Below are 118,631 nucleotides of genomic sequence, written 5' to 3' on the forward strand. Positions count from 1 at the left end.
TTCACAATCGCGTTTTTTCCCAATTTTAATGGACACAGAAACAGTGTCCACGGAGCTCCGATCCCGCGGAGCTCCTACTTTTGTGTAGTTCTGACCCTTTGGGCCGATGCAAACATAACATAACCTAAACCTACCTATGTTTCTGGGTCGATTAAAATTGGAAAAAACGCGATTGTGAAAATAACCTCCAGTAAAAAAGCAAGGTATTAAAAAAAAGCGTAGGAAAATCTGCGAATGGAAAAATCACGTTAGGAATAAATACGTCTAGTGTGATTGTGCGACTGGTAATTTAGCTAGGTTGTACCTACTAAGAAAACACGATTTTGGGGTAATGATCTAACCAGTCGCTATAAGTACAGGTAATGATGAGCATGAAACCTGTTATTTTCGCTTTCCAATGTTTAACGCAAGAGTTTTCGTCAGTATCTTACTTTAAGAGAAAATATAAAAATTGCCTGAATTGAATAGAAACTCAGGCGCGTTTTCTTACGGGCTGAAAATCACTGAAATAGAAATAATAAAGTAAAGAAAGAACAAACAAAGGCAACGTTCTTTATGTCATACATTAGGTACACTGTTTCGTGTCACCTAAGAGAAAGGGATAAGCAAGTCTGCCACCAGCTTTCGGGTTAATGCACGCGATGCACGCTAACACGTGCAGGTTACCTCTCATAAAATTAAATCATTTATTTATTTATTTCGGGCATCTCAGAAACGGTTCTAACGATTTCGACGAAATTTGCTATGTAGAAGCTTTTGGGGGAAACACGTGTTGTTTGTGTAAATTTCACATAGAACTTTCATCTGCGATCTGCGTGGTGGGTCAGCGCTGTTGTGTTTGGACTTGCATACTGGAGCTTCTAGAGTTCGAAAATGTGTTAAATTATAACTTTGTTTTTTATTTATAATATATTTATTTAGTTTACTTCTCCAAAAAAGAAACGATTCAGCAAAAAAAAGAAGTGACCAAAGCTCTTTCGTCCATTTAAAATTAGTATATCCGTTACCTTCAATCATTTAATAATTTTCGATAAAATAGGTTATGGAACGACGCAGTTCATAAAATTAATTAATAAATAAAACAACTAATTAAATAGTGACCAATGTATTTCATCCAAAACCGTTCATTGGTTTTGGGTGGGTTTTGGTGTGCTCCCACTAGTTCCATTTTGTTCCATTGACAGTCCTAGAATAGTTTTAGCGTGTATATGAATCATAAACATACACACACATATATACGCACGCACGCACAAATGCACCGTAGTATTTATTTTTGTTTTTTTTTTTTTTTGATTAATTATGATTTTAAAAGAATAAAATTACAATGTCAAATAAATGCAATACAAAACCTTCGTAATTAAGAGTAGCGACCTGCGGCCCGGCCACGAACCGGAAAACGAACCGTTGGCAGGCCTCCCACTAAGATGGCCTGATGCCATCCTGAGAGTGGTAGGCAACCGGTGGATGCAAGTGGCGAGTTGTCGTCCATTGTGGCATTATGAGGGAGACGCCTTTTTTCAGCAGTGATGATGCTGGTGATGATGTTACGCTCTAGCTATTGCCCACAACTTCGTCTGTGTAATGCTGGAATTCTGCATTTTCCCGGAATAAAATACCTTATTTTAGGTACCTTCCTCACCATCTCGGCTTATACATACGTCCCACTGCAGGGCACAGACCTCCTCTCAGGCTCATGGTTCAAAATGTTCTTATTTCGCGCATAAATAAATTCCTAAAAAAATCTTAACAAAAAAGTAAAACCGACTCCAAAAAAAATAACAAAAAATGGAACCGACTACAAAACCCTTGAAAATATTCTTCTAGGTACGTACTTATGTAGCTCGAAGTCGGTGACTCAGCACGAGCCAGCAGGAGTGGGACAATAGTCGTCTACCTCACCTCCATACTATGGGTTTCAATTCCTCCTGCTGGGTCGTGCTGAGTCACCGACATCGAGCTACATAGTACGTACCTAGAAAAATATTTTGAAGGGTTTTGTAGTCGGTTCTATTTTTTGTTATTATTTTTATTTTTTGGAGTCGGTTTTACTTTTTTGTTAAAAAATTTCTTTATTTCTCACTTTTTAGTGATTCGTAGCCGAAGTACATCTCATAACGATTCCATTAAGCCCAAACACGACTTAGTTACGTTGTTTTATAACAGAGTTCCGTTGCCTACCTTCTGGCTTCAGCATCAGATCAGTTCGAAATAATCATTTACTTAAAGCTTCTTCTTGGTCGCTTATCTAGGTATAATTAGTCATCGTTTATAGACGAGCGAGCATTACTTAGCATGGATGAGTTCCATTAGTCATCTACGGTCTTTTTCATCAGGTCCAGGTTACCAAATGATGCTTTCTGAATGCCAAAATCGCCATAGGTGTGCCTATAAAATTTGAGGTTTGCCCTCGATTTCCCTATAGTCTCATCATCAGATCTTGACTTGGTGACAATGGGACCACCTCAGAAGAATACTCTTTCGAATAAAAAAAATAATTTTGAAAATCGGTCCATAATTGACTGAGTAATCGGTGAACATACATAGAAAAAAAATACAAACATTGGAACTTAGAAGCTCCTCCTTTTTTAAAGTCGGTTAAAACTCAGAGGTGCGAGCTCAGGCTCGAACCTACGATCCTCTGCTTGAGAGGATACAGGTCAAACGGTTTGACTCAAACCACTAGGCTACCACGACTTTTTAGATTTTTTGTTATCTACACTACAGTAAAAGATTTTTATTAAAAAAACCCATGTTTAGGTACCTAGACCTACTCCATTCATCCATCCCAGCCTATATCGTCAGACTGCTCAGCACTAGCCTCCTCCCTCTCAGATAAAGTGGGCTTGGACTGAAGTTCCTACGCGGGCCCAGTGCCGGTTGGGAAGTTGGTTACTTATACTACACACCAAAAAATTTACGTATGTCAATGGCAGACATTGCAAAGTGTGTGTATACTCGTTATTTATGTATTGATCGTTGGTAAAGAATGTCTGCCCAACGATCAACATCTCTGTTTTCTTGGTCATAGATGGATCGAGACCAATACACAAACAACTCTTTGTCTTACATGAGAATCTAGAATCATCTAATAGGGGTCAGTCAACTGATAGAGAGTAACCTGCTAGGTATCAATTAATACATAAATATCTAGTTCAATAGTTAGTTGAAATGTAAAAGAGCTCTTTGCGGCCTACTTTCAGAATAAAAGTTTGATATTTTTTATTTTTTGTGTCCAGCGCAAAGATACTGTTATATTAAACACTAGTTCAACGAGAGGTTCTACTCTATTATACATACACTAGATGAAAACCCGGCTTCGCTCGGGTAAAATGTGGACTCATAATAATATGTTTGAAAATTTTTTTGCCAGTAAAGACTGTCGTACTTATCGAAAAATCTATATCTTTATTACGTATATTCCCAGCCTTAATTATTATCACAAACACTTTAACGGCTTACCTGCGTATCGGTATTTCACCAGTAGATAGTTCTCCTAAATCTTATTTTCCCAAATAACTATGATGTCTCTCTCATAATCAACCCATATACGGTACGATTCGTCTGTACGATCGATCTGATGAAAATCGACGAATCTGTGACACCTGTGGCACGTGATGACGTGACACTAATGCCACTTTGATGTGATGACTTTGACATGTTTACTTCGCAACGCCATTATATACTTAGTAATTTATTCAAGTTTATATTGAAAATACTCGATAATCTGAATTTTCCGCCTACAAGTTGTCGACTCGGATTGACTAATTTTTTACGCTCTTTAATTTGATGTGCATTTCGTTCGAGTCTACCGTACCCCTTGACGAAATTATTAATATAGATAAATATCATACGTCACACGTCACGTCACGACATCATTTACTTTATAGGTCAGCTGTATCCGCATTAATTCCACCATAATCATGCGCAGTCTAAGATCAGCCGTATCTCGATCGTGACAGGAATAGTCGGACGGAGTTGTTTTTCCGTATTTCCACGCAGGAGTGAGGGGCGGCGCGCATGCCCCGTGCGTGCGGCGCACGCGCAACCCACGTGGCTGCCATGAATTGTTTGGATACAGATGGTTCATTCATAATAAATGTTTTATTATTTGTAATCATTAATATTGCTATCTTACTTATGAATTTAATGTGTTAGTGGAACGCGTAGACTAGCGAGACTATTAAAATTTATTCACCAAATTTTTAGTGAATCTTTAGCAACATATAGATCCTTGTCAACTATTAGGTATACTATGCTCAGGTGGTGTTAAGTTTTATACTTAATTGAAACTGCATTATTCGATTCCAATATATTAATTATAGTACATAATAAATATAATAATGTCTTCTTTAGATAGGTACGGTCAAGAACTTTAATTTATGAGTCACCAATGGAAGAACCATTTCACAGTAAACGTCTTAGTGACATCGCATTAATTAACAAGGAAAATTGTAGTGACTTTTCCTTTGACCGTACGTGAAGCATGGTGTTATCTCTTCTAAGTAATTACACTCATGACGTGGTCGTAGTTGTCCGTTAAGGATCAGTAGTACCTTCATTATGACTTTTTTTTGGGAAAATTAGTGTGGTTGGTTTCCTTGCCTTTCCCACCGCAGCAGTCCTGGAGCCTGAGGCCACTCTCACATCAGAGACCGTTTTGTCCAAAGCCCAGTTCAGACCTGCAAGAAAAATCGTGCAAGTTGCATTACATTGCGGCGCTCGATTGACCACCACAAACTCCTTCGCTTTACCGCTTCGCAATGTAATGCAATAAATTGCACGATTTTCCTTGCAAGTCTAAACTCTAAACCGGGCTTAACGCACTGACGCTCGCAATCGCATTCGCCATCTCTTTCTACCTTTGTCTTATAGCGTGTAGTAGAATTAAGTGGTGAAAACGATTGTGATCCCAAGTGTGTTAGACATAAGGCCTCAGGCCTATAGTCGCCTTTTACGATGGATACCCACGAGAAGCGATGGGTCCAATCCTATTCTAAAACCGGACATGGCACGCACTGAATAGTATGTTACGACCTATACTACATTTAATTTAAGGTTTGAATTAACGGTCAAATCGTAACACACGTTTTTCGGTATTTTGAACACAAATGGACTAAAAATACCTACATGTAGGTACATTTATTAGCGGTATGTATTATTTTTTTATCATAGAAGTTAACACAAATTTTAAATAGTTTCGTTGTTTCATTCAAAATGCAAATGACATGATCGCAATCAAATGACAGATTTCGCATACAAAAACTGTAATTTGATTGCGATCGTGAGCATCAGAAACGTTAGACAATACGGCCTGTGGTTGTTGACCACACGTGTTTGTATCATCTGCAAAATATTTTCAAATTCGCCTTTAAAGGTGAAGGGGTTATAAACATGACCATCGCTCCAGGGCACAATATACGAGTAAATTCCAGGTGCTGCAACTTTGCATCATTAAAAAAAGTCAATCAATCAATCATCGTCATCTGATGGGAAATGATCACCAACACCCATGAGTACCTAGAGTACCTACCAACTATTCAAGGAGAGTCATTGGTCGTTTACGTTTTAAGAAAGTATAAGCCCCAATATAAGCCCTTTTTTTTAAATCCCCGATGTCATAGTTGTCCGTAAACACTGCTGACGGAAGTTATTGCTATTAAATGGATACCTACTTATGGCTACTCTGTCGTAGTTAAGAACACTCTGTGACCAATCTCCCTCATTGAATTTTGTTTCATACTCCGCTACACCGGTGACTTTGTGTCGGCTCTCATCAAGCATAAACTGACTGCTTCCTTACCTAGATTGTCAGGTAATGTTTAGAGACGAATCAACTACTACCTAGACCTAGATGATTGATTTGATGCCAAAGTAATAAGTAGTAAACACGAGACCTGTAAAATGTTAAGATTTCGAGTCTTCATTATCTTATCCGTTAGTTAGTTAGTACATAGCGCACCTTCAGACCTAGTTGTTTTGGTGCAAAAAGTTTATTATTGAAATTACATTATTTTGAATTGAATCCAGTAAGTACAATTCTGAAGGTGCGATTATGTATTTTATCCTCCCGGATTAAACCAATTTCTGTGAAAATTCTTCAGCAGAGGGTCACGATTCTAAGTAAGAATCAAATGTAAATTTGATCCGAATTCAGTGAATAGATTAATCTGGTTTTATATCGCCTTTAGGTATAATAGCAAAAAGAAACGTCCGAAACCCTCATATGATTTCTTATTTGATCAGTTATTTTTGCGCTTTTGCTACCGTATTTTTAACCCCCGATGCAAAAAGTGGGGTGGTGTGTTATAAATTTGACGCCAATGTCTGTCTGTGACATCGTATCTTTCAAACAGATAGACAGATTTCGATGCGGTATTCTTTACGTGAAAGCGAGTGTCCTGGCGGTGTTTCATAGCTATAATAATGTCGGGGGTTTTCAAATTTTCCAATTATGACAAATTTTGGTTTTCCAGCCTTTTTCGCTTTCGCCTTCCGAAGGAGCAAGTTTTGGCGTCGACAGATACGTCAGAGTCGGCATATTAATCATCTAAGACGGAACTCAAAGTACTCCTTTTCCTGCTCCTACTTAACAAAATATGATTTTTAATTATTGATGGCAATGGATGGAGTAGCTCAGAAATTAAAGTGCATCTCTCTCTCATAACAAAAAAGCACAAGCTATTGACGATGTTGATGCGCTTTATTTCTTTAAAAGAATAGCCGTACCATACCATAGCAGGTGAATTTACATTGAAAGAGTCGACCTAGTTTGATCCGATGTCGACCATCAATTACACACAAGGTACGGCCCATTATGCCGATTACCTGTTACGAGTAGCATCTGATCTGCATCAGGTTAGTTGCGCTGTTTATAAGTGAACAACTATTATGGCCACGTTCGCGAGTCAATCCAATTTTTTACATTTTTAAGTTACTCGCCTTTATGAACTAAACTAATAATCAGTTTCGGTTTTAATTAATGGATACGCAATATCTGATTTAATAAATTATTTAATGTCTTTATATTTTATCTTCATTTATATATTCTTATCACACTGGCAAAAATATACCTGAGAACAAACCCTAAACTTTACATGATCAATGATCATTATAGTGACGCACGGGTAAGAAAATATAACAATTATCACATTACAATTACATTACATTATAAATAGCATGATTCATCGAATCTTTTACAATAGTATATTTCCACGAGTCTCGCTAATATCCCCCGTGTGCTCTACGTTTTTCTGATGTTAATTGAAGCAATAGAAACGGTTCGCTTATCTTTGCTAATCTTCGCGGTGATATTCCAATAATTTAAGCGTCTTTTCCACAACACAGCAATAGATATCTGTTGAGTTATGAGGACTCTACGGATACTCATCTCTCATATAGAATCCTACCTGTTTTCATTGCGTTCGAATGTAAAAACAAAATTTGCAGCACTGTGCTGACCATTAAGGCCATTTACGAGCTAAGTAAATATTTTTCATTTGCTCAACGTTTTAAATCACAGCTTCAAATAGTCGAGATCATGGACGCGACTAGTTTGTTTGTTGTTTATTCTCAAACAAACATTTGAGTACTAATTTTCATCGACCATGCTTCACATAATGTCGTAACGAAAAACGCTCATTTCTTATTTTCTGACATACCTACCTAGGTAAACGCCCGAGTGCATGACACACTAATGTCCAATAGATGACACTCTGCTGCCACTTCTTTGCTAATGACATAAAATGTAAGATATCAAATTAAGATTTGTTTTTGGAGTCTTTTTGTATTTTTTATTTCAACTCCAAATTTTGTTACTTTTACGGTCATTTATGGTACTCCTGTTCCTGTCCAGTGGTGGTATAGGGGTATAGCACGCAGCACGGAATGCTGAGGACCTGGGTTCGATTCCCAGCGCTGGTCTCTTTTTCTATTTTTTCTGTGTATCTATGTTTCAGTTTGTATTTTCGGTATCTAAGATATCAACTATTGGGACAGTGACGAGCACTCGTACGTTTACCTTAGTACCTTACCTAGGTATTAAAGGTAAGTATTAAAATCATCTCATCCCAACCTGACGCACAGTGGAACGTTCGCACTGTACGCGTTAAGGACTTTAATTCATGTCATGAGCCACCATGGATCCTTTTCAAATGAAAAATCATTACGATTTTCCTTGTTAATTACCTAATACGATGTCACTATGACGTTTACAGTGAAATGGTTCCATAGTGGCTCATGAATTAAAGTCGTTGAGCGTATGTTTCATAATGAATACCTTTGTCAAGCAATGCGATATCAATCACTGGCATTTTCTGTAAATAAACGTTTCCCAGTGGGCCAACATTCAGTTGGTTCAATATTACATATTTTACTATGATATTACCAACTGATTTTCCAGCCTGCGAAATGTAACAATGTGGCTCTCAAATTATAAGGCTCGCTTTCCACGGAGTATCTTTAAACACCCATGCCTATAATTAACGAGTACAATATGTGTCTCTATAGGTATACGCATGGATCATACGCTTCTCTGCCGACTTCATGCAGTTTTGTATGCGGACAGACTTAACTACTTACCTGTGAATTCGTCTTTCATGCAGCTTCGCTCTTCGGCTCGTGAACAGTAAACTTTATGAGTGTAAATGTAATATTAACGTACTGCACTCATTTATTAAACAAAGTTCACTTGACGCCCGTAAATAAGTCAAACCATGCCAAACTTAACTTCGTGAGCTGGGGTACCATTTTTAAATCCCATGTGTAAAAATACCATTATTCAACTATGTAGATATCTGTGTAGGTAATGACTAGAAACTACAACTCAACAAAGATTTATGACTTGCTGTTAAAATGAACTGCAGTAATTTTCTCCTACTCTACTCGAATCTCAAATTCAACACAATTTAATCCACTATTCTGGATGGTATTTTTACAGTTAGGTACGATTGTAAAAACCATTTCTCTGACTTGTTCAATTCTGACTCGAGTGATTGACAAATCAGCGAACAAAAACAGGTTTAATATTGAGTCTGAACTCAGACAAGATGGCGCTGCCGTTGTTTACGAAAACATGAATTAAATTTCCCTCCGTCCACATCATCTGGCGACCCCGAGTCGAGGCTATCGTATATTACGTCCATGAATGTTTAGATACCTACATGTACGATACTTACCTAATTTATAGAATTGTTTACCTACTTATTCAAAGAATTCTGCCGTTATGTTCACGAGATAAGTGTATCCTCGTGCTGTCCAACGTGCAACACATTTGGTGTGCGTCAAGTTAGCGTCCCATGAAGATACGGCCGGATTACTAATGTATGGGCAAAAAACTTTTCCCAAAGTATCACATCCCAAAATATTTTACTCAAATTATCATTTGGCAAAAAAACATTTCCTAAAACTTATCGCAATTTTACGGTTAGTATTTTTTTTGGGCTAATTATTGTTTCAAAAATAATTACTTAGTCATGTTTCATATTACCAAGTAGTCAAATGTATCGTTTGGCACAAAGTACTCTTCCCAAAATATTGCATGGCATAATGTTCAAAATTTCAAGTCTAAAGTTCAACTGGCATTGCCGTCTATATTTGTTTTGTTCGAATAGACGAAGACGGCATCACATTTAACCGCCGGTTAACGCTAATCAATGGATGGTGAAACAGCCCCTAAATTAAAAAAAAATCTAAAAACCCGTTAAATGCTTGACGCTCAAAAACTCTTAGGGGCTGTTTCACCATCCATTGATTAGCGTTAACCGACCGTTAAATGTGATGCCGTCTCTGTCTATTCGAACAAAACAAATAGAGACGGCATCACACAGTTAACACTAATCAATGGATGGTGAAACAGCCCCTTAGTAATGGGTCCCGACTGTTGAACTTTAAATTAGCTACTTAACAGAGTTCTGACCACTAGGCTTATTTTCTTCCTTTTAGTTTTGGCAGTAGGGTTTTTGATTTTTTAAATTTAATGTTTTATTTTACACTTTTTTAATATTTATGTGAAAACGGTAGATTAAAAGTATTATAACCCATATATATTTAGAATAGGCTAATTATTAGCTTTCATTTGATACCCATATTATTACAATACAAAATATTTGTTTTCATTCCTCCGCCATATTTTTTTTCGCAGACGCCATATTGAAATATTATATGTCACTCCGACATTTATGACGAATCCAATGATACCTCATATGTTAATATCCGTCTAGCCGTTTAGGCTGCAGCGATGGCCAAAGAAATGGACATACATACCCACATACAATACATACATACGCTCGAAAAACATAACCCTCCTTCGGGCAGTCGGGTAATGAGCGTATACACACTCCCGGAATAGTGAAACCCATATGTTGGCCCTATGCCATAGGGCCTATGGCATGCGTTCTGGAAATCTCCCTTACTCCACATTAGGGCCCTATCGACCAATAAAACTGTGCTATTGCCATAATGTTAAGATTTTGCCGTGCTAACTGCAACTTACGGTCGACGGCAAGAGGCTCAAAATATATGCTCGCACCGGCCTGCAGGGCTACTACGAAACTCTAAGCTCGAAGTTCGTGTCGTGCGGTCCCTCTGACACTTATACTATTTAATACGAGAGCGAGAGGGACGGTACGATACGAACTTCGGGTTTCGAGTTTCGTAGTAGCCCTACTGATATGAAATTTTCTTTTAATTGTAAAATTATTATGGTTTATAAATAAATTTTAAAAAAAACTACTTTTCTAGTAGCAGTTCGTTTCTGTGGGGGGACGCACTAACCTAACCAAACCTACTTTTCTGAGCAGTTCGTTTTTATGGGGGACGCAGTTCTAACCAATCCTTTTTTTTTTTTTTAATAGCTTATAATGTGTCCCACTGCAGGGCAAACGCCTCCCCTTTCTTATTCCACTCGTCTCTACTTTTGGCCAGCTCTTGCCAATCTGACTGGAATCGGTCCAGGTCGTCCCGCCATCTCCTCCTAGGTCTGCCTAACCTAACCTAACCTACTTTTATGGTAGCAGTTGGTTTTTGTGGTTGGTTCGTGTGGGAAGTGTAATTTTGGACAAACGTTTTTTTGGAATATAATATTCATCCCAGCCTATATACGTCCCACTGCTGGGCACAGGCCTCCTCTCAGAACAAGAGGGCTTGGGCCATAGTTCCCACGCGGGCCCAATGCGGATTGGGAACTTTACACGCACCATTGAATCGCTTCGCAGGTTGGTGCAGGTTTCCTCACGATGTTTTCCTCCACTGCAAAGCTCGTGGTAAATTTCAAATGTAATTCCGCACATGAATTTCGAAAAACTCAGAGGTGCGAGCCGGGGTTTGAACCCACGACCCTCTTCTTGAGAGGCGACAGGTCAAACCACTAGGCCACCACGGCTTCGGTTATTTTGCGGAGGCCCCATCAATGAACTCTTTACCTTGATCCTCCGCTACCACAGCGGTCCAGTGATCGCTAGCTAGACTAGACTTTAATTAATTGCCGAAACACCAATTTTTAGGATTATTGTAGGTACGTTAAAAGAAAAAAAAACGGAATCTGAATCGTCTGTCACAGCCGATTTTTAACATTGTTGTAACATTATTATTATCTAAGTCTCAAGGATGGATGGACGTGTAGGTACAGCAATTAAATAAACATTGTGACCACCATTATTATTTGGGGGACATTAGAAAAAAATATTTTTTGTAAACTACATAAGTAATAGGTACCGTATGACATAGGTACATTATAGGAGTAATAAGCCGGGTTGTCTACATTGCTTCCGAGACTCTCAAAAGGCGCAATCATAGTTTTATTTTGCACTGGGAACTGGAAATGAGCGCCCCTTGCTATCTGGCGCCTAGAGCAACTGCTCCTTTTGCTCTACCCCAAGGCCGGGACTACTAGTAGGTACTCATGTTAGGGTAATTAAATTGCCCTACGGAGAGCCAGCGCCTTTACAAAAATTCTTACCTCACGATAATGCTTGTTTATGTGTGTCTAGGACATGTACTATTGTCTATTCTGTGGTGTAGGGGACAACTCTATAACTGGGCGTTTTAAAAAAAAATGTTCCCATTTTTTCATACAAAATTTTAAGTCAGTTTTGTCACGCCCATACCTAATGAGTGTATGAAAAAAATGTCGCAAAACTGACTTTTTTTTGGGAAATTTTTTATACTATCGGAATCGATTGTGCTCTTGATTCTGAGTAGGAAATTTCAAAAAAAAAGAAAGGGTACTTACACTTTTTTTTGAAAACGCCAACTACTGAATCGGCTGTTATAAAACATTTTGGTAATCAAAAGCTGCTGATTGACAAAAGCTACTTTTTAACAGAGGGGTGGTTTAAGGTTGACGCCAATATCTGTCTGTCTGTGGCATCGTAAGACAGTTTTTTACGTAAAGGCTGACCAGAATTATAAAACAAAATTGAGTTTCAGTTCTAAGTATTGGGAACCCCCAAAATTTATTGTTATTTTTCTATTTTTGTGTGAAAATCTTAATGCTGTTCACAAAATACATCTCCTTACCAAGTTTCAACAATATAGTTCATATAGTTTCGGAAAAAAGTGGTTGTGACATACGGACGACAGACAGACAGACATGACGAATCCATTAGGGTTCCGTTTTTTGCCATTTGGCTACGCAACCCTAAAAACCTCGTCATATTGCGGAAAACCAATAGAACTAATTTCTTGCGTTGTAATACGTCTTCTGCTGTTCGTTGTTTGCGCGTGGTATTTTAAAGTGTTATTTTGTGTTTTTGTACGTTAAAATGCCGATGATTAAACATAGCCTTGGAAGGGAAAATAATACACAATGTATAAAAGTATTTGTCATAGAAAAAGTCTGAGGGATTAGAAAATATTCCTTTAAATAACATCACCGACACTATTGTCAATATGACTCGTAGGTATCCTATTAAGTGTAAAGAATGTTGCAATATAAAACGAAGAAGTGCTGCACTCGCGTCAGGTTTTTTATATAGGTACCTTGACCAGGCCTTTAAAATCGTGTTTCCTTACTGTAGTTCTTGTTTACATATTTTTCATTAAAATCGGTCCAACCGTTTTTGAGATATTGAGCTTTGTAACATATGACAGTGTGGGGGGGTTTTCAACTTTCCTTAAGTTGGTTAAGTTATTATCCAAGCTCTTTCGAAGTGGCGGGCAATCGTTAGTTCTTCATAATCTTAAAGCTACCTTATCTTAAAATTTTATAACACTGGTTAGGTCTGCTACCCAAATGGAACTACTTTATTTCTGCAAATTTCAAAAATTAAGTAGTTTTACCATTAGGCATGTTTATTCCAAACAAATTAAACGATATTTTCAATGTACCTACAGCATCCAATAGCCTAGATGACATCGCCCGTTACGTAACAAAATGACGTATTTCGCAATACATGGCTTGTCCAATTAAACTTTAAACTATAATAAAAATCATAATACACGTTATGTTTAAAAGCTATAGAACTAAATTAGCTCAAGATGAAGAGTGGAAGCTGTGGTTTAATTTGTTGCTCCTGTTACAGGGCCCACCTTGTATTAACTTGTTAATGATTAAGTATTCTTCGATTTGCGCAAGTGCAGTTCCAGATAAAATACCCCTATAAGTCATTATTTAACAATTTAAACATTCATTAGCTGCACTCGATTTCAAGCGAAAACAATTATTGATTGACGTACGCTATCACGAACACAAATATCAGTCACTGCATGATACATGGCTATGGGTCTGATACTCTGATAAACGTGTGGCAATTATAAATACCTACGAGTATACTTATTTTAACTAGTCTTTGTTACGCAACAACTGCTAGAAGAATCTTGCATAATATGGTCTTCTTTCTCTCGTTTTACCACAATTTTACAGAGCACAGTAGACTAGACAGTGGTTAGAACTACAGATGTGGATGGAATAACGCCGTTAGAACTTAAAAATACTTACCTTTGGTTTTCTCTTGAACATATAAGCTGTCACATCTACACGTTGAAACTCGGAGGACTTTTTAAGAACTCGCGATACATTTATTATTTATGTCAGAAAACTAATCAGCCGGAAATTCTGATTGAAAATTCTTTTAGAAAATTCCAAAAAATATGTGCGAAATCGCGGACCCCGCTGTTCCTAAAATGACAGTTTCTGACATCATGAATGTTAAATCAAGGTACTTAGTGGTGCTAACATAGTGACACTTTTTAACCGACAAAAAAAAACGGAGGAGGTTCTCAAGACGACGCGTATAAGTCGTTTATATAGGACTTGTACTGTACTACTAACCCTTAGTCTATAAGAGTGACTGTATCTACTAACAAAGCTATGGATTTTTAATCTGAAATAAATATTATTATATTATCAGATTATTATATTATTATTATTATTATATATATTTTTTATATGACCATAACTATGGCTACTCTAGTGCTGAGGCACCGACTTCAAACTAGTACTAGATTAAGGTTAAATAGGAGAGAAAGGAGAAAAAGGTTTATTATTTTTTGCTTTTTGGTTTTTTCGGCGGTTTAATTTTTTTGTTAAAAAGTTTTTAATTTATATGATACCAACTTCAAGGTATACCCTATCCAATTAAAAAAGAATTATGAAAATCGGACTACTCTGTAAAAAATTATGCCGTAAAAAATATGTTTCCATACCGATCCATATTTACGCTTAATGAATAAAATTTGAACTGAAGAAGAAAAAACTCTACTTATAAATAATCATTAAAATTTATTGTCCAGTATTTATCCTTAGAAAATATAGGCAGCATATTAATTGATTAAAAAATTAGAATAATTCATAATATATTAGATTAAAATTTGAACTTGCATATTTTTTGGACACATAAACGGCCCTTTTCGTAAACAATGCATGCATAATAAAGAAATAATAATATACCTTCTATAATTAATACTTAGTCTAATTTCTCATAATATTTGTTGTTTTGTGAATTACCAAAATTCAATTAAAACAATCTGAATATACTTAGGTGGGTGCATCGACATCGTATGCATATTTATTTCATTATTTCGACTAACTAGTCTTATCAAATATTTACGTCCACATTTTAATACTTTAATAGGTACTTTGTTTAGAATTATACTTTTGCAAAGTTACAACATTCTAGCACTAACAGTAAGTTAAGCCGTTGACGGATGGGTGGACGGACGGAAATAGCGAAACTAATAAGTGTCCCTCCCTAGTAGGACTACGGAATCCTAAGCAATGAAACGGATTTTGATGCCTTTAGAATTGGAATCTCTACTCCAACATTATGTTTATGTTTCGAACCTTGATTTAAACCACGGGACACTCGCATGTACGTCAGAGGCAGCGTAATTATGATTATAATATCGAGATAACCGATATTAAGAGGTTTGATCCCGTTTTACGCAGAAACAAGGAGATCGCGGCCATGCAGACTTTTTGCCCTATTGATAATAATAATTATTTACATCTGCACTGTAACTATTTATAAAATAACTAGTACTGATCTTCGGACATCGTATATAAACAATTGTATGTTGGCGAAATGTGACGATTAAGAATGCAATGCAAAAATATTGACGAACGCAAGCTTTTGATCGCTATATGACTTATGTGTAAGCTTTCGTGTGACAATTTGAAAAAAATACAAAATTAACGGTTCAACTCATGCTAATAAGTCAGGAACAGTTCGACTAGCTTCGATCCTGACTTGTAATCATGAATTGAACCATTTAATTTGGTAACTTATACGAACTTAATCTACCAAACTTTCGGCCTCAGGTTCTATTTGCACTTCTACTTCTTGTACTTCTTCCGGCGGCGGTGCAGGTGCCGTTGTAAGCCAGGTATCTGTAAAGTTATTAATTTTGTTAAACAGGCCGTATGGTCTAACGTTTCTGACACTCGCGATCACAATGAAATGACAACTTTTGTATGCGAAAACTGTCATTAAAATTTGATTGCGATCGCGAGTGTCAGAAACGTTACGCAAAGACCCTCAGGTCGTTCTTGTACGCTTCCATATTTTTGTAGGAAAATATATCGTTAAGTTACGCTTAGAACTCTAAAGCATCTGCAATATATACCTCAGCCAAAGTGTGCCAAAATTTTTTGTAACTAGAGATCTTTACATTACCTGGAACCATAATCTTCTGTATAGTTGAAAAAGGCGCGTCTACCAGAATGCACAGCGCGGTTGCAGCAAACATAGAAACCACCAAATCTGCGTGTATTGCGTTAAACTGAAATTTAAAATAATAAGTTTTTAATAAAAAAAAAACGTATAAAATACGAGTTTTTTTGCTGACTTTACTTGCATTGTCAACCAACGACACCAACGTAGGTACTTACACAATAATATTATTAAAAAAAACCGGCCAAGAACGTGTCGGACACGCCCAAAATAGGGTTCCGTAGCCATTACGAAAAAATTAAGTAATATTTTTCAAGGATTTCGTATTTTATACGGAATCTTCCAAGTTTAGGTATATTTTATAACTTAGGCTGCTATTTACTCTTAAACTACTAATAATTCTCAAGCAAACTTAGCCGTTATACTTTTACTGGTAAGTTTGATTATCAAATTACCTATCAAACTTTGATATACTTACTACCATCCTGATTTTTTTCAAATTTTTCCACCCACCTGTTTTAGAGGGGGGGGACGCTCGATCGCAAACAAATCACTGAATCGAAAAATCGTCTCAGCAAACCCCTAATGGTTTTAAAAGACCTATCCAATGATGCCCTACACAGTACGGTTCGTGCGTGCGTGCGTGCGCGTGTGTGCGTGTGTGTGTGTGTGTGTGTGTGTATATATTTATGTGTGTAAATTTAATTACAGGCTGCCTGCAAAAATCTCCTCAGTTTCACCGTAGCTAAGTCATCAACCAAGTTTTGAGATTTTTTTTGGGATAACTTTTTCATATTTATTTCTTATATGCTTACATGCTTTATTGTAAATGAATGTATGGGAGTAGGTGGCAATCGCCTCGTAAATGTAGTTCTTATGGTCGGTATCGGTATTTTATATTTGGATTGTTTGGTAAGGTTTGCAAAATCTTTGGATGCAAAATCTTCTGGTCTTATCCAGAGGTTCTCAAATAGGGGCCTGAAAATGCTGCGAAATGGTTCCAGTAAAGGATGGTACGGCAGTGTTTGCTTCGCGCTCGACTTGGCGGGGCACTAAGTGCCCCCAGATTTTTACGGGTTGTTACTTGAATGTGTATATTTGGTAAAAAGTAAACTCTTGTAGTAATCACTGGTGTTTATTTAACAATTAATAACAAAAAGACAAGTGGCTTTATGGACACGTCAAACTGTAGGTAACCTGAGGCCGTATTGCCTAATGTTTCTGACGCTCGCGATGGCAATCAAATGACAGATTTTGCAAACAAGAACATCATCATTTGATTGCGATCGCGGGAGTCAGAAACGTTAGGCAACACAGCCTCAGCTCTGTGTTGTGAACGGCAAAACCCAACGAGATTTAATGAAAATTGTCTACAAGTACGTATAGGTAGCTTACCGTTTGCGGAATGCTAAACATGACAGGCGTATCGAGCTGCCCCCTCAGAATCAACTGCAGCGGGAGATGGACCAAGTACAGCGAGTAGGACACACGAGCCACAAACTTCCACATGGTGAGAGAAAGGAACCAGTTCACGGGACCTGCAAATAGACAGAAAACCAGCCAGTGCGGGTTGGATTTGCGCAAGAGTTCCGGTACATCTTTGATTATTCAAAGGGTTATGTGAACGTGTAAAACCTGGATGACAGACGACAGACGGACGCGTGAGTGACAGCAATAGGGCTCCGTTAAATGGATTGCGTTTGAGAACTGTTAATGACTTTGCTGTGTAGGTAGGGATAGGTACTGAAACACAAATCATACATTGATATTTTTTCCCTTTGACCCGTTACTACAAAACTTCTATAATGGAAAGGAAAGCCCCTAGGAAACATTAAAGCAAACGGTCAGGAATAGTTAGTAGGTAGTATTTCTTATAGCGACTGTCTACCACTTAAAAGAGGTGAATTTGAAATAAGATTTTTTGTAAGTAGTAGAAAATTACAGTTCTTAACACCTGGAAGGAATGAGTTGTTTGTGTGAAACAACTATCCTACACCAAGCTTTTGTCAACATTTTTTCAACATTGTTATTATCTGAACCTAAATTATAGATTTGCCAGTTTATAAGAAAACTGCCGAAGTTTCGCTTCTGATACCTAGATATTCTTATTCTAAATAGGTCACCGGCACCGATCGCCATAATTTTGCAATTTTAATATCCCGAAATAGTGCCGTTATTTTAGACAGATTCTGAACATATGCCACGTGACACGGGAGACCTTTACTTTTATTTGAAATATTATAATGTAATTCAAATTAAGTACATTTTAAATTTACCACGAGCTTTGCGGTAAGGAAAACATCGTGAGGAAACCTGCACAAACCTGCGACGCGATTCAATGGTGCGTGCGAAGTTCCCAATCCGCACTGGGCCCGCGTGGGAACTATGGCCCAAGCCCTCTTGATCTGAGAGGAGGTCTGTGCCCAGCAGTGGGACGTATATAGGCTGGGATGATCATGATGATGATAGTTTTTTTCATTTTTAATGTAGTTTTGTTGCAAACAAAGATTTTTACAAATTATTTTCGTGCGATGTAATTTCGACAATCAGTCCAAGTAGATACTTTCATTACAACTCTTCTCTTCTCACCTCCATGTCCCAAAGCACAAGCAAACACCACCCAGCCCACTGCAGTCGCCCATATAGGCCTCATGTAGGCGTTCAGGAAATTGATCACAGGCCTAGGGAAATCTGCGCCAGGATACACGCAGTATATCATCGTGTATAAGAGCGAGATGGATGCGATCCACCCAACTACTAAGACCCACTGAAAATTTACACCGAGGATTACAAATATGTAGATATCTATGAATATCCAATAATATTGCTTCGGAGCTACATATTAAATTAAGGTAGCATCCCGTTCTTAGCGACCACGACACGCGTCCGCGACTAGGTCGCTAAGAACAGATGCTACCTACCTTTATGTACGCAGTGTGGGGTCATTTTAGATGGTTAGGTACTGACGTACCTAGACTGACAGACAAAAAAATTAATATTTCAGTCAGACTTCTTATTGGTTTTATTAGAGCTACCTTCATACCAATTTTCAAGTTTCTAGGACAACTGGAAGTACCCTAGCTATAGAAGATTTGATTTTTATTGAAGATTCTTGTTTAATGACTGCATCTATCTCGCTCGATTGTGTTGACCTAGAAGTTTGATTGTTTTAATGCTCGAAGTTTGGGGGAGGCCTATGTCCAACAGTGGACGTCTTTCGGCTGACATGATGATGATGAATACTCGAAGAGGTAGAAGACCTGAGTACTTATTCGATATTAATTTAAATTCGATACCTCCATGCGTTCCTGATTAAAATCTGGCTCGCACTTAAAACGTACCTACGCTAAAGTAGGTATCTAATTTAGAAAGCGAGTACGCTAAAGCATACGCTTCAGGATACTTTAGGTAGGTACTCGTACTTGCAAGAAAATTTAACAGTTAAGTACCTACTTACCTTAGTAATCCTCATCTGATGCTCCTTCCAGAGGTGGAGCAAGTAGCCGAACATCATCCCGACGAAAAAGGCAGGAGATCTTGTCACGGTGTTGATGTAGTAATGGTTGTAAAAATCTTCTACTTTTGCGTCGTCATTCATCATACTGAAATATATATACCAATTTTTGACAAATCTTCGTTTTCAGGAGCGTCACAATTCACAAAAAAATTGCCAAACTCATTCAAGTTGTCTAGCTCAAAAAAAGATTCCAAAAATCATTCATATTGGAGATTCGGCTTATTGTGAGTGGCATTAGAAAGTTTTTTGGCATTATCAATCAAATACAGGTAGAAAATTTACACGTTATTATAAACCAACTATATAGTCCTTTGTGAAAATGGCGGGTTTCTGCATGAAAAAACACATGTGTCGAACCGATGTAGCTGTCTTGCACGTGTGGTTGTTTAATAGCAAAATAAAAGGTTGCATAGTTCATTCACATACAAAGGCGATATCGTCTATATGCACCGGCGCTCGCGTTCAAACTCCCCACCACTTTCTATTCTATTACCGTCACATAACGTTTAAAAGAAAAAAATCGTGAATGCGATTATGAGAGGCCTTATGCCCGGTACACATTATTCCAGTAAAACCGTTCCAGTAGCATGACACTGCGGTGCTCGATCGATCTTGTGTAACTCGTTTGGATTGTGTCCCCGCAATGTATCGCTACTGGCACGATTTGTCTGGAATAATGTGAAATCGGGCATTATTGTCTAACACACTTGGAATCACAATCGTTTTCACTAAGTAGCTACTTCTTTCTGTCACAAGATATACCTACAGAGTGAATGCGATTGCAAACGTCACTGCGTTTGAGAATACGACATCTGTATCCATGCCTAGTGTAAGTTTTCGGTTACAAAATACGTCTCGATCTCGTTCTCGTTAAAACCTCAATTTGTATGGAAACACGAACGAACATCGCAAACGTTCCGCTAGAGGCGCTGTTCGTGTTTGCATACGAATTAGATTTTAAAGAGATTTTTAATTTTGTAACTGAAAACTTACACTAAGGGCACTGATCTTGAACGAATCATATTCATATTACCTTAGCACCGACACACCGATAAAGTTTTTCACAGAGCAGTAAACGGTGGTAACGAAGAGCGAGAGCAGTAATACTGCTACGAGGCTCTTGTAAGCAGAGCGACGGTTGCCCAACACCCAGTACAGGACAAATGGCGCTAACAAATAAAGCTGCGAATCCACTGATAGGTACCAGGTCTGAGATAGGCACTGGAATGAAATATAATAATAATTTATGGTCAATTCCCACCGAGACGCATTTTTGACAGCTCATTAATTTTTGAATGACGGAAAAAAAATATGAATAAGTGAAATATTTTTGCTTAAAAACATCTCCGTAAAAAAATAAACAAGTGAGTGAGACATGAGAGGAAAGCAGGAAAAATTTGGTATCGCTCGTTTTTTTCATTAGTAAGATTTTATTATAAAAATAATTTAGGTACCGTTTCAGAGGGGTTGATCCAGTTTTGTGCATGTATAAACGCAGACCACCAATAATTTCGGCATGCGTGTATTGCGGGCGCCAGATCGTGCCACAAAGGACCGTCGCCCACGTGGTGGAACAGCGTGGCTTGGAAGAAGACCATCGTGAACAGCAGAGGGAACATGCGGAGTAGTCGGTACAAGTAGAACCAGTGGACATTCTTCCGCAGCGATGCTGAAAAACAAGGTAGCTCATTGTGGCGTTCGTTGAGGGGGCAAACCTGTGTTCAGCAATTGACGTCTACTAGGTCTTGTTATATATTGCTCAATAATCTATTAATAAATGTATTTATAAACATATTTTATCTTCTACTCTACTTACTTGGAGTCAATTTCGTGAGACTCGTATAAACGAGTAAAAGGCCACTCATCAAGAAGAACGAATCGACAGAGAGTATCGCAGATACAAGCCACATTCCATCTATACGGGTGGCCCACTACAACATAGACGTGGGATGTCAATTTACTACTATACGTAGGTATGCTTAGTTTACACAAAAAACTTAGCCGTCTAGGTCAGTGATTCCCAAAGTGGTCCAGGTGGACCCCCAGGGGTCCACGGGAGACTTGCTGGGGGTCTACGTAGGCGTGAAAAAAAATGGGGGTCCATAAGATGTTAATGGGGGTCCACGAAAATTTATCTGCTTTTGATAGTAAAGAGCCAAAATGTTAAGCATAGTTTTTATAAGGGCCTACCTACATTGCTACCTACCTACAACTAAGCAGATAATATTTTAATAGGGCAAGCGACTGGACAGAACTCAGAAGCGACACAATTTTTATTTTTTGGCGACTTTAAGAATGTGGTAGAAATGTAGCAGCAGGGGGTCCACCGAAACCAGTAAAATTTTGAAAGTGGTCCACGAGAAAAATAAGTTTGGGAACTACTGGTCTAGGTGTTCGTAATTGAACACGATCGCATAATATCTAGAACTTCTCAGGTCTAGTCTATCAATTTAGTTGTAAGAATAATACTGTAACTACGCTGAATAAATCCTTCTTCTTTGGTTCAAATTTTACCTAATGTTTTTAACGTTAATTAGTATTAAACGTTTTCAGTGCATTTTAAATTTTGATGTAAAGAAGTGTAGGAACAGCGTACCTGTACCACTACCATGAGTTTACAGTGACCGTACTCAATAGCGACGGCGTAAATTATTTGTATGGAGAATTGTACAGCGCCTCTACAAATAATTTACACCGTCGCTATCGAGTACGGTCACTGTAAACTCATGGTAATGGTATTGCTTAATTAGCGTAAGCGAAAGGTACCTATACAACATAACTAGGATTTAGGTAGGTAAGTACTTAGTCGCTTTAATGGCCACTGAGAGCGAAGCAGACACTGCAAGAACTCGTGTAACTTGCATCGATTCGCTGCATTTTAATGCATGCAGCCGATTAGAAGAACTCGTAAGGAGTCTGCTCCGCTCGCAATAGAAGCATTTAGAGGGGGGCCCGGGGAGCCGTGCCCACCCCAGGATGTTGGACTACTGATTTGATATTCTATAAGTAATACTGATATCTTCACACTAAAATTCAGGCCAGCCCCCCCCCCCCCTGGAAAATAACCCTAGATTTGATAATGAATAGAAGGTATGGTCATAAGAAATTCAAAGTCGAATATTACTTACGTCATAGGCAGTCTTAAAGTTAGTAATACTATTGTATATCATAGTGTGAGCGACGCTGTGCCCGACCACAACCCACAGTATGGAGAGAGCCCTAATGCCTTCTATGCACTCGATGGACGTGGGAGTGGTTCTAAAAGTCAGCAATCGACGGGTGTTTGTGTAGACCGATCCGCAAGTAAGCAATTTGTTTATCTCAGCAACATCTAGAGGGAATAGGATAAAAGCAATGTTACATGCAAAGTTACTCGTATCGTATCTCATAAACCTAATGTCCAAAGATAGCGAAGGATAGTACATACATATAATAAACAAGCATTAGCATTCATATTTTTTTCTAAGTGGGCAACTTTCTGTGGATAATGAAGAGAGGAACATTAAAAAAAACTATAAATACAAAGATTAAAAATGTATACGTAAAAAATATGCCTTTTAGATGCAAAGTTAGCAGGAGCATGCAGTTTTTAGAACTAAGTATTTACCTTGTCTTCGTACGAAGGTTTGGTACAGATCATACCCTGTACTTGTTAAAATAAAAATCCCAAAAATAACGAGTGCTATCCTGAAATCATAACACAAACACGTATTGAACTCAATCGTTAGTCTACATTTTAAACACTTAATGAATAATTTGTTGCAAAGAAAAACTAATTTTTACAAGCTCTTATTTAATCTGAAACGCTTACATGTAGTAGGTAGATACCTACTTGTAGTTTATATGTTAGTATGTTATGGTTTAAAATTTAGCAAATCATTTCTCGACCTCTTCCTGAGGCCGTATCGCCTAACGTTTCTGACGCTCGCGATCGCAATCAAATGACAGTTTTTGTATGCGAAATCTATCATTTGATTGCGATCGCGAGCGCCAGAGTCAGAAGCGTACGCAATGAGGACTATCGTTTTTTGTCTCACTAGATGACGCACTGTTGCGTGAGGTTTTTAAGTATGGTTTTGAAAGTCTGTTATTACGGGCGTGGAAACAAAGTTTAGATTAAAATCATATTTAATACACCTTAAAACCGTACCATATAAATATCGAGCATGCCACAGCGTTGCATAGTCCCCGTTTTGTTCGGAAAAAAGGGAGGACAAAGGTTTCCGAAAGACAAAACTGTCTCAAAACACAGACATTCATTGCCCCGGAACGCATATTTGCCATAATTAATTACAGATATTGCAAAATATTCACAAAATTATTCTAATTCTAAATAAACCCGCGTAGCTCACCCAAAAACCCCACGCTACACTAGCGCCTCTAGCGGCGAATTCATTCGCGATAGCCTCATTATGGCCTCTGGTATCCGATTGAGGGTGAAATTTGGCATAAGTACTTATGGAAGTTCGGTGACAATGCAGAACCTAATCTGGGAGTGAAAGTCGTGTTCCGGCCAGAATCGTCTCCGAAGGACGGAACTCTTCGACGATTAAAGGTATTGACTTGAGACTCGGGTATGGATATATAGTTAGGATAACAACGCAATTATTTATTACTAGCTTTTTCCCGCGGATCCGCCCGCGTGGTATTCGGTTATCGCTCGCTGTTCCCGCGGGAACTATGCATTTTTCCGGGATAAAAAGTAGCCTATGTCACTCTCGGGCCCATAAACTATATATATGCCAAAAATCACGTCGATCCGTCGCTCCGTTACAGCGTGAAAGACGGACAAACATACAAACACTTTCGCATTTATAATATTAAGTATGGAAGATACGCATATGGATTACAGTTATTTTTATTTTTTGTTTGATTTACTAATTTAAATAATTTATTGAATCAGACGGTACTTTGCGGAGGTCCATATCAATACTGACTGGTCTAACAACTGGTAGCATGGTGTACGGTTGTGTCACTCTGAAGATCAGCTCTGGTTTTTTTTTATGGTACCTATAGGGGGAAAACGAGCAGGCGGATCGCCTGATGGTAAGCGATTACCGTCGCCCATGGACACCTGCAACACCAGAAGAGTCACAAGTGCGTTGCCGGCCTTTAAGGTAGGAGTACGCTCTTTTCTTGAAAACTTGAAGGTCATATCGGTCCGGGAATACCGCAGGCGATAGTTCATTTCAGAGTTTTGCTGTGCGAGGCAGGAAATTTCTGGAAAAACGCACAGTAGAGGACCGCCAACCATCTAAATGGTGAGGATGGAAATGTTGTCGCGTAGCGTAGGTCGGTGGCAAAAGTATGCGGTTGAGTTCGAAACGCGTCAGTGTAGTGTGGTGGTGGTGATAGATGGGTTTGTGTGATTTATGTGTGTTCTTACAGTGTGGAGGTGGAGGAACTGCATGAACACGCATATTTTGCATAAGCTTAGCTATCGTAAGGTCGCGGGTGAGCAAGGAAATTGTTTTAGTTCATTACTAATTTAATTATGATTTAATTTTAATTTTGTAATTTGACATTTAAGGTAAACGTCCGAGTGCTCGACGTGCTTATGCCCAATAGATGCCACCCTGTTGTATGTAGCCTCTATTGCTAATGACATAAAACTGAAGATGGCAACTATTGGGCCAGTGACGAGCACTCGTACGTTTACCTTATCTGACATTAAATATTTCCATTACAGTTAAACAAAAAGTAGAAAACGGAAAATTACTAATGAAATTTTTAACATACACGTTTATTCAGTAAATTAACGCTTGATCTCTTGGCTCTTGGTCTACTCGGTGACAGTTTAGTTAGAAATTTGGTATCGTTTGACTCAATTAGATTGATCACTGACAAGTGATTTAGCAGGCAATCAGGCTTCATGGGTTATACGTCCTTAAAAAGCTTAAAAGTAAGTGGTATCTACAGCTACGGTACTTTGTAAGAAATATTTACCTAAACAATCATTAATGTGCCGGCGACATAAATTGTAATACATCGGACATCTAGATTCAAAAGGCATCAATTCAAAATAATACAGCATTTTAATTTAGGCCTTACAGAAAGTAGATGTAGATCTAGGTCTGGATTAAAATTTATTATTTTGAGTCAATACCTACAGGTTTCGATATACTTAAGTGTGGGAACATTATAATTACGTTGTTCATAAAGTAATCTTACACTGCAAAGTAGTCCCAAACGTCGAAAATTTTGTCATTAGGCAGTCTACAGTAAGAGACGGTGTACGACACGTTTATACCATCCAGTAACTTTCCAAGCGTGCCCTCTACTGTACAGCTCCTGGGTATGCATACTGTTAATGCCACTCCACCTTTTGCGTTAGATCTAAAAAAGAAGTTATGTACCTATATAGAGAATATTCGAATACAGACGCACATATATTATATACTCGTAAACCTTTTATTTAGTTCCTGTTTCGTGCAACTGTTCACGTGATAAGTGATCCTTAGAGATCACGAATAGCCAGAGCCAGACATAAAAAATCACTCAAAGAATGAAAAACGCATTGACATCGGCGCCACGGCGTCTCGACTGCTCCGCTCCATGGTATATTCCAGAGGTTCCCAAACCTATTTCGTATAACGCCCACTTTGAAAATCACAAAGGTGAAGATTTTTTTCTGGGCCCCTACAGCGCCCACAAGGGGGTGTTATCGCCCCTTTTTGGAAAAGACTAGACTATATTCAATAAATGTTTAATGCTGTAAAAATCACGTAGGTAAAACATTACCTACACTTAAAATTATAAAAATACATCACCAAGTTACATACGCACACTGCCACGCTGGGTATCTGACAGTGGATACCAGTGGCGAGTTGTCGTTCATTATAGCGTTCTAAGGGGGTGGTCTTTGTTCAGCAGTGGGCGTCTTCTGACTGATGATGATGATGAAATCACATACAGTAGCAATTAAGAAACATACCTTAAATTCCCTTTTCCTGTCATAATACGCAAATCTCTTCCAAATTGTCGGAGATCTTCAGCTGTTTTTAAATTATCATCCATTGTCTGCAACTCTGACAGTGCCCAGTTCCATGGTGATTCTTCGTGGTTTTGATAATTTGTAGTCCCATTTCGGTGCTTAAACCCAGTTACTCGTAACAAGCAATACTTTCCGTACACGGTTTCATTGGATACTGCTATTTTGTCGGCTATGGAGAGGCACTGGTGGTAGTTGCCGAGGCTGCCTTGCCCGAGTAAATAATAGCTTTGAGGAATGAGGCCACTTGCATCAAAAACTGAAAGATATTAGAAGCATTTAATACACAATTTTTAGAAGCATTTAATACACAATTCAAAGTTAATGATGTCTAAGTTTTGCCGTGGGGCGTCGGTTTTACAATGTTGTCCTTCCGGCTCCTCTACTCCCGCGAGAGCCGTAGTAACCGGCTGAGGGATAATACCAAAAGATGCAGCGCAGCGTCTTCTAGGCAACCTTACATCTTATATCATGAACTGCGCTTGCCAAGCGTGGCGAGAGTATTGGTAACCCTCGCCCCCTCATGGTGGCAACTGGAGGTCTATTGAGGGAAGCCTATGTCCAACAGTGGATGCCCTACGGCTAATAGGTATGATGATGATGATGATAACTAAGTTATTTATAAAATAAGGATGTGGTATGACTTTGGATGCGTGAATGTTACGAAAGTAAATGTGGAGATGTTTAAGCGAAAGATGTTTGTCGAAAAAGATTGTGGATAGGCTTTTTTGGAGTCACGACACGATCCTCAATCCTCAAGTATGGGGAACCGACTGAGGATAAAGAGAGACTCAATAATTGAATTGGTACTTACATTTCACTAAATTAATTTCTTGCAAATTTCTAGTGCAAGTCTCATTATCTAACACGCTTTTATATAGTTCCTCGTCGAAAAGACTGGACGAACTTACTAATTTCAAGATATTAAAAATAATTAACACACTGATCCCGAACTGCGCCATTTTCATGGATGATCGAACAATAAGTGAGCCTGCAGGTAACTACTCAATAAGATATAAGAGGGTAGGACAAATAAATTTACCATTTCGATATGCTTCAATCTTTGTCCTCTACTCGTACCAATTCGGCTGTATCGCCATCTACCTACGTTGTTTTTCTACGAATTAAGAATTTACTCGTACGTACACTTGTCGTGAGTATTTCAATACATGTTAGAGGTAGTACCATTTGCCTTTATGTCCCATAGAACTAATGTAAGTACTTAACTAATTTCTCACATTCCTTTGCCTTTCCCCAAAACTGCCCTGTACGAAACGTACCTACCTACTGATGGTGAAAACAGGATTAGAATACGTTGCGTGCCTAGTTAAAAAAGCGAAGTGTAAGTACATACGGACAGAAGACAAGAAGTGCGAGTACTGCCTTTTCGCAACGTAACGTTTGGCAACCTGTTTCATTTCGCAACTTTTCATTTCGCAAACTATAAAACTGTAAATATTTCAGGATTTATTTCAGGGCCATCGTGTAGATCATCATGATCATGATCAGATGGTTAGGTTTAGGTTAGTTTTATAAAAATCCTAAAATATTTACAGTTTCAGAAACATTAAACAGTTGGGAAATGAAAAGTTGCGAAATGAAACAGGTTGCCAAACGTTATTCGCCGAAACATTAGTAAACTCGAGAAGTGACTTTATTTTATATATTTTATCTTTGAAAGATGGGTCAACCGAGCGTGCGGCTCACTTGATGAGAAGAAATCACCGAAAGAAAAGAAATAAAAATATTTTCGTTTATCCGGTCGTCTTTTTTGATTGAAGGCAAAAAATACATCGCTCGATTTATATTACGATTTAATATAAGGAAATATTTAAAGTCAAAGTCAAAATATCTTTATGAAAGAAGAATGTCAAAAAAAAATCTACCACCAGAGGCCGTATTGCCTAACATTTCTGACGCTCGCGATCGCAATCAAATGACAGTTTTTGTATGCGAAATCTGTCATTTGATTGCGATCGCGAGCGTCAGAAACGTTACGCAATAGACCCTCAGTTCGGAAAAAACCTTTGTTGAGAAGAATCCGGCAAGAAACTCAACGAGGTATATTTTTTAAACAGATTTACAATATCTTCTTGGGTTGGGTTGTATATATGTATTTAAGTATGTATCTATCTATATAATTATATTTATCCGTTGCTTAGTACCCATAACACAAGCTTTGCTAAGCTTACTTTGGGATTGGAATTGTCCCGTGATATTTATTTATTTTTATTATTATTAAATGCTTTCTGCAAATCACAAGTATGTAACACAACTTCATTTTCCATTATTAACCCCTGTTCAGCACAGCAGTTTGTCATTATTCCGAAATTCTGAAGCGCCGTAGGAAGCGCCTGAATTTATATAATAGCATTGTAACGGGTGACACTTTCCTGGCCCGGATAACAGGCACAGGAGCTTTTATGGGCGTGTACACGAAAAAAGAATTCAGAGAGAGAGAATAAAGATTCACGCGTCTTCAAATTATTAATTGCTCTAATTGCTCTCTTTTGTAAGATAAAAATTGACTCAATGTCTGCAGCAGATCCCCATAAAATAAGGCCGTACGAAATAATGCTATTAAAGTAAGCAAAATATACACCAACCGTGCCGTCGCCACATCGGTTAGCTGCCGTATTTTCCAAACTGCAAAAGCAGCAGAGCTCAATCTACCCGCGATTGCTGTGACGTGAGGTCCCCACTGTAGTAATAATAATAATAACGATTAATACTTACAACTACAAATCAAAACCATTTTTTTAGATCTTATTCTGTCACTAAACATTTTACGTCCGACAATAAGGTACCTTTTTAAATACCTTAATCATTTAGTGTTTGTTGAGACACAGTTATAGGTTTTTGGTAAGAGCTTTAGTACTACAGTGTTCTTAAATTAAGACTTTTAAAATTAATCGTAAGTTATTAGTCGTTTTCAAATGATATCACTTCATATCACTAAATATTTTACCACCGACGATAAGGTACTTTTTCGAAAATATATAGTGGTTGTACCAACTTTTTACTAAACATTACCTTGAATTTTGAGACTGGAAAAACTAGTTTTTTAAGATTTGTTGAAATAATTTGGTCTCATTTGGCTATGTTTTAGAATGCCCGCCCAATAAAAGAATGTTGTTGTTGGAAGTTACATAGATAACATGCTATTTGAGGAAAAGGTTGTACGGGCTTTCAGGTTTGAAGAACAATTTTGTAATTGGACAACTGTTTTCCTATAGTTTACCTTGCCAAAGTGCATAAAGTAAAAAAAAAGGTTAATGGATTTTTTACTTAATTTTCTATTTATAGTATATTTCCATTGGATTTTATCGAAGGAACAAATATTATGCGTAATTGGACACTAAATAAGAACTACTCCGTTTTGAATTAACGTTGTTTATTGTATGAAAAAAAAACTTTAACAAAAATAACTTTGTGTTTTACAATTGTAATTAAACAGTCAAAATCAACAAACGTTTATATATAGTACGCTAAAACATAGCCAAATGAGACCAACGATAATGCTGCTGCGAGCGCGTAGCGAGTTCGCTGCTTTAGCGCCAAAAACGCCATATTGTAGACTTTCGTATAATAGGGCGTCTTCGGCGCTAACGCAGCGAACTCGCTGCGCGCTCGCAGTGACATCGTTGCGCGCTCGCGGCGATATCGTTGCGTGCTCGCGGTGAAATCATTACGCGCTCGAAGCGAACTCGCTGCGCGCTCGCCTCGCTTTCAACTCGCCCGCAAATCGCTAGTGTGATAAAGCCCTAACTGGCTTCTGCCTAATGGTGGCCAGTTAGATGATTTACCTTACTCTAATTAAACGCATTTTATGATGATTCTGATTGACTTTTTTTACGCGCCGACAAGCACCGCACTGGGCCCGCGTGGGAACTATTGCCCAAGCTCTCTCATTCTGAGAGGAGGCCTGTGCCCAGCAGTGGGACGTTTTTGTATTTTATGTACAATAAAGTATTTACATACATACATACATACATATAAGCTGGGATGATGATGATGATAACGCGCCGACAAAGTACCGAGTTACCGACGTCCGACACGTCTTCCAAACCGATACCGAGCGCACAAAAAGCATTCAAGAACGGCATCAACAATAAGGTACCTTTCTTACTAAACTTTGCGGGATGTTTTAACTCATAAAAAATCGATTTAAAAACTTGTGTCTCTGTCAAATTAAAATTTAGACCCTGCTTATTAATATAGAGAAAAAAAAGAAAAGATGTTTTTTTTTGACATAAACGCGATTATCTCGAAAACTAGAACCGACAACAAGGTACCTTTTCCCAGATAACGCCACAATGAAGGCTATCGCGAATGAATTCGCCGCTAGAGGCGCTAGTGTAGCGTGAGGTCTCCGAAATGTCAAATCTCATAGGTTTTGGGTGAGCTACGCGGGTTTATTTATAATTAGAATAATTTTGTGAATATTTTGCAATATCTGAAATTAATTATGGCAAATATGCGTTCCGGGGCAATGAATGTCTGTGTTTTGAGACATTTTTGTCTTTCGGAAACCTTTGTCCTCCCTTTTTTCCGAACAAAACGGGGACTATGCAACTGTGGCATGCTCGATATTTTTATGCTACGGTTTTAAGGTATATTAAATATGATTTTAATCTAAACTTTGTTTTCACGCCCGTAATAACAGACTTTGAAAGCCATACTTAAAAACCTCACGCAACAGTGCGCCATCTAGTGAGACAAAAAACGATATGCTTAAATTTTGGTGATATGTTTTTATTAACTTGTAATGTAATGTAACTAATTATGTTTGTTCAGGTGGAATTAAATAATTTAAATAAAATATTAAAATCTTAAATATTAAATATTTGAACTTAAATTTGAAATGGATATCTTCAACCGATTGAGCTGAAATTTTGCATGCATGTATAAATCCGATGACAATGCAATATTATTATGACGTAGAGCTGATCTGATGATGAAGTGAGATGTTGGCCATAGGAACTCTGTAATAAAACGACACGACCGCATCGATTTTGGTCTCATTTGATTCGTCTTGACCACTACCTACTTTGGTAAACAGAGGCTTAAAGTATCGCCAACAAAAAAGCTTGTCAGTATTAGATTTTTTTACAAAAAATTATTACTGAACTATGTTTTTTAAACATTGTATGAAGGTGCGGAACCCTTCATGCGCGAGTCGCTCGCACTCGCACTTGACCGATTTTATTTTAGCAACACAACACTAGGCTAGGCAGCACTGCATGAAAAGTCAACGTCATCGTCCTACTGTCACTGTCATATAGGTTGTCTTGTCCAGTGCTGCCAACGTAGGCAGTTTTAGTCAATCAGGCTACTCGGGATGGAAATCGGCGGCATAAAATTCTAAATGGCGACTGGTCGCCTTTTAGGCTACTTGAAGGACAAGGTCCTTATAGTAGTTGACCGAAATAATCACAACACAAGCCTAAGGGTCTAAAGGTCCAAATAAATGCCAAAACTTCGATACCTACGCTATTTTAAGCGACAGATATTTATGATTCCATCTCTGTTTGTGTCGTTTGAACACAAACTGTTGTTTTTGTTGTGTGAATAACGGCATCACATTTATCCGACACATAAAATTTAACAATTAGTGGTGAAACAGCCCCTTAAAGTTATGAAATTTGACACCAGAAATGGAATAACAGGCTACTTTTTTAGGCTACCTTAGTTCAAATTTGGCTACATTAGGCTAGTCAGCTTAATCGGGCTATGAAAAATGGCGTATCAGGTTTCGAGTTGCTGGCAACACTGGTCTTGTCTGTCACATTGAAAAAAAGCGCTAGCGAACGCAGCTGTGGACTACGAAAGTTCACGAACTCAACGCCTACTTAAAAGTAAACAGATGGTTTATCTTAAATTGGTGTCAAATAAAATTATCTATCTAAGTTAAACTAACCACTCGGTTAGTTAATTAGGCCCTGTAAAGATACGGATTTAGTTTTAACTTGTTAAACCTGGTGTTCAACTAACAACGACGCGTCGCGTATTTTGCCGGCTTTTTGATACCTGCGAATCCTGCAATGTATGGTTTCAATTGTTTTACTATTCAATTTAATGAAATTAAAAAAGAGTTTATCGTATTTATTTATTATTTATAACAATACAATCAGGCTATTCATTTCAGGTTTAAAGTGCTAGTTGTGATTTTTGCCCTAACTGGGTTTGTAAACCTAACTGACCTGAGCTTTTATGAAATTCTCGGCATTACGAAGCAGTCGTCTACTCAAGAAATAAGACAGGCTTACAAGAAACTAGCTATTAAATTTCATCCCGACAAAAATCAAGTAAGTTCACATTTACATCTATGCAAGTCGTCTAAGACTTGATAGGTTTATTTACTTAAATCCCTTCACTTTTTGCGCCGCGTTATAAAATACACTTATACACACACATATACTGAAGACTCCTCATTGGAAAAGTAATTCATAATTGTTTACTTTTGTCATTCCAGGATGAATCAGATCAGGAGAAATTCCTTAAAATAACAGAAGCTTATGAAACTCTGAAAGACCCAGAAAAGAGACGAAAGTATGATACATTTGGGATACATCAGTCATACACACGCCAGTATGACTACCATTCACAGAAGGAATACAACAAACTGTTCTACAATGGCCTTTACCATGAAGACCCGTTTGTAGATACAATAACAGGACAAGGATTTTGTAAGTTTGAAAAAAATATTTTACTAGGGGCTGCACTCAGTAGTGTGTAGCACTATGTAGAATTGTAGAGCAAGATTGTCTGCACTGCTCCGCGTTTCTCAAACAGTGCCATCATAAAGGTTTTGATTTTAGACTGAAAACTGGTAAATGGCACCCCTTGCCATCTGGCACCTACAGTGACTGCTACTCTTGCTCTACTCCCACCTACTAGGTAGGTACGCCAAGTTATACGTTGACCGCTGTATGCACTTAAACGGTTTAGTAAACTATTTTAATAAAAAGAGGGGTGTTATACGTTTGACCGCTGTGTGTGTCTGTCTGTCTGTGGCACCGTAGCTTTTACAGGGTATTTTAGCCTGCAGTAGTAGTATGCAGCCTAATGTATTGAATTATGTGTGCTTGATAGAATTGAGATTAACCATTTTGTTTTCAATGAGTCAAACTTTACTGTGAAGGTAAACATTCTAAGGTCATCTAGATAACCTGTGAAGAAATTTCCCAAGTTAAAAGTTCCCAATATGCATTGGGCGCATCTGGGAACTATGGCCCAAGCCCTTCCTTTCTGAGATGAGACTTGTACCCTGCAGATGATGATGATGATGATGTAACATGAGGATTATGTGATGATAGCCAATAAATGCAGATCAGCTTGTGATTAATGTTTTGTTCACAGATAGTTACCTGAGTGAAGGATTACACTTTATAAACTTTTACTCTCCATTTTGTCCTCCATGTCAGGCTCTATCAGACAACTGGAAAAAACTTGCTGAAAAATATAAAGGCATTGTAAGTGAAAATTGTTCATTAATAATATGGTATTTGAGAACTTCTGAATTTGCCATACTTATCCTATTTATTTTATGAAAATATAGATAAACAGCTAATGTTTAGTGAATAAAAAATATAATTCAGTTGGAAATTAAATTTACGATGGTTATTTTAAAAATCTATATATCTATCTCTTTTTAAAATGCTTTTCTGCAGCAAAAGGCAGTATGTACTTGTATGTGACATTAAATGCAAGTATGTCTTTCTTTCCCTAATCTTGAATTTCAAACCTGTGTAACTCTGTTTTAAGGTTTTAAGTAAAGGTAGCTAGTAGTGGGTTAGACAGAGACACAATCTCAGATTTCTGCCACATAAAATACCAACAATTTATTAGAGAACGACGAAAAAGACCCCTAATACGATTTTTTGTTTCAGGTCAAAGTAGGGGCAGTGAACTGTAAATATCACAATTCTTTCTGTTATAACTCCATGAGAATTGGCAGCTATCCCTCTCTGTTACTCTATCCCAATGTAAGTAAAATCATTACTCTTGTTATGACATGAACATATGTAGTTTAGATGACATGGCCAAAGTACAACATAATGTTTGCTGTTAAAAGCTGTCCAGATCTCTACAGTATTTAAAAAATATATATTTAACTTGCAATGTTTATATTTAAATATGTAGTTATGTATGTCTGGGTCAAATCTTGCAACTGAATTTCAAAGTAGGTAGATACGCACAACCTATTGTGATGAAATTTTGCATACTCATGTAAGTCAGGTGACCATGCAAAATCATAGTATCATCAAGCTGATCTGATGATGAAGGGGGAAGATGGTAATTAATTACACATGATTAACCTGTTATATTTGGGCTCATTAGAATCATCTTGAAGAGTTGTTGATGTTGTGCAAAAAGTACAATTTAGCAATAAAAGCTTGCCTACCCACTCACTTGCTTTGAATTTTGTGTTGAACTCTATTCATATAACAAAATAAAAGTGTTGACAGGCAACTCTAGTTGCCAAATGCCATGTGAGTGGCTATAAAATATTTTCTGACAAATTTATTACCAATGGAAAATGATTAAGAATTTCTGACACAAAATTAATAAACAGTGCCTTTTTTTTGTCAGGGTAAAACTGGCAACTATGTTTACTATCGTGGTGCTCACTCACTGCCGGCTCTGGAAGATTTTGTCCTGTCATATATTGAAAGCAAGGTGCATGTGCCAACATTGTCATACTTGAGGGATGTTAACCAGCCCATGGCATATGTTTTAGGCAGCAACAGAATAGATATGGATGCACTTACAAGAATAGCATATCACTTGGTAAGTCCCTTTTAGGGTTTCATACACAAAGGCTGACAATCTGAACTCTATTACTGTAGCTTCGCTGCTGGTCTGTCTGTCACAGTCTGTTGTATATCGAGAATCGTGTATGTATTTTCATTTATTTTTTTTGTTCTCTTTTATTTTTGTTGTATTTTTGTGTCTTCGTGAATGTCAATAAATGTCTTCTTTCTTAATAGAGACAACTGATATTTACACGTAGAAAATAAAAATAGATATACAAATAATTAAAATACTTACAAAAATTAAGGAGGGCATTCCCATAGAAGAAACATTATTTTTATTTTTAATCATGTTTAAGAAATTGTATTTAAAATTAAAATAAAATGTCATGTTTGTGTTTCACAGAAAGGCCTAGTCACATTAGCTATAATAGAAGATGATAATTTAAGATCTCAACTCGCAAATGACGATGCCACAACCGTAGTTTTTAAGTATAGAAAAACAATAAAAAAGCTTGTGACTGAAGAAGAAAAAGAAATATTGAGTGAAATAGTTGAAGCGCTGCCCGAAATTGAATCCATAGATCCTGAAAAGTTCAAGGTGAGTTAGATAACTTTTTCTGACCTGTAAGATAGAAGTTTAACTTTAACTGATAGATATTTTGCCTGCCTTGCCTTAATGTAATGTAATGTTGTTTCCTTTCTAGGACATAAGAAACGAACTTCGCAATGGCTACAAAAATTCCTGGGTATTATATTTTTCAAAAAATGAAGATCGGCTTCTGCTGCATCAAATGAGGATTAAATTTCCAATATTGCATTTTGGTAAATACAAGTATGCTTTAGTATTGATAATACATACACACATATTATTATTATTGTTATTTATTATACTGTTATTTGTTGTGTTGTCAAAATTACCTACATTAGGATTAACTTACTCCATTTTGTTTTGACTCTCGATGAAAAACACTAGTTTTATGGAGACCAGAATCAATTTATTTGTTCAATGCATGCTCACATTGCCATGTAGTCAAGTGCAAACATAAGTATCTATTCGAACCACTCAAAAATATGTTACTACGGCCTTATTGCGTCGGAATAAGAGTCTGTGGTACATATTTTTGCAACTTTGATTAAATACATATTTACACAATTGACTGTACAGTCACCTGCATGAATATCTGGCACAGCGGAACTTGCAAAATTATCTGACTCGTCCCACCGGCCCTAGAAATAGGGGCTGTTTCACCATCCATTGATTAGTGTTAACTGACGGTTAAATGTGATGCCGTCTCTATTTGTTTTGTTGGAATAGACGGAGATGGCATCACGTTTAACCGTCAGTTAACACTAATCAATGGATGGTGAAACAGCCCATAGAGTCATAATCAGATATTTATGCATGTTTGTGCTGTGTCTGCTGGTGACTGAACTATTATGACATTTCAGGTGAAATCGACTGTGAAAAATGGTTACAACTATGCTTGTCACTTCAAGTTGAAGAAACCCCAGCGTGGGCACTTCTAAAACCGGGAGGTGGCTACCAGAAGGCTCCGGCGGCGGGGGACATCAAAACATTCCTTAAAATAGCACCTTTAGCCACTAGATTACATTCCCTAGAACCAAATGCCTTACATAAACTAAGTGAAGGTTTGTTATGTTCATCACCCAGCTATATACGTCCCACTGCGCTGGGCACAGGCCTCCTCTCAGAATGAGAGGACTTGGGCCGTAGTTCCCTCGCGGGCGTTTGTCCAGGTTTCCTCACGTTTTCCTTCACCCCAAAGCTCGTGGTTTGTTATGTTATATAATTAAAATACGTATAGGTATAAACTTATAAGTAATTGGGCGATAAGCTTTGGTCGGATTTCTCTTTCTTTTGTTAAATCATTTTTTTTTTGAGAAGATGCGTATTTTAATCAGCTTTAAAAGTGAACTTAAACTAAATTAATAAAACGATAAAACTAAATCAGGTCTGACCTAGATTAGAACCATAGAAGACCTCCATTTTGCAAGTCCTACGAGTATATACCGCTGAACCATCACGCTGATGAAAGAGTTATCTAAGGTCCTATTGCATGTGAAATTTACACAACTTGTGGGTTAGCTATAAATCTTCGTAGACGAAGTCGCGGGCAACAGCTAACAATATTACAAATGTGAAAATAACTGTATGTCTGTTGCTATCTGTGGGATCCTGTAATTGGCTCTGTGTTGCTATTCCTTCTACATATATTGTGTTTTAGCTGTTGGTTCTCCTTAAATAAATAAATAAACACTTCACGCTTAAACTGCTGAAGCGATTTAGATGACATTTGTATAGAGATTGATGAATCTCAGAAATAATTTGACACGGAGCAAAGCTTGTACCTAGCAACGGATTAGATAATAAAAAACAAGGACAGTTTTTTTCCCGACGAAATTGAAAAGTTCCGGGAGAGTTCCGATAGCAATAAACGTTTTTTTCGCAAATGGAATCGCGGGCTAGTAACTACTGCTTGAGTGGTATTTCAATTTGATTAACTGCAAGCCTTCTTTCACCAGTTGACTTCTTCCGGCTGATGATGTGATGACATTGATGACATTATTATCTAATGGGACAATGTGTAGCTAACTTATTTTTTTACAGATGCAGGGCTGTGGGTGGTGTTGGTGGCTCCGTACAAATCTTTGTGGCACCACATTGCTGAAGCTTTCACGAGCGCCTCTTTACACTTCCTCAACTCTGATGTTATCAGTGTAAGTGTCTTTAAAAGGAAGGAAAGAGTAATTATATAGTTTTAAAAACTAAAAAACATGCTTTAATAATAAACCTTATAGTAAACTTGTCTGACTGCTCCATCATCAGACCCTGGTTCCATTCTTGGTCAAAGTAGGTACGAGTTTTCTAAAAAGCGTTGTTCTGTCTTAAAGTTCCGACTCTGCCTTATTGCGTCATCAACAGGCCCCCGAAAACCATTCTTGCCCACACCCTAAATACCCTAATGCTCAACATCCACTGCGAGCCTCCGTACGAACTCAGTTTAACGTACAGTCAGCATCAAAAGAAGCGGATCACTTTTTTTTACTCTGTCGCATTGACAATCTTGCATGGCGTTTAGTACGTGGCTGTAAAACGACAAAGTAGGAAAGTGTATAGCTACTTTTGATGCTGACTGTACAACGATCGGCAGCATAGAAGCACTTCCACCGAATCTCTATGAAGTTGATCGATGTTAGTTAAACTGAGTCTGTGCGGAATTCACTCCGCTAGCGGTGGAATGTGGTCATAGGACTTCTATAATAAGCCCAAACACGACTAGGTTACTTTGTTCTGTCTTGGAGTATTACAAAGTCTATCTTCCGGCTCCATCATCAGATCAGTTCCGTGACAGTGGCGATTAATGTGTTATCGTCAGAACTACCAAAACTACAGAGCTCTATCGTGGTCTAGAGAGCTGCTTGTTTTGGGCTAGTTATAATATTGCCGCATGTTATATTTATATACATTATACATGTATATATATTTATTTTTCGTTCAGTTTGCTATAGTGGCTTGCACGGAAAAAACGTCTCAGTATTGTCGCGAAGTGACATTGAACGTCCCAGTCATATTCGTACAAGATGGCGATCAAAGAGAAATTTACGACGGTCGTGCGGACGAAAAGCTAATTGTGAACTTCGTTCAACTAATAAAGGAGAGCTCAGGTAAGAACCAGATGCTTATTTGGGTATTTCTCCGTTTCAACAACTATCAGTTGTATATATATAATTGTACCGCCAGTACAGTCACTAGCACCAATATCTGACACAGTAAAACGTGCATACATACCTACATACCTATGTAATACGACTCTCTTTCTAGGGCCGGTAGGACATGTCAGACATTTTTGCACGCTCCACTGTGGTAGATATTAATGGAGGTGACTGTACACTATCCTTACTATATATATATAATATTATAAATGTGAAAATAACTGTCTGTCTGTCACCTTTTCACGCTTCAACCGCTGAACCGATAGACTAAATTCGGTATGGAGATAGTTGGAGCCCCGAGGAAAGGACATAGGTTACTTTTATCCCGGAAAAATGTATAGTACCCGCGAGGTAGCGATAAGCGAATTCTACGCAAACGGAGTCGCGGGCAACAGTTAGGGTATTACAAAAAGCTCAGTGGGTCATTTCTTCAATATACATGTAATTTTTGATTTTCGTTAACTTCAACCTGCTGCTGTATCTTATCCCCCTGTGAAACAATGTTATCCCGTTTCCAGACTTGGAGCTCTCCGAACAGCAAGCATTAGAAATCTTGGATCCGAGCCGCGAACATGCGTGGCTCGTGGCTTATCTACCGCCTGGCCACTCCGCACTGCGACACGAGTGGCGGATTATAGCCGACAAGGTAAACAATACATCATCCCAGCCTATACACGTCCCACTGGTGGGGACAGGCCTCCTCTCAAAATGAGAGGGCTTGGGCCGTAATTCCCACGCGGGCCCAGTGCGAATTAAATCTGGAGCTGTCGCAAAGTAACGCCTGTTTCAATAAATCCCTTATTCCAGCTTCGTCCTCTGAAGTTCGTGCGCGTGGGCGTTCTGCAGTGCGCGGCGGGCGCCTCCGGGTTCTGTGGCAACGTTCGGGCCGCCACCGCCCGCCTCTACCCGATCGCTTCCGGGCAACATTATACGTAAATAAAAATTAAATCTTTCTGCTTTTCCCATCTGGGGACTTTGAAAAAGATGCAGGCCCTGTATTACGAAGGCAAAATTCGAGTAATAATTAAAATATAACAATTCTAATTTCGTAGTAGCCCCCTGATTTGCGTCAGACTTTTTTTTCGATAGTCTTTTTTCAAACTTTCGACGCAAAAGAGGAGTATTATAAGTATTATGCCAATGTATGTGTGGTATCGTAGCTCTCAAATTGATGGACTGATTTCGATGCGGCTTTCTTTACGTGAAAGCGAGTTTCCTTGCACAAGCCCAAGACCGGTCTGAGTGAAGAGCCTTGCGGAGGCCTATGTCCAGCAATGGACGTCTTTCGGCTGACATGATGATGAGTTTCCTTGCCGTGGTGCTTAGCTAAGTGTAATTAAAACCGATTGAGCTTTGAGTCGCTTCTCAACTTTTTAAGTTAGGTTTTTTTTTGTATTGATGACCGAAACTCATCGCAAAACACGAAAGAGAACTGCCACATTTTCAATTATATATTTTTTGGAACACTGTAGTTGTAAATGTATGTAACTTTATTTCCTCAGAGTAAGCTTGCAGCACCTGAGCGAAGCGCCGTACATACTGGAATGGGCGCTCGACCGGCTCGACGATTCCGTTCTCAAACTGGACTGGCATTCCTTCTCCAAACGCGTCATTGCCGAGGAGTTGCAGCCTTCAAGGTACTAAAGATGTATTGGTAAACAACAGCAATACTAATAAAGCAAGTCGTCGAGCTTGTTGCCCAGGTATAAAGCAAAGTTGAGAAATAGCGCAGTCGTTTACATAACCTACAGTCTGTTCAATATAGGAATGGACAGGAATAATGCACGCTTTAGAAAGTCATTTAATAATTTTCATTTTTTTAGTATACCGTCTAAACTTAATTCTAATTGAAATAACGAAGACGTCAATGTTGGTTTCAGTTGGGAGGCACCAAAAAAAATAACCTATAGTTTTTATTTTATTTTTGGAAAGAATAGGATATTTTAAGATACTATTTTCATCGATTTTGAATTTGGATGAGTATTTAATTTTTTATATTTTTTTTACGAAATACGCTGGATGACGTCACAGTGAGACAGCCACGTTCCAGTGCCTAGAAAAATTCAGGTCGTACATAACATAATCTGTGGCATTACAATTTGACAATAATTCAAGCACGGCTTAGGGTCCTAAATGAACCATGACAAATAGTTTTATTTATTTCTCTTCTTTTAGATCCGATTATTTCTATGTTTGTTTAATGGTGTGATAGTAAATAGATATGTTTTATTGAAATCTGATATTTAAATTCTTTTCTATTTACTTGTAACATAGCAATTTAATAATTTAATTTGTAAAAATACATTGAGAATACTCCTATACATTACGGAATTTACGATAAATGACAACTGTTTAAAGCCGGGTGCGCATCATGTAATTAAATTTCTATCTTTGTCACTCTTTGCTATTATAAGCAGGACAGCAACATTTCAAACTGTCAATTTGCTTAAGAGTGTAGACATGCTTTATAACTGCCTTTGTGACGGTACACTGCAGGGGTCGAATGAGGGTCATTACTTAAATTTTGTTCATTTAATTCAGTTTATCACATTTTTGGAATCTGATTTCTGAAAACGCTTCACAAAGCCTATTTCTCCAAATGGTTTTCGATTTATTATGTTGCCAAAAATGGGGACATCTCAATTATTCATTAACTAACTGTTGCCCGCGATTCCGTTCACGTAGAATCCGTTTATTGCTATCCCGCGGGAACTATGCAATTTTCCGGGATGTAAACTATTTTAAAAACAGAAACGTCTTCCTATAAAATACCTAAAGAGGCAGAGGTAAAGAACATTCTGCAAGAAACGGAACGTTTATAATATTGCTGACTATAGAAATATTCTCTACATTATTTATAGCTATAGTTTGGATCAAAATGTGATGACCTTTAATCATATACGAATAGTTAACTTTTCACAACTAAAGCACTGCACCAAATTTGATGAAATTTGGAATTGAAAAAAGCTTGCTCTTTATAGCTGAAACTACTAGTAGTAGAATATTTTTAAACAGGCAATGAGAATGGATACGAGTAAGTCCACGAAACACAGTTATTAAATTATGTATAAATATAAATCGAATTAATATTATGTAGAAAATTACGTATAACATTGTGTTACTTTGTAAGTACATTACGTATTAATCTACTTACAAAGTAAACAAAATTATGACTTCCTCTTATTACTTCTTTTATTCATCATCATCATCATCATCATTATTACGACTTCACAAAAAATGTTTAGAACCTCTTCTTCTGTGACCTTCTAGAGTCCAATGTTATCCTTAATGTACTATAGCAGTTTTGTACTTAGTAAAAAAAATAACAAGTAATTATTTTTCAGTGGTAAGAAACCGTGGTTGGTGTACTTCCACTCTCCCCGCTGCTATCGTTGTTATGAAATGTACGCCGACTTCGCTATTGCTGGCATTGTAAGTATCTATCCAGCACTCGTCAAAATTAGTAAAATACTCCCCCAAAAAGGTGCATTTTCCTCAAAACATACATTCCCACAGCATACACTTCTTAAATATAAACGTAATTTTTCCAAAATGTATGTATGTATGTATGTAAACTCTTTATTGTACAAAATAAGTAAACAAACACAATTGACAAACAATGAAATATATATATACTGGCCCTCTCTTGTATCTCCTGTATCGCAGATTCAGTTGCCAGCATGCTCTGACGCATCCGCAGTTGCTTGACTTCCTCCGTGAGGTCATTGAGCATCTTATTATCACTGGGAGTTGAGTCATCGCAGATTTGCACTCTCCGCATAAGAAGGTCATAACGCGAGCAACAGTTTTAAGCTCGAACACTCTGACTTCAGTTGGAAACATACCATGACATTCGCCACACAACAGCTTTTTGCATGAGTCGCATGTCACGGATTTTTTTTTATCATTTGGTAACTTGTTTCACTTGGCACATTTTTCATGTGTTGAACGAGGTGTAGAATTCTTACTCGAACTCATTGTAAGATTTTTTGGTTTCTTGCACTAGCAACACCGTTATGACAGTTCCGCAAAAACCAGTGACAGAGAAAAGTACAAACGATTTGAGGGTAGTTGATAATTTATGAGCAGGAACAGGTGTCTATTGCAGATACCTTTGCACTATTCTGCCTAGTATTACACAATTCCGCACGAATATAACATTAATATAAAGTTCACAAGTTATTTCCGGCACTTTGGTAATGTTTTTGTTTGGTATAACAGTTTTAAAAGCAAAATCAATCAGAAATCGCGAGCGCAGTTTCACCGTGACAACACAGAATACGTCAGCCACAGCACAGAATACGTCAGTTTTTAATTGAATTTTCAGAAGTATAAGAACTCGACTGTACCTACCGACATTTCTAGAAAGTATTTAACGAACCTAAACCCATCTAATAATCTATTCTGGAGATCGCTCTGTTATAGTTGACATTTGCTGAATCACCATCATCTTTCTCTTTAGCTTCTCAACAACGCAGTAAATCTCGGCAAAGTGAACTGTCTCAACGAGCGAGGTGTCTGCCAGCACGAACACATCACAAGCTACCCGTCGCTCCGGCTGTACCTCAACAGAAACAGGCAGCAAAGATTCAGCAGCGTCATCTCCATACAAGTGCAAGATTACAACAGCCTCCTAAAACATATTAAGGCACATCTCACACAGTATGATGACAATTTATTGGCAGGGGTTGGAAAGAGATCACATGACGAGTTATAAATTATAAGCTTTCAGATGCTTTTGGCTTATGTTGATTTCAGGGTTAAAAATATTACCAAAATCAAATTATAAAACTTAACAATGTAACATTATTTAAAATAAACAACTTCTCTAATGAGCTTTCCTATTTGGCTAATTTTACGTCAGTTAAAGTAGTGAACTTATTGTAAAATAAATTAATTTACAGTCAAGTTCTTTTGAGTACATACATACAGTTTAGCCTTTGTCGCAGATGTTAATCAGGGACAATATAGCTTTATATTAGTTATTGAAAGTCCCAGAAATCACCCATTACGAACAGCACACAAACAAAGTTGACCTCTTAATTATGGTCTAAGATCCGAACTTGAAAAGATTTACACTGGTCTGATAACAGAATGAAACCTATTTTATAATAAATTTAGTATATTAGAAAATAATAAAATGCTAAAAAAACCTGCAGGCTATTTTTAATTATTTAAAAAAATAAATTTTTGTTGCATCATCGAGATAATAAGAAAACCTATAGAATATGTAGATGTTGGGTTTGCTATTGTTTACCTGGACGAACTACCTACTGGGTTGCCAGGTATAAACTTAAACAGTTTTGTCGATGCCAGTTACTTTCACTTGATTAGATAACAGAACAAATTGTTTATCAACGTAAGCACTGTTTTATTGCGAAAACGTTTTTTGCATTTAATTAAAAATCATTAAAAATTATTTTAACAAATCTAATAGGTATATTTTCTAATATACTTAATTATTTATTATACAATACATTTTATTCTATTCTGGTGCAGATCTTTTCAAGTTCGGATCTTCTACTATTATGTTTCGTTTTCTTATGTTTATAAGAAATACATTAATTTATGACCAGTGACTGAAATCTCAATATGTAATCTCTTTAGTGTGTCAATTGTCAATGAGATATTTTTTATAATAAGTGTTTTCTATGTTCCTTGAACAGTATTTTGTAACAAATTAGTTTCATACCTTTACCTACTCATTCATTTATGAATCTAATCAAATTATCTCAATTCTATTGATTTTCTAGAGCTTTCTAGTGCTAAGTGCAAATGTGATAGAATCAATTTATTAATTTAATATTTTGTCTTTTTACGTGATATTTAGTAAAATAAATAATTTATTAGAAATTGGCTTTGTTTTATTGAGAAAATAAAATATTATTATTATATACTTCAACAAAGTTAATGGATAATCGGCATTTTCACAAACAGCATCTGAAAACAAGGAATGATAAACTAATTATTAGGGTGTAGTTTTTTTTTTAAGATAAATAAAATAATCTTGAATGGCATAGATCAGACTCAGTTCAAAACCTGAAAAACAGTACTTACATCATTATTTCTATTCAGAGTGGCATCAATGATATCATGGTCAACACTACATGGCAGGAAGAAATCAACTTGCTCATACAATCCTTTGGAGTCCAGGACTAATCTGTCTTCACCAACTTCCAAATTCAGATCTTTTAATTCCACCTACAACAAAGAACATGTTTTAGCAAGCATAATAAAGGCAGTACAAACAAGAGCTCATTTTGTATAGGTGTGAAAATATACACAGCGGCACAAAATTTGGCCCACCCTTCATTCAAAATTAGTTAAAATTACTGATTCTGCATACATTTGAGGGCCATATTTTTTGCCTCTCAGTATATATGCTATAACTTGCAGTCTACAAAAATCCAGTGTTAGCAAACCCGGCTACTAAACATCAACACATGCAATGAGGGGTGATTTTATATTATGATTGGTTGAAACACACTTTATTTTAGTTTTTATTATTTGTTATTGTAATAAAAATACATACTATAGGTATACTGAGCGGCAGAGGCCCTCATATGTATTCAGTAATTTTGTATGTAGAGAGGGTTAAATTTTGTGACATTTTAGCTGTCTATACTCAAATGTATGCAGTAATAGGTAATTTTGTATTAAGTGGGCCAAATCTTGTGCCGGTCAGTATAGTATGATTTTTGAGATAGAAAGAAAACCGTATCAAAATCGGTTCAGCCAAACGCGAAATAATTGCAGACAAACATACATATAGGTCAAACCTCCTTTTTCTTTGAATTCTGTTAAAAAAAACCTTCATGAATGAAATGGTCTGGAAATGGCTTTACTATTATTATTATTATAAGGCAACAGCACACTATTTTATGCTAGCATTATACATTTCACTGATTGTTGTTGGTCACTTACAGATGAAGGTATCTTAAATTCTGCCATTAAATACTCAATTTCACCGGTTGGTGGTTCACGCTTTAGTCTGTAAACAATTTCTTTCTTTACTTCTGGAATTTCAGTGATCTTGCACTTTGGTTTTTCATCAATCTCTTCAATAAGTGGCTTAACAGTTTCCTCACAATGTTTCACATCTCGGACTTGTATTCTATGTGATTGTAGGGTGCCAATAGATTTGCGGTTCTTCAGTACATTAAACTTTTGCATTTCTATCTCAAACTGGTATTTGTCTTGGAGCCCTTCAAAAACAACAGTAAGGAAGAAAGTCTGGAATAAATCGTCTTTCTCAATCTTTTTAAAGAACTCAGGATTTATAGCAACATCATACACAGTTGCTGGAGCTCCAGACTTGTCTGGTTCTGTGCGCCCTTCCCCGAGGCTCATGGGGACTCTATAAGATGACGGATCTTCTGAGCTAAGAATCTGCATGAGCTCATCATTTGTGATGTCACGAGGAGCCGGAATTGCCTCTGTTAAACATATGTTGACAAAAACTTTCTTGTTGTCAGGCTTTGTAAATGTCTTCACGCAGAATCCTAGAAAATGAGATTTAAATGTGTTAAATAAGAAAATTAACATCACCTATGTATCATTCCTTGTTTTAGGATTAGTACCTGGCCTAGGTTTCACAAGCTTCGACGGCATCGGGTCCACTGAAGCTAAGAGTTTACTAAACTCTTCTTCAACAGCATTCTCCTGTAAAAGATAAAATATTTATCTACCTACATTCATCATGATAGTTATTTTAATCGGTTCTAAAGAAACCAAAATACGTATATACCAAGTTACCTTGATAATCCTCATGTTTTTCTCCATAATGGAGGGATCTACTTCTAAAGATATTGACTTTTTCGTCATTTTGTTTCGTTTCTATGGAAACAGAAAATTTTAAAAACAAAATTAGTTAACAAATTTCCGTCCGCTGTTCTGTACTTAACTTTTTTCGTTTTTTTTTTTGCTCTTTCGCTCCGCCATCCGTCAATCCAAGTCTGTCAATGTCAAGTCAATGTAATTTATTTTAATTTTTCTGCCTCCAAAAGTCAAAAAACACTAGCCCATACATCTTAAGTTTTCGGGTTCCGTAACGCAAGGGTCCAAACAGAGACCTATTGCTGTCACTCACGGTCCTTCCCTCCGTTTCACATACAGATTTTACAACCAAACAATTGGGACCACAGTCTTAAAATTTTTACATTACAGTAAAACCATTTTATAAGTAGACAAATCCATCCATTTTACAGGTGTTTATGACGGGCTATAGTAATAAATACCAACTAATACAAGCCAACCAAGCATTATGTACATACTTATAAATGTAATGTAATCATCACAACTATTTTGCTTGTGTGCAAAAATTGATGTTTTATCAACAAGCATTTCGTCACTACTTTGAAAAGTGAAAAAATCTCGTATCTAAAATCAATGTCAACAAAATTGAACCTTGACAATACATAATGTTCATAAAGTTCACTAAGTAAACTATCTATTTTGAGGTAAGAGTTTTTTTAAGTAGTGACGATTTATTGCTTGTTCTCGTCGCATGTGGTATTTTTGATTTATATTTTAATGTTTTAATGAGGTTTTAATCATGGGTAAAATTAACCTTTACCCTGCACAGTTTAAACAGTAAGTGAAAGAGAGTAATGAGCATAGGTATAGGTAATGAGACGTTTTGACATTATACAAAACATCTTTACAATTTTAGACCAATCAGAATGGCGAATGCCTTTGTGACAGTTTTTGCCATTGGTTGGAAATTTCGGGTAAAAAGAAACTTTTTGTGAACAAACTTCAATTCAAAGTGATCGTCTCGTCTCGTCTCGCTCGTCGTCCGTCAATTCCGTTCCGTCATTGAGAACCAAGTACCAACCAACCAACAAGAGTAAGAGCCGTCATGAGAAATAGGTCGAAAGCTTGACACAAGTTCATGTTACTCAGAAATACTTAGTTTAAATTCAGTCTAGCCATATTAGTTGAAATTAAATAATCGTATCATCCGTTCATGGGATACTCTGATGATGACAACTGATTTCAAGAGAGATAACGCATAACCTCGGTAGACAGTCAAAGGTAAGGGTATCAGTATCAATCGGGCCGTTTCTGGGTCCCTTTGCCATATTTTAACTATTTGAACTTTCCTTTTTAGTTTTTTGGCACAAATTTTAATGTAGGATGAATCATTAATAAGTACATTGACATATTGTAGTATTACTTGTGTTAATTTTAATATATAAGTGTGAATTAACTTCATAGGAAAATTTATAGTAAATCTGGTCAGCTGTGCCAGTGACTGTTGATAACGTATGCATTTTACCTCAGATTTTGATAAGTAGTCATTGTCAACAATATATACTTTATTATCAGCAGTAAAAGACATTTGTTAAATTGAGATAGAGAATATAATTTTATAGAAAGGCTTATTCTGACTATATATACCTATTAAGAAGTTTATTTAAGTTTCCACAAATTATGAACATAATTACTTCTATTGATAGTAGTAATTTAATCATAAGTGCAGTAAAGATCATTTAATTTATGTTTAATTTCCTGCAATCTGTTTCTTGATTAGAGGGTCACAGAATGAACTATAATTTTATCACAATTGATTACTCAATACTGTCTCAGTTAAATCTAAAAGTATTTTCAATCAAAGGTAGTTCAAATGTTAGTTTTTGTACTTTCCCTCACTACAAATGGAAACTTTACGAAATAGGTATATCAAAAAAATACATATAATTATGATGTTACGCCTTTGTCCCTCCCTACCAAGACATTGCTATTTTGTTATATTTATCTAATACCTTTAAACAAGCAATTCTCGTAAATAACTATATATCTACATCTATATATAGCCCAGATATTAGGCCTTAATTATTCAATTACCTACTCATATAACTGATGCAAGTTAACCTGAGTACTTAATAAAAGTAAACTACAAGTTCAATCTGAATCAAACATTTTTTTCTAACTTTTTCATTTTCTTACAGAGAAGCTTATATGGCATAAAGCTACTTGTGATCGTGATGGCGGATAAACATAGTCTCAACTATGATGTAAGGGAGCTCAAACTAGGAGCGAGTTTCACCAACAATAAGTCCTCACAATACCACACCATTAAATGTGAGTAACAGTCATACCTAGAAGTAACTATACAAGATGCAAGATAAGATTAATTTATCACATTTACTTTTCTTATACAATAACATGCTTTTACTTTAATTTATTACATTATATATGTAGTTGAAGGGGTTTTTTTTTATTCAACTGGATGGCAAACAAGCAAGTGGGTCTCCTGATGGCAAGAGATCACCACTGCCCATAAACATCTGCAACACCAGGGGTATTGCATTGCCAACCTAGAGGCCTGAGATGGGATACCTCAAGTGCCAGTAATTTCACCGGCTGTCTTACTCTCCATGCCGAAACAACAGTGCAAGCACTGCTGCTGCACGGCAGGATTAGCGAGCAGCATGGTGGTATCAATCAGGGCAGACCTTGCAAAAGGTCGTACCACCTGCAAAACCTGCTGGTTGATTTACTTTAAAGCAATCCAGCATAAAACAGATAACCTATGTAGGATTGCCAACTGTTTCTAGGATAAATACATCTAGTATTGTCCAGTCTAATCTAAGGACTAAAAATAAGTAAATAAGTATATTAAATAAAATATAGTACTATGAAGAAAAACTTAAAAAGAGCAGCAGATGTTCATTATATTCATGAAAATGAAAAGTAGTAGTAAAAACATCCTACTCAAACCAGCATGTGTAAGCATTGACAAAAATAAAGTATTTTGGAATACTATTTACTTCTTCATCAGTATGTAGTACACAAAGTTAAAATGTAGGAAAATAATATAGTATGATTGGCAACCCTAAACCTACGATTGCATTTACTGCAACAATGTACATCAAACCCACTGAATCATGACTCACCAAGGAACCTTTTGACACAAAAAGTCATGGTTTTTCCTTTCTTGCCAAGGAAGAAAGTTGATTGTAAAACATATTGTTAGTTAGAATGTTCTATGGTGAATTAGGAATCAAATGGTTCAATAATTACAATAATGAAGTAATTTAAATTCTCATATTTTTTTTTACCCCAATAGAGTTTTGAATACTGATTGAATCATTATCATTATAGTACTTTTCGGATAGGATGGATACGGTGACACATGTCATTAAGCAATTAAAGGGTTGTGACAATGTAAATTCGAATCGATTTATTGCGATTCTCGATTAACTATGCTAAGGGTGTGTAATCGATTTTAATAGTGATAGTTTATCTTTTTAACTAGTTTTTGCCTGCGGCTTCACCCGCATAGCAAGTGTTTTTGCTTGTCTATCGGGATCTCATAAACCATGCGGTCTTCTTTGGCACTATAACAAAACTAATAACGGCAAAAAAAAAACAAAATCCGTAATAACAAAGTAACAGTTCAAAACATCAAACATTACAAAACACTTGATACAAAGACGCATTTAAGGACCTTCACTCACAAGATTGTGGAATCGATTAGCTCGATAAGCACAGTCAATCTATTGAAATAGAGTTCCGTTTTATGCGATGAAAGTTGACGAGATTAAAATTTATCTTTTTATTACGACCGGATGGCCAAGTGGTTAGAGAACCTGACTACGAAGCTTAAGGTCCCGGGTTCGAATTCCGGCCGGGGCAGATATTTGTACGAATAATACAAATGTTTGTTCTCGGGTCTTGGATGTTTAATATGTATTTAAGTATGTATTTATGTATATAAGTATGTTTATCCGTTGCCTAGTGTCCATAGTACAAGCTTTGCTTAGTTTGAGACTAGGTCAATTGGTGTCAGGTGTCCCATGATATTTATTTATTCATTTATATTAGATTTTTTTTTTGTTCTTTCGGGATTCAAGTATATTTTTTTATAAATTATTTGCCTGAAATGTTCATGGCGTGGAATGGAAAAAACGTAAGTGTCACCGTACCCATCCTATCCGAAAAGTACTATAGTCATTGCATTTACTAATATGTTGCTTAATTCCTGTTTAACAAACATTTGTTGATCATACTTGCAGATGACTTTAAACCTGCTTCGGTGGATGTTAACAAAATGGCAACTGTTGATGTTGGCACCAATAACCAGGTGACTGTGACCGTGCCACATTTGGGTAAGTCAATTATCACTTGTTATGTATAAAGCTTGGTTCTACTGGATTCTAATCATAAGCAAAATTTTGCCTTTAATATTCTTGTCTTCTATACAAAGTTCTTTGTGATACAATTTATGTTTTTATACTTAAACTTTGCAGTTGGCAATTTAAAGAAATATCCCAAATAGTTAAGTTTCTTCTCATGGTAATATATTTTTCTTAAATCTGATATTTTAACGAGGCCTTAGTACACCAAATGTGACTATGTCAGTCTCATGGGGAGCCTCAGATATATACACTACACTACAGATATTACACTCTCCCTTGCACTGAAACCACCTCTCTGGATGCAAAGGCCTGTCTAATGAATCTGTAAATCAGCATTGCTTCTGAAAGCAGTTGACTAAGAATTACATTTACACCTCCATTGGACAAGCCCATACCATCCAAATACCTGTCTCTGATGTCCTTATTGTGATCACATTCCAAAAGAAAATTAATCAGGTCTTCAGTCTTATTACAACCTATACACAGAGGTGATTGTACAACTGTCATCAAATTAAAAAATCAATTAAGTGGGATGTGACCAGATCAAACATGTAGTGCTGACACAAGAAGGTCTCTGGAAAGGCCGGCACAATCAAACCAGGGAACCTTAGAGACCTTGTCCTGTATGGTACCATACCAGATGCCCTTTGTCAAAGATGCTGCACCGAAAAGTTCTTGCCATTTAGAAAAGCATTCTTCTTTAGTTGGCACTAATTCAGTACCATAATTCTTAGAAACACAACCAATCCCGCCATGGTAATCATGAAGCAATATCTATAATTTCGTAACTAGGGTTCGGACTCGGAGGATTCATAACATGGTAAGACTTAAACAAAATATAAATAAAAAATAAAAATATGGAGTAGGCATTTTAATAGGTACTAAAACGGGTGTCACTTCATACTCATACAGAGAAAAATACAAATGTGACAGATAGCCAACTGCAATTCGCTTAGACTATCAGTGTCTCCTTCTAACTTAGTCTCTATAGATTCCTGAGGCCGACCATATGAATATTTTACAAAATTTGTCAAGGCAATTTCAATCTTACTATTTTCGGAATAAAGTTGTACTGCCATGGTATAAAAAATATATAAAATAAAAGCAGAAGAATTTTTACTTTGGTTTAGGTTCATAATTACCTTGAACTTATTGTATTGTGTACAGTACATTCTATTGTACATTTGGGCGGCACGAGGATAGAGTGACCATGCTGAGTTGACGGGTTGTGGCTTTCTATTCCGAGTTCGTACAAAACGAAAGGACGTTATAAATTCATAAATATTATTTTTATTTTTCTATCATAATAATCAGCCTTTAAAATATAGAAATAAATTAGAAACACATAAATTTAGTAAATACGTGTACATTTTCACATTTTCAGATGGTGCTGGGGTGCCTCAAACTGTGTTCAAAGGCAGTCAGAGACCCTATGCCAAGGAATGTGTGCTGATCATAGACAGGGTGACTGGAGAGATTACTCTGGAAAAGCTCTCTAGTAATATACAAGTTAAAAAGACAAGGTGAGCAGCTATGACGCATAGAATATTCTATTGGTACTGTCTACATAATGGACTATTCTATATTCAGACATCCTCTATCATCATTTAGATAAACGCTTGTAAATCTTGCATAAATGGTAAAAACATTTTCTCTTCACTGTGACATTTTGGGTAGCGATTTCCTTCAACACACCACCATGATGACAATTAACGTGACAACCGTGAAATGGTTGCTAGTCTTACAAAACGCTTTGTATAAGAATGTTCATTGAGGCTTTACATTACACTGACATCTTCACATTTACATAGTACTTATAGTGGGTATTTTACTATGGGCTGTCCTCCAATCAATGTGAATGTATTTAGTTTTAATAGATCTTTTTTATTGTGACAGACAAGAGTCCGTGGCGAAGCCGCGGCCGCTGACGCCGGTCGCCAGCGAATTGACCAACACCACTCAGCGCTCAACCAGCCGCACGCGCGTCGCCACTAACCGCCGCACCCATCAGCCAGGTTTATTATACAAACTTTTATTTAACTTGCAATGTATGCATCTATGGTACGCGTAGCACCAATCAGGCTGATATAGTATGCACTGGTCAAATCTAGCAAGTTAAATTTGACCCACTTCCAGTGGTCGAATTGACTTGAAATTTTACGTGCTTATGTAAATCTGGTGACAATGTAATAATCTGTTGCCACTGAAATAATCTGAGTTTATTTAATTAAAAATCAAAACTGTCCTATACTTAACAAACTTATACATTAAATAAAATTAAAACATAAAACTAAAACAAAAATTACTTAAATAGCACCCCTTAGGCAAGGTCCCGAAGATGCTGGCAGCGTTTCCTCTTTGAATAGCTAGGCTAATTCTTTGTCCGAGGAAGCTGCCAGCTCTTCGGTCACCTGTGACGTCTACTAGATTAAATATCTTCATCTCATACTCTACTTAAACCAATACGTTGCTAATATGTAAATTATCTATTGACTGCTGTTCACCCCTGCCAATCTGTTGCAACATCCTGGTGGTCCAGCCAAGATAGTCTTCACCAGATTAAGGACGAAACTCCTATGGTTAATGGCATTGACTAAATTTGGTGCAGAAATGAAGTTTAGATGACAATTCAAGAATTGTCAACAAAAAATACAGTCAGCAAGAAATCTTGTATTAAAAATTACATTTTTAACAAAAAAACCTTTTTGTACTTTTTGCCCGACTGCCTGAAGGAGGGTTATGTTTTTTTTTATATATAAACATTAGATATTACAACTGTAATTTGTAAATACCTGTGTCTAAACTGTCGTGAATTCCCCAGCGGCCCCGGCGGCTCCCTCTAGCAGCCAGCCGCCGCGCTACGGCGCGCAGAAGACGCCCCCCAACATGGTGCGGTCACCCCAACGGTTCAAGACCTCACCCCCGCAGGCGGCACCGTGAGTATTCCATCAAAAAATATTCACACACATACAACACATAATGTGGGTATGTGTTTTCAATAAATTATATTTAAGAAATACACTTACCCCGAAATGTTAGGAAACAACATACAGATTCAGGCAAAGGTGTTAAGTTTTTTTTGTTGTTTGTTGTGTTGTTACATTAAAACATTTAATTTGTTTTTTTTTTTTACCTGACTGCCCGAATTTGGGTTATTTAACTAGCATACTTTGTACATAAATAAAGTGGGTAACTGTAATATAGTTATAAATTATGTAGAGTGCGACTGCTATCATCTTTATGAAATTTAGTATAGAGATAGCTGGGAAACTGGAGTAAATACCATGTTTTTATCTCAATATTCCCTAAATTATTAATATTACTCTAAACCTAGCGGGGATTGGGATAAAATGTCGAAATCTCAATCGCTAGGTTTACAGTTGTGAAATTTGGCACAGTCGTTTTATGTGCAACGTCATGGCCTACCAATCCCTACAAGCTATATTTAATACAAAAAAAAAACAGCAATAGATGGCACTAGTATTAATATTGTAAATTATAAAATGTGAATAAGCCAAATTAAGTAGAAATATTGAGATTAAAATAAAGACTAGCATATTTTATAAACACAACTTCACATCAACCTTAATTAAACTCCTTAATTTGAAAATAAGAAACACCATACAAATAATAAATTGAGAATACGAAAGTATAGGTTACATGTGGCTACATATCAGCTATGAGGCTTTCGTAGTGTTTTGCAATTGTGACGCTAGATGGCGAATAACCGGAATGCGCTTGCTGGGCTTGCCCCGCGCTTGCACACATTCGTCGAAACTATTTGAGAGAAACATGCCATTCTCTTCTAACGACGTAAATAAGACAGAGACATCATGCGTATCTCTAGTCGTCTAGGCTCAGTTGGTGAGCTTGTTGGTTGTTATCAGTGTACCGTATCCTTAGTGTCTCACTAGATGGCAATACGTATCGTGTTATTTGTGTTCTCACTAGTGCCATCTATTGGAAAATCGAAGGAAAGAAAAATAACCAGTTGAATAGCCAGTATTAGGGTGATACCATTTGCTTGTACTAGTAGTGTCTCTGTTATATTATCTAGGTACTTTGTGGCAACGTTAATGAAACCCACGATGTAATTATTCTTCTTTTACTTGGGAATTTACGTGGGATTTTAGGAAAATCCTAAGATTTAAATTCAACTGCCCGATCTGATGGCTTACACGTGCGAAGCCGCGGGTAAAGTCTAGTGTCTCAATAAATGATTATGATTCCAGTTGGTCCGGCGGCGGCAACAGCACCCTCGCGTCTCTCCCCATGATTGGGCTGGACGACCTCGCCGGACCCGCCCCGGCCCCCGCCGCCGCGCCGCTCCACAACGGCTTCCCCCCCGCGCCCGCCCCACATAACGGGTACCCGCCCGCCGCGCCAACGCGACCCCACTACCCCCCCGAGAGACCCGAGCACAGGGCGCAGGAACACAGGGGCGTGGAACACAGGGCGCCGGAACACAGGGCCCCGGAACACAGAGCCCCGGAACACAGGGCCCCGGAACACAGGGCCCCGGAACACAGGGCTCCGGAACACAGGGCGCCGGAGTACAGGCCGCCGGAGCATAGACTGCCAAATCCGCAGATTAATGTCGTGAGTTGCTACTTCATTGTTAAAACTTGTTAAATAAGTTTTTGGTTTTTCATATTATGTACTTTTTGTTGACTGTACTTGTATTGTCACCCAAACTACATTTGCATACCAAATTTCAAGTCGATGCCATTGACCTTTGAAGAGTTCCTGTGGAGACGATCTTGGCCGGACTACCAGGATCTCACTACCAGATTATTGTATTGTCACACAATTTACATTAGTATACCAAATTTCAAGTCAATCCAACTACTGGAAGTTGGTCGAATTTAACTTGCAAGATTTGATTACAACAAGACAGACAATGGGAAAGGTGAAACTAAATAAATGCTTGTCCTTAAGAACTGTGGCCGTATTGTCTACGCCCAGGCGCTTGCGATCGCATTCATCATCTCTTTCTACCCACATGTTATACCATGTGACAGAAAGAAGTGGTGAAATCGATTGTGATCCCAAGTCATCCCCAATTTACGTCTATGGGAGGTAACCAAAAAAAAATATTTTTTATTGTACCATTTTGTCGGCAAAATTACAGCTTTCTAGCATTGATAGTCCCTGAGTAAAGCCGCGGACGGACGGACAGACAGACAGACATGGTGAAACTATAAGGGTTCCGTTTTTGCCATTTTGGCTTCGGAACCCTAAAAAACTGTTTATGATTTGTGCTAGTGCTGCATCCTGACGGCAGAACATGGCAGTAATAATATTGCCTATTACAGAATAATTAATATTTATTGCGTCGGCTGGTAGACAACAGGTGAATTAAGCATTATCTAATAATACAATAATAACTAACAATTTTACATAATACATTAACAGAAATAATGGTGAAACCTCATTGATTTTCTTATCAACACAGGTTTTTCCGAACCGGTGGTAGATTTTTTTAGGGTTCCGTACCCAAAGGGTGCCAACGGGACCCTATTACTGAGATTCCGCTGTCTGTCTGTCTGTCCGTCTGTCACAGGGCTCTATCTCTTAAGCCGTAAAAGTTAAACACTTTAAATGTTCACATATTATGTATTACTGTGGCCGCTATAACAACAAATACTAAAAATAAAATAAAGTTACAAATGAAAGGGGGTCGTCATACAAGAAACGTGTTTTTTTCAGCGCTTTTTGGTTGCTAGGCGTTATTAGCCGTTGCTAAGGCGACCGAGTCGCCCAGTAACGACTAGCTATTTTGTTTGAATATTTACCTTTTAAGTTTGCGATTTTAATGATGTTTTATAAAAGCTTCGATATAATATAGCGACTGTCTGATTGTGTGCTTTATTCGTTTTTGTGCAAAATTAATAAAGCAATTTATCAACCACAAACCTCAATGAAGCCAACTTTGATAAAGCGCTCGCCACAATCCACACCGTATAGTTACTATGTTTACCTATTGTTTTTTACACAAAAAACATACACTATTTACAAGGTTTATAATACAGTTTAAAATTTATTCACACTAGTCGAGCTTCTTATTATTTGATTACACAACATACGAAGTCCGCTGAATTTCCCGCGAATGAACCGCGCTGACAGTCTTTTTTTTTCTGCCGCGGCGCATAGCAAGAGTAAAGCGCTATTCAGCCTCCAACAGGGCGACAGCCAAAGAGGAGGAGAATTTGAAATTGTTCTTTATTCAAAATACTTGCACCTAGTGCTTACATTTTTGTGATATGTTTTTATTAACTTGTAATGTAATGTTAGTTATGTTTGTTCGGGTGGAATTAACATTTCAACTTAAATTTGAAGTGGATATCTTCAACCGATTGAGCTGAAATTTTGCATGCATGTATAAATCCGATGACAATGCAATATTATTATGACGTAGAGCTGATCTGATGATGAAGTTAGATGTTGTCCATAGGAACTCAATAAAACGACACGACCGCATCGATTTTGGTCTCATTTGATTCGTCTTGACGACTACCTACTTTGGTAACCAGGGGCAAAAAGTACCGCCAGCAAAAAAGCTTGTATTAGATTTTTTTACAAAAAATTATTACTGAACTATTTGTTTTTAAAACATTGTACAGAGATGCCCTTCATGCGCGAGTCGCTCGCACTCGCACGTGACCGATTTTTTTGACATTCATAAGTGCTTGTTAGAGCCTAAATTGAATAAAGTTATTTCTTTTTACTTTTTTACCCGACTGTTTTGTCACTAAAGTACATCAAAAATTGTCTCTGTATCTAAATATACCGCAGCCTGAAAGGTTTGGGAACTCTTGTCTTATTTAGTACTTACAACATAGGTACTCGCATTTAAATGAGTTGTATGGACTACTTTTAAACTCATGCGCAACACAATGAGGGGTACAGGTTTGAGTCTTATGGTCTGCAGCTCGGGGTTCGATGCTTCGTTTTTAACATATCTATGTCCTGTTTGCAGCAACCGCCTCAGGACGACAGCTCATCAAGTTCTTCCAGCGACAGCGACTCGGACAGCGGAAGCGACAGCGACGACAACCCCGGCCCGTCAGCTGGCAACAGCGGTCAGTCACTTAACATTTAACTAACTAAACTATAGATTATGTACAGTCAAGGTCATAAATATATGTACATTACCAAGACCACAGACCGGTGGTGGATTTTTTTGACATTCATAAGTGCTTGTTATAGCCTAAATTGAATAAAGATATTTTGACTTTGACAAAATAAGTAATAGTACAAATACAGAAGCTTCACTGCCGTACAAAAGTGACGTTTAGGCATAATAATCGTGCCTACTTTATGCTTCTCTGTCTATCGCATAACTCGTGTTCACTCGCACGCGGCACGTGTAGTTCTAGTAGTGTTGCTACGCCCGGAAAACGCTAGTGAAGGTTAGAAATGTCATCATCATTAGATGTCGTTTGAGCATAGTTGCACAGTTAACAATGAAATTTACTGCATATGAATTAAGGTATAGACGATTACATATTGCTTAACGTTGCTTTTGTGACGGCAGCCACATTGAATTATAGATATGGAACAGATTGAAAAGAAATACGCACTAGGCAATTTTTGAGGAAAATCATCTTGGATGCTTCTGCATTCTGCTTCTTATTGCTTTATTCTTCAACAGGTTAGTACGTAAAAAATAACGCGACAAATGTGTTATGTAACATGCAATTATTCATTTTATTTACAGTCCGTCTTTTTTACACATACCTATCATAAACACGTATACACTTATTATACAAGTAAAAAACGCATTCGTTTCGCTTGTGACGTAAATAAAGTAAAGCAGGAGCGAGCGCGCTATGCGCGCGGGCGATCCCAGACAGTTCGCGGCAACCACTGAATAGCACACTCTAGGGGGCCCCAGACATCTACTTGTAGCGGAGAACAAAATAGTTGTATCTATCTAATGTGACGCGGAAAGATCGCATTTAACATATTATTTATGGTCTAAGGATGTATATTTGACGTTATGGCTGTATACATATTTATGCCTTCAACTGTACTAGCTGCTGATACATCGACATAAGAATATCGTTTATACATAAACTGTACTAGCTTGATATCGTCTGCTTAAACAATATAATTCCTGGATTAAACAATATTATATCCTTTCTGGGGTCGCAAACATCAACATACCAAATTTTATCTAAGTTGGTTCCGAGAACACATGCACATACTCAAAAACTTTCGCATTTATAATATTAGTAGGCTTAAGGCTGATTGCACGGCCTGGGGTTAAAAATCAATATTAACACTGGGTTATGTATGAATGTTAAGTCCATACATATTGACACTAATTAACTCTGGGTTAACAGTTAACGCGGAGTTATATAGTTAACTGGTCCCTACAACTTCGCCTTCCTACTAAGAACTTGGAAGATTCGTTTGTGCATTACTTGTAATTTTCTGTAACATTAAAATTATTGTATATTTTCATAGGGAAATAAATAGATCTATTTAACAAGACCATTCTTTGTTTGTTGGCCCACAGGCGCGGCGGCCAACCCAGCGCTGCCTCGCGACGTGCTCAACGACGACCTCTGTCTCTCCGAGTCAGGCAGCGACTCCGACTGACCTCACGACAGCCTTTTATGTTGATGACCTCACAGCCACAAGCCGACCGTTGCTCACTGCCGCTGCCGGACGAAATTCAACACCGTATACTAAAGTTCGTGTCCAGCCGACAATTAGGACCAACTTTCTTCTTCCTGCCTATGTGAATTGATTCTTCAAAATGTTTATTCTGTATGCTACTGTTTAGAGACCTCAAGCCAAGTACCAGTTTCAAACAATAAGTAGGATGTAGCAGATGTACTTTTATTTCAACAAGTACGAAACGAAAATCTGCTTAATTAAACTCGGCGAAGTCACCGTAATCGTAACAGCTATTACTCCAACAAGCGCTAGTTTTAAGCTATTAGATTCCTATTTCAGTCTAGTACAATCAGCATCAAATATATCGTAGCGGCCAAAATGGTCAAATAGTTCGGCACGCGAAACAAAATATATGGCGTGCCGAAGTACTTGAACACTTTGTCTGCTACGATATATTTGAGAAAGTTTGTTTATTGCAGAAAATTAAATGTTATGTTTTTCTAATTTATTGAATCAGGCGTTACTTTGCGGAGGTCGATATCAATGAACTAAAATAATTTCCTTGCTCACCCGCGACCTTACGATAGCTAAACTTATGCAAAATATGCGTGTTCATGCAGTTCCTCCACCTCCACACTGTAAGAACAAACACAAATCACACAAACCCATCTATCACCACCACCACACTACACTGACGCGTTTCGAACTCAACCAGAGCTCATCTTCAGTGTGACACAACCGTACACCATGCTACCAGTTGTTAGACTAACGAACCACAACCACCGTTTTAATTTGTCACTGGGTACTTGGGGAGTTACATTGTGTGATTTGTGTGTTCTTACAGTGTGGAGATGGAGGAACTGCATGAACACGCATATTTTGCATAAGCTTAGCTATCGTAAGGTCGCGGGTGAGCAAGGAAATTATTGTAGTTCATTGTTATGTTTTTCTGTCTTGTATTAAAGCATGGCAAGTGCCATCGTACCTGCTCAATTGTTGATACATAATATGTAATGTATCATATCAATATCATATTACAGGACTTTTTTTACAATCGTACTTTTTTATTTCTCATTCCTATTGTATATATTTTAAAAGAATTTCGTGAGTATGACGCTGTTGAAACTGAAGGTTTTTTGATATAGTATGTAAATATCAGTAATTCAGGATGAAATTAAACTGACAGAAATTAAAAGTAGCACCAAGTTCCAGCTTCGCTTATTAACTATGTATTGTCTTTTTCAAATGTTCACTATTTTTGATTTTTATTTAAGTTACCTGGACTTTTTCTAAATTAATCAGAACAATTTTTTATTTCATTCAAAAAGTCTTGTCAGTTTTTGTCAAAATTAGATTATTGGTTGCTTTGAACTGAAACTGGGTGTGTTTAACTATATAAAAAAATATTAAATATTGAGTTTGTACATAACATGATTATTGTTTTTTGTCATCTAGCTTAAATGGAAACTAATTTAGGGCATAACGACGCTTATTGAGACTTGACAAGTTTCAAAAAATATCAAGCAATAATGGACGAGACATTTATTAGACAACTTAGTGCTGCATTAGTCATTTTAGCATTTTTAGCAATTTACAACACAGGTCAGGTCGGTTGTCGGTTAAGCGTCTGCGACGTAAATTAAGTATATGTGCCTCAAGTATATAAAGATGCTTATATTTTATGCCAATATTGTAATACATATTACTTAGGATAGGCCAAGATTGTTTATAGTTATACTGTTATCTTATGTTTTATTTATAATATTAGTTTTTTTTTTAAAAAGAGTTGCAATAATATATTTTGTGTACAGCGAGATTGAGATATACTTTGTTCAAAACATTTTGTTTCCCATTATAAACTTAGCTATAAATAAGTGTCAGGTTATAAGAGGTTGATTGTTACTTACTATCGAAACCTGAAACGTGCCTTTGGAGAGTTCGATTGCTAGTGTTGCTACGTAATATAATTAATAAGTGTATAAGAAATCTCAGCTAAATGAGACAAGACATTTTCTGTACAACAAATTAACTGTTATCATGACTGATTCTTGAAATTTAACAATTTATTTTTTATACATATGTCCGTTTTTTGTCAAGCACAAAAGAGTAATCTTTAGCGTTATTAGTTATTGACGCAATTGATTACGACTGCTAGTAAATTTATTTGTGTGGACAAACGAAGCTGTGCTTGTACAGATAGCAACAAAGAAATGAATACAGCCAATGTGCAAAAAATATGTATACACGACCTTAATGTAGACGACCAGATGGCCTAGTGGTTAGAGAACCTGACTACGAAGCTTGAGGTCCCGGGTTCGATTCCCGTGTCGGGGCAAATATTTGTATGAAAAATACGAATGTTTGTTCTCGGGTCTTGGGTGTTTACTATGTATTTAAGTATGTATCTATCTGTATAATTATATTTATCCGTTGCTTAGTACCCATAACACAAGCTTTGCTAAGCTTACTTTGGGACTAGGTCAGTTGGTGTGAATTGTCCCGTGATATTTATTTATTTATTATTTATTTAATGTTCAGGCAGTAAAGTTTGTATACATATTTTTGGCATTTCAAATGTATGTAAGTATATTTTTGTTGCTGGCTGTACCAAAAACACAGTTCCATGTTGTGTTCTTTTGTTTCCTTGTATTCATACTCCTTTGTTAATATTTTACTTAATTTTACTACTTATCGGAGTATGTAACATCGAAGTTCGGAATGAACGAACTTTTACCCAAAATGGTGTGTTTGTCTTTTTTTGTTGAAATATAAACAACGTCTGTTGGATTTATATATTTGGCGTGACAAATGATCTTTCAATATGATTTGTTATTGTTTTGTTAGGAAATTGTTTGCTCAATTGTAGTAGGTTTCGCCAAATCTTCCTTATTTATAAACATTCGCGATTGAATGACTGTCAATGTTCTCGAGACTGCTCTGGATATCTGCATGTGCTTCCGAGCCAAACGACGGTATAGTACAGCCACTCTTATGTAAATAGTTACGATAATTTTACTATAACATTCTTTTTAATAAATAAAATGATGTTTTAAATATTTCTTTTATTCCCTTTGTTTCCCATTTATGTGAAATTTTAAAATACCATTAAGAATAACGATACATTGTCACGGCGGCTTTGTAAAGCAACACGTGGACAACCGCGATCTTGCCATGGACATACCGTTTTTTACCCAGACTTGATTGAATTGAATCACATTGTACACTCGACGATGCATGTACAGTCAAGGAAACTGCATCACGTACCGGGGTGGAACCTTTGTGCTACTAATGTCATGTTGACATCCAGTTATAATTCATCAAAGTTGACATCCCATACATTTTCCTAAGAAATCATATCAAACTGTAAGCCTGACTGTATTTAAATAAATAAATAAATAGCGAAATTGTTTATGAAAGGTTCCACTCTAGAATGTGGTTCAGTTTCTTCAACTGTACATGTTAGGTCGATATTTTTCCCGCTAAGAGCACATTTGCTTTTCACTCTCAAAGGGCTTACTCCCAAATTTGAACTACGAAGTTCGTATATCCCCCTGGCCCTATACCTACTACGCAGTGCAAAATTCAAACTTCGTATCTTGCCGTCCCGCTGACGATAATAAATTAGTACTTTATCTACACCCATAGGATTTAGTAAATCCTCAATTATGCGTTCAAAAACCATAGGTAATGACCAGCATTACGACATTGGATTCTATTATGAACACGGCTGTATATCGTAATGAGATTTCATACATCATTACAGCACGGGGGGCGGGGCTGGGGCGCTAGGTAGGTAAATATTGAATGTCCTTAAATATTTTTTAATTAAAAGTGAGGCCTGATCATTGATATACCTACATCATACCTACCATTTTTTTAAGGAAGAAACCTACGCCTAACCTATACACAATCATATTAATACATTCACTCTTAATTACTTCTTAATTTCTAAGTATTTCTTAAGATACATTTTGTAACCAGTAACTTAATAGACCAGTAACTTGCAAATTGTCTTATTCCGTTCTTACGCACACTACAATATATATATATTATTTTATTTTGAAACGGGCATCGTACAAATTTGTCACATTACATAGGGCATAGCCCATTTTGCAGGTGGTAGGACCGCCCGGATTGCTACCACCATCTTGCTTGCTAATCCTGCCGTGAAGTAGCAGTGCTTGCACTGTTGTGTTTCGGCGTGGAGAGTAAGACAGCCGGTGAAATTACTGGCACTTGAGGTATCCTATCTTAGGCCTCTAGGTTGGCAACGCGCGTCTGCAATCCCCCTGGTCACCCCTGGTCTTGCAGGTGTCTGTGGGCGGTGGTGATCTCTTATCTTCCAAATTTCCCTCCGAGTTTAAAATATCCCTAACCTTCCTGAAAAAAATATTGAAACGAAAACTTTTTATTACGTTGAGTTTCCGCATTCACGAACCTTTTGTTTTCAGGTAGCGCGGTATCTACTCAGTATATAAAAAAGGTACTCTGTGGGTATCTAGTCGAGCGAGCGCGCGAGACCAATCATTTATCTAAGGATACGAACTTCGAATTTCGTAGTAGGCCTTCAGCAAAGCTACTCCGAAACTCGAAACTCGAAGTTCGTGTCGTGCGGTCCCTCTGACACTTATACTATTTAATACGAGAGCGAGAGGGACCGCACGACACGAACTTCGAGTTTCGAGTTTCGGAGTAGGCCTGCTGTTGTGTGGGAAACAATAAAATAATGTACAACTCGGAATGTACGCGCAATGTACGACGTGATAATCCGAAGCATATAAGTACGGATTATCAGGCCGTGCATTATTTGAGCGTGCATCAACAAGTCGTACATTAACTAACTATACTCGTGCTAGCAGGGCTACTACGAAACTCGAAACTCGAAGTTCGTGTCGTGCGGTTCTTCTGACACTTATACTATTTAATACGAGAGCGAGAGGGACGGTACGATACGAACTTCGAGTTTCGAGTTTCGTAGTAGCCCTGTAGTTGTACGGGGTCTTATAGTACGGGTTACACTGTGGTACGGGGTAAAATGCACGGCATGTTAATCCGTGTACATAAGCACGGATTATCAGGGCGTGCATTATTTGGTGTGCATTAACATAACAAGTCGTACATTAACTACACCCCTGCTTGCTGTTGTGTCTGTCAAGTCAAACTGTCAATAAAACGAAAGCTTTTTGCTTTGTTTTCCATTTCCTAATAAATTATAAATCATTTATCGGGTAACGAGTGTTTTAGCGCTCTTTTGTATTAGAGGACTGAGTAACGTGGTAAAAGTTTTCTATCTTATCGTAGAGTTGGTTGTACTTACTTCCAGCCGACTCAGTTATGTTACTTATGTTACAGACACGAGATGAAAGTGACAGTTAAAAGTAAGTAACATTTTTACGTTTCATTACCTTGAAACGCATTGTTTTGTTGATGTCATGTACGGGAATAATCCATAAATACCTGTGTAGGTTGGACTGGTGTCGCGACGTGGCGTTGGATCGCAAACGACGACAACTGTGGTATTTGTCGTATGCCCTTCGACAGTTGTTGCCCAGACTGTAAACTGCCAGGAGACGACTGTCCGCTGGTGTGGGGAGCGTGCTCCCATTGCTTCCACATCCACTGTATCGTGAAGTGGCTACAGTCTCAGCCTCAGCAGCAGTGTCCTATGTGCCGTCAGGACTGGAAATTCAGCCACAAATAAAAGGTAAGATTGCTCCATTCCAAGATTAAGATTCATCCTTTCTTTCGAAATAAATTTCTATTTTAAAAGACATTAATTTTTGCGCGAAATAGCAAACAAAACAATGACGCTTTTGGCTACTAAAGAGCTATTAGATTGTCAATTATAATATATAGGTAGTTACAATACGGTACAATTTCACAATCAGAACACATACTCTATTCAACTGCTCTGTACTACAGTCCATACACTAGGTATGTTGGACAAAACACATTAGCAGTGTGAAATTCCTTCCAATTTGAATTTTAATGTATAAAAACAGAAAACCTTGATAATCATATCACCCTGCAGTCTGGCCAGGGTATTTATATTAAAAAAAAAAATTAGGACAACCAAGACAACATGGACCTAGTAGCGGCAGTAGTAGAAGTAGGGATATTAGTGTGATGAAGATAGATGTTGGTTGTTGAGTCATGCAAGGATGTCACATGTATATATTTCTCTCTATATTTATATTCATTTGCTATCCAACACTATAGTACAAGTTTTGCTTGTTCTGGGACTATATCAAATGGTGTAACTTGCCCCACAATATTTATATGTTTAATTTCTTGAGTTTTTCTTTTTCTAACTTTATTTATATTTATAAAGTATAGTTGGCGACAAGCCACCTTTGATGATGTTTCTTAATACATTTTAGTACATGGGCACTGAGCTTCTCTCAGAGTTCTTTTTAGGTTTCCATTCTCAATTGGCAAAAACGGAACCCTTTCAGGGTCACTTTGTTCTTTGCTAAGACCTTTTTGTGAGAAACACAAAAAACAAAATTACCTGAATGAGGTATGTTGAGTCTCCCTTACTATTCAAATACCTATGCTGATGTCAAAGTTTAGGTAAATAAGCATTAGAATCTCCAATGCTTTGCATATCTGAACGAAATTTGATTCCAAGACATTTGTTTGTTAGCTTAGTGCTATACTGTTAAATCATCATTATCATTTGAAATTACCAATCTTATTGCGCGTGAAATAAAGTGAAACAAAGTACACGAAAAATTGAAAACACGACTTTTCCCAAGACCAAGTTAGAGTCATTGTTTGCTGCCGAAAGCTCCCACATAGCAAATTATGTTAAATGAAAAGAGGGCCCTTGACTATTGAAATATCGCTACACGGAGTTAGTATAGTTTGTAAGAAGGGACCAACGAACATGTGGGTCATGTGATGCAAAGTAATCACCACCGTTCATGGACACCCATAATACGAGGGATCTCACAGGTGTATCGCCAGCCCTCTGAGAAACTGATAGGCTGGTTTTCGTTCAGTCTTGCTCGTTTGTTTGGGATTGTGATTTGATTATTGAACCTATCACAAATGTGACACAAAGATGTCAAAAGGACCTCACAATACTAGCGCTTCTCAGAAAGCCCCATTGTTAGAGCCGTTTCTGAGATCCCTGAAATAAATGATTAAATAAGTATTGCATGTTTATTAACAGTGATTGGATAATCTGGTGCATATTTGCCTAAAGTTTAGGTGTTGGCTAATATGGAATGCACTTTGTTCAGCACAAATTCAATGTTTCGACTATAGAAACAAATGCATATTTGAGATTTACCTATCTAATGTTAAAAGTGCAATATGAAATTTAGTTTCTGAAAAAATAAATTATTTAATATTAATATTCAATCTGTGGCAAAATATGGTTACGTTAGGACCATTAGCAGCGAGCCGCGACACGACTGTATATATGCATCCGATTAGTTACGGAATATTAGGATCCTGGGATTTTTTCTTTAAATAAATTATATTAAGAAGCTGCTTCCATACTTTTATAGCTAAAAACAAACTTCAATCACTTTATGAATGATGTTAATGAAATAGCCTTTTAAATAAAAACCAGCCAAGAGCGTGTCGGACACGCCCAGGATAGGGTTCCGTAGCCCTTTGCGAAAAAATCAAGTAATATTTTTCTAAGGATTTCATATTGTGTATTGAATCTTCCAAGTTTAGGTATATTTTATATCTTATGCTGCTATTACTCATATCATCAAGTTTAGATAATTCTCAAGCAATCTTAGCCGTTATAATTTTCCTTGTAAATTTGATATATTTACTACCATCCTGAATTTATTCAATTTTTACACCCAACAGTTTAGATTTTATAGGGGCGGTGGTGGATGCTCGATTTTAATCTAAATTTGCACTTTAAAGTTGAATATTTCGCAAACAGATTACTAAATCAAAAAATCGTCTTAGCAACAATGGTTTTAAAATACCTATCCAAAGATACCCCACACTGTAGCTGAGAAAAAAAAACAGCCCCACTTTACGCCTATGGGTGTACCGGAAAAAAATTTTTTTTTTTACTTTACCACTGTCGGCGTGACTGTTCATGTCAAATTACAACTTTCTAGTACTAAACGTTCTCTGAGCTCAGCCGCGGACGGACAGACAGACAGACAGACCCGGAACCCTAAAAATGAGAAGGGTTATTCAACTTTTCTAAGTTATATATATGTTGGCGTGAGTTGTTAATTCCATTGCCTGATATTTTCCTACTCTCCAAGCAGTAGTTTTATTGTATTGCCCACAACAATAGGTGTTTTCATCACCCTCACAATAGCGACTCGCTACGCGTCGCGTGCGCCGGCCGTCGCGCGGCGTCCACGCCCCAAACAATCACTTGTACTACGAGTGTGGGTCAACTTTTGTTCTGTCATGCCACCTTTCAAAGGATATTGCAAAAAAACTTAGCTAGCCGTTTAGACTGCAACCTTGCGGTGATAAAGAAGTTTACAGGAAATAGGAACTCCAACGTAAATTTCCCTCTAAAACGTTTGGTTAGTTAAAAGGAGAAAGGAGGTTGTTACATAGTTAAAAGGAAAAAAACATAAAAAGACAAGTTTTGGATTTACAATATTTATTAAATAAAATACAATTATTAAATCATAAAATACGTAGTTTTTTAATATTCAACCTTCAAGGCTTTTAAACAGTCTTGTATAAATAATTATGTTTGTGTAAATAAAATTTTAATCGAATTTTACTCCCTTCCTGTGGTCGGATTGACTAGAAATTTGGTAAATTTAGAAATGCGCCGATAGGTTGGATGATAATGCAAAAATACGGACTAAACAAAGTACAATCCGCGATAATAGTTTGTACCTATTAAACAATTGCTTTTTTTTACAAAAAAATACTTATTACATTTATATACAGTCAAATTAAATAAAATCTTGTAAAATTAAATAGATTCATCCTCAACACAAACAAGTTCATCCATTGTGGTTTAGTTACACTGTTATTAAATTTGTAATTAGTTAGATTTGCTAACATAGTGTTCTAATTATGTCATTAGAGCATATAAAATCGTAATTGTGTAACTATAAATTATTGTCAGTCATCAAAATAAAAATAAAAAATTGAACCAGCTATGGGTGCATTGATCAACTGCGATTTACCCACGACTACGAGTTAGAGGTTTAGGTTGCGTAACGCACTAGCACCGTGCTAGGTCTTAAAGTTTAAGACACGGTGTCACGCTGGAGGTGTAGCGCGGTCCGAGGGAGGCCGGCCGCGGCGGCGGCGGCTCAGTCCGTGACGCGCGTCCGAGGGGACGGCCGCCTCGCTCCCACGCCGCGCTCGCGAGTGAAGTGACTTACGCGGCGCCTGGCCTCACGCAACGCGCTCCTTATACTATAGCCATCCTCTTATAGTACGAGTGACGCTTCCACAATGCTGATGGTACAAACCAATGCCCAACCCATGAAGAGCAACAAAATAAAAGGTCCGCCCCCCGTTCCACCGCGGCCAAACCAGAGCGTGGTGGCCGAAGCTCTAGCGAAAACAAGAAAAGCCGTCGCCGACTCCAAGGCCAGCCTCAAGTCGCGCACGCTGTCTAAACAGGAGCAACAAGTCAACACGACCAAAGCCAAAACTTTAGATCGTAGCACAGTCAGTAAACCGGCTGTATCACCGAAACAGAATGGTTTGGCGCGTGTCAAATCGTTTATCAAAGATGTCATCAGCGACCGAAGCTCCTCGTCAGACGAAAGGAAATCCAGCGGCCAAAATTCTAGGAGAAGTTCCAGCGACAGTAGCTCGATACAATCGCCGGCTTCGAATAAGAGATCTAATGAATCACTTAATTCCAAAGCGGTTAAAACGTGTAAGCAAATTCTAGTAAGATCTCTATCTACATCTAACAAATTAGACCAAGATGCAAAGGGAAAAGTTTCAAAATCTTCAAGTTTTGCGGAGAAAAGTATGCCTTTGCGTAAAGCACCTCCACCGCCTCTATCACCAAAACCGAAAGTGAAACCAATGAAACCCTTACCTGTACAGAGAAATTCACTAGAAAGAAAGAAATCTATACCATCTTCACCAGAAATCAGTCCTTATTCATCTCCGGTGGACGCAAAACCGCCTAAAAGTCCGGTAGCAGAAGCACCGTACGCTACTGTCGAGGAGGTACAGGAATTCGACGACAGACTACGAAACAGCCCGTCAAAGCAAGTCAATAACCTCCCGAATACACAAAACGCCCCCGAAAGTTCTAAACGTGACGAAACTTTAAATAAAAATAAAAATTCCCTCGAACGTAAAACATCTCGCGTCACTGAGATGCTTATTTCAGAAATAATTGCTAGCAGAAACAATAAAAAGAACGAAGCGAATACGGTTATAGATAAAGGCAAAGATTCTGAGAATGTGACTAACGGCAATGACTCGCCGGAGATAGAACTGATGAAGGACATGAATAACCACGAAATGTTAATTTATGAACTGCAGACGATGCGCTCGCAGCCTAACGTGCCCGAAACATTAGAGCCAAAGGAGTGGGTCGAAACTAGTGAAAAGTGTGATTCTGAGGACTCAGAACAAAATTATGCCATGTCATCTGTGTCTAATTTCAGTGGAAACACGGACGATGAAAATGACCAGGCCTATGCGTATATTCTTGACGATGATCTTAAATCTAGGTAAGTTAACTTCATCTGCCAATATTCGAATACAACACATCCTATACAATTGCGCCGGCTCTGTTAAAAGTTTGTAATTTTCACAGAAAGCTTTTCAAAGAAAGACAAGTAGGTATTTAATAGAGCCATCCAAACGAATCTTATCGCGAAGGTAGAGCCGTATCGTATACGCCTCTCGTTTGTTGAAGTTCTAAGCGCCGGCGAGTTAACATTATCTTGTTAAAGCTCGGCTACGTTGTTTTGGTCGTATCCGTCTTCCGTTGTTTGGCGTGGTTTTAGTACGTTAGCCGCGGCGGCTTTACATGCAGTAAAGTAAAAGGTCAGCGATCAAACCCGGTTATCTTGGTCCGGTTATTAAATGTTGCGGGCAGGGTACTATACTAAGTGCTGCTATCCAGGTCATTTAATAAGCAGTGGGTACTTACTTTCTTTGCTATGTTACTAGAAGAATTTTTATTATACCTGATTTTTTTTATGATAGTTATTGTAGGTATGAGTGCGATGGCTTTTGTGATTCACTAAAGGTAATTAGGTACCATATGTTATGTGTAATAAGTAATTGACGTAAAATTGGAAAATAAATTGAAATATGACGTGGGCATAAGTGAGTATATTTCGTACTGTACCATCAGCCAAATAAGTGGTCTATCAATTTTTAAACAAGTTCCTATCAAATGGATATGTCGCTAAAGTCGAACTTTCAAGTTGACAGACACGTCTATTGGCATTATTGTTTTATGACATGCAAATGATTATAAAATTTAGGGTGGTAGAGGTAGACCACATATTTGGCTGATGGTACCTACGTACTGTGACCTAAGTTATCAAGTTACTAAGTTATTTTTTATTTATTCGAGCATGATCTTAGCCTACATATATGATTTACATTATTTATTAATGTTACATGACACATCTTTATTTTCACAACAAAATTTCCCCGTTGAAGTGGAAACATGTTTCGTAATAAAATTAGTGACTTAAATTCGATCAAGTACTGGTTTTGATACACTTTATAGGTAGGCGTGCAGTGTTAAACAAAAGTTCAAAAATTACTTTTGTATGAAAATGAAGTAGTTATGTACATAGATGTTCATCCTATTTAGATAACTTAATCAACAAAAAGTTGGAAAACCCCCGACTTTGTCACTTCAAAGTTCAATATCCCAAAAACGGCTGAACTGGTTTTGATAAACATGTCTAAGAACCATCGCTAGAAATCATGCTTTCAAATAAAAAGAACCGCATTCAAATCGGTTCACCCGTTTAAGAGCTACGGTGCCGCAGACAGAAACACATAGCGGTCAAACTTATAACACCCCTGTTTTTGCGTCGGGCGTTAAAAATGACAACTGACTATACCTTCCGCCGCCTAACTTTGCCTAAAAGTTCATTGTCACGACTAGTACCACAAAAACTATAAAGGTATAATTCCAATAATTGAATAGGCACTTCCGGGAGTAACGTAAAGACGTCGCATAAAAAATGTATCTTAAAAATGCGTCAAAACTGAGTATTAAGTAATGAACTTTTAGGCAGATTTATATGGCGCGTGGTATTACTGTAAGTATGTAACGCAAAACAAAACTTTTTTTTACATAAAACTGACCGTCATTGACCCCTATCTTACCTGATGTTAAGTGCAGATGAGGTACCAAAGGCGTATGTAACTGGTTCAGTAAAATGGTACGGTACTACGGTGTTACGGCAGATACATAAAAACTCTAAAACTTCCTTCCATTCCGAATTGTGTCAGGTCTTATTTATTTTATTAGGTATTAAACGTTAATATGTCAACTGTACTGTATCTATTCGGTGCAGTAGCATCTACCGATTAACAGACTTTATTGGCGATAGAGCATGGATTCTGCTGTCTGCAGTGCGCCAGGTTAAATATTTGCATTCAAGGCATAAAGTTATAGGTAGAGTCATTCACGATGATGCGTGCCGTGATTCTTATTACTATGTCATTAATGTCTAATTTTGTCAAAATCACGCGTCTTCGTGGATGGCACTAGGTATAACTCTTGTTTCACAAGCACGTGTTTCATTCAAATGCCTGACTCCTCTACGGTGACATTTTCCTAGGAACTATAAAGTACGAGTATGTTAGAGAAAACTGCTTAGTTGATTGCGTGCGATATATTAGACATAACAACAACTATACTTACATCGGGTCTTGGATGTTAAATATGTAAGTATTTAAGTATGTATTTATCTATATAAGAATGTTTATCCGTTGCCTAAGTATCCATAGTAAAAGTTTTGTTTAGTTTAGGATTAGGTCCATTGCTATCAAAAATGACCCATGATATTTATTTATAAGTTAACTATTTTTTCTATACTGAGCGGCAAAAAATCTGGCCCTCAAATGTATGCAGAAATAGGTAATTTGTATATAGAGGTGGGCCAAATATTGTGCCGCGAAGTATATATACGTATTTCTGGATAAAATAAGGATTTTCTGCGGACAATTTAGGCTAAGTTCTGTTATCAAATGAAATGGAACTTTGAGACATCGATCGATATATTATGTACTAGCTTTTACCCGCGGCTTCGCACGCGTAAACTATTCGGTCTGGTAGTTGCAATTGAAATTTTCGGGATTTTACAAAATTCCCCTGGAAATTTCCAAAATTTATATCGTGGTCTTCATTGAGGTTGTGTTGTGAATAACTGTACAAAATTCAAGACTCTAAACCCAGTGCTAAAAGTTCAAAAATTTTCCCTATACAAATTCAAATTCATATCATTTATTCAGTAAATAGGCCGCAATGGGCACTTTTACACGTCATTTTTTTAAATATCAGCACTTTTGGAAAGACCATCATAGCCAAGAAGAATGCGCCGCAAGAAGCTTGGCAGAAAGTCATTTTTTCAAAATAAAATAAGTACAAATAAAATACTTAAAAACTACAGTAAGTATACAATTAAAGAAAAAATTACAAAATAATAATGACAATAATACACGGATGTGTGGGGTCCCTTAGTTACAAAACTATCCCGTGGAAATATCGGGATAAAAAGAAGCGTATGTGTTATTCCAGACGTCCGGCTACCTACATACCAAATTTCATGCCTCTAAGCCCAGCGGTTGTTATTTCAAGATTTTATCCCTATCCCGTGGGAATATCGGAATAAAAAGTAGCTTATGTGTTATTCAGAGGTCCAGCTACCTACATACTAAATTTCATGGAGCCCAGCGGTTGTTTTTTAAGATTTTATCCCATCCCGTGGGAATATCGGGTCAAAAAGTCACCTATGTTTTATTCCAGACGTCCAACTACCTACATACCAAATTTCATGACTCTAAACCCAGCGGTTGTTATTTCAAGATTTTATCCCTATCCCGTGGGAATATCGGAATAAAAAGTAGCCTATGTGTTATTCCAGAGGTCCAGCTACCTACATACTAAATTTCATGGCTCACAGCCCAGCGGTTGTTATTTTAAGATTTTATCCCTAGATATCCCGTGGGAATATCGGGTCAAAAAGTCACCTATGTTTTATTCCAGACGTCCAACTACCTAAATACCAAATTTCATGACTCTAAGCCTAGCGGTTGTTATTTCGAGATTTTATCCCTATCCCGTGGGAATATCGGGATAAAAAGTATCCTATGTTTTAATCCAGGTTATAAACTAACTTTCCGCCAAATTTCATCCAAATCCGTCCAGCCGTTTAAGCGTGAAAAAGTAACAAACATACTCACTCACTCACTCACTCACAAACTTTCACATTTATAATATTAGTAGGATAGGAGACCGGGTATGGTTGACCAATTTTCAGCTTAAACTTTATTTGTATTATTTCTTTAATTTATGTGGTTTTAAAAAGTATTTCAAATTATAGGTACACTTCATATTTGAAAAAAAAAATGGCGAAAGTTTGTAATCAATTATGATGTAGTGTAGAAGCTCGCAACCGCCCTAGGGATTTATTAGTTCCAAATCTACGAAGAAATAGGTTAAAAGATACAAAAATAATGCAATACACTTTTTTCCGACTACCTAATCAAACATGATAGAATTTAAATTAGAGTATTCAAAATGACGTTTCAAGTTGCCTAAATTAAGGCAGTATTCCATGTAGGAATAGTAAGATGAGTTTGTGCCAGATTTGTCCAAAAACAACACCAGTTTTTTGTTCGACGCCATGCCGTTGGTAGGTAGACTAGGTATTCACTGGCCAACGAAACCGGTTTTAAATTATTCTACCATCCCTAAATCGCCTTGTAATTCTTATAAATAATCACGTATCATACTTCAAAACTGCGATTAAACAAAAAATAAGGATGCAGCACTGAAAGAGCAAAGAATCAGACATTCAGTGTTTTATATTTTAACAAGGAATAACAACGAATAAATAGCAGCTATCACAAATAATGTTAGGAAAAAATATTCCTTAGATGTGTTGTTTTTCAATATTATGCTCTTTCTTTAAAACGATATGCTCAGCAGGGTGAAAAAAGACATTCTCGCACCTAGTTGGTTGACGCAAGGCTTTCGCGTAGGTCAACTTTTTGACAATTAGTCGACCTGTCCCTATAGTCAACCATCCCCAGTCTTCCCTTCCTCCTTATTTCCGATAAGTACGTAGATGTCGAGCGAAAATCTACTCGCTTCAGGCAATTTACTTCTCTTCACAAATAAATATATATAATGTTTTTCTTACAGAATATGTTGTTGTCAGGTTACGCAAGCAGTTCCGCGCGATCAGTACAATGTCACTGCAAGGCATGCCACCCTTGCCTAAGAGTCTGAGCGGGTTTGCTGAAGGCGAGCCCGAGGCGCCACTAACACCGCCCGCCGAAGATAAAGCGCCCACCGATCTCGATTCGCAACTCACCTACTTGAAGAAAGAAATGGTAAGTTACAACTCTAATCTATCTATGTAATACCTTTAAACGAGCAATTCTTGTATAATATATATATATATATATATATATATATTATATATATATATATATATATATATATATAATTTCAGGGATCTCGGAAACGATTTCGATGAAATTTGGTATGTAGGGTAGGGTTTTCGGGGATGACAAATCGATCTAGCTTGGTCTTATCTCTGGGAAAACGCTTAATATGGAATTTAGCCAGAGCAAAGCTCGGTCGCTCAGGTACCAACAACAATACAACAGTTTGTAAAAAGTCTCTGTCCAGTCCAGAGAATGCGATGCGTGAATGCGATCACGAGTGCCCGAACATTGGACAATACGGCCTCAGGGTCCACTTCGCACAATCCAATCACACACTGTCTCGATTAACGACACTTATGCATGTGTATTAGTAAATAAGATACCTGTGTTTAAATGGTTACAATATTGAATGTAGTTCAGGTACTTTCATTTATTCGTATTCAAATGAGCAGTCTTTCTGTCCATTAATTTTATTAGGTACTATTTAGAAAAAAGCGGTATCCTGGCATTTCGCGTCGCAAAACGTACTCCATTTTGCTTCTAAAACAATCCCAAAATTTTTTTGAACTGATTTAAACTGTTGACCTGACAATATTTTTATTTAAAATTCTGCTCCTTTTTAAAAAATTACCATAATGGCATTTTAGACGCAAACTAAAGGATTTCAATTCTTTAAAGCGGAATGCAGTATGAAAAGTAAAAGCAATAAGCCTAAAATGGAACGGAAAAGTGGAATATTTTATGTCTTGCCATGTGTAAAACTAATAAAAATTATCATGACTAAACTAAAATTTTACTCGTCTATATTTCTTTTTATTATCATACGTAACCGGATACGTTCACATAGCTGCATAGTAGGTACTAAAATAAAATTATAAATTTATAACACAATAAAACGCACCAGAAACACCTATTTCTAATATCTTATTTAATGCCTGTTTGTTTAGGTAATTCATGTTATAAAAACTCGTAAGATTTCACGGGAAAACAGATGTTTATCGTAAATTCTAGCTAACTAGGTAGCTACGTTCATTTCGAGTTCAGTCAACACGTACCAAGTTAGTATACATGCCAATAAAACCTACATCGATCAATCATATCCATATCCAATTAAGGAACTTGGTAGAGCACAGCTATTTACCCGTAAATAGCATATACTTTATGAAAAACTTGTGTATCGTGACACCGAAATAGACTAACTCCCCTGTTGCCCGCTACGAACACGGTTACGTTAAATAAACAGTATGTTTTACTAGAAGTAGGTAAAGAGTGTAATGAGCGGTATATTCTGAATTTTTTACTTTTAAAATGAGGCTGTTAGAGAAGCGGTCTAACCTCTCGGAATTCAAGTGATTTGAAGCTTGACATTTTTACAATAACGTGCGTTTTAATCAAATTACTTTGGGTTAGTTAGGCCGCTTCTTATCAGACAGTGCAGACTTTTATTATGAAAATATCTCGATTTTAAACAAAAAATCACTAATATTTCCCTAAATATGTAGTTTGCCATACATGATATACTCACAGGCAACACCGGCCGGTGTTCTATAGCGGGCCGAGCAATTACAGATTGCAGGCACGTTTAAAAAAACAGATGTTGTACGCATTTTAGAGTTTATCGCTAGCCTTTGGTTCGTACCAAAGTAATCTGTCGGTTTACGTTCCCTTTACGTGTTTGGCAACATGTGCGCTTTGCCGTAGGACTGATCTGTTTGTTGTTACTTACTTTCAAAGAATTCAATTTGACTACCTTCCCAGTTACCAAGCTGCCAACTCATAATTTTTGGAATAGAAATAAGCTCACAAGGTAATAAAAATGCCAGTTCAAACAACCCTGTAGTTTACTTACATACATTGTATAACTGTAAACTCTAGAGCGAGTGGTCACCAGCGATGTGAGCAATATAAAATGACTCATAGGTATCTTTCTTATTAAAGCTATCAGTGGCAAGATAAAACTAAAGAAAACCTGTCTAAGAGTTAATGCTGATGTAACTTTATTAACAATCTGTAATAATTGAATTGCTTTGCTTAAAGACTTTATGATTAGACATTATCGAACACCGAAACAACTAATTAAGCGAACCTAAGATAGAAATACTTAAATATGTTTCTTCACTGCACACGTTGGTATAGGTAGAGTCATTCACGATGACGCGAGCCGTGGTTCTTATTACAATGTCATTATGTCTAATTTTGACATAATCACGCGTCTTCGTGGATAGCACCGGGTATATAATATATAATATATATATGTTATTCGACTGGATGGCAAGTGGGTCCCCTGATGGTAAGAGATCACCACTGCCTACCAGGGGTATTGCATATGCGTTGCCAACCTAGAGGCTTAAGATGGGATACCTCAAGTGCCAGTAATTTCACCGGCTGTCTTACACTCCACGCCGAAACACAACAGTGCAAGCACTGCTGCTTCACGGCAGGATTAGCGAGCAAGATGTGGTAGCAATCCGGGCGGACCTTGCACAAGGTCCTACCACCTGTGAAATATCTATATATATCCTCCTATAATGCCCAGAGTCCTTTATAAAGGACTTATTGTAATTTTAAATCAAACTATCATAAATTACATGAAGTTTGATATTCATAAATCGAAAATTTGACTTGAGCGTTAGGAGGATATACTTCATACATTGTTTATTCCAGCCAGCTCATTCTACGGACGCCTGTAAAACATACAATATTTTAGTACAGTTTACTACTAAGAACCGCAACTTTATGTCTTACGGCACCACACGCTGATGTATTGGTGTAATACACCTTTGTCTGTAGAAGTAACAGATAATGGCAGTCATTATCATCGGCGCAATACCGCGCAGCAGGCTGTGACGGTGACGCAAAAACGCGTAATGCCCGGCCACGATGCCACGTCTTGTATCTGGTATGCAGTAAAAATTTATATGGCTTTTGGTTGGAGTAAACTCTTGAAAAATATTCTTCGACTCATAGTTTTGATAGTAAACTAAACAGGGTCGAGCATTTAGCGGAGATCGAACGCTCTAATAAACTAATAAATTTGTACCTGAAGAGCTGATTTTTCCGTTTTCGAGCACAAGCTTAGGTTGTTGGTAGGTGTATTTAAAATCTACGAGTACTAATACAAAAACGGCATTGCACTAGTTAACCTCTAGTTTCCCCCCACACGCTAGTAATTGAACCGAGATTGTATCAGGTATGGTCAATAACAAGTTGAAGCAATTATCATATTCGCGTGCAGCCTTGAAGGCTTGATAAATTTGCATCCTACTCTTATACTCTGTTTATTTAACCAAGATACTAAACTGACAATATGAAATGTCAAATGTAAAAATAACCAGCATATTACGAATAGTGCTGCTCTCTGGTATAATATTTTATGGAAACAAAAAATAATTAATTAAGCATTCAATATTCTACTTTCCATAAGCATTGAGCTTTTAGGCAGTATTGCTTAGAATTAAATTGAAACTTAAACATCAACATCTACAAAAAGTCGAAATATCTCGTAAACGGTGGCATTTTCATTGTACCCAAATGGGTAAAATTACCTTTTTTTAAATGTCCTAAGTGCCCTACGTATTTTTTACGTAGCATGACATAGGAACACCGGTTGTGGCACATCACTACTTATGAGATGTGAAAAACAAGTAACACGTGACATGAAACGTCATTTTTTTTAGTATCGTGGTTAAAAAATAGACATATAGGAGTAGACATTACTAGTACCTACCATGCAGCGTTACTGTAGCTCGAAGTAAAAAGTTGCTTTGGCTAATAAACAAGTGACATTTTTGACAAAATAATTTTGCTAAAGCTGACAACGTTCATCTGAATCTGAAATGATTCTTTGACATTGTACCAGTGAATTAGCCACTAAATATAAATATTATAACTTGTTTTTATTGCACTGTCTTAACTGAGGTTTGTCTATAGGTAGAATCATTCACGATGACGGGTGCCGTGGTTCTTATTACAACGATTGCATTAATGTCTAATTTTGACAAAATCACGCGTCTTCGTGGATGGCACTAGGTATAATAGTAACGAATATGCAGTTTTTATTGACAAAAAGGATTTGATTGAGCCTTTTGAAACCGAATTTGGCAAACACTAAGTGCACGTAACTGTAATTAACCCCATATTAACATCAATCAAACATAATGCAAGTCTGTCAAGTAAAACACATTACATCGTTTATAGTTGAGTAGCTTTTTGTGCCGCGCCGCCCGCTATTATGACATCTCTACAGTTATATACAATTACCTGTGCTCGGTGTTCATCTTGTCGCAGAGTTAATATTTTTAACCGTAACCAACACACATTGAGAAAGCTTTTAGTTTTTATTTTATACAACTTTGATTTCTATTATAAAACCTTAACCCTGGTGTTTCGAATGGAAGTTATTCCTATGAAAAATTTCGGTGTGTCTAAATGGTATACAGTAGAAGGAAATATTTTTTAAAGTAGGCATACGTTTTATGATTTACACGTCTATTATTTAATGTACTTAACTCACAGCTGTTCGTTTACCTACATCCGGTTGGTCCGTATAAAATCAAATTGACACTTACAATCTTGTTTGCGTTTATTATCTTTAGATCAACCTTTTTAGACGCACGTTACGTGGGTGTAGCTTGTAAGTGCAGCTCTTGTTGTGACTCCATTTATGGCTCGCTGGTTATTAAAAATACATTATTTAATCAATAATATGACAGATTAAAAACCTTAATTGCTTAGTTTTGACAGTTGATAACGGCGCTAAAGTTTCTCAGCATTCTTAGTAATTATTGTTGCTTAAAACCATAACTCAATTTTTCCTTTCATGTTTTACCAAGCACGCCACCTTACACTACCCGTGTGTTCCCTAAGTATACACATTTTGAAACCACTTAGCCAAATGGAACCCATGAAAATGAATCTGCTAACACTGACTTGTTTTCTCCATCCCTCCTACGGTTCAGCATTCAATCTTAAACTGTGTTGTTTTGTTTTTTATGCGACGTGAATCTGTTTTATAAGGAATGTTATGAAAGCCAAAATTTTTATCTAAGCATCTGAATGAAGATGACAACTTTCTATGGGACGTCTTTTGTACGAACGACCATCTTCCCACGCAATTGTTTTCCGTTGCCCAACATGCAGAGGTAGGTACCTACCGAAGAGCGGGTACAAGAACAATTGATACAGTTATTTCAAGTTTCACATTGAGGACTATCACATTTAACAAGTCCATAGTTATTAAATAAATCATAACTGAAGAAATTGAACTACTTTACATCCTATCTATTTTTCTATCGTTTGTCTATATGTGTTTCAGCACCTGCGTCAGGTGCTAATGCTATATATTTAACCAATTCACATTTGTTTTTCCTTTAAATAGTCACAGCTACATAAAAACGGATCTCTTGTTACCCGACAGGTAGGTATAAATAACTTAGCATTTAATTAAAATTATCTACATGCACGACATTTCGAAAGGTATCTAGTCCGCTAGTTCACGTGTGTGCCAGCTAGTCAGAGCGATTGATGTCGGACATTCGGCCTGGCTATTAACCCTCTACCCGCATTGTCTGGTGTCACCCGATCACATCCGCGTTTGCCGGCAAACCGCCAGCTCCAAATTAACCCCTACTGCGTAACGGGAACGTAGTTAATTACTCCCAGAAAGTCCCGTAACACGGTTTAAAATGTTTATATATTCGCTTCCGCTGCAAAGCCTAACAGAAAAATATTTTAAACTGGAACAGACAGATTTAAAATAAACTCAATCTCTCATGTTTTTTTTTTTGCGGAATCATTTATAATATTGTTTTCAATCTGGCAAACGAATCTTCACATTCTTTGGTTTTTACGTTCGTTAAAGCAAATAGTAAGGGCTACACTATTACTAGACTATGTCATGCAACTGGGCTGGAGGGAGCGCACGTGCCAGTATTTTTAGCACGAGCGACACCCGGGGGCGGGTTACGTCACATCGCACCAAATCTCTCCGGAGATAAACAGGACACCCAGGAGAAGGATGCGTCACACCCGCTCCCGAGTAGACGTAACTTATTTAGAAGTAATTTGTCGCAGCCGCACTAAAGGCTTGGCGAAATACGAGACAGCACTCGAGATAAATGTTCCACCTCATTTAGTAATGTTAAAATACTCATCGCCTACAAATTATTTTAGCGTTTTATCATTTTCCGAAACTTTATAGTGAAATTAACTCTTAAGTTTTAGACCTTTCGGTGATTTGTGAAAAGTAATGCAATTTACAAGCGCATGCATCGGAGTAAAGCTATCTACGTTGATGACATTCGGATATCAAACACGGATTTAGTGTTTTGCTTATAAATAGCCGAGTCAACGGGGCATTAACTAAAACAAACTAACATTAGCTGGAGCTCCTAAAGAACGACACGACACGCCTCGTTCGCTCTCGTTCTTTAATTGCTGATGTTTTTGTCATCATCAATGTCAAGCAGCTGCTTCTCATGTTCATTTAATTAAATATTTTGAGTGAAAATTTCGTGGTCCCGTTTGTGCCGTGAGTACGTTTCTGTGACGTTACTGGTTTGTCAATTGTCACGCTTTTGATTGGAATACCTCGCCGTCTTTGATCAACTACCCAGCTGAAAGAAAGGACATTGACCTCGCGGTAACAGTGACATAATACGTCACGATTGGATTACTGACAACTAATAAGTCATCAATTGCGCTGAGCTCTCACTAGCGTCTATACCTAATTGGATTCCCTTTTTGTGCCGTCCCACTTCACAATTTGTCTTTGTATTGTTGTTGCTATTGAGTGCTCGTCGAAATAAATGCGTTTGTGTCTGAATCCTTACAAATGCTAGTATAAATCGTGCTAAATTGAGCATTCCACGGCAAAACATTGTTATGTAATTCTTGTTTGTGTCCATTTAATTCTCAATTTCTGGCCTATGTACGAAACTATAGGAGATAAAAACGGTGATTGTAACTTTACATTTGTTAAAAGTTGTTTTGAATTCAACAACTGACTCAGCTACTTAGTATTCCTTAGTTAACCTAAACAATTGACAAACAACAGGTCTGCGTTATAGTCATTAGCGCAGGAACTTGTTACCGGTTCCATAACAATTCGTTGCGTCACTACCAGCCTGCCGGCCAACTCCAACTCGTCGTTCACTTGTCTGTTCTGCACCTGTTCCACCTATGCAGATGTCTAAAGCCTCTATTAGCAATCCTACGTTATGTACTCATGTCGCAATGGACGCGTGCATTTCTATTCTAGAGCAGTGCATCAGCTTTTAACGTTACATAAGCACTAAAGAACATATTTGTGCAAATATTACTTTAAATATTGTTTTGCAATTATCTCTAGTTTCCGTGAAAATAGACTAATAATTTAGGTTGTGTTTAAATTTAGCGAGTGAACCTAACCTAACGTTATTGTTAACATTGTCGTCTACACAATTATAAGAAACGAACTATAACATTGCACGAAACCGCATGCATTCACTTGTATTGAAACTGTAACCATATTTCGTTCAAGCGTGTACAGTTCTGATCTCGTGTTGATTACTGGAATCCACGCAAACTACACACATCTTGTATATTATTACACGGCTGGTTCACTAGTAGAATTCATTGCAATCACTTTCTTCATCTTAATTATTTGATTTTATAAGCTCGTTTTTTTTTTCTTCTTGGCGTGACAGCGTTGTTGATTGAATTATTATCAAAGAAATTTGCTTTCATTCGTGAATTCTTGTAGGTATGTTTGCGTTTCTCTCCGTATCTGCATGTGCACATTCAATTTATTAACACTTCCGAGAAAAACGTGGCCCGTTTCCTTTCTACTTACATGTTGCGTGCCCCCTACGCCCCTGTCTGTCTTGAAAGCATACGTTCAGCTGATGATTTGTTTTTGTCGCGATTGTTGGAGTCCAATCCAAAGCGCACGCGCGATGGTGCGCGTCGGTCGCGCATCGCGGCCGCTGGACGCGCAGGCGCGCGCTCCGCAATGTAATACTTTCACACATATTCGATAAGTAAATGCAATTTCACCAACATCTGTCACATTGTTTTTATTAATAGATTCGCTGCTGAGATATCGCAAAGTAATCTAATCATCACAATATTTTTAACTTTTAATTGCAATGTCAATCATCATATTTTAAGCGGAATGTGAACAAGTCTAGTCGCTGCAACATGGGTTGGGAATTATAATATAAGTCTACCCTACTAGCTTGCTACATGGTGCCTGTCAAGTAATCAAGTTGTCAAGTTCACAATGTTATAGTGTATTCCGTAACGAATGCGGGGAGATAAACCAATTATTATGAAAACCTGATTTAATATCTCATTTAAATTCTGCTATCTATATCTGGAATTCGTAAATATGAAGAGAAATCATCACAGAGAATGGCGATTACTTTACATAACTTTATTGATCAAGTTAACAATCTCAAGGTTTGTAGTCCCTTGCTCTGTAAGTAGTCGTTCGAACAAAAAATTACATATATCTGACTGAACGTCTTGCCTAATTGTATCTAGGGGTTCTTGGGCATAGTAACCCTCAAATTTACTTGAAAAGATCCTTAGCTGGATGTAGTATATACCAGTAGGTATATATTCCAAAGCGTTCATCAATAGTCCAAACGGACTTTTTAACATTTCGAACAATTGCAGAACTGCTAACGTTTAGGAGGTTGATCGTGCATTTTCTATTGGATTAGGCTGCAATGAACCTCCTAGATGACGTTAGCAGTTCCGTGATTGTTCCAAATGTTGAAAAGTCCGTTTGGACTATTGATGAACGCTAGGACTATAGAAACCTGAGTTTACGGTACTAATAATATTTAATACAAAAAGTTACTTATGTTATGATAAATGTATTAGCTTTACGGATGATGTTAAAATGACATAACTATTTGGGTTAATGACATACTCGGATCACTTGACTCGTGGGCCTTATGGTTGGTCGTGGCGTTGCATAACGTGATGCAAATACACTCGGTTGTTTATGATAATACTTATGCCTATTTTTGTCATTAAATATGATAACGGTTACACAACAACCATATAAAACATGCTCGCGTTAGAAACTTTCAATACGACTTTGAATATATTTGACAGTCTCCATACGAAATATTCGAATTGCGCAAGGGAAATGTGTGGGAAATACTTGGAATAACAATACCCAGTTTTCGAGTTCTATTTGTTATCCTTACATAATGCTGGAGCCTCGGACGCAAATTAAACAAACCTGTCCTTGTTTAACTTGAATTGTTATCTTGGGACAAATTATCCGACTTATATATTATACAATTAAGCGAAGTCTGTTTCTTTTATCAACGCAGAAGTCTGTTAATTATATTGTCTAAAGTTATAAACATGCAAGGTTTCGAGGTTTTCATAAACTTTCATCTTTAACTAGATCCCTTTTAATTAGGTTTACATTAACTATGTTATGTACCTAAGTGATATTTTTTAATTGCGCTATCATTGAAATGAGTGGTTGAGATAAAGTCGATGATAATTTAATCGATTTATTATGGTCCCTGTCCAGTTCCGTTTATGGTGTTGCAAACAATCTAGTTGTCGAAATTGGAGTGTGGTGCGTTTAGCAACACTTTCGGCGGAGTCTGTTCCTTGTTTGGTCACGCTTTCTTTACTGCTTCTTAACGAATATTATGATTATGAATGCGTATTCTTTTAACAGTGTAATGGTCCCAGAAATAATAAAGCAGGTGTTGTTATGTGTTTAATTAAATTTCAAGAGAAAAATAAAGGTTGATACGTCAAAACTTGAGCACACAAAAATTCTTCAATAAATAATTACATTATGCTCTCCATATTTAATGTCAAATTTAATAAACTTAAAAATAACATTTCGTATTTTAGTTAGTGTCTGTAAGGTGTCTGCACACTAAGCCATATATCGAACTTTCCTACGTACGCGGCTCATAAGACTTTGCACCCTCTCATTAGGAAACCTTTTCGTTGCCCAGGTCCATTATAATATATTTTGGAGCTCAGACACCGATTTTACTTCCCCGCCTTTCTTTTTCAAAATCCTTTTCATAATACTCCACAGGCCGCAGTTCTGGAGTATTTGGCAGGTTACATACTTTGGGTACCACCACAATCTCGTTTGCGTTGTACCAATCCATTACTGATTTTGCGTAATGGAAACTGGCTAAATCTGACCAAAACAGGGGTGGTGAGTGAGGTGTACTTTCTTACACAAGGCAGCAAAGGCCGCCGCCGATAAATATCGCCGTTTATTGTCCAGGTGATAACGGCGAGCGACTTTTTTTTCTACAGCTACATATTGCCTGCCAAAGAAGGTATTTCTTTGGGAATTTAGATCGTGTTTTTTTTTAAATTTACAATCTTCAAGAGCTTCTGTTCGACTTTTACTGGTATAAAACTCTTTTCCAGGAATTTGTTTAATGTCCGCTTTTATGTATGCCGTCCATCACATCACAACGAATTCAAATTTCGAAAGGAAATTTTTATATAGTTTTTGCGACCGTTCATTTGCCGATAATTTCTGTTGTGAGGCTCGATCTGGTGCAGCCATATCTTCTTAGTCCTGCCCTACGTTTCATTTTTTTAACATAGGACTGAAACATTTTCACTTTTTTAGCAACATCACGAGATGACATTTATTATGATTTGAGGCAAAAATCTTTACAACACTTTCTTCCTTTTTTTATTCGTGACTCCTTGCAGCCCACCACTTCCTGGTTTCCTATATATTGTTAAGCGTTCACGGACCGTTTTTAATCCGCGACAAACTGAAGATTGTGTACATTTCAGTCTTTTCGCGATATCTCTGTAGCTAAGCATTGGATTTTCTACATGTGCGTGACATTCTGCTAACGCAAAAATAAAAGAAGAAAAAACTGTCATCTTATTTTAAAGGCTATTTCTTTGTGAATAAAAATTTGTTTATAAAATTTGTATATATCTCAATTGTTTGCGTAAAAATAGCCATTTTTGTATGCCCAAGTTTTGGCGTGTTCGACCTTTATTATCGATCCAGCGATATTGTCTCTAATGCAATGCCCAGCACTGCTTTTTGTTTGTAATAAATGTGACTGTTAAAACATTTGACGATTGTTAATTGTAAATGTCTTCAATCGTCATTCATCAATGTCGCAGCGCGGTGCAGGAAGCGCTTGGTCGAGCCACCCTAATGACCCATTCATGTCTTTCCTTTCATACCGGGCCACACTTACCGTGATTCACGATTTTCATGCGAGTGCGAGATTCAAATCGAAATGCGTTTGTGTAGATAAATCGGGAAATATTTTGCTAATAGTAGATTGCACAACAAGAGCATAAAACGAGCCATTTTACACGAGACGTTCATATAGCCACCCGAGCCGGTACGGTAAATCGGTTTAATGCTCGAGTTTTACACTGCTGTTCACTTCGATTGAGAGGAAATAAAATACCTTTTATTTTTCATGCATTGCTAATATAATATGAAATATTTAGTTTTATTGATTTATTTGATTGATTTTGAGTTAAATATAAATTGAAAATTATTAAAAAATATATAGAAACCTTTTTGTTTGTGGCTGTTAACACCTCATTACCGTGGTCTTGGATGAAGATTTTACTTTATGCACTAGAGCATAGAAAGTCATTTTATGTCACCTAGATCCAGCATAAACACGAACTTTACGAGCATGAGAAGTGAAAAGTATTTTTTTATGGTTTCTCGATAGCAAAACATTATAATAGATTTATTTTACACTTAAACCCCAAGATAGATAAACTTCGCTGATTGTGTCTTTGTTTGTTTTGTATGTAGGGGTAATCGCTGGAACTACTGAACTGATTCTAATAATATAAAATACCACTATCCCTCTAGTTATTAGCATCGGCTTGTTTCATCCTGGCAAAGTGCGAAATTCCCACTGGATCAGACGAAGTTGCGGACCACAGCTAATGTTAGGTAAAAAGGAAACGTTGAAAGGTCGTCTTGCTGACGGTAGAGCACAGAATTAAAAATAATGGAGCATTTACTTTCTGTCAGATCAATTAATGATAAGGTACGGCACAATATATACTCTAATAAATTCAGTAAACAAACATATCTATGGGTTAGTAAGTAGGCGTGCGTGAAAGTTGGCGGATGTCGACAGTTGGGGCCATATTCAAAATTCACTTACTTGCACATTCGGAGAGGCACTCGAACCCGTGGTACGTGAAGGAAACCGGGTCGACAAGAAGCCTACTTGCACTAGATGTTCCCACGGCAACGCGATACGGCCGATGCGACGCGGCCACTGGCTGCATAGGTTCGCTTTGAAATTTACGCTTACGTAGGTATATACGAGTACCTATAACGCTGTACTCAAGCTTTAACATGAAAAAGAAAGTGAATACAGTATACGAGTGCCATACTAGGCTAGGACCGACAGAACAATAGAAGTGTCAAGTTTCTTTATAAACTATTTGTTTCCATGCATGGGTATGTAATAAAATTACAAAATTAAATTACATAGTGTATAGGGTACCTATAGGATTGTATTTCCCCATGATTTCCGTCCGTTAACGATACATCAACGTTACAAGAAAGATGGAGTTACGGACTGTAAAAAATATACTTCCGTATTTGTGTACCGCTTAAAAACAAAACAAATGGACCTTCGTGTTACGAACACAACACCAGCTACACCGGTAGCCAAGCCACGCTCCGGAGGTCAAAGCACAGTCATTGGTGAAAAATACGCAATACTGTGAGAAGGGCATTGTTTCTATGACTTGTGTCACGCTGTTCACCAGAGCGCGACTGAAGGCCTCAAGTCAAGGCGTCTCTGACTTACTGCTGGTCATCAGACGTGCAAACCTATTCCTTACCTATGTTCATTTGAATTGTTGTTTATTTTTTGCGCTAACATTTGAGGTTTTGTCAAATTCTGATGAAGCTGGGAAAAACTACGGTCACCACAACGTGAATGACCACATTAGCCGGAAGGGTTTTTTGCCGGATTGTCTTTGGACGTTTTCGACACAGCAGATATAAAACAAGAGATGTTTGCAATGGCTCTTGAACATTTCCTATTCTTTGTGCATCATTTGATTTCCTCAAATGAATAGCGTTTATACGCAATTGTAATTCGATGCCCCTAACAAACGTGTCAAGGTGCCGATTGAAAGTGTAAATATGCGAAGGATTTTATGATGCATTGTTTCCAAACAAGAGCACTAACTCGTTTTCACCTGATCATGTTTCATTCATACGTTCATGCCATACCGGACCTCACATTTGTTCCTGACCAAAACCAGTTCTCTAAAAAGAATGAAAAGGAGTTCACTATTTTCGAAAATGAGAATAGAACGGAAACGTTCTGTTCAAATGCCCTAGCACTTCTATATAGTTCTCGCAATGCGTCACTTCCTCCCGACTTTTAAAGTGCATGTAATTGTTCTTCCTATGAAGTCCAGTCCGGTATAGTTAGCAAGAACAGTGTCTCAATTACATAAATCTATTTCTTTATACAAATACCACAGAGTAATTTATTAAAAAAAGGAAATTTTAAAAGGATTTAGTATTGATTTGGGAATAGCTTTTAAAATTCATCCAAAACACCCAATGGTTCAGTCCAGATTACTCCAGATATATTTTATTTTATTGTTATGCATATTTGGCCTTATCCTGATAAAATCGTACAGGCAACCTGAGATTGAACTATAAAGCGTGACGTGTTCTCGGATCTTGACATGAGTCATCTTTGCCGACCTTTCCCGTGTCTAAATTCGCGCTGCCAACGACCGCTGCCACCACGCGCGAGGATCCCCCGTCTCTAATTTATAATTAAGATCGCATTTAGTCTTTTCTGGTTCAACCACCAACTCATCATCAGCTCGTATCATTTTTGTCGGCAGCGGCTAATGGAAAATTTTAGCCAGACGTAAACTACATCATTATAATTTCTAATTAGCCTGGTGACCTATTAAATGCTAAAGTAGGTTGTTTAATGATAATTTAATTATATTTTGCTAATGCTGACATTTAACAGAAATTCACAATCTTCCAATACCGGCCCTCCTTAAAGGTCGTGCTATTCGGCAAAATGTTAATTGTTTTGCTATGCTAAGGCGATTCTAGCCTCGGTCAATTTGTATCAGATATTGACGGAATTTTATGGAAACCTTTGATTTGACTTCGTTTTACTCCGTTGGATTACTGCGTTAAAAGAATAGATGGCTTGTACCTTGTACCCGTTTGTAGAGGTCGTTGCATACGGAGCCAAATCTGAACGGCACGTGTGAGGAATACTGAAGTAATGTTTATTATAATGTGCATTGTGTGTCGTCATATATTCTGTAGGTGCGCTTGCACGACTTTCATGCGATGCTTAGCACGCTTCTACTAAATTCATGTTTTTATATTTTTCAATTTGCTTGTCATTTGAGCAGTTTCATCCGGGCCGAAGCTTTTGTTTTATTAAAAATCGTGCGAGTACCAAGTAATGCGAGTTCGTGCCAAATCAGACAGGATATTCCGGCGTTGGTAGGTAATATACTTTATTTTGTATAAACTAAAATAATTTCCTTGCTCACCCGCGAACTTACGATAGCTAAGCTTATGCAAAATATGCGTGTTCATGCAGTTCCTCCACCTCCACACTGTAAGAACACACACAAATCACACAAACCCATCTATCACCACCACTGCCCAATGTAACCCCAAGTACCCAGTGACAAATTAAAACGGTGGTTGTGGTTCGTTAGTCTAACAACTGGTAGCATGGTGTACGGTTGTGTCACTCTGAAGATGAGCTCTGGTAGAGTTCAAAACGCGTCAGTGTAGTGTGGTGGTGGTGATAGATGGGTTTGTGTGATTTGTGTGTGTTCTTACAGTGTGGAGGTGGAGAAACTGCATGAACACGCATATTTTGAATAAGCTTAGGTATCGTAAGTTCGCGGGTGAGCAACGAAAGTATTTTAGTTCATTGATATGGATCTCCGCAAAGTAACGCCTGATTCAATAAATTATTTTGTATAAACATTTGCGAACAGCAAATATCATTGGGCAGAATACATTGGGTAGAATTGGGAAAAAACAGCACAATCTAAAACAGGCTCAGTAGGATTAATTATGAATCGCTTTGCTCGCAAAATCTTTGGAAAGATTACTGAAAAAAAATGGCAGACCCCTAGGGTAGAGTAGGGTAGGGTAGGTAGTTGATTGGGTCGTTCATTGGATATACTATCGCGATCTCCGTTTCGTAGTAGTAAGTCCAATTTTTTACATTCCCTTAGTCGGGATTGGGTGAATCATAATGCCAGCCACGTCTGTTTGCAATATCTCTTGGCAACAGTAAACGATATGATTCAGCCCTGATTACACTATATTTCATTTTATATGGTGTCTAAAGAACATCAGTAAAATAACTGTTTAAGTTATCTTAAATTTGGTTTATTAGATACTTTGTTTTCTTTTAGACGACCAGATGGCCTAGTGGTTAGAGAACCTGACTACGAAGCTTGAGGTCCCGGGTTCGATTCCCGTGTCGGGGCAGGTATTTGTATGAAAAATACGAATGTTTGTTCTCGGGTCTTGGGTGTTTAATATGTATTTAAGTATGTATCTATATCTATATAATTATATTTATCCGTTGCTTAGTACATAACACAAGCTTTGCTAAGCTTACTTTGGGACTAGGTCAATTGGTGTGAATTGTCCCGTGATATTTATTTATTTATTTATTTCTAGCCTATTTGATGTTGTACATCTATCGCTCAAAATATAAACAGACAGCAGGTGCGACGTCAAACGTCATCATCGTCTGACCTGGCCAATGAGCCAGCGATACCTGTGTCGACCTTTACGTTTGTGTCTACAGGAATTACAAATTAGTCAAGCCGCTCTTATATTTAGATATTTATGCAGATTTATCTGAAGACTTCCATAAAAAAAGCGTCTAATTAACGTACTAACTAGCTAGACTAGAGAACAAAGAATGGCCTATTGTGGTCGCCCAGGCGTAAGTAATGCAAGCAAACGACGGTTTTATTCGTGTCTATTAGAGAAGCTGCGTTATGAGTTGCATTGTTTTCTTGCTTGATAATTTGCGTTGCAGCAATTAGCCTGCATACTGGTACCGTTTGGCTGAGAACTCAGCGGTCACCTGTCGCCATTCCCATAAATCACGCCTTTCACGATCGATCTCAAGCAAAATTTAAAACATAATTCTATCAATCATTACTTTGTTCATTCTTATTTTCATTGAATTGAGTTAACGTTACATGGCTATGACATAAATTTTTTTTTGTATTAACAAGTCGAACGCGGTGTGAAATTCACACCTTAGGCTTTGTTTAAACTTTTTATAAAACAAATACGAAATGCATTGAGGTTAAATCAATAGTTTGACCTACATATTCGATACGTTGTTTATCAGCAATGAACAAAAATGTAATAAGATAAATATTGCTCCTGAAATTGTGTTACTTTTTAAACTCTGTAGGTAAACATAGTAAACATGGATCTGCCTTCGTGTCAAGAGAAACACATAATTTTGTTCCCAAACAGCCCAAATCAAGTGAAAAGGAAATAGAGGCACGTTTATTATTTAGTTCATAAAAATAATCATGCATTTCCAATTCCAAATGATCTAGAACGAATGAAAAGTAAGTTGCCCTACTGTCTTGTGCACCCATGGCATTTCTTTTGTAGGTACCTTACCTATATCACTGATTCGGATGTCAATGATAGCGGGCAAACGAGCTATTAAAAGTCGCAAGTCATTACAAGTCGCTAGGACTTTGAAATAAGATTGATTTTTACTCGGCTATTGGTGTGTATCAGCATCAGTGATATGATTTTTACTCGGCTATTGGTGTGTATCAGCATCAGTGATAACATCAGATAATAACTAATCTATTGACCTCTTGATAGTTTTCTTTGCCTGTAGTAAAATTTGGAAACTCGTAGAGTACCTACCTACATTAATGTTACTAACTATCGGCGTATTAAAATAATATAATTGGATTCGACAAGGCATTACGACTTGATATATCGTAAATGTAAAGGAAGCAGTATAATTGGCAATCAGCTGCCAAATAATACTTGTTAATTACACTGGCACGCGCTTGTCTGCGTCCGCACTCCTCCAATGAACAAATACGGGGCGATTGGGCGACTGCGCGTCCTGAGAAAAAAAATACGGCATCAGGTAATTTTACACATTGCGTAATCGACTTAAATAATAGCTTTTATTAGATTTATTCTCATGATCAATAAATTTTGGGAAGTTTCCAATTTTTTCGTTGATTTAGGCTGTTTCATTCAACCAGAGTTGTGCGAGGAATGTGTTTTTCATGAACCAATAGAAATGCTTCATTTACATTGAGAGTAGAACTAAGCAATTGTTGTTGTTAAAATTATTTCCCATTTTATACTTGTTGGTGGTTTCATGCGTGCACCGGTCACCTGCTACTTCTTTTGTTGTTTCTGTTCGTAATTTTCAAACCGGATCGTTATTTAAAAAAAACCGGCCAAAAACGTGTCGGACAAGCCCGAAATAGGGTTCCGTAGCCATTACGAAAAAATTAAGTAATATTTTTTTGGGTTTCGTATTTTGTAATACGGAATATTCCAACTTTAGGTATATTTTTTACCTTAGGCTACTTTTTACTCTTAAACTACTAATAATTGTCAAGAAAACTTAACCGTTATAGTTTTCCTTGTAAGTTTGATATTTACTACCATCCTGATTTTTTTTTAATTTTTCCACCCACCGGTTTAGATTTTAGAGGGGGGGGGGACGCTCGATTTTAATGAAAATTTGCACTTTAATGTTGAATATTTTGAAAACGCATCACTGAATCGAAAAATCATTTTAGCAACCCCCCACTAATGGTTTTAAAAGAGCTATACGATACCCCACACTACAAGGTTGGATGAGAAAAAACAAATCACCCCCACTTTACGTCTATGGGAGGTAATCTAAAAAAAATTTTGTTAATTTTTTATCGTACCAATTTGTCGGCATAGTTTACATATTCGTGCAAAATTACAGCTTTCTAGCATTAATAGTCCCTGAGCAAAGCCGCGGACGGACAGACAGACAGATATGGCGAAACTATAAGGGTACTGTTTTTGCCATTTTGGCTACGGAACCCTAAAAACGCTTTCATGGGCCAGTCCATGCTTAAGTTCTGGTACTCCATTAAATACTGGTTTATGGAATAAGTACTCATTTTGCAGCCGGTGGTGCGCTTAATTAAAGTTTAAACACGTTTTGATATGCATTACTTCCACATACAGAATATTGTAACATCGGAAAACAATGAGCTTGATAAGATTGCTTATGGACGCAACTTAAGAGTGCCCATGTATTGTAGATGTAGTTAGTAAGTACGTAACACCCAGTCTAGTTTCAATCGATATCGTGTTAGCCATTAATATTCCATGCAATGAACAAAACTTTACACCGGGTGGAGAATATATGACCGATAATCCGCAGTGCACTTATGGGTCGAGGTTACTTTACTAATAACACTAGGTTCATTCTTTACCAATTTGTTCCCTTTTTATTATATAGTAGGTATACATACCTAAGTCGACATCTTGTTGTAAATAATATAATCGGTGACACTATCATTAGGTATAACTATAGTTTACTTTTGGGACCACTTATCTGTGTCTTTTCATTTGCATTCCTTTTCGTAGAATCATTGTGTGCACAGGTTTACATGGTTCAAACACATCATGAACGAACACATTCTGAACTCTTCAAGTTCAACGTGACCGTTTTCTTGAACCGGTCTTTCTAGACAGGGTGATATTAGTGTCACTTGCAATTCAAAAATTAATTGTAACTAGATGAGTATTCCGTTCGTTCTATGTATTGTACAAGTACAGCATTTTTCTGTGTCAGATTTAAATTAGCACAGACTTAGACGAGTGGCTTAGACTGCGTTTCCACCAGAGATGTGTGAGGATGTGTTGTTGAGAAATGTATTTTTCATGAACCAATAGAAACGATTAATTTACCTATCCTCGCACAGCACCGCTCTGGTGGAAACAGCTGAGCGGAGCGAGGCGAGGTAAATAAAGCGTTCCTATTGATTCATTAAAAACATTCCTCCCAACACATCCTCGCACATCTCTGGTAGAATGAAACGCAGCCTAATTCGAAATTTTTTGAGACAAAATAATACGTGTGTGTATGTAACATCTCCAAAAGCCACAGCCAAAGCTTTATAATATAACCATTAGCTTGACAGATTCGATAGACTTCATAAACCATTCATTCTGATAGATTCCGTAATGAACAGATGAAGCAAGTTCCGTCTATTTTAAGAAACAAGCAGAGTATTTTTTCTAGTATATTCCCATGCATATTAGGCTGTGCAAAATTTTATTCCTAACCTTAATTAATAAATAAACCTTTGTGAACTGGTGCTTGTGATTAACGTCTGTCTAAAACAGATCGAACATCGATGCACTTTATTCGCGATGCTCAAGCTTTGAAGCCGATTGGATTGATCGACAAAAAGTAGCCGCCACGTAGACGGACCCACTGTACCAATAAGGGCAGAGCATTAGGACTGGTAACCGTGGGTGGACTGGTCCCACGAGGCCGTTCCGTTTTTCTAACGCCCTCTTGCTTACTGTTCATGCCACTGAGCAGCTCACTAGAGTCTAGTGATTAGACCATGATAAGCTAATCGACTTGAAGCGCTTGTCGCAGGACGTTGAAAGTAAAAAAGAAAAAAAGAAATGCTTAGAACAGATGATGATTCCGAGAAAACCGTTCTCACTCCCATCCCATATCACATTAACCACGAAAGTGACATTTCTAGACACTCATATTTATTTTGATCTGACCAATATTTTGTGAAAATGGAAGGATAAGACCAATTCTATCTCTTAAAACTTTATTTGATTCATGCCCGTAACCGTAACATGATATGTTTTTATTATTTAACAAACTTCAAAAACTTTAAACAATAGAGGAAGTGTGTATTCAACCACAACACAAAAGGTTAACGCATGCCTTCCGGCTCGCGCAAGCAATAAACATTATCACATCTCCGAATCTGGTCGTAGTATTGAATTCAAATAGGTCTCGGAATGAAACACGTGGGTGCTCCGGGCTCGAACCGGAGGCGCCGGCGCTGCAGTGAAGGGCTTGGGTGAAATTAGCAACAATACACGCGGACATTCTATGGTAATTCATTGCGTGTCATAGGAAGGAATGCATTAATAATTCATAATGTTACGGGAAAATCTTGTTGTTGGGATGTGTTTTTTAGTCGTCATCATAATTTAAGACACGGTGTCAATGTAATTAAATTTTGTATCGTCCATTCAACTGCATGACATCTGCATCATGGGACGTATGTATATGACTTTATACCGGTGTTTCTTGTATACTAGACGTGCCGTTTAATGAGCGGAAAAACAATCGCATACACAACAAGAGAAGTAAATCTATTGTAATTTGACGTTGTATGCAAATCTAGCTAGAGTTTCTTCCGTGTATATAAACTACCACCGATCGGCCATAGAGGAAGGAAAGTTGGCTTGGACCAAGCCCGCTCCAGGGCATTACAACAAGCTGCAAGCTGCACCTGTTGGGCTGCTTGCTCTGATCGATCTATACGATGCCCTAATTGCTTAAAAATTATATTTAATATCATTAGTTATATAATGCACGTGTAATATAAATGTTGTTCAGTTTTCCAGTCTATTTAACTACGTCAATAGGTACTTAATTGCTAATCCAAACCCGTCGGGTCCAACTATAGACGGGGCACAATGGCCGGGCTCAGCTATAGGTGCTTTAATAGCAGTTTCCTTTGAACTAGTTGTTACAACTTGCATGTTTGTTTGTTGATGTTACTGTTCCGAGAAATGGCTCTGGTTAGGGAGCTTTCGCTAGAGCGGACGTTGAGAGAATTAAGGTTAAATTGCTCTTTAACATCCAGATCAAACCATTCAATAATAACCAAATACATATAGGTACCTATATATAAAACGAAACAATAAATTGTACGATATAGGTAACGTGTCAACGTGTTTTGCATCAACTATTACAAATGAGTTGAAAAGTTCAACGTCCGACGTTATGTATTTTGAGGGAGTAGTGGGTGGACACTTATCACTGTTAAGGTGTGTTCGACACCCCTGTCATTGCCATGTAGCTTCGTCAAGTAAAAAAGAAGTATAGGTTACAATTATCATACCGTAAGGTTCAATGCTAAACTGTAAGACCACCCTGCGTTGGATTGCAAGAAGTTGTTGTTTTGTACGGCAAGGTTCTAAATGAATTTAAACATCTTAATTGATTCCATTACTATTTGCCAAGTTCAATTACTTGATTATCAAATTACAATGTACACAGTCGATAATTTTCTTTAATTTCACGCATTCAGGTGACCTTCAGGCGCTATTTGGCACAGCTGGACGGTTGGCATTCTCTGTTTACACCACATTTAATTTCGTTTATTTGTCTCGCAGATGCGGCGCGGGTGCGCCCGAGTCATAAAATTATGACTTTTATTGCGGACACATAAACCGCGTTTGCGATAAACCTGAAATCCCAATTACTAAGACTGGTCCATAGATTTGGAACTTTCATTTAATTGCATAGCATTCCGAATTGTCTTGTCCGAGTCTAGTTGAGGATTCCCGTAAGTTCAATGTCCATACATTATTTAGTTGTCGAATATATTCTAAATTGCATTCCATTGAAATATTGCTATAGTCAATGTACCTCTACAATCGGAATATAAATTGGTTGGAATTGGCCCCAAGCGTTCAAATGCACTTGTCGTACTGAATCCAATCATCAATTTCTATTGAGTCTCCGTCTCCAGCCTAGAGCTTTCAATGTGTTAAATTATTATTATCGCTTCCTGCTAGAGTTCAATAAATTTTTATAATTTTCGTTCCAAAAATCATACATTATTAAAATCATACATTATTAAATAACTTCAAATATAATGTAATTATAAGTGCTGAATCGATTAGATTAAAATTAAAATGGGCCCAACCTTGGTTTACGACGTAATCTAAGAAACGAGAAAATAGTCATCAAAATCGGCTGCCAGCTGTCTTTGTTATCGACCCCACGTATACATTTGAATCGAGAACCTCTTCCTTTTTAGGGTTCCGTATCTAAAGCGACACAACGAGACCCTCTTAAGGCGTTGCTATATTTGTCCATCCAGACGCCTGTCACATCTCTATTTTGTGAACCGTAACAGATAGGCACTGATAAAAATACTTATAGAGATAAAAAATTAAAGGGGTTCCGCATACATGATGCATCAAAACTAATTAAATTAGTACCTATCGCGCTCTTCCGCCCAAAATTATTGCGGCGTAACAATGTAATTTAAAGAAAATTGGTATAAAATATCCGCAAAGTAACAATCGTATCTAATGAATTGATAAATCACTGACTGAATAAATATCAATAAATATCACGGGACAATTCACACCAATTGACCTAGTCCCAAAGTAAGCTTAGCAAAGCTTGTGTTATGGGTACTAAGCAACGGATAAATATAATTATATAGATAGATACATACTTAAATACATATTAAACACCCAAGACCCGAGAACAAACATTCGTATTTTTCATACAAATATCTGCCCCGACACGGGAATCGAACCCGGGACCTCAAACTTCGTAGTCAGGTTCTCTAACCACTAGGCCATCTGGTCGTCAAAATGACTGAAATAGTAAGACATTTTTCCTCGTAATCATAATTCACGGAGCTATCTCAGTACCTACTGCTGGCGATTCATGACTAGTTTGCGTAACACAAATGACTAGAGCTAGAAACCCTTCTGCCTTAGTGACGGAATTAAATAACATTATTTAATTTTATAAATCAATATCTCGACCACGTGTCAAGCCATACAACTGTTCGTCATCGCTACATTCCCGCTGCTTTACCTACTCCTACTCTGCTCTGCGTACATTCTTACAGTTTGAGGCAAAAGAAAAAGAGGAAAGATTGAAGAGTTGATTGTGACAGATTAACTAATCTAGTAGTCTAGTAGTAGTAGTAGGTATCTAAGCGTAAGTAGTAGTAGGTAGAGGTAATTACTTGAAAAAAAAATATATTTCTAATTTACTTTTAGCTTGTCCATGACTAAATATAAATTGACTGAATTTGGTTTGTCTGATTTTAGCTTTTTATATTTTTCACTAGCTGTTGCCCGCGGCTTCGCCCCCGTTGTATTTTTCTGTATTTTCTTCCATAAAATCCTTCTCCTGATACTAACGAACACAACAAAAAAAGAATTAGCGAAATCGGACCAGTCGTTCCCGAGTTTTACGCTTAGCAACTTACAACATAGAAGATTATCATATTTTAATTTAAAATTATCTAATTTAAGTATGTATACCTAACTATTTTCCTGTTTCATCCATTCACGAAGTAATAGTTAAATAGGAGGACCTTTGAGAAATCTGCGTTGAGCCGATAGCAATAAGTAGAAGACCTTTTATGAGGGAACTTAATAAATGAAGGGGTTACCTGACGAGTATTAGTTATTGTCGTCGTCATATGACCTTTCCAAAGAATTTCCAGATGCTACTCAACTTCTCAAGCAGCAATCTTGTGTTAAAATTACGGACCGGTAAAGTAAATAAAACCATAAACCTAATATTACTTAGACGAACAGACCTTGCTTGACAGCGTGACCGAAAGTGAGATGGGCCTGTCTGTGTAAATTTGTAAATGTCTGTGTGAGTTTTAGAGTTGCCCTGCTAAATATGAGTTGTCGATAACCATATGTACCGTATCCCCGGTATCCCCGTATATATCCGGTATCGTCATAATAGGTAAGATACACAGTACAAATAAGTCTTAAGGGCTGTTGCAGTAAAGTAGGTACTAGAAACTTCATAAACATTTCTAAATTAAAAAAAAATGCCAGCAAATATCTGTCACTCCCACTCATGTCACTAGTCGTTAACTTTACACTAGACAGTTAAGTACCTATATTCGTATGTCGAGAGTGTACATAGTAAGCTATGAATAAAACACACTTACTACACACCACAGATTTCTTGTGAGGCTCCCAGCCTATTCGATTCAAAATTCTGATCCACTTATCTTTGATCACTGGATTGACAGGAAACCTGGAAGTTTTTTTAATATTTTTTGTTATGGTGGCCACACTAATACATACCTACCTACTCTGTGAAAGTTTCAAGTATATCTACCTATTTGCGGTTCCAAAGATACAGCTCTTTGACAGACGAACAGACAAACAGACAGACAGAGGAGGCTTAGTAATAGGGTCCCGTTTGGCACCATTTGGGTACGGAACCCTAAAAACAAAACACTGAATTTTTGTTTGTAAACAAATAGTTATTATTTTATTTACTTAAAATCATTCAATACTCAATGTTAAGTTATTTTACTTTTATTTTCTCAAATCTTTAAATCGGAGAAAAGCAGCTACAAATTTTAGTACAAAACTTTATTGGAGGAATATCGCTATAGGTATCGATAAAAAATATTCAAACTCTACGCCGTAAGTGCTCAAGTTCACGGATACAATATATTTTTATTTAACACATAATTATTAAAAAAAACAAACCATATTTATGAAATAGACTGTTTACCGCTTCATATTAGCATATTAATACATTCAATGGAAATAAGAGCTATGAAAATGGTACTTGTACAATCATATCACCTGTGAAATTTATGTTTATTTGGGTTATTGCAGTAGGTTGTATCACAACTCAACACAGAACACGACACCATTCTGGAATCCTACCGTTTTATGCAAAAAATCGAAAGGATTGCAGAAAAAAAAACACAAAACAAATAAGTACGACGAAAATTTTAACAGGAGGCTAAAGGAGGCTAACTGATTCAATCAAAACGGGTCACGCTGTCATTTTGATTTTATCTCTTTCCCACACATAGATTATGCCGTAAGTATCGGTTCTTCACTCGTACCACTGTTGGTCTATTTACGCTAGTAATATTTAGTTTATGAATAAAACAGATGTTAATTGTAAAACTTCTCTGATTTAGGCGTATGCCACGTCACGTTATCAGTGTCAGTGTAATTAAACACAATTTGTTGAGTATCCAATTCCAATATTAATTTCTTTTACGTGTTATGGTCGTTTCTCCGTCAGCAGGCGTGATATTAGTCAATGATATTAATTAGCCGGATGGCGCAGCCTCAGCGGGCCCGTCCCGTCTCCGCTGGACCGTGCATGTTTGACACTGACACCACACTTTCCCGCTGCTGCGCCTGCACATTTACATTAAACTTAAACAGCATTTAGATTGTACGCCTTCTTAATATATTACTCTCCAGTCTTCAACGTCAACATAATCATGAAACTGCTCAACTTTGTAATGGTCCCTAGCAGGACTATTAAAACGCGCGACGCAATTTATGGTTAATTCATTAAAAAGCCAACAGCAGCGGCCAATCTCTATTGGCCACATTACATCTCTATGTTATCAGCATATCTGTAATGCCGTGAAACTCGACTTTTCCAATAATCATCCAACTTTAAAGAAAACTAGTTTCGAAATTAATGACACACGGGCCTTATTATGTGGGCGAACCACTGATTATTAACATAGCCGTCTCGACGTACGACATCGAGCCAAACATGCAATAGGCTGCTGCTGATGCTTTGGGCTTTTGATAAATATTTATCGATTATTATCATTATTACGTTTCACTGATTGTGCAAGCTAATTTCCCGACTGTTACTTAGCTGGGTTATTAAGCCAATGCCAATTGTTTATTTCTCATTGGCCTGAATTATGAAATCAAGTACTTACCAAGAACCTGATGTTAGACCTAAAGATCGAAGAGCATATGCATTTAGAGAACAATATGGAGCATATTATAATGCTATAGCATTCTAATCTATTTGACATTAAAATACGCATTATTGAAACGCTCGGCTTGCTGATTATATCAGCTCATAAAGTGCTCTGCGAGACGAAAGCGTCAGGTTACTCCGGGTGGTCCCAGAATTACAGAACTAAATTGGCATGATACCCGGGCCTTTTTTATTGATACATTTATAATAATAGCTAAAGAGCTAGGGGGCTGTCTTGTAACTGGTACAGTCACAAGTATACTGACTATTCATGAAATTTATTACGAGACAACATGCTCGAGTAGTCTATTAAGTGTGTTTGAAATTGTACGAATTTGTTGTCAATAAGCTGTTCGGTTATTTGTGTGGCCCACATAGGGTCGTGCACGCCCCGCATTCCGCGCTAACGCAATCGTCGCGAAGGCCGCACCGGCATTATTTTAATTCTCTTATCGAACTTTATTTATAACTGTGAAATTTCTTATTGCAGGCTATGTTGCAGGCTCCTTAATGTGTTTGTAACATATTGTGGTAAATTATATTATACAATACAATAAAAATATTCTTTATTAAATATTACCAGAAATCAGTACAAAAAAATTACATAGTAACATAAATTGAGGGTAGACAATAGGCGGTCTTATATTTTAAAAGTGATCTCTTCCAGTCTCCAGACAACCATTTGGGTACAAGATCTAATGATTAAATGTCAAAAAGGAGGTGGCGGAAACAGAAACAAAATTATATAAATACATACATACATAACATATACTTCTAACATAAAATAGCAATAGAAATTGCCGAAAAGGCCGAAATTTGAAAAAAAAAAAGATTAAATTATGAAATGCAATAAATAAACATAGAAACACTGACGAAATAGTTAAGATAGCAGTGTCAGAGAATTCCATAGACGGATTCAAGAGCTAGTAATGAGTTATGATAGATCTTACTTATTATATTTCACTCGAAGATTATTATGAAAGAGTTTTGAAGTTGAAGAGTACAAATTTAAAGCGATTTGACCGCTCTGTTATGTTCGTTAAGCTTGCCACATTGAAGAGTACTAAAAGTGACAACATTTAAAAAAAACATATTAATAGTACTAAATTATTTTATCGAAATTGAGAAAGCCAAACCATTCGATAACTTTATTCGGGACTCTCTCCGTCTCCGGTGCCGATTAAACAATCGTGTCTAAATACGAAAGTGGAATTAGATGACTGCGGAACCAATAATTTTAATGATTAAATGATTACGGTGGATAAAATTTTAGCTTTGCCGGTAATTAAAAATATTGGAAATGCAAATCTGATCCGCCCGATGGCCGGTCGTCACGTTCTGTTTGTGTTTTCTATCCACACCTCTCTATTAACTCTGAGCCTACGAAGGTTTCTTGACTCGAAATAAGTGGGTGTTATGAATATGTCTAGCTAGACGACTGGAAAAGTTCAAGTGAATATTTGATTGAAATCATCTTATTATCTCTTCCATTTTTAGTTTTACTAAAGGATTATTACTCCTACCCTACAGGAATTTGGCGTTTTTTAAACTGCAAGCAGTTTTGGATCCTAAAAATAAGTAAATAAATATCATGGGACACTTGACATCAATTGACCTAGTCCCAAACTAAGTTATGAAATTTGTAAAACGTTGCCTGCCCATTTGTGTGCAACCAATTTTATTTTAGGTATTTAAAACTGACCAGCGATTGACCTCTACTCTACTCTCGCACACATTTGACATCGTGGTCGTGGCCATTACATAGGTTGAGAATAAGTAGTGAATCTTCATCACGACTTTCTTGGGAAAATTCCCCCGTGCCGTCCACACCCACACCACGGTGCTGGAGTTAGGACTTCGTGGTCGACAATGGAGAGCTCTGCCTGCCCTCTCTCACATCAGATCATTTAGACCCCTTTTACGACACCCACGGGAAGACCCCTATTCTAAAACCGGGCATGGCATGGACTGTCGTTTACATTTACTTGCTCGAATTTCATTTGCCCGAATTTCATTTGCCATACCAACGTTTGCCATTGAACCGGTGGTACATTTTTTTGACATTAATAAGTGCTTGTTATAGCCTAAATTGAATAAAGATATTTTGACTTTGATTAAATATATATAGAACCATGCTGTTTTCAGGTTTTTTTTTAAATGTCATCATATAAAGTGCAGTAGGTTAGGTTAGTTTAATATCAACTGAAGAAATTACTATTTCAGAAATAATTTACTTTATGGCAAATGAAAATTCTAGAAAAACGATACATTCGGGCATATGAAATTCGGGCAAACGATAGGGAACCATGGACTGTCCCTTTGCCCTTTACACGCATGTTTTGACGTGTTTTTTTGTTCGTTACAGGCGAGTCTCCGGCAGTTGGACCTGTCGCTGCTCTCCGAGCTGTGGTCGCTGAGCGAAGCCATGGCGGCGTGGCGGCGGCAGCTCGAGCGCGCCCCGCGCCTGCGCCCCGCGCCGCCGCCGCCACCCCCGCCGCACTACCTTAGGACTTAGTCATAGTTTACATTACACCTGATATACCGGACAAGATACCCATTACAAGAAGTTTATCACATCAATCCTCCGCGCCGCGGCCATGGTCACATTAGGGCGCTAGCAACGCCGGCAAGATTTAGATAGACGGTCTAAGACATGGCTACTCAACCCCTGTCTCTAGACCTAAAGTGCTCAAATAACCATTTTCAAATGGTCCTCTGGAGCGTGTTTCAAAATACATACCAAGTTCAAAAGTTATACAAATTAAATACCACAATTAAAAGTGGGTTATAATTAGATTCTATTACAAATTTAGAGACATATTAACTTAATAAAAACGTGTTCGTCCAGTCGTCGCGAGTTGAGACTTTTGTGCCGAATTTGGCCCGTTTGTCAAAATGGTTGAGCAGTCTTTGTCTTCTATATGTGAAAGCGGCCTAAGTCTAAGCATAAATTAATTCAATTGGCCTACCTAGTTTTCATTTTGTGTTCCGTGGTCAAAACTAAAAAAAAAATCTTAAGACTCGTCGCACCTCACAAACTTCATCATGTCAAGACGAAAACTCAACCGAACCTTCCTTCGCAACCTTTATTTTTCTTGTCTACTCATCCTTCCTCTTATTTTATCACTACGGAATTAGAAAACTGATTTCGACGATTAGCAGTTTAGGGAGTTTTTATGTGCCACACCTTATTAATTAATAGTAACTGTTAATAATTTAATAGAAAACTGAATTTTATCACGGAATGAAAGAGTATTTTAATTTTTAATGGCCGTAGACACGAGACAATCTACACGCATTTAGTTTTGTTATTGTCTCCTTCAACCTCGACATTGGTGGAGTCATAAACAGTATCGAAAGAGAGGTGTGATATCTCCATATAAGTAGCCCTGGAAATTAGGCGCCGTAATGTCTAAGGAGTTATATTTCAACTAACTAAACATCTTTGAGAAGCCACATGAATCATTGCAATTAAGTCAATTAGAACTACTCACTGTACCAGTGAGATAAACCTTGGCTTTTTAACACAGTCAGTTTATTAACTAACTAATTGCGATTCAAAACTGTAATAGGTTATTAATCTATTTACAGATTTATGTCCGAACCTTAAAGGAATGCGTCTTGTAATATTGAACTGTTGCTAATTTAGTGACTTCGTTAAAAGATCAAGTTGTAAATTTGCGGATTAATTGTGAATGCATTATGAAACTTCTATTTACTAAGTTTAAACAGCGCACGTAATTTATTTAAGCTATCCATCAAAAACGGTTGTTTCCCAATAAGTATGACTTAAGTTTTAGTCTTGAGACCCATGTCTGTTGACCAAAAACTTAGCGGCCGGACGACGGAGTCACTGGTCGATTAATCAATCAGAGCAGAGTTTGTGACGTAATTTGTGTAATAAAACGCCGCTTTTAGAACAAACATAATGGCGGATGAAGAAGTGTGATGTGTGTGACCTTTAATGCGTAAGAGTTAATGATATTGACGTAGCGTGAATACTAGAAATGTCGTTGTTTAGCAAACTAGTTGACTTTTTGAGATAAAACTTGGCTCATCTTGATTTATTTTTATTATTTTCATGTATAGAAAAAATAAATATCACTGTAAATAATATCTAGTCAACTCGGCTAGTTTACACTATTTACGGCATAACAAATGCATAGAAATTATTCTATACGAATGCTTGAAGTAGTTCCTGTATTGCACCGTCACTGAAAAATTTAGACTTCAATTCTAAAGTAGATTTAATTCCACAAGCATTTAATAGATGTTTAGATGACGGTGTTTTAACTGCATAATAAATAATTTTGTTTTAAATAAAAAGCACCACGGAATAAATACCCCCTTGTTGTATATTATATTTGTGTGGATTGTATAATAAGTATTAATGTATTTTTAAGATTTCTTCTGGAATAAATTACATGGAAGAGTTTCTTTGTTAATTATTTAATTTTTCCAACCAACAGATGAGTGCGATAGAGTCTATCGAGATAGACCAATCACCAAAGAGGCGAACTTTTCCGATTATTCGCAATACTCTGTGGCAATACATAAGTTTCTTCGTCAGTACCGTTAATGAAACTAATAAGGATATTTTTTTGCACTAGTTCCGTTAGGTGAAATAAGAACAGCTGCTTGTTTTGCTTTTGATCCTGTAAAGTCAGCAGCAGAAGCGGATGAGCGGTTATAGTGCACAATGAATTATGAATTATGAAATAAGCTGCACACGAGTACTGCCATGGCAAATGAGTGTTTAGATCATTTTGATCACCACAACCGCTCATCCACTTCTGTGTTGCAAGATTTTCTGAAAATTAATTTGTATATTGTTAGGGCCAGTACAGGCGGACTGCATTCCAAATGCAACGTAACCGCAACTACCAACTGCCCATAGATTTTTCATCGCAGTTCCATTGTCGGCAGTTGCGGTTACGTTGCAGTTGGAATGCAGTCCGTCTGTACTGGCCCTTATGGTAACCCTAGTCGGAGTTTTAAGTCAACTTTTAAAACTCAGACCATGTTATCCATGCCTTTGCATTAATCCTTATACAAATAAATGATTTTATATTCAAGACGGTTTCAATACCTGTAGATTATTTTTTAAATTATTCAAATCGGACATTCCATTCAAAAGATATTACGAAATTAAAAATATCAATCTAACCAAACAATGCATTTACTCTACGCTGAGGCACCCCGGCTCCGCGCGGGTCAGGTTCGGGTGTAATTTTTGGAAAATGGAGCTATAAAAATGTGTGAGAAGTGCCCTTGATTAGAGGCCTTTTTAGAGTTCTGTGCCCAAAGGGTAATAAAAACGGGACCCTAATACTACACTTTCCGTCTGTCTGTCTGTCAATAGGCTGTATCTCATGAACCGTGATAGCTAGACAGTTGAAGTTTTTACAGATGATCTATTTCTGTTGCCGCTATAACAAAAAATACTAAAAACAAAAAAATAAATATTTAGGGGGGCTCCCATACAACAAAAGTGTTTTTTCCGTTTTTGCTCGGTATTCGGCCACAGGTAGCTAATTGCTTGAAATATTACAATACAATACAATAACTCTTTATTTACACCAGAAATAGTAAGCGATACAGAAAACAGGTACACAGAAAAAATTACAAGGATATTAAAGAAAGAAAGAAAAACATTTATTCGTGACATTTTTACAAATAAAAGAAAAAGAAAAAAAGGAAATAAATTTTGTCACGAAATGGTCCCAACTCAGCATGATGTCAACCTTGCGGCCGACGCTGGTCTTCCGTTGGAACCATTTAGGAGTTAAAAGTATACATCAACAGTGAACACGACAACTAAAACATTTATATTCACAGAATATTTACTTGCATATTTATTCACTTTAAAAATAAATAATTAAATTAAAATAAATAAATATTTAAGGGGGCTCCCATACAGCAAACGTGGTTTTTTTTGCTAATGTCTAATGTTGTATAGATATGGAACCCTTCTTGCGGGAGTCCGACTCGAATTTGGCCGTTTTTTTATTTATTTTGCCCGTGCGAAGCCGAGGCGGGTCGCTAGTATTAAATAAACAGATAGTATACGTTGGATCGCCGCGCTCGTCTGTTTAAATCGGAACGTTTGGTATGGTACTAACATTTTCTTTAATAAATATATGAAGGCAACACTGAAGTGTCAAACTCAAAAGACAGTGAGTGACAGACAACAAAGGCACCACAAGTCATCTGTCGGCCTGTCGCTCGTTTTGCCTGCTTTTCCTTGCCTGCTCTGCTCGAGTTAAATTGATTGAACTGCCAAGACAAAGCGAAACAAAACTAAATAATTTACTCAAAAACTGTTTTTGACAACTCATCCACAAGTTGAAATATTAAAATATTTTTATGTTTATTTAACAATTGCAACCGATGTCCGAAACTTCGTTGCAAGCGAATCAAGCCCCTAAAGAAGAGCAACCGCCGCCTAAAATACCAGAGTCTGTGAAGGTTAGTGAGTTTTATATTTAAATACTGTCGTCTTTATTTGGCCCTTCGTACAAGACTACAAACCTTATTTACTACTCTCACCAGCGTATTCAATGTTTTTTGATAGTTGATCTGTTCGATCGGCCAGTGTTCGTCGACCAGGTGTTTAGTAAACTTTAAAATTTTCATTACAGAAGATAATTTCGATGGAGAAGGAAGCCGATACCAATGCCAGTCGCAAATCTCGCATTGATCTCAATGCTTTACCGACGAGACAGTATTTGGACCAGACTGTAGTACCCATACTTTTACAAGGACTTTCGGCGCTCGCCAAGGAACGCCCGCCAGACCCCATCAACTACTTGGCTGCTTATTTACTAAAAAATAAGGCAACATTTGAAAGTAATAATCCGGGCCCGAATAACAATCCTCCGCCCAGCACTCAAACATAGCTGTTATTTTAGCAAAAATGTAGCAGCAATATGATTGTAGGGTATAGTGATCTTTCATCTTGTTTAGGTAGTCACCTGCATTAATATCTGCCACAGCATGCTAAAATATTGATGCAACCTATACTCTGTTTAATTTAAGATTTGAATTAATGGTCAAATTGTAGCACACATTTCTCGGTATTTCAAACACAAATTGACTAAAAATACTTACATGTACATTTAATTGCAGTGTTTATTATATTTTTACTATAGAAGTTAACACAATTTTAAATAGTTTCATTGTTTTATTTAAAAATGTGTGCAAATTTTACCATTAAGTTTCAAATGTTAAAATAAATGGAGTATACTGGCCCTAGAAATAGAGACAAATCAGATATTTTATACATGTTTTGTTGTGTTAGATATTGATGCTGGTGACTATACTCACATAAATATGATAATAATGGGATTAATATTTGAGAAAAAAAATGTTTTAATTCTCAAATTACTTAATGGTCAAAATTGAGGCAAATGTTTGGTAAGTCGTACTATCAGTAGCAGATTCAGGGAGGAGCTAAGAGGTTCAAGCCTTGATTCTCTGAATAGAAAATGAGTTATTCTATGGCAAATGCTAATTTTTGCTGAAATCGCCACTCAACTTCTGGATTTGCCACTACATACCAATAGCTCTTAAAGGTTTAATGTTTGAAATTGTTTGAATTTGACAAATAGCCTGAACCAAGTTGAAAGTATGCTCATGTAAGTCTATAATTGAACTTACTGGTGAAATTGATCATGCAAAAGTAGGTACTCTGGAAAAGATATTAATATATTTTCTATTTAATTTTGAACTTATATATTAAATAAATATGAAGATACCTTTCCCTAAACTAATGCTTGCTTAACCAGTTACTTTTGAAGTGGTATAATACACTTGACAGCAGTTGTTTACACAAATAACAATGGAATCCATTAGTTGTCAAGTACAACAGTAAATAAAGTTTCTTTCCTTTTAATAAGTCCCATTGTTATTCTATGAACAAGATTGTAGAATTTCATATTTTTATACTACATGTAAACTTTTTTGTAAGGTCACCATTTGTGTTTTTGAAAAAAGCTTATGTAAACAATATAATTGTTTATTGAAAAAAGGAATTTCAATTCATGTTGTTGCTACATTGGTAATGATTTATTGGTATTATAATTGTCATATAATTTTCTTATGTAAATAATTTATAAGTTGATTATCACTCAGATCATCAATTTGTGTTGTGTGTCAACTCAGGGAGCTGGAGAATGTTCACCTGACTTTACTTATTTAGGATAATAAATTCATTTTAAGGCTAAATAGGTGTTTATTTCAAATGCATATAGTATATATTTGAGTAGTCTTGAAAAGATGAAAAATTACTAATGGTCTATACAAAATAAATCCTAAACATTGTATGTGGTAGTTCTGCATCTTTGTCTTTTCGTCTTCTCAAGTATTTTGTACAGTCAAAGTACAGTCAAAGTATAGGCCTACACTTTTGAGCTACTTAAAATAAGGACCAGTACAGACGGACTGCATTCCAACTGCAAACGCAATGAGGGGGCTACGCGGGTTTATTTATAATTAGAACAATTTTGTGAATATTTTGCAATATCTGAAATTAATTATGGCAAATATGCGTTCCGGGGCAATGAATGTCTGTGATTTGAGACAGTTTTGTCTTTCGGAAACCTTTGTCCTCCCTTTTTTCCGAACAAAACGTAGACTTTGCAACACTGTGGCATGCTCGATATTTTTATGCTGCGGTTTTAAGGTGTATTAAATATGATTTTAATCTAAACTTTGTTTTCACGCCCGTAATAACAGACTTTGAAAGCCATACTTAAAAACCTCACGCAACAGTGCGCCATCTAGTGAGACAAAAAACGATAGCCCTCATTGTTTACGCGTCTGATGGTTGAATTGAAATTCCGGGATTTTACTAAAGTCACATGGGAATTCCCGAAAAATACATCATGGATTTCATTAACTTGTACATAAAACAACTATGCCAAATATCATGATTCTAAACTTAGTCGTTGAGATTTCGAGAGTTTATTCCGATCCCATGGAAATATTGAGAAAGAAAGTAGCCTGTGTGTTCTGATGACTTGCAGCTACATATCTACATACCAAATTTCATCCAAATCCGTCCAGCCGTTTTATAGCATGAAGGAGTAAACAAACAGATACATATTGTATACAAACTTTTGCATTTTTAGTAGGATAAGATTTGAAACAAACAAATAAACATATGAGGTGAAGCTAGATAAAAGCTAATAATAAAATGGAACGTCAATCAACTAAACATTTATTTATGATCATGCAAAACTAATCCTTCTGCTCAGTTTCCTCAAGGAACTTTTGGCGATGCAGCAACCAAGAGTCATTGTCGTCAGCGCCTTCTTCCTCAGCGCAGACCGAAGGCGGCTCGAAGGGCAGCACATCCGTTTCAACACTTTCGTCTGTCAGTGACGGCAGAGAATCGTGGACCGGCAGAGGCATTGGCTCCGGAGGCAGTAGTTCCGCCATATATGCTGTCACGTTGCGGGCTCGCCAGACTGATATTTTACCTAAAAAATAAGTGGTAAGTATGTCATTTTGGTAATGGTTCGAGAAAAGATGGTACGGCAGTTTGCCTTGCCCTAGATATCTATCATCAGAAAACCATGCAAATTGTTGGGCTATTCTCGTCAGTAGTTACTAAACCCCAAGCAAGCGAGTAATGTAGATGTACGTAACGTAATACCATTACCATACCATTTACGTAGCAGACAGTTAGTTTCTGTCTTCAGAAGCTGTTGAATGCTACATGCTACACAAACATTTATTTACTTAGCTAGTTAACATTGAAGAAGAATAATTCGCTTATTAAAGAGATTACATAACTTACCTATAGTCTCGTCAAACTCCATCTCCTCTTCTTCCTCACCCTCCTTATTCTCCTCCTTGTCTTCTTTTTCTTCTTTCTCTTCCTCCCCTTCCCCAAACTCTTCGAGTGCCGGATCCTTCATCAACAAGTAAAACCCGTGCTGCATGCAGTTGGTGTCGAACACAAAGCACCCCGGCCCTTTGGGCACCCCTTTAAACCAAGAGCCGTGGAATCGTGTACGGGGGTACATGATCTGCCCTGGTCCTTGGATTTTCCCCTCCACCCATGTGCCCATGAATTTCACTTGGTACTCGTTGAATAGGTATGTTCCGAGGCCGTGGCGCTTGCCTTTGAACCAGGCGCCTTCGTAGACGTCCCCGTTGGGGTAGAAGTAAGCCCCGAAGCCCTGCTTTAAATCGTGTCTCCAATCGCCCTCGTAGCGCGAGCCGTCCGGGTATATCATTGTTCCGACGCCATACTTCATTGCCCGACGCCATTCACCTAGAGAAATATTAGCTAAAGTCAGAAAGAAAACTTAAGTATGAGATTTTTGTACGCAAGGCGGAAACAAAAGTTGTGCCTATAAGTGTACCTAGTAAACATATCCCGTTTCGCTGGGTGCAAAGTAGGAGGTTGGGGAACGCGCGCGCCGTGGCCAAACAAGGAACTTTTCGGCGGACCAACTATCACTATTTACTACTTTTACTAGTGAAATTTACATATTCGTGCATTATTTATTAAGCAAAAATAAATAAATATGCGCCACGAAACCTGCTGCGTAGTTAACTGCAAAAACAATGGCTAAAACAGTGATCACAAATTCGATAAATTTCCACAAGCAACATGTTTTGTATGGCGTCGATATCATTGAAGTTTGACGAATTACATGGTGTTGGTGTGGCTCATTATGAATTTATGACCTTCACTAGTTTCTTTTACATCTTGGACATATTGAGCCAAAACTAAGTTTTCCTTTTGTTGTTGTTTGTGGTTGGAAAGCGATGTCGTATAATGTGCTCGGAATCCATACCAGTTTTTAGGGTTCCGTAGCCAAAATCGCAAAACGGAACCCTTATAGTTTCGCCATGTCTGTCTGTCTGTCTCTCCGTCCGCGGCTTTGCTCAGGGACTATCAATGCTAGAAAGCTGCAATTTTGCACGAATATAAATATATGTAAACTATGCCGACAAAATGGTACAATAAAAATTTCAAAAAAAAAGACTATGGTACCTCCCATAGGCGTAAAGTGGGGATGTCTTTTTTTCTCATCCAATCTTGTAGTGTGGGGTATCGTTGGATTGGTCTTTTAAAACCATTTGCAATATTATATGATGTGCGTTATTCGATTAAATTTGTTTATTTTATTACTTCTCGTGAAGACAGTCATGAGAAAGTCCGTGTGCCATTTTAGACGGGAAATAAAAAAGGTCAACTTTATTATCGACACTATAGATTTACATGATCCAATAGATGTAAATTACGATTATTTCGTTGAAATTATTTGTTTGTTTCCTTACTCTTCGTAATGACAATGATAGCCAGCCAATTTTCAAAGTCCGCCGTAATTGTAACCGCTTGTTGGCGCTGTCACCGCGCACCCAGCGAATTTAATAGAGATAGAGTAAGAGTCTATTCATGTTTGGGAAAGGTAAATGTTAACATCACAGATAAAACAAACAAATCTGAAGGAACCAAATAGCCTAAGCCTTAAATAAGGGGATAGGTAAGTCTCGCCTTTTTGTTTTAGCGTTTTAGGTCAAAAAAGAAAATATCAAGAAACCGATCTTAACGTGAACTACCCACCTTCATAACGCGCTCCGTTCTTAAAAACATACAATCCTTTTCCATTTCTCATGCCTCGACAATAGCAGCCAGTGTAGTAGTCACCGTTTGGTAGCACAGCCCAGCCTTCTCCATGCCGCTCGCCGTCTTGACTCCGACCGCCTACGTAGATCTATGCAGCAATTTTACCTTTGTATCAGTTGCTATTAAATCATGGGAGGTACTAGTGTGAACAAGAGTAGGTGTAATAATGAATAAATGGATAGATATTTTAAAATAGGTATAAAATATGTAAATATTGTTGGGAAAAATTGCTTACGAATTTCCATTCCACTCAAGTATGATTGTGTACAACATTGCAAATCATAATCATTTGAAATATGTCTCACTGCGTAAAGGTATTGTTTATTGCAATGAATTCATATCATTCTAATGATAATCAAGTTACCGTGATGGTGATGTAGATGCCCTAAAATTTGCTATTAATACTCGTACTCACGCATGTCTCATTATTGTTACAAGCATACTACTTTGATAAGAGTCGTTTTTTACTTCAACAATTTGTGCAATCTTAGTATTTAGGTACACTCAGTTAAACTGGTACATTAATTTTGTGCAGACGATATTTTATTTCAGAGCACGGCGTCATCAGTAGGAAGGTACTTAATTTAAAAGTGCGTACCTATGCGAACTATTGCGAATATAACATTAGTACAAAGTTTCTTAACGACGCAATAATAGAAAACCGGTACAAAAAGCCAAGGTACTTGCGGTACTTTAAGTACTGATTACGTATATTTTATGTAATGATGTTTAATTATTAATTACACCGATAGTATCCACATCCTCGGGACCTTCGCCTTTAGCTTCCTCTGGCATGGCTTCAAGTTCCTAAACTAAATCGGGTTGGAACAAAGAATTCTATTGTGTATGTTTAAAATTTGACATATATACGTTGTTTGACATATTTGTTTATAGTTTGATTATTTGACATTTGAAATATTTTTGCAATCGGTGCAATCAGTGAAATCATTTGCATTTGACCTATTCTTTACACTGCGGAACTCCTTTGTTTTTTAGTGGCTCTCGCTCGATGGCTCTACCACGGCTCTACAATCTTGTACATTGTTTGTATCTTTGGTTTGTATCTTCCGAAAAAGGAGGTTATGAAACCGCAATGAATAAAAATTAGATGTGCATTAAAACTCGAATAATTTATTAACTGTACAACTAATCATTTGTGTAATAAATTAATAACATGAACAACACTACGAATTACTAGGTACGATCAAAGACAGGATCTGCCTAAGTTCTGAACATAGTACATAGTTAAACAATTGAAAAAAAATATTAAATATAAGATCTTTTCGATAACGGCTTAATAGTGGACTAGGCAAGATAAACACAGGTTTTCTAAGCTTATAATAGTGGCAACAGCTTAGAATCCAGTGAATACATGGACAGATCATCTCAATCTAAGTACACGCCATATGATGTTAATTAATCATCTCATCTCATCACAGACAACAAAACGTATTCTAGCCTCATCAGCAGGTACTGAAGTACCAAGATATTATGCTTCTTTTCTTTTAATTGATTCCATGAACATAGTCACTATAAGTAGTACATACCTACCTACTTATTTTAATTTATGCTAAGTATAAACATAATAAAATTAGATAGATCTACGTTTTTTAACGCAACTATCAAATCTAATAAGCAAAATGGAAACAAAATTCTGCACAGCGATAGCACTTAACTTAGTTACTTAAACACTAGGTATCTAGTTTTGTACTTCTCGGTTTGTTATAGATTCTGTTATTGTTTGCCACAGCAAAATTCAATACACGTGCGGGGCTTTCATTAACAATGTCCCACCACTTTTACATTTAGTAAACAAGGTCGATCTTACAATCCGTTTTGTAGGTCACGAGACGCCAAGCCCGCTGTGACCTCGATAGAGTCAGATTCCAATCAAAACCCGTGTCAACAGAAAGTATCTGTTGAATTTGTACTTAATTCCATTGCTATTAATGGTTTCTTCTTTCTAAAATTTAACGCGGTGGGGCTTGAGGCGGTGCATCTTCCAGCTTGCCCCATACCACATTGCACATCTCTCGTACGAGGGCTTGCTCTCCAGAATCTAAATCAGGAGCTGGCCTTCTCCTTTCTCTTTCCACCCGCTCTCTCACTTCTAAGACCTGTAGCGCTCGGACCACAGCTTCTGGTCGTTCACCAACACCTCCATTAAGTCCTTTCTCAGCTTCCAATCGTCTAACCTTTTGTTCGAGATCACGAACGTATTGGACCGTGCGCTCAGCAAGTTGGGGGTGGGTGACGGGCGCGGCAGGCGCGCGTACGCCCTCCTCGGCGTTCGTGCCACTGCTGCTGCCATCGCCGTCGTCCCGTTCTCTTCCAGCCGCTCTCCCGCAGTTCACGCAGGTGCTTCGTTCTCGTTCCTCGTCAAGATATAGACAAAGCTCTTTTAACTCTAAGTTATCTCGTATCAATTCCTGTTGCTTGTCATCTAATTCTCTTAGTTTGCTCTGGTAAGCTGATACCTCCTGGCGCATTACCGATGCCGTGTACCTTCCGAATCGTTGCCACTCGCGTGCTAGTTTTCGTCCTTTCTGGCGATCGTCGTCCAAGAAACAGCACAAATCGCGGAGCTCTTGGTTATCGTCGCTTAACCTTCTGTTAGCATCTTTTAGCGTTTTGATTTCGTCTAAAAGCGTTTGAATTTGTCGCCTTTGATCGGTTGAAGCTCGTGGACCTTCTGGTTCCACACGTTTTGTGAATTTGAGCATATCAGCTGATCTCCTGTGGATTTGTTCCTCTTCTATGTTCCGCTGCGCCCTCTGCGTATCGTCAGCGCTGCGCGCGCGCGCCGTGGGCTGGCCCGGTTCGTGCACGATGGCTTTGGTGATGACCTCTCCCGGCGGCCGCAGCACGCGCAGGGCTCCTGGCGCTGGGGGATAGCCGGCGGGGTATCCTTGAGGATACTTCGAGAAAGAAATTGATCCTCCCGGATAGGCACTGTGCGCTCCTAACGGGTATTGTAGTTTAGTAGGATCCACTGGTTTACCCACGTATGGAGGTTTGTACTCCTTCGCGGACGGGTCAATAGTGGCGAGTTTGGTGCCGGCCGCGGAAGGCGGAGGCGGATGGTACCGCGGTGGAAAGTTGACCGGTTCCGGACCTTGTTTACCTAGTTGCTGCTGTTTCTGTTTGTTGAACTGAACTGCATTTTGGTTGATGGACATTGTCGTTGGAGCCAATTCGTGGACGGTCATCAGCTCAGTCGGTGCTCCGCGTTGTAATATTTTTGTGATTCATTTCAAAATCGGCACAGATTGCGTACACGTGAAAGCTGAGGCAGCATGGGTTCAACGATTGGTCCTTGAATGAACGGAGGAGGGGACGCCGCCGGCTGCGTAGGCTGCGGACCGTGGCATTCGCGCAATTATCTCTGTTGTGATGCGATGTTGGACGCGAGGCACTTGTCGTTCGAATTGTTTTTCGCTGTTTGTACTTTGTTTATGTTTAGAGATGAGTATTTTGCGGTTATGGTGTTGTGTTCGCTCGGCGAGGCGGGTCGTGTCGGCGAAGGAACGCGGCCGCGCGGGGCGCGAGTCTCGACTGCGCGGGCGCGGGCGCCGCTCTACCTGCGCGGCGCAGGCTCGCGCGGTCCCGCTCTACCGTTCATCTCACCTGCACGCACACATCTATGCTCTAGTCATTGACTTTAATGTTCTTTATTGTGGTTTTGTTACAGAAAATGCTTACTTAAGCGTCCGCGGCAGGTGAATTGTATAGTCAATAAAACAGACACTCTAGTATGTACCTCTGTATGTCTCACTTTATCAATAATTTTGATTGAAGACAGATTCATAAACATACCTATATAAGGCTATAACTACTGGCAAAAACAAATAGTAGGTACTTGTGAGGAGATTTAAGTAAGATGACTTCAATAGTAGGTACATACCTATACATGCAATAAGGCTCTATAAAATTGATTTATCCGGAATATTTGGGCAAGATAGCGAACTTGCTCTATCTCGGACTGAAAGATTATTTTCTAACACCGTGTATACCGTGTTTAGGTATATAGGTACCTCAAGGACTGTAATTCATGAGACACCATGGCACCTTTTCAAAGGAAAAGTCATTACGATTTTCATTTTTTATCAATGCGATATCACTATGACGTTTACTGATAAATGGTTCCATGCTCATGAATAGGGAATATTACTGCCAAGTTCTGCCGCCAGAATGCAGTACTAGCACATAACGTAAACAGTTTTTGACGAGTTCTTCAAAACTCTGAAAGGACTCGCACCACATTCTCGAAGCAGTTTTTTTAGATCATCCACTTTTAAATGTCCGTAGGATGTCATTATATAATATTTTTTTTTTGGAAATATAGATATCGTTTGATCATGACATATTAAAATATATATGTCATTTTTTTCTCTATAGGTACTTACTAATTAACTCTTTGGTCAGCGACATGTATATGGTATGTGCTAGGTCGCCCCCTGCGCAGAGCTTTGCCTAAATGCCCTATTAAAGTCCTTGACCGTAGGTACTGTAGTCTGTAGTAACCTGAGTGAGTGAAGTATGCTCGGGCTAAAATTCGCATTTTCCCGGAGAGTCTAGAATAGCTTGCTCCCGTAAACCCCACATAGCAAATTTCTTCGGAATCGTAAGGTACTTGTAAGGTAAGAGCCGTTTTCGAGATCCCCAAAATAAATAAACAAATATACAAGAATTGCACATTCACAGGTATACTCGTAGGATGTAAAGGATATAATAGATAATCGCTGGCGCTACTTAAAATAATTATGAATTTTAAGTACCTACCTCGCTATATTAAGATAGCCAAGATAGGTAGTACGTACCTATGACATTGCTTTACTTCGCATACATATTTATACCTATTATTTTTCCGGCGTCATGAAAACAAAGCGTTAGGTTAGGTACCGAGGACATGATCGCTTCCGCCGAATAAGATTCATCTCTCCACCCTGCCCTTTCAGTTTGATATTCATCATCCCAGCCTATATACGTCCCACTGCTGGGCCCAGTGCGGGTTGGGAAAACTGAAAACTGCTTCGCAGGTTTGAGCAGGTTTCCTCACGATGTTTTCCTTCACCGCAAAGCTCGTGGTAAATTTCAAATGTAATTCCGCACATGAATTTCGAAAAACTCAGAGGTGCGAGCCGGGGGTTGAACTCACGACCTTGCTTGAGAGGCGATAGGTCAAACCACTAGCCAGTCACCAGTTTGATATTAGCCAACAATTATATTTTACTAACAAAAACGCAAATATTATTGTTTGTTACTCAACCGATCCTGAACTAATTTGGTATACCTATAAATAGTTTAACACTCTGGGAAGGATATTATGTAGATAGATCATAGTTTATCATCAGGAAAAATGTATTGTTCGGGATGCGACAAACAAATTCTTCGCGTACGAAGTCGCGGGCAACAGCTAGTTGTTAAAGATAGGCGCCTATTTATTAACATACAGCAATATTTACTTACTGAGTTTGAAATGTGATTTAGTTATAGGAATGTTAAGTATTGCTAAATCAATCAATGGCTCATACGGAAGTTATCGTAACCCACAAAATGCCAATTATTGCAGAAATGCGTAGGTACAATTATATAGTATTATCAAGTTATATATAAATTGGTTTCTCTAAACGTTTGCGGTTGGCTTCTACGTCTAATGTACTAAGTATTTCTTCATTTTAT

At 37.4% G+C, this 118,631-nt stretch overlaps 8 protein-coding genes across 12 annotated transcripts; 4 read left to right on the forward strand and 4 right to left on the reverse strand.

Annotated features, from left to right (window-relative positions):
• Positions 1–14,708: 14,708 nt before the first annotated feature.
• LOC141431602 (nose resistant to fluoxetine protein 6-like) lies at positions 14,709–27,615 on the reverse strand. The gene is made up of 13 exons (XM_074092778.1): positions 27,429–27,615; positions 26,558–26,873; positions 25,795–25,959; positions 23,231–23,310; positions 22,752–22,954; positions 21,440–21,554; positions 21,078–21,292; positions 20,657–20,844; positions 19,564–19,708; positions 18,696–18,873; positions 17,502–17,644; positions 16,110–16,215; positions 14,709–15,823 (listed from the first exon to the last, which is right to left on the reverse strand). The coding sequence occupies exons 1-13, from the start codon at positions 27,580–27,582 to the stop codon at positions 15,729–15,731; spliced, it is 2,103 nt and encodes a 700-aa protein (XP_073948879.1). The 5' UTR covers positions 27,583–27,615; the 3' UTR covers positions 14,709–15,728.
• A 4,805-nt stretch (positions 27,616–32,420) lies between these two features.
• Positions 32,421–44,262, forward strand: LOC141432028 (dnaJ homolog subfamily C member 10-like). Of its 2 annotated transcripts, XM_074093386.1 has the most exons (16): positions 32,421–32,660; positions 32,763–32,922; positions 33,090–33,303; positions 33,977–34,089; positions 34,507–34,602; positions 35,210–35,407; positions 35,777–35,971; positions 36,078–36,195; positions 36,823–37,023; positions 38,003–38,112; positions 38,895–39,060; positions 39,627–39,754; positions 39,916–40,040; positions 40,611–40,745; positions 42,453–42,540; positions 43,571–44,262. In XM_074093386.1, coding segments are annotated over exons 1-16 (2,304 nt in total). In that variant the 5' UTR covers positions 32,421–32,658; the 3' UTR covers positions 43,826–44,262. The 2 variants fall into 2 exon arrangements, with proteins under 2 accessions (XP_073949487.1, XP_073949488.1); XM_074093387.1 differs by lacking the exon at positions 42,453–42,540 and having other exon boundaries at positions 43,571–43,685.
• A 688-nt stretch (positions 44,263–44,950) lies between these two features.
• LOC141432029 (PIH1 domain-containing protein 1-like) lies at positions 44,951–47,069 on the reverse strand. Its single transcript, XM_074093389.1, has 5 exons — positions 46,864–47,069; positions 46,689–46,770; positions 46,033–46,610; positions 45,166–45,309; positions 44,951–45,048 (listed from the first exon to the last, which is right to left on the reverse strand). Exons 1-5 carry the CDS (start codon positions 46,930–46,932, stop codon positions 45,016–45,018), a joined length of 906 nt encoding a protein of 301 aa, XP_073949490.1. The 5' UTR covers positions 46,933–47,069; the 3' UTR covers positions 44,951–45,015.
• Positions 47,070–47,867: 798 nt separating this feature from the next.
• Positions 47,868–62,936, forward strand: LOC141432030 (ell-associated factor Eaf-like). Its single transcript, XM_074093390.1, has 9 exons — positions 47,868–48,144; positions 49,062–49,194; positions 51,132–51,224; positions 52,639–52,777; positions 53,151–53,269; positions 54,076–54,190; positions 55,487–55,853; positions 58,234–58,336; positions 59,779–62,936. The coding sequence occupies exons 2-9, from the start codon at positions 49,098–49,100 to the stop codon at positions 59,859–59,861; spliced, it is 1,116 nt and encodes a 371-aa protein (XP_073949491.1). The 5' UTR covers positions 47,868–48,144; positions 49,062–49,097; the 3' UTR covers positions 59,862–62,936.
• A 2,035-nt stretch (positions 62,937–64,971) lies between these two features.
• LOC141432031 (anaphase-promoting complex subunit 11-like) lies at positions 64,972–105,737 on the forward strand. Of its 4 annotated transcripts, none has more exons than XM_074093394.1 (3): positions 64,972–65,260; positions 65,348–65,586; positions 75,220–75,307. In XM_074093394.1, exons 1-2 carry the CDS (start codon positions 65,242–65,244, stop codon positions 65,581–65,583), a joined length of 255 nt encoding a protein of 84 aa, XP_073949495.1. In that variant the 5' UTR covers positions 64,972–65,241; the 3' UTR covers positions 65,584–65,586; positions 75,220–75,307. The 4 variants fall into 4 exon arrangements, with proteins under 4 accessions (XP_073949495.1, XP_073949494.1, XP_073949493.1 ...); XM_074093393.1 differs by having other exon boundaries at positions 64,989–65,260; positions 75,236–75,324; XM_074093392.1 differs by lacking the exon at positions 64,972–65,260 and adding an exon at positions 103,668–105,737 and having other exon boundaries at positions 65,496–65,586; positions 75,236–75,410.
• Positions 105,738–107,488: 1,751 nt separating this feature from the next.
• Positions 107,489–109,528, forward strand: LOC141432035 (protein dpy-30 homolog). The gene is made up of 2 exons (XM_074093397.1): positions 107,489–107,770; positions 107,944–109,528. Exons 1-2 carry the CDS (start codon positions 107,693–107,695, stop codon positions 108,199–108,201), a joined length of 336 nt encoding a protein of 111 aa, XP_073949498.1. The 5' UTR covers positions 107,489–107,692; the 3' UTR covers positions 108,202–109,528.
• Positions 109,529–110,506: 978 nt separating this feature from the next.
• Positions 110,507–113,981, reverse strand: LOC141432033 (radial spoke head 1 homolog). The gene is made up of 4 exons (XM_074093396.1): positions 113,694–113,981; positions 112,887–113,037; positions 111,105–111,584; positions 110,507–110,784 (listed from the first exon to the last, which is right to left on the reverse strand). The coding sequence occupies exons 1-4, from the start codon at positions 113,742–113,744 to the stop codon at positions 110,543–110,545; spliced, it is 924 nt and encodes a 307-aa protein (XP_073949497.1). The 5' UTR covers positions 113,745–113,981; the 3' UTR covers positions 110,507–110,542.
• Positions 113,982–114,060: 79 nt separating this feature from the next.
• Positions 114,061–116,534, reverse strand: Ccdc85 (coiled-coil domain-containing protein 85). The gene has a single exon (XM_074093395.1). The coding sequence runs from the start codon at positions 116,156–116,158 to the stop codon at positions 114,920–114,922; it is 1,239 nt and encodes a 412-aa protein (XP_073949496.1). The 5' UTR covers positions 116,159–116,534; the 3' UTR covers positions 114,061–114,919.
• Positions 116,535–118,631: the final 2,097 nt, after the last annotated feature.

The sequence above is a fragment of the Choristoneura fumiferana genome, chromosome 10, assembly GCF_025370935.1.
Source record: "Choristoneura fumiferana chromosome 10, NRCan_CFum_1, whole genome shotgun sequence".
Taxonomy (NCBI): domain Eukaryota; kingdom Metazoa; phylum Arthropoda; class Insecta; order Lepidoptera; family Tortricidae; genus Choristoneura; species Choristoneura fumiferana.

Bases quoted from the DNA above. Each gene is read 5' to 3' on its own strand.
- LOC141432028 (XM_074093386.1), top strand. The intron at 40,746-42,452 runs GTACTAAAGATG...ATTATTTTTCAG, and splicing joins GAGGAGTTGCAGCCTTCAAG to TGGTAAGAAACCGTGGTTGG. The intron at 42,541-43,570 runs GTAAGTATCTAT...CTTTCTCTTTAG, and splicing joins ACTTCGCTATTGCTGGCATT to CTTCTCAACAACGCAGTAAA.
- LOC141432035 (XM_074093397.1), top strand. From the start codon at position 107,693: ATGTCCGAAACTTCGTTGCAAGCGAATCAAGCCCCTAAAGAAGAGCAA. The intron at 107,771-107,943 runs GTTAGTGAGTTT...TTTTCATTACAG, and splicing joins AAATACCAGAGTCTGTGAAG to AAGATAATTTCGATGGAGAA.
- Ccdc85 (XM_074093395.1), bottom strand. From the start codon at position 116,158: ATGACCGTCCACGAATTGGCTCCAACGACAATGTCCATCAACCAAAAT.
- LOC141432033 (XM_074093396.1), bottom strand. From the start codon at position 113,744: ATGCCAGAGGAAGCTAAAGGCGAAGGTCCCGAGGATGTGGATACTATC. The intron at 113,038-113,693 runs GTAATTAATAAT...ATTGCTGCATAG, and splicing joins AGGATGTGGATACTATCGGT to ATCTACGTAGGCGGTCGGAG. The intron at 111,585-112,886 runs GTGGGTAGTTCA...ATATTTCTCTAG, and splicing joins GAACGGAGCGCGTTATGAAG to GTGAATGGCGTCGGGCAATG.
- LOC141432029 (XM_074093389.1), bottom strand. From the start codon at position 46,932: ATGACGAAAAAGTCAATATCTTTAGAAGTAGATCCCTCCATTATGGAG. The intron at 46,611-46,688 runs GTACTAATCCTA...CTCATTTTCTAG, and splicing joins GCTTGTGAAACCTAGGCCAG to GATTCTGCGTGAAGACATTT. The intron at 45,310-46,032 runs GTAAGTGACCAA...TCTTTGTTGTAG, and splicing joins AATTTAAGATACCTTCATCT to GTGGAATTAAAAGATCTGAA.
- LOC141432030 (XM_074093390.1), top strand. From the start codon at position 49,098: ATGGCGGATAAACATAGTCTCAACTATGATGTAAGGGAGCTCAAACTA. The intron at 54,191-55,486 runs GTGAGTATTCCA...TTATGATTCCAG, and splicing joins TCACCCCCGCAGGCGGCACC to TTGGTCCGGCGGCGGCAACA. The intron at 55,854-58,233 runs GTGAGTTGCTAC...TCCTGTTTGCAG, and splicing joins CAAATCCGCAGATTAATGTC to CAACCGCCTCAGGACGACAG.
- LOC141431602 (XM_074092778.1), bottom strand. From the start codon at position 27,582: ATGAAAATGGCGCAGTTCGGGATCAGTGTGTTAATTATTTTTAATATC. The intron at 20,845-21,077 runs GTACCTAAATTA...ATTTCATTCCAG, and splicing joins GGATCAACCCCTCTGAAACG to TGCCTATCTCAGACCTGGTA. The intron at 15,824-16,109 runs GTAATGTAAAGA...ATAACTTTACAG, and splicing joins ACAGAAGATTATGGTTCCAG to ATACCTGGCTTACAACGGCA.
- LOC141432031 (XM_074093391.1), top strand. From the start codon at position 69,300: ATGCTGATGGTACAAACCAATGCCCAACCCATGAAGAGCAACAAAATA. The intron at 70,547-75,235 runs GTAAGTTAACTT...TGTTGTTGTCAG, and splicing joins GACGATGATCTTAAATCTAG to GTTACGCAAGCAGTTCCGCG. The intron at 75,411-103,667 runs GTAAGTTACAAC...TGTTCGTTACAG, and splicing joins CCTACTTGAAGAAAGAAATG to GCGAGTCTCCGGCAGTTGGA.